This window comes from Trichogramma pretiosum, unplaced genomic scaffold, assembly GCF_000599845.2.
Source record: "Trichogramma pretiosum strain Unisexual culture from Peru unplaced genomic scaffold, Tpre_2.0 scaffold20, whole genome shotgun sequence".
In the NCBI taxonomy this organism is placed as follows: Eukaryota; Metazoa; Arthropoda; class Insecta; order Hymenoptera; family Trichogrammatidae; genus Trichogramma; species Trichogramma pretiosum.
In genome coordinates this window covers 2,193,333-2,314,084 of record NW_019641696.1, presented here as the reverse complement: position 1 = coordinate 2,314,084, position 120,752 = coordinate 2,193,333, and the positions used below count along the sequence as shown (strand labels likewise).

The window sequence follows — 120,752 nt, the reverse complement described above, 5'->3', positions numbered from 1 at the left end:
AAAAAGTCGATGAGAATTTTCCATCGAATTGTCAAGAGTAAACGAGCAACCAAATAAAGTTGTCTCACTCATTTTCCGTTGCATTCGCTTCGATCGGACGAAGATCAACTGACATTTGAAGAAACTGGCCGAACTGCGCTTGAACTTCACCTGTTAAAATATCGATCGCAAATTTATGCGACTGTTATTATCGTTATTTTTTCATCAATTATCGAGCGAACTAAACTACCCACTTTTAAAATTTACAATGCGTTCGCCGCAGCTCCAATACGAGCGCGAGGCCGTCTTCATGGCATTCCTGAGGCGTACCGATTTTGAGAAAATATCTATTCTGAAATTTTCCTTATGCCTTTCAAAAGATGGCTTATTTTTTGAATTCTTCGCTTTCTCGATTGCGGCAAACAGCATCAAAATGTTGCCTTTAATTTCGGTAGCGCAGATTGCCAAGAAAATATTGTAAATGACAAATTGTTGAGGTCGGCCGCTTGAGCACACCAACGTCGACGTCTGTATATTATTATAGTATAATTATTTATGGTAGGGCTCTTTATTTTGGTGAAGAATTCATTTTTGTAGAATAGTTATCGATGTGTGTCACAGACTTACCAACGAGCTGTCGGCCAGCTCTGGAAAAATATTCATCTGGTGTATCTGCTGTAGTAGACTGTCAACTCCGTATCTAATTGGAGGTTCAACGTTCAACCCATTATCCCCGAGGATCTTTTCAATGAGATATTCTTTGTCGGGTGACGTGTGAGAGGCGGATAAATCACGTATAAGATGATTTTGCAATTTTTCGAATAAACAATCAATCTTTCCTTTTAAGGCTAATAACTTTTCTAATTGATCCTTAATGAAATTCTTGGACAGTTTATATCGGATGTCCTCAACATCTGCGGATATAGTGTTCAAAGAATCGCTGATCGTCGCGAAAGTAGCATAATCGTCCAGGTTTCTAGAGTCGGAATCAGAGACATTTTGAGCGAATCTCTCTATAAAGTTGAATAGATCCTCAGTACTCTCTATCAACTGTGCAACGTCGAAGCCGTTCTTGACGATATCGACAGCGGTGATGACTGCGCTCACTTCGGCTGCGGCGACTATGAGAGCAAAATAGAGAAAAATTTTGAGCTTCATGGTAAAAATGTTACTATACTACTGAAATATTTTAAGAATGTAATTTTTTTCAAAAAAATAAAAAAAACAACTTAAACATCTTCAAAATGAGCGTGAGCGTGATCGCATTGTAACATTTATTAACCGTTTGTGTTTAATCGTTATTCAAGCTTGTGCGTCATAATAATAAAATTTTTTTTTACACGCTAACATAGTGATTTTACGATTGAAAAATTATTTTTAGTTTATACCGAAAAGTTTGAAATTGTTCGTTACGAAAATACGAATGAAAAAAAAACTACTCGAAAGTCTTTAAATTTCGAAAGTAATATTTAACAAGGCAAATTAAGCTCCAGAGTTGATGTATATAATATGCCTTGGAAACACTTCATTTTCTACGGGTTGTTCGTTCGTTGGTGCAAATTTAAATATACAACGAAAATTGAATTAGGCTATTTTTGATGTTATTGAATGGAGCTTGCATAAATTTGCAAAAAAAGTAATTACCTTCCATGTATACTTCTTGAATAATTCAATACATTCAATTTGATAATCAACTGTTTTAGTACACTTCCGAGGAGCTGCCGAATGTAAACAATAATAATAAATTAATAAACTATTGTAAAAGAATGGATTCGGCATCACTTGCGGACTCTGAGATGTACATCGAGTATCAATCCAAGGGATCGTCTTCGATCGAAACATTTTCGATCGAGAACGAAATTGTCCCTAAAAAAGACCGCGTTTCAGAAGTCTACCCGAAAAACGAAAGCCGAGATATTTACCAAGAGTCGTTGATCGTAAGTAAGGTTACGTTCCGTTCACTCATTTGCTCGAGATCTCTAAATAGTCGATTTTAAATACCACCTCCGATAGGCACAGAACAATCAACTCGATTTCAGTCATTTTACAAACGATCTACCGGATAACGTCAAGGTTAGAATTAACGAAAATAATCGTGATGAAAAATTGACATCGGAAAACTTGACAACCTTCTCGTGCTTTCAGATACTTTTGGTTTACGCTCGAAGCGGCGATCATCAGTTCGACACGATAATCACCGTAGCCCAAAAACTCGGCTGGATCATATCTGTGGCGCGAAACATCAGAGAGGCGACGGAACTCGCCAACTCGCACGCCTACGACCTGGTGATCATCGACCGCCGGAGAAAACAAGATTTCAACGAGGCCGATCAGATATGCAGGTACTTTGTTGAGCGGATTTTAATTTTGAATAAAAAAAAGAAGTAACGCGAGTTTTCGTTTTGCAGCGTTTTATTAAAAATAAATACAACGAGGAAATGGAGCATCCTGGCACTGGTCAAAAAATTGTTAGCTTCAAAACAATAATTCTACGCGATCTTTTTCTCTGAATATCAACTTTCTATTCCGTTCCTTTTTTTCCAGTTACTTTTTAGACAACGACAGACACGACGAGAAATCTCTGCTTCGACTGCTGAAGATCGGTTACGGCAAAGTACATGCATAACAAACGCCGCGATCCACATTCGCGCGCGCACTAAGGTAAAAAGTTGCTTCCCATGCAAATGCCAACTTTACAATCGTCACGTGGCAGGCGCTGCTGGAATGTTCGCACGAGAGCATCCTGATGAACGAGCTGGTTGGCGTTTACCTGGCTCACCGGCAGCCTCGACCTCAATTGACGGCGGGTCAGCTGCTGTATCAAGCCTGCGACAGATCCCGCGACATGGTGCACATTATAGACGAGAAGGGCGTCCTTCAGGTGAATTTTAATAATGCCGAAGAAAGAAATCGGGCGGAAAATTAAATTACAGATACAGTTCGTTAGCTCGTCGAACCTCAAGTGGCTGGAGTGGACGATCGACGAGATGATCGGCAGAAATCTGCAGTACATGGTAGCGGATGATAACGTATGGATCAGCATGTGCGATCGTATGATTAAAAGCGAGGAATTCAGAGGTACGATAGTTTTGAGGAATAAATACAATGGATTAGTAAGAACGACATGCAAAATCGTGCCTTTGTTTACGAATTCAAGGTACTAAAAAATTTGAATTGTATTTGTATAGTTTATCATTTGTCATAACTGTTGTTGTTGATTAATTTTAGTGAAAAATACTACGTACTATATTACGACGTCGATGGAATGCTAAAAAGTACATATCTTTGTAAATTACTAATTATCAAGTGTTAAAAATTACCAATGAGGCATTTTATAGAGGATGATATTGCTACTCCTACAATCAAATCAAATAACAATAATTCCCGTCCTCAAGTCAGTCACGACAAAACTACGCACAACACAGAAGAGCCCGTAGAAACAACGTGTACGCAAAATTTCAATACTAAATAATTAATTCAGTATGCTCATTAATTGTTTGTTTTTCTTAAATTAAGCAGTGAAATCAAATTTGAGCAAACATAATACGTCGAGAAATTCTATCAGATCCACTTCATCCAGCATTGTTTTAAATGTAAATTTGTTATAAGATAAAACAGTTTGTATTTTTTAATAAAAAAATGCTTATCAACAGGCAGATTCAAGCAGAGCTCCAACACCCACTCGGATTCTCGTAAAACCGTATAATCCAAAGGTCAAAGGTCTTACTCTCTTGAAAAATCCACAAGATCCCGACGAACTCGAGCGACTTCTACAAAAACCCTTCGAGTGGGATTTCGATATTTTCAAGCTGGAAAAGATAACAAATAAACGGTATGATTATTCCCTTAATTATTTCACAACAAATCGCTTCTCTAATTTTGATTTTTTTTTCGTCGTAAGGAAGACCGCTCTATTACTTGGGCTCGCGACTGCTGCTGCGCTACGACTTGCCGACTCACCTGAACTGCGACGAGTCGACGATGCTGAACTGGCTGACCGCCATCGAGTCCAACTACAAGCGGGACATCTCGTATCACAACTCCACCCACGCGATCGACGTGCTCCAGGGTGTCGCCTGCTTCATGCAGTCCGAGAGCTTGAGGAGCATACTCGAGCCGCTCGACGAGATCGCTGCCCTGCTGGCCGCGGCCGCCCACGATATCGATCATCCCGGCAAGTCCAGGTATTATAAATGCGCGAGGAGAAACGTGTGATTGTGGCTTTTTTTGGTAATCAGTAAATTTTAATCCTTGATTTTTTTTTCGAGCAGCCAATTTCTGTGCAATGCCAGGGATGAATTGGCTATACTTTACAACGACATCACCGTTTTGGAAAATCACCATTGCGCGCTCATGTTTCAAATTACTTTGTCCGACGACAGCGTGAACATTTTTAAGGTTTGCATTGAAAAAAAAAGTTATAGTTGAAAAATAAAATCACGCGGGCGTAATTTTGTCAGAACTGCGATCGCGAGACTTATCACAAGGTGCGGAGTAATATCATCGACATGATTTTGGCTACCGAAATGACGAAACACTTTGAGCACTTGTCGAAATTTTCCAACATCTGCCGCAGAAATACCATAATACCGTTTGTGGAGTCAATGGTAAAATATCTATTTTTCAATGCGATCGAACATCCGAGCTTTATACGCTTTTTTATTCTCACCCGAAGGACAAGAAGGCATTTGTGCTGCCGGAAAACATGACTCTGACCAAGCGCATGATCATCAAGTGCGCCGACGTGTCCAATCCCACGCGGCCTTTCAGGCTCTACTTCGAGTGGTCTCGACGCATAGCCGAGGAGTACTTCAACCAGGTAGTAATTATCGCGCCCCTTCTCGCATTCTCGAGCACGACAATTTCAATTTTCCTTTCACTCTATGTAACAAGGATTCGTGCGTCCATATAGACACATCCTTGTCGAATAGCGTTTAGGTTCTGTGCAACTATCGATAATAGTTTGTTTCTCGTGTAGACGGACGTGGAGAAGCAAAAAAAGTTGCCACTGGTCATGCCGGCGTTTGACAGAACTACCTGCTCCATACCTAAATCTCAAATGGAGTTCATTGATTACATCATAAACGATATGATGGAAACTTGGGATGGTAAGATACATAGCTCATGACTTTTTTCTTTTATCTCTTGATATTTTCGTAACAATAAGTGTGATTTACTCGTGTCAGATTTCATCGATATGCCAGAAATAATTGGCAATTTGAGAGAAAACTACACAAAATGGAAAATACTTTGCGTGAGTTATTGAAATAGTTTATATTTTTAAATATTTTTACCATTAAATGGTTGATGGATTGATATTGATTGGTACATTCTATGTCGAAGAACGACGGAACAAAAACCCTTGAAGATCTCGAAAAATTGCAAGAGCGCCATGACTTGAATTTGGGGTAATTTTAGCAATGAAAGTCCGAATATTGGTGCAGCGGTGCAACTATAAGGTCTTCTGATAAGATAATCAATGTTAGGATATATTTAATTTATACGTCAAGTTCGATGTTCTCTGTTTTTAACGTAAATAAAAAATAATTGTCGATTTTCTGTGACTTTACAGTAATCAAATGATTTATGTACGATTGAAGAGACGGAGTGTGACGAAGAGATGATAGCCGACTATACTTTAAACGCTGCAATTTTCCGTCGTCGCTTAATTTATTATTCATGAATGGTTATCGGTTTACCTACTTCGTAAAATGCATATTATAAGTAACTTTATGATAAACTTAATTTTACTGAATTTTTCATTGTCTAATATTGATGATATATTAGACAATATAATATAATTGTTGTAATTAATTTTTTTCAGATGATTTTCCATGGCTAAAAAAACAAGTTTTTTTACATTTGTAAGAAATTTAAAGTGTATTTAAAATAGTGCAACAACAATTCTAAATAGTTTTTAAAATTTCATAAAGTTTTGCATGATAGTAAAGCCTGATAAGCCGGTTTTCATCATCTGCAAGACCAAACTCCATATAACATTTTTTTTTAATATTAACCCTTAGAAATTTTACTCACGTTACAATAGGTTTCCATGGAAAGTGGAAACATTTTGCCTCCCGTCAAAAATGAGTACTGCAAACTCCTAACCATTATGAATTGTACCAAAAATTTAGACTTCTCGGACAAATTGTACCAGCCGCAAGCGCAACTACGACGAAAATGTATAGGATAATTACTCGCAACGGGAGAAAAGTCGCTATAAGTACCAAACGTCGAAAACTTCTTCACTGGCGTTAATAATTTCTTGACCCGGCAGAAAGATATAATAGAAATGCATGAAGCCAGCTAGGAGTACCATCGTATAGCGAAACATGTCTTCCGGATTATTTTTCAGCAGCAACTCAAAATCGCAAAAATGTTATTGGCACAATATGTTTGAGGGTTTACATCGTAATATAAATTTTGATCACTCACTATTGCCATACCCCCGCCAAACATCATCATATTCAAAATGAGCGTTATAAACCAAGCTATATTGAAGCAGTCCTCCAATTCAGCGACATAACTGTTTTTAACATAGAGACTAGCTCATTCGTACTTTTGATTATCTTTTAAAAAATCACTTACGCCAAGGCTTGCCGGTGAACATTGACGGCCTCTAGAATGTATGGAATAGGCCAATTTGATTTCCAAGGGTTTCCATTTCGCTCCTCGATTTTTCGCATTAATGTGTTTACCTTTGATAGACGATATCTGTACAAAAATGAATAAAATCGATTTTATTCGAAATCGATCGTTCAAAACTCACTTGGCCAAAGCGAATAAGCCAATGACGTAGTGCGACAGCATCATGAAGCCCAGGTCGAACGTCACCAAGACGGTTATCGTTCCGACGCCGCCAAATACGGCTTGGGCGATCAAGGGATAATAATACTCCTCGATGTCGACGCCGTACTCGGCGTAGTAGGGCAGGGCCTTGGGCCGAGTCGCATTTTTCAACGGCACCACGTAATCGAGAAGCGGCGAAAATATCGGCATAGAGAGAAAAATCGTCGTGCCGATAATTATGAAGATCGAGTAGAGCTTAACGACGTCTCTGCCGTTTCTCATGTTATCGGTCATGATTTTGAGCTCCTCGGCGTCCTCGATCATACGCCAGTGATCAGCGACCTTGGCGTAAAATTTTTTGAACTGTAATCGAAAATTCATTAATTCAAGCTGTTAATGAAAAAAAAAAGAATGAAATTTTAAATCTTTTTACGGATTTTCTCTTGAGAACACTGATAACTAGTTTATTGAAAACTGCTAGCAAGTACATTTCGCCCACGATATTCTCAACGACGATCTCGATATGAACGCCGATTTCGTTGATCAGCCTAACACCCTAGAGAGGCAGAAATTGTTAGACTGAACGAATTTTGCGTATCTTTAAATTTACCATCGAGATCATAAATGACAAGGTGAATACAAAGACATAGATCCAAGAGATACAATTTCTTCGATCACTTTGAAAACAATAGAGGCCTATGACTTTTTGTAGTTTGACGGTAATTGTCCAGTATTCGGTATCGAATAACCCCAGCTCCTCTTGATTTTTTTCACTCATAATGACCAATTCAAAAATTGAAGGTATAGCAATTGGAAAAAAGTTCGACTACGCGTCGAAGCGTTGATTCATAAAATTAAAAAACTAGTCGAAACATTGTTAAGTATGGATACCCTCTTACGATTTATGGCGCATTTACTTCTACAGTATAATATACATTAACTTACACTCATGTCATCTATGAGTAAGATTTACACTATAAAGCGCAATCTAATTTCATTTAATATAAGAGTCAATAATAATTACGTAGAAATATATATAAATATTTTTTCTTATTGCCAGTTGTGGGTGCGCTTATAGTTAATTATACAAATGCTCGAGCCGGTATTATTTTTATGAAACGCAGTTTATATAATGAGGCGCAACGCGATTACGAGTCAGTAATGTTAAAGTGACGAAAGAATGTAAGAAATTTTGAGGAATAATTAGCCGATTAAAATAACTGCATTAAATTTTAGTTCGAAATAGTTCAAGTTCTAATCATCGATCGATGAGTCTGTGATAATTATCGAGTTCCGGTACACTCGACGGTCAACATGTGAAATTTTGTTGATAATCTATCAATAGCTCTGATTCTAAAATTATAATTTAGTCTGTACTAGATTGGGTTTTACCCAAAAATTCAATAATTTTTCTTCATGAGATTGAGCCTTTATGTATTACAGGTACAGTTTTTACTCTTTTTGACTACTAATTATCACTAATAATGTATAGTCTTGCAAACTAAATTGGTCATATTAGAGTATACACAAGTTATAAAAAAAAAACATGGCTAAATGAATCAAATTAAAATTCGATAAAATTCATGTGATATGTTTAAAATTCTAAAAGCAATATTTAAGAAGGTATAATATAAGAAGAAAGGTTACTCGTTAGCAAAACATGAAACTGTGGTTCACATGTATTTATTAATGATTACGTCGTACATTATGAGTAGGAATAATTAAAATAAGGCAATTAAATCTTTGACGCTTCGTAAGATTTTACAAATTTCTAGATGTACAAAATCTTGCTCTTAAAGTTCGACAATTCAATTATAATTTTATCTACGAAAAAATTCATATTTACAAGAAGAACTAAATATGAGTTCTAGTTGAAAGATCGTAATCGAACTATTACATTACACTCGATGCATATTTTTTTTGTATTTATACACATTACAATGTATATTATAGATAAGCATATATTAAAGGACTGAACTAAAAAAAATTGTATCGTTTTTTTTTCAACGCGACTAAGTTTGCTTAGTCATTGAGTTTATAGTTTCTCACTCCATGAACAATCCATTTTTTAAGAGATATTGCGAGGATTAACAATTTTGAATCATATTGAAAAATTATTTCGAGTTACATTGTTTATTTCAAAATACTTGTTTCATTTCTTCCAAACCAAAATCAAATAGAATAAAAAATTGTAAAGAATACTTAATTCAACGAAATAACTTATGATTATGATTTCTTTTGAATACAATTGACATAGACTTCATTTTTTAATTAAATTAAGGCTTTGCACGATACTTTTTTGCTTCTTATTCGACAACTAAATAAATGAATGTAAGTATACAAAAAAGGTGAATGTTTAGATATTCCAAAGTTTATTACTCTAACAGCTTGAATGTAAATTGATGTTTCCAGTTAGAATATTAAGTAGCTTATATTTTTTTTTCAATGTAAAGATGAGAATCAATAGCAAATTTTCCATACACGAATTTACGAACAATTTACTTTTCATTGAACTTTCCTCGATGACTGGTGGAATCCGTTACCATTAGTTAGATATTAAATTTATTATTAAATTTATTAAAATCCATTATTCACAAAAGCATTTTCAGTTATTAGACAATATAACTGTATTTTAAAATATTTGCTTTAGCTAAAAATCGTATTGTTTAGTTACACTTGGAATTATTATACTTTATAACGTTATTCGATATTTTCTTAAGTAGCATCAAGTTTGACAATTTAACCAAATATTTTACATAGTTCTTGTACTGTGTGAATTATTATACCCGAACTTATTAGCCTATTGTAATTCTCAATGGACTTTTTACAACTTTTTTTATAACCAGGAGGAGAAACGTTGCTATGAAAAGTTAATTAAAAAATTTTTTATTCCTAATATATAATTATAACTATAATGACATGTGAAAAAAATATTCACAATTACTTGATTGCAAAAATATTTTATATTAAAATAAGCATAGATCAAGTCGATTCAAAGATTTTTTTAAAATGTCCACTTAAGAATATGAATTTGTTAGGAAAATTAGTGATTATTGAAATAGTTTAACTATATCAATTTGGAATCAGTAAATGTCTTTTATTTAAACATCATTTCGAGTGAGAATCCCTAAAAAAATCTAGAGCTCTAAATGTACATAATTTATCGACAGCACAATCAGAAATTTGTAATAAGTTTCATACTTTTCAATTATTGCATATCACAGCAACGTTTTCCCTGCTAATGAACGACTTTAATCATTTAAAATAGAAAATATTTAACTATAAAACAAAAGTATAGATCTATTTATAATCTTATTACGATATACCCTGCAGCATCGCTATATCTCCACTTTCTTCTTCTTCGTCTTCTTCCTAAAAAGTTCATATAGGATGATTATCAAGTGGTATTGAATAAAATTGGAATATTTCAAAAAACAATTTATGTACCTCATCGAAACCAAAGCAAGTTTCCATATCTTTTTGCAATTTAGATGAATTAGATTGCGATTTAGAAATTGGTACTTCCATTTTAAGTGTAACGGGTTCACCGTCATCATCGATAAATTGGGTTGTTTCAGTTGCTGTAAGTGAATCGTGTCCAAGTGGATCTTGCATAACTATTTCACCATCTTCTCCAGCTACAACCGATACTTGCTACAATTTAAAATTAATAATTAAGTCAGTGGATAAGCTTGCAAGGAACAAATAAAAAACTGCATGTGACAATACCTCTGATTGATTGTCTGGAAGTTGAATCACTTCCAAAACGACGTACTGTTGACCATCGCTTCCCTCTACTGTGTCCATCATGTCTTCATCTTCTTCGTCTTCTTCTTCATCTTCTAATTCGTCGTAACCTTTAAGTTTAGTATAATCACCTATACATTCAAGATTAATAACACATTAGTCAATGATCTATGATCATATCGTAAGCGCCCTTGAGATTTTTAATGCTAATTGATTGTGAATTTTTAAATTATATACATGTATATGATTTAAAAGTTTAATTAAAATTTTCAGTTTCAGTTGATTTTATGAAGTTACTTATGTTATAAATAGACAAATGTATATACATGAAAAAGTACTTACCAGTTAAAACTTCCACTCTTTGACCATCAATAATTTGAATTTTCTTTTGCCTTCCCATTTTCAGAGCTTGCTGCTTTTCTTGCACAGAGGATTCAGGATCATGAACAGCCATGTGACGGATGAGGTTACCTTTATGCCTGATGAATCATATAAAGATAATTTTAAAAATAAATATAATTTGAAGTAAAAGCAATTTTTTATAATGATTATAAAGTACTAACCTAAATGGTTTTTCACATTCAGGGCATTGATGATTTTTTTCTTGGGGTTGAGGTGGAACATAAGATGGATTATGGTAAAGGTTACAATGTCTCTTCAGCAGTTGTTTTTGTCTGAACGATTGATAACAATGATCACATTGATATGGCTTTTGGTCAGTATGAATTAACATGTGACTTTCTAAATGACGCGACGATATTGATGCATATGGACAAAGGTCACACTTATAACATTTTTCGCCTTCATGTGTTTTACTGTGCAGCTTGTAACTGTATCTGTAATATAAAAAGTATATTAATTTACTTACTACTTTTGAGCCATGTGCTAATGATGATACACATTAAAGATACTCTAACTTACCTATCTGGGAATGTTTTTCCGCAACGCTTACATTTCAGAGGTTTATCAGATGTATGCAGCTTTTGTACATGAATGCGAAGATCAGTTTTTCTACCACATGTTGTAGGACAAAGTTGGCATTGGAATACAGGTTTATCGCCTACTGTTATACACAAACATTCAAAAATCAAAAATTGAAAAATTCTTTCTGTCTATCATCATAATTTTTTAAAAGAAATAAACACTTACCATTATGAACCAATTTGTGAGCTTTCAAACTGTTGGACTGAGTGAACCTAGCATTGCAAACATCACATTCATATGGTTTTTCCCCAGTGTGTATACGCAAATGTCTTTTGAGCTTGAAAGTATCCGGACTTGCATAGGTGCAATGAGGACACTGAAAATATTGAAAAATAAAAAATTTGGAATTAAAAATTGCGTTTCATTGCAAAGTAAAAATTTAATAATTACCTGGTATGGCCTTTCACCAGTATGACACCGAATATGCCTCTTCAATTTAGATAATTCGACTGACGCATAATCACATTCATGACATTTGTGAGGCTTTTCATGAGTGTGCTTATAACGCACATGTCGTACAAGTTCACCAGAAGTGGTGAATGCACTATCGCAAAATTTACAATGATGAGGTTTGGTCCCAGTGTGTGTGTTCACATGATTTTGTAGTGATGCCAATGTTTTGAAGCCTCGTTCACAAACACTACATTTATGCGGCCTTTCTTCAGAATGACTTTTCATATGCCGCGATAAAAGATAGCGTTTCGGGCTTGTGTAATTACAATAGTTACACATGTGAGCTTGAGTAACAGTTTGTGATTTTTTGGGCATTGAGAATTTCATAACTTTAGCTTTATCATCTTCATGATCTGATTCAATATGTTGTTCATTGTCTTCATTGTCTTCAAAATCGTAAACTGTAAGATCTTGATCACCTTCTTCACCATCTCCATTGGTAACTTCCATTTTTGTATTTTCTTTAGGTTCCCCTTCAGCTTCAGGTTGTTGCACAATCAGAACATAACTTACTGCACCTGTATTTTCATTAGAAGGAACAATAGTCACAGTTTGATAAGAATCCCCTGAGTTAAGGACCATTTGATTTTCAGATGCCTAAAAAAGTGATAAAATTCATTTTATTCAATTTGTTTTAATGTTTTTTCAAATATTTATTCTTTTAATACTAGTGCATAATGAAGTTACACAAATGGTAGGTCAAATAAATGAACTAGTATAAGGTTGCTACACTGTGATTTGCAATTGTTTGTAAATGATAATATTGGTGTAGTATTATTTTGTTTTTGTTTGAATTTAGACTTACTTGATTAGAATTGCCTTGTTCAAGTTCTTCTATTTCTTGATATTGGCTTTCATGGTTACCGTCTGTAATGTGTCCATCTTCTTCATTTACCTCTTCAATTTGCACATTGGCTAAAACTGGCTGATCATTGCCATGGGCTTGATAGTAGTATTGACCTGTTTGGTCAACAAAATAGGTTCCCCCATCATCTGTGAGACCTTCAACTTGTTGAACTATAGAAATAAATTTTTTTTTAATATAACGTTATTTTATTAATTTTTTTGTAAGTATTTTAGTCAAACTCACGTTGTACATGAGTAAGCTGCTCTCCTTGGCCTCCTTCAATTTCCTTGTTAAAGGACTCAAGGTACGTCTGTATCTCTGTTACAGACTCTTGATTTGATTCAAGTTTTATAGTGACGTTGTTAGACATCGTCAGTACATCAATTGGCAGTTTTATCAAATAAAATTAGCCTGTAATGAAAAGCATAACAATCCATTACGTATTTTTTTATTAAGAGTTACAAATGAATTTATGATTGTTTAAAGACAAAAGTTGTCATTAAATAATATAAATATCTAAATTTATGTTTCTGATCAGAACATATATCCAATCATGTTAACTTTTCTTGTAACGATAAGTAAATAACTTATGTTTCTCTCAGCAATATAGCAGCTAAACTTGGAAATACGATAGATAAATCAATGCATGTTTTATTAGTATCTATGATATTTCATCTACTTCATCGAGCATTAAATAAATTTTAGAAACATCATTTGATCATTTTTTAATAGAAAACACATTGAGCATAGTCATGATAGGAGCTATAATTAGAATCGAGTGTGTAGTAATGAGGTGTGAACGCACACACGAGGGTATCTCCGAGCAAAATTCAACATTTCGTACATCGATAATTTTGGTGTCTCGAGGCTAGAAATGACTCGGCTGATCATCGTCGTCGCGTTCGAGAAACCTGTACTTTTTAAAATAAAACACAAACAAAAATCCCGAGGCAAGAGAGAGATAAGAGAGGCCCGGCGAGTCAGCGCCAGCGTATATACATAATAATTACCGTTCGGTGTTATAAAGAACGTTCGAGCACACACGCAGTGAAAAGTCGCGGTCGTTTTTCGACCGTGTGCGATATATGTTTATACACCTATGTAATGCTATGTCGCGCGAGTTACAGATAAAGAGGAATTCGAGTCTCGTGGATGGAAAAACGAGGCATTAGATCGGAGATAACGTGAAAGTCGAAGTCAAGCATGTGTTATAATAAGGCTATATAACGCGGAAGAGCCGAGCAAGCACGTGGTCGAGCGAGTCGCCTCGTGGATGAGGCGCACCAGGTCTCTTTCTCTCGTTCTTTCTTAATCCCGGTGTTTCATCGCGTGGGCATGTGTGTGGACAACAGACGAGCCGCCATCGATGGTGTGTGCAGGCCTCGGAGAAGCCGACACACGATCGAGGCGAGCGAGCAGTGACATCGTCCACGCGTCGAGAGGACAATTGCAAGCGGCGCGCGTGGATGCACTTGCCGTTACGACGTTTCGTGCTTCGCTGCTGCTGCTGCCTAGCGCGAAACAAACAACGACCGCAGCAGGGGCGGATTTCGGAAAATTATCACCGTCGGCGCTGCTGTCATGAAAGGAGAGATCCACCGCGAGAGAGTGTCGAAAAGTTCGCCGCGGCGGTTGTATGGAGGAGCTGCATATATAAGAAAAACGCAATGCCGCTACTATACCGCCGCCACAGCGATGTCGTGCTGATCGCGCTCGTACACAGTCGCCGCGGGGTCGCACCTCGAGAATTCGCCGTACAGACGGCGGCGCTAGCTTGAAGTCTGGATGTGCTGAATTTCGCTCGGTCGTCGTCCGCGCCACCACGCGCCGAGCTTGTTGGACTTACCTTTCGGGGCGCCCCTCTGCGAGGAGTGAGAGTTATGTAGTTGGCGCTGCACCGACGACGGGGCACTAGTAGTAGCACCACAGGCTAGTCTCTCGGACTCGACGACGATGGCTCCGCTGCCGCAACGAGCGGGTGTTACAATAATCAACAGGACGGCGCTGCTGGATGGGCTGCTGTTGCTGCGATGCTGCTGCTACCAGTTCTGGCTCGTAGCTAGTACAGTAGTTGTACTGAACGACGCCGATGGGTTCTGTTCAAAGCGAGGCGCTTCCGTGGAACGCGCGGCAGCCTCGCACCGGGACACACAGCTCTAATAAAATGCCTACGTATGTGAGTCGGCCAACGACGACCGACGAGTACATTACAATATGGCCGAAAGTCTAGAACGAGAGAGAACGCGGGCATGAGCTCGTGTGTAGCATACGTGTAAGCCACACGCACAGACACGTATTAAGCGCACGTATATACGTGTGGAGAGAAAAGGACGTTCGTTCGCTTTCGTGCCGAGTTCGGAATGGTCGCGCGGTGCGGTGCGCGCGCGCGAGCATACGCGAACAGACCCGTCCCGCCTCAGCCGCCGCTCTCACCGATAGATATTATGATGATTGTTGCGAGAGACGAGGCACAGCTAGCTGAGCTCGAGCTATGCGAGCGAGAACGCGCGGCCCATCGGCTGTATACGTGCGGTAGAGAGAAGAGTTTTTTCCTTATAAGCGAGAGAGAGAGAGAGAGACGGGATGATATCGCACAGTGGAAAGATGGGCGTTCGGAGGAGAGGGGAGGGTGTTCGTTTCGAGCGTCTCTTACGTATTAAAGCGGCACATACACGATGTAGGGTATATGAACGCGCGGGGCCAATTGCTATGGTAAGGGGAAACGATCGCGTGTCACGTGACTGCTGCCGCGCCGAAACACAGCACGCCGGTGTCGTTACGTTATATATTCTGCTGCTCTCGTGCGCTCCGACGTATGCTTCTTCGTGATACACCGAGCACGTTACCCCGTGTGTTGTGTGTAATGATGCACTTTCGGGCCGGTGCACGACTATTTCGGCGCAATTCGTTTGGTCGATCGTATGCACGCGCTTGAGACTGAGTGTATGTGTGACACGGATACATGCATTTCATTTGACCATGTCTACGAGAGAGAGGTGCATTGATTATTTTCAATGTGTAGTAGTAGCCCTTGTTCATCGCCAACGTGGCCGGGAAGAGACTACAAAAGTTCAATGAGACGATGGAATCGTTTCCGGTATTATATGCAATTGTACGAGCGGAGGGTACCACAAAAATAGCGATACACTGGTAAAAACTGAGCCTCGTGCCAACATATAATGACAGACGGGACTCCGAGAAATTGGCGCGAAAACGCCAATCTTATGGCGTTTTACGTTGAAAAGAACGACAACATACAGTTGATGTATGAATAAAATCGGTCGGTATGTTTTCTTTTATCGGTCGTTGCACGAGTGTTATCGCACGAAATAAGTCGTGTTTCACGGTGTCCTTTTGTGGTTCGTGTTCGTCCTATAGTTTTAACAACATCGTTCGCATGATATGAACGAGGACGTAGGTTTTTATGTGGTTCAAACTTTGAAAAGCTATCAGCCAATATGCTAAAGATTAGAGTCACGTCATTCTTGTATATTTTGCTAAAAAAAAATTTAGTAACACACCCATATTCAGTTGTTAAACAATTACTCGAATTCTGAAAAAAATTCATTGACACCTATTCGCTTTGTCTAATCCACTTAATCTGCGCGTATTAAGATATATGGTTTAAGCTCTTTACGCTACAACTTGTGTACTTACAATTCATAACGGCAAATTACAACTCTTGCATTCAAAAAATCATCGAGTCTCGTCTCCCTCTCCTCATTATAACACAGAATTAGCAGATCAACCACGCGGCTGTTCTCTCGCGACACGATAGTTGCCGTTTGCATCTCAGCGCATCAGCAGTCGTTCTTTCAGTATAACTTGGAGTTTTTTTTAGTAAGAATCAATTTTTTTTAACGACATTACCGATTAATAATAAACGAAACATTTTTGACATCTTGCTTGATCATACGTTCTTTTCTTACAGCTCAATCGCATTATTTAGAGCTTATTTGATCTTTCAACGTTTAACTTTTTGAAATTTTTTGAAAAAAATTCGAATTTAAGTTAACGAAGATTTTTCGACAATGTCAATTCTAGCAAATCATTGCAAACGAACGATAAACAAACGATAGGTTTTTTTTCTCGAAATCACTCGAAATATATTTCCAAGAAAACGAGTGTCACTTCGATCCACTTGCGCGAATTTTTACCCGAAATAGTCAAATTGTTTTTCATTTTTATTTTTGTTATTGTATGCATCACAACATTTCGTTCTCTACGTGCCAATATTTTTTATCGTAAATCTCCGCGGCCTACGCGCGCGTCATTCCAACGAACCCCGAGAGAAAAAAAGGAAAAGCAGTGTATCTATAACTGGTGTTCTTGTATAACAATATCTTATCAGCATTTGGATAGAGCAAAAAAAAAGACGAAGGCAAAAATTTTTAAGACTTTCATCTCATTTTATACAAGTCGCAGAGTCTTACATTTAAAACTCTTCTATATACACGTATATTGCAGTTCGTGACTTCCGCGAGGCTTAAACGATTTGATTCCGCAATTATGAATATCAGCTTCGAAGGAAAACGTATCCTCGTCACCGGAGCCGGTCAAGGTATGTTTATATTTTTTTTCTTCGTCCATAAATGAATGCGCTCCGTTGTTGTCAATTATTGGCTGTACGTAATGCGGCGGGGATAAATAGTCTGTTTGTTCGGAAATTAAGACGCATCGAGCTGAAGCAGCTATTATCATTATTGCTACGCACAGGTATCGGCCGCGAAACGGCTCTACGCCTGTCGAAATTCAAGGGCACCGTCATCGCCCTGTCCAAGACCCAGAAGAATCTCGACTCACTGGTCAAGGAGGATCCGCGAATTCAGACGGTCTGCGCGGATCTCGGCGACTGGGCGGCGACTCGCCGAGCCGTCAAGTCAGTCCTGCCGATCGATCTGCTGGTGAACAACGCCGGCATCGCCCGGCTCGATCCCTTCCTCACGGCCAAACCGGAGGACTTCGACGACACCTTCAACGTCAATCTCAAGTCGATCATGAACGTGTCGCAGGTCGTCGCGGCGGACATGGTGGCGCGCAAAGTCCCGGGCAGCATCGTGAATCTGAGCAGTCAAGCGAGTCTCGTGGCCATTACCGATCACGCGACCTATTGCGCGTCAAAGGCGGCTCTGGATATGCTGACCAAGTTAGACGATTATAATAACGGCATTTCTTATATATATATATGCAGCGGATAATAAAATCATCGCTTTTTCGCTCGCAGAGTGATGGCTCTCGAACTTGGACCCCACAATATTCGAGTGAACACCGTCAATCCCACCCTGGTGCTGACGGCCATGGGTAGAGCCCACTGGAGCGATCCTGCCAAGGCCAACTCTCTGCGAGTCAAGATTCCTCTGGGTCGTTTCGCAGGTACACGAGTCGTTGCGAGTATAATATTATGTCACTTGAAATCGATCTTCGTTACTCATTCGTTCTGTTTTGATTTATTAGAACCCGAAGAGGTCGTGGACTCGATCGTATTTCTTCTCAGCGACAAGAGTTCCATGACCACTGGAACTGGCGTTACCATCGACGGAGGTTACACCATTCAATAGATTGATATATTTTTAATGTTCGAATCGATGTCAAAGTGTGAAGTGATACACTATAATAACAAATAAAATTATTTTTAATACTTTCATTAATATCAAAATGTAAAGAAATGTAATATGATAAAAAACAAAGTTAATTAATTGATGGAGCTTTAATAAAATTATTAATTTAATTTTTATATGTATTATTTGTTATATGCTGACGAGTAAATACTCTGTTCGGTAAAGGTAAACTTCAGGCGGGAACGTCAGTCGATATGCGCGTGGCAGAAGCGTCTGCAACTCTACACTGCGACCGAGTTCTCGGCTAAAACGACAGAGCGCAGCAGAGGCGGCGCACATCTGCTCACTAGCAGCGCGAGCTGCTAAAGCCCGAGAGAGCGTTTTACACGCATACGTTTTACGCCAGCCAAGCAGGCCAGTGCAGTTCCCGTTGTGCGGGCCTCGAGTAATGGTCAACATGAGCAGCTTGGGCTGAGAGAACTCGATATAGTTTACGACAATATTGACGTTTACGACCCCGCGAAATATTTGCATCGGTGTCATCTCCACGCGCGCTGTTAATGTTGATAAAATCCCGCGATAACTGACAGACGCGGATGGCGAAACTGCACCGTAATATCTGCAGAGCTATGCGGACTATAACCTAATAGCTATATACCATTGCTCAGATGTGGCTGTAAACACAACAACAAATTCATTTTTTTGATTTATTTTGTATATTTTTTTGTACAAAGACAGAGTTTATATTTAAAAAATGGCAGACTCCGACGACGATAACGATCAGGATTACAATGATCTCATGTCCAGTGGAAGTTTAGCGGGCTTTATGTTTGGCAATATAGATGTCAATGGTGAACTTGAGGATGATAATGTGCTTGACTCAGAGGCCAAAGAGCATTTGGAATCCCTGTGCCATTTGGGTTTGGGATCCTTGATTCAGGAAATGATGCCAGATGAATCAAACAAGAGGGAAAACGGTGATAAGAGAGATGACAAGGGTGGCTCGTCGCAGCAGAATGGAGATTTGTCTTCAGAGGAAGATTACGATGAAGATTATGATGGCGATAAAGACCCTTCAGCCAAAGACTTTTCAGACATCAATGAGCTTGCTGATGAAGCAATTGAAGAAAGTCAGACAAAAGCTGAAGGTAAGTGTTTTTTAAATTTCTATAATTGTTATAAAAATTTAAAACACAAATTAAACTTATACTCTATTTGATAGATTCTGCTGCAAAAAATGAAATGAGTGAGAATACTCAAAAAGATATAAAAACAGAAAACACTGATGGCTCTGAGATCTCCCAAAGAATCAATGATGCTGAAAAAATAGAGCCATCGATAAAAAAAGAATGCGCTGATACTGTAAAACAAGAAATTAATCAAAATAAAGACAATTCGGGGGGTGATGAAAAAATGGAAGTAGACAATGACAATAAAGAAAACGAATATGATGCTGATGATGAGGATCATAAAGGTGATTCAAAATTAATGCCACCTCCACCAGTACCAGAAGAAAAAGAAATTCTTACAGCTGAAGAAGAAGAAGCTATTCAAAAAAGGAAACTGGAAACTCCACTAGCTTCTATGTTGCCATCAAAATATGCTAATGTAGATGTAACAGAACTTTTTCCAGATTTCAGACCTGGTAAAGTTTTAAGGTTTTCAAAATTATTTGGCCCTGGCAAGCCTTCAAGTTTACCACACTATTGGCGTACTGTTAGAAAGAGGAGAAGAAAACAAAAAATTTTAGAAGGTTCAAAAGATTCTGATTCTGGGTCAGGTTCTGACAGTAGATCGAGATTTAGGGTAAAATTTGCAATTAAAATCTATAACAGTAATAATATTTTTAATTCAAATGTAATAAAAAAAATTATTTAATTACAGGGGTGGGTTATGAATTATGGTCCAGATCCTACTCCTGACCAGTTAGCTTCTGATGATGAAGACAAATTATTAAAACCTGTTGATACTCCAGTGGAAGTTCAACATGGAACAAATGGCGACACTGATAATATGGGACCAAAAGTTGCTGATTGGCGGTTTGGACCTGCACAAATTTGGTATGATATTTTAGATGTACCTGAAACAGGTGAAGGTTTCAACTATGGATTTAAATTGGCTGAAAAGGTAATGAACATTATAGAAATATTTCAAATATTAATAATTTAATTGTAATCATTAACTTATTCTATCTCTTTTATTATTAGGTTGAGGAACAACCACCTGTTAAAGAAGATTTACCAGATGATGCATTTTTGATGGTGTCTCAATTACACTGGGAGGACGAAGTCATATGGGATGGTGATGACATAAAACATAAAACAAGACAAAAACTAAATTCTAAAGATACTCCTGCTGGATGGGTGCCGTCAAGTGATAATAGAACTGCTCAATCAGCTTTCAGTCAACCTGGCAAAGGAACTCCTATTGCCCAGAATGTAAGATTATCAACGTCACAAATATCTACTCCATTATCGATGCAAGGACAGAAAAATAAATTAAATTCCAAAGAACAAGATCATCAAGATGATACGTGGTACTCTATATTTCCTGTTGAAAATGAAGAGCTTGTTTATGGTAGCTGGGAAGATGAAATCATTTGGGATGCTGAAAATATGAAAAAGATTCCCAAACCTAAAATACTAACTCTTGATCCAAATGATGAGAACATTATTCTTGGTATTCCTGATGATATTGATCCAGCATTGTTGCATAAAAATAATGGACCTCAACCAAAAGTTAAGATTCCTCATCCACACGTTAAAAAGAGTAAATTACTTCTTGGCAAAGCAGGAGTTATAAATGTTTTGGAGGAAGATGCACCACCTCCCCCACCAAAGTCTCCTAGTCGAGATCCATTCAATATTTCAAACGATGAGTACTACATGCCAAAATCATCAGAAACCACTCTGAAATTCAAAGTTGGTGGAGGAAATCTTATTCAACATAGTACACCTGTTGTCGAATTAGCTCATCCCTTCGTAAGAACTTTTGTGGGACCAGTAAGATTAAGATCTCTGCACAGACCACCAATGAGACGATACAATACTGGCAAATTAAGCAGAAACGAGATGCATGGTGTTTTGCCTCTGATTAAATACATCAAGAAAAAAGCAAAACAGCGCGAGGCAGAGAGAATTGCATCTGGAGGTGGAGATGTATTTTTCATGCGTACAGCTGACGATCTTTCTGGTCGCGATGGTGAAATCGTTCTGGTTGAGTTCAGCGAAGAGTACCCACCTCTCATGAATCTCGTAGGTATGTGTTCCAAAATGAAAAATTATTACAAGCGCAAAGCTGGCAAAGACACCGGACCACCGACATATAAGTACGGAGAAACAGCTTACGCTTACACGAGTCCTTTCCTTGGAATTCTCGCCCCTGGTCAGAGCATTCAAGCTATGGAAAATAATTTGTACAGAGCACCGATTTACGAGCACAATATACCTCAAACGGACTTTCTGGTTATTAGAACTCGAAATGACTACTTTATTCGAGAAATAGATGCTCTTTTTGTTGCGGGCCAAGAGTGCCCTCTCTATGAGGTGCCCGGTCCAAACTCAAAAAGAGCAAATAACTTCGTTCGGGACTTCCTTCAGGTTTTCATATACAGGCTTTTCTGGAAATCCAAAGATACCCCTCGCAGAATAAAAATGGAAGTTATCAAGAAAGCCTTCCCAATGCACAGCGAGTCCAGCATTCGGAAACGACTGAAGATATGTGCCGACTTCAAACGTACGGGCATGGATTCGAATTGGTGGGTCATCAAACCGGATTTCCGTTTACCCACGGAGGAAGAAATCAGGGCCGTGATATCGCCCGAGCAGTGCTGCGCCTACTACAGCATGATCGCCGCTCAGCAGCGGCTCAAAGACGCCGGATACGGCGAGAAGTCCATCTTCGCCACCCAGGACGACGAGGACGAGGAGCAGCAGCTGAAATTGGACGACGAGATCAAAGCGGCGCCCTGGTACACGACTCGAGCCTACATTCAAGCCATGAAGGGCAAGTGCCTGCTACAACTGTCCGGTCCCGCCGATCCGACCGGTTGCGGCGAGGGCTTCTCGTACATCCGAATGCCCAACAAGCCGACCGTCAGCAAGGAAGAGCAGGAGGCGCAGCCGAAACGGATCGTCACTGGCACCGACGCCGATCTGCGCCGACTGAATCTCAAGGACGCGAAGAATCTGCTGCGAAAGTTCGATTTGCCGGAGGAGGACATCAAGAAATTGTCGCGTTGGGAGGTCATCGACGTCGTGCGCACCTTGTCGACGGAAAAGGCCAAGGCCGGAGAAGAGGGTATGACCAAGTTCTCTCGCGGCAATCGTTTTTCCATCGCCGAGCATCAGGAGCGCTACAAGGAGGACTGCCAGCGGATCTTCGACCTGCAGAACAAGGTGCTGGCCTCGAGCGAGGTGCTCAGCACGGACGAGGGCGAGAGCTCCGACGCCGACAGCTCCGACGACATCGAGGAGATGGGCAAGAACATCGAGAATCTGCTGAACAACAAGAAGACCAGCACGCAGCTGAGCTTGGAGCGAGAGGAACAGCAGCGCCAGGAGCTGAGAAAGATGATGTTGATGGGCGACGGGCCCGGCCTGCAAGAGGACAGCAAACTCAAAGGCAAGAAAAAGGACGACGAGAACAATTCGACGTCCAATTATAACTCTCAGCGCGGCCGCATCCTGAAAATCGTTCGCACGTATCGACACTCCGACGGCCAGGAGTACACTCGAACCGAGACGGTTCGAACGGCGGCCGTCATCGACGCGTACCTCAAGATCAAAAACTCCAAGGACGAGACGTTCGTCAAGCAGTTCGTGATGCCGGACGAATCCCAAAAAGAGGAGATCAAGCGAGAGAAGCGACGCTTGCAGGAGCAGCTGCGCCGTCTGCGACGCAACCAGGAGCGCGAGCGCATGCTCAACAGCGCGAACCAGACGCAGAACAGTCTGCAGAGCGGCCTGCTGCTCGGCAACGGCAACAACAGTTCGCAGGGCAGCACCGGGGCCTTCCCGTCGCAGACGCTGCTGGACCGCTCGAACGCCTCGTCACCGGTGTCGGCGAACGCGAGCACGATGAACGCGTCGACTCAGGGTGGCTTCCCCCAGACACCGACGACGCCGGTCTCGCTGTCGAACCATCCCAGCAAGATCGTCAAGTCGGAGCACCACAGCTCGCCATCGAGGCGCAAGAAGGCCAAGCTGAAGCCCGATCTCAAGCTGAAGTGCGGCGCTTGCGGCCAGGTGGGCCACATGCGCACCAACAAGGCCTGTCCGCAGTACCAGTACAGCATGGCCAACGACAAATCGATGATGGGCATGTCGCAGATGGAGATGGACGAGCAGGAGATCGACATCAAGCCGATAATCAACACCGAGGAGCAGGACTTGGTCAACATCGAGGGACTGAAGGTGAAACTGGCGCCCAAACTCATCAGGGTAAGTTATCTAAAAAGTTTGCAATACACACTCGTAATTATAATTTCCACTCGCCTCGTTTGTTAATTTTCTTACGATGCATTACAGCAAGCCGAGGAGGAATCGAGAAAGCGCAACCTGTCGAACCTCAGAATACCTCGAGACGTCGTCGGCCAGGGCTCGGGACGTAAGCGTAAGCGCGGCAACGGCAGCGACACCAACGATATCTATCTCAAGCGCTATCAAAAGCCGGGAAGCGCCAATCGTCGTCGCACCGATCCCGTCGTGGTGCTGTCCACGATCCTCGAGGAGATCGTCAACGTCATGCGCGAGCAGAAGGAGTACTTACCCTTCGCTTTCCCTGTTAACTCCAAGCTGGTGCCCGACTATCATCGTATCGTCGGCCGTCCCATGGATCTGCAGACGATTCGCGAGAATCTGCGCCAGAAGAAGTACCAGTCGCGCGAGGCCTTCCTCGCCGACGTGCTGCTGATCAAGGACAACTGCACCCTGTACAACGGACCCAAGCATCCGCTCACCCATACCGCCCAAAAGATGCTCGACTTTTGCGTGAGCGAGATCAAGCAGAAGGAGGACAGACTGATGAGGCTGGAGAAAGCCATCAATCCGTTGCTCGACGACAACGATCAAGTCGCCCTGTCGTTCATACTCAACACCGTGATTAACGATAGGCTGAAACTGATGTCCGAGGCCACGCAGTTCTTGAAGCCCGTCAATAAGAAGGTAGTCAAGGACTACTACGACAAGATACAAAATCCAATTGATCTTGAGACTATCCAAAAGAACGTTGAGGGTAAGTTATCTGCGTCTTGATTAAACCATCACGTATTTCGTAACGTTTGCTTTAATTTTTAATATAATTGTATAGCGCACAAGTACCAGAGCCGTAAAGAGTTCCTGAACGACATACAGCAAATCCTCATCAATTGCAGAATATACAATGGGGAATCATCGTCTTTAACTAAGAATGCCGAGGCTGTGGTTAAAGCCGCGCAGGATTACTTGGACCAGGTAATTTATCGATCGAAAGTTTCTTTTCTCGGCTTTGTGTTGTATTCAAACATGAGTTGACCGTGTTTTTTCTTTTCTTATTGCAGTACGGTACGGAGCACGTAATAGAGATGGAAAGAAGAATATCTCAAGCTCAGCAACGTGCCTTTGAGCAAGCCGGCATCGATTCGTCTTGGATCGGCGAAGGCGGTGAAGATGAAAATTACACTATTGCTGAGTCAGACTCTAGAGGAGTGAGTAAAAAATTCATTTTAAAACCCTCTAAATTTATAATGGATTTTCATTTCAATTTTATAATTTCTATTTGCAGCAAACAAGCCATTTGAGCTCACCCGAGCACAGCTTTGGCAAGCCCATGGATACTTATGATTTCGTCGATGTCGTGAATGAAGTGGAGCTCAGTGGACCGAAAGCTACGAAGAAGGACGTTCTCGAAGAGGACCTACAATTCTCTAGCGAAGATGAGTTCGATGAGGTGCCGTTCGGAACGACCGATGATTTCGACGCAACTGAATTGAAGCCCCTGCAACCTGTTCAAGTGCCCGTCGAAGACCTGCCCGGCGATCACGACAGTCACCAAGTCGCAGAGGCAATGATCCAGTTGGGCAACGCTGGTTCCTACCATGCTGAGACATCGATCATTCCACCTGCGGGTTAGTATTGATATAATAAATTATCTTTTCGATTTGTGCAAATATATTAATAATAAAATTACGTTTAAAGTTGCCGAAGAGAGCATAGATTCAAATTACGATCCATCGGACTCTTTCTTCACTACGTTATCGGTACGAAAGGAGGAGGACATAGTATCAAAAATTCAAGATGATCTCGCCATGTCCGACAGCGACGAGGAGGATCAAAAAGACATCAAAGAGCTGCAACCAGCGCAAATGTCTACCGAGGAGGAAGTCGGTAGTTTATGGTTTTAGGGGATCCGTGCAAATAAAACAAAAAAGTGTTCGAAAAGATGCCGTTTTTCGATCGGTTTACAAAAATTATATCGTGTGGTTAACGCCACTCGTGGCTTCTCATTAATGTTAAAAATTACGATAAGTATTATAGAGCGTGAGAGCGTTATCGTTGTGTAAATAATATTTTGTTATGTTAAGTAAATAGCATCACTTTGTATAATAATATTATAAAAGACCATTTAAGTGCGAAGATTATTGTAAAAAGCTTTAAATAGCTGACTGTTGTCATTTTTACAACTTGAAAAAATACTTGAATATTTTGTATTATATACTCTAATGAAAGAAAAAAAGTGAAAAATTAACTATTTAATTTTTGTGAATTAAAGTACCAGAGAATCATGCTAATCGATCGCTTACTCATTTACAACCACTTGGTTATCCAAGATTCACGCGTCGTCGTCGTCGTCGACGACGTTCTCCTGCGGCTCGAACCTGTTGACGTCGTCGTCGCCGCCGTCGTCTTTGTGGTCGTTGACGAGCCTGAATCTGTGCCACAGGCCGAAACGCACCTCCCAATCGAGCAGAAACAGATCGGGCTTGTCCCAGAGCACGTGATGCGCGGCGAACTCGTAGCGCTCGAGCATCGGCGGATTGAAGTGCGGCGCCCACTTGGCCCGCTTCTTGAAGATCGTGTTCAGGTAGGCGTGAAACAGCTCGGCCTTGTGCAGCCAGCAGATAAAAGTCAGCACCGAGATGACCAGGGCGTGAACGTAGTACTTGTGCGATCTCGAGCCGATCTCGCCGCCGGTGCGGGCGAACTTCTGGGCGTTCATCATGAGGCAGGTGAAGGTGGCAGCTGTAAAGCCGCAGGGTATCTCCAGGGCCAACAGGCAGACGGTGCTGTAGGTCGCCTCGAGATTGGCCCGATCGTCGCAGTGATTCACGATGCTCTCGTAGAGATTGCGATGCACCAGCTCGCGATGCTGCTTGAGAAAGGCCCGGTCCTCGCCGCTGATCGACTGCCTGATCGCCGAGCCTCCTCGATTCAGCTTGAGCTCCATGTTCTCGAAGAATATCTGGGGCCTGCGAAAGACCTTGAGATTCTTGCCGCGATCGATCAGCAGCTGGAGCAGTCGATTGCCCAGCAGCGAGACGTAGCGCACCTCCGAGCCGATCATGCGCATCAGCGAGCAGAAGATGGCCTCGGTGAAGGTGGCGTGCAGGGCCCCGGCCTGGTGTACGTGGGCCGCGTACTCCAGGGTACTGGCGTAGTCCAGCACTTGGGTCTCGTTGGTCACCGCGTCGTCGTCGGCGAGACACCAGGAGATCATGAGCTCGATCGCGAGCAGCTGCTGATCCGGCGTCATGGCCCGAGCCAAGAGACACCTCAGCGTCATCTCGAGGCCGGTCTGGGCAGCCTCGCGATACCTCGAGTGCTCCGGACGTCGCGAGGTGGCCTTGCGATAGCAGCCGAGCAGTCGTCTCAGAAAATCGGCGTCGATCGGCCACGACTCCTCGTTGCTGCTGTTGTTGTTGCTTTTATCGCGACGTCCTCGCTCGCGCACGAGCTTGAGCAGCAAACCGACGTAGGCCTTGCGATCGTCCGAGTTGTCGAATCGGTCGATGCCGCGGCAGAGCTCGCGACACAGATCGACCTCGGCCAAGCCGCACTCCGGGCTGCAGAGGTGGCGGGCGAGATCGTGGCACAGAGCCTCGCCGCAGCGTCGCCACAGCCGCTCCGAGCGAACGACGAGATCGACGATCAGCTTGAGGAACGATTCCGAGTCGACGTTTCGATGCTTGGCGCAGAGTCGCAGAATCGAGAAGGCGGCCCTCTTGACCGATTGACGCTTCGACTTGCTGCTGCGCTCGTTGGAGAAGCACACGGCCAGAACCTTGATGGAACACTTGAGCAGTAGTCGGACGTTGGACGAGCTCATTCGATGGGCCGGGGCTTTGATCGCGAAATCGACGATCGTCGAGAATTCGAGGTACAATTGCTTGAGGAGCGACGGGTCCGGTGAATCGGTGCTGCTCGCGTTGCACAGACTCTCCAGCTCTTCCAACTTGTCCCGGAAGCGTTCGTGGCTCGGACGACGATCGTTGTCGTTGGTCATTGTCGCTCGAGAACTCGAAAACGGGTATGACATCGAGTACGAATTTTCATTCACTTTGCGGCGCGATTTCGACTGTCGAAGGAAAAACGGACGAGAGCAGACTGAAAAATTATCGATGTTCTCGTAAACATAATGCGACGATAGACGCTCAATTATTTTAATTGCAGCTATAATATTTTTGGAGTCATTTCAGAGCGGGAGAGGAGCCAAGTGATGTGACGGCTAACTGACATTTAGTGTCAGATAATGAACAAGACAGCCGACGCTGGGAATTTATATTCTTGAATATCTTCAGTATTAAAATGGTTTAATAGATATTATATAGTAAATTAAACTAAAAATGAATGATGACAGAATATTTTTATTTATTTCTTGGGCTAAATTAGAATGTTATGATTCAATAACACAATATATGTAAATCAAATACTTTATGAAATATTTGAAATGTAAGATTTATAAATAACATAAGATCTACATTACATTAAGAATTTTGAAGTTTAACTCATAATAAAATTACATGTTTATGCTTTACAATCAAAATATTTATCACAGTAAAAAATGCACTGATAGTCTCACAAAGACATCAAAATTATGCACCATTCTTGCTATTGATTCAAAACATATTGTTTACAACTTGATGTATTTACACTAAATGATTATTGGGTTGAAGGTGTGAAACAAGGCAGAGCTACGCTCGTCCAATTTTCATGCCACCGACAATCTTGAAATTTATGCAATTCATTTTTGAACTGAGAACATAACTTTTGCTGCTGAGGATCATTAGGAAAGTTTCTGAACCATGTTTTGAAATGTTCTGTCAATTCCTCAGAATTAGTGAACACTAAACTATTTTCATTATCTCTTACAAGTTCTGACAAACATGGAAAATTAATTGCACAGACTGGTAGGCCACAACCAAACATATCTACAATTTTCATAGGTAAATCCAATCCACTGGACGATGTATGCAAGCTAATACCTAAATCTGCAGATGCTAATAATTTAGGATAATCGCTGTCTTGTAACCAAGGCATAAGAACTTTAACATGCTTCAAATTCTCGTTCTTTATGACTTGTCTGTAAAATTGTTTTAATTCTCCTTTTCCAGTTATGACACATATCAAATTTGGATATGGAGAATTTGTTTCTTTACACAGTTTATCATAATTACATAAAGCCTTTATCAGAGTACTGAAATCTTCATCTGGTGTCCAACTGGTACTTGATACAATCATAGCTGGTCTTTCATTTTGCAAAATGATATCACCATCCACTTCCTTTGTTAATGCGGTACTATTTTCGTCATTACTTTTGAAAGCATCACAATCTTCTTGTGTCTTCATAAGTCTCATTAGTAGTTCGTGTTTTTCCGATAATGAAATAGAACGAAATTTCTCTGCTGGTCTATCATAAAGTACCTTTGCTTTAATATTGTAATTTTTAGAAAGGTCTTCTTGCATAGCTTTTGTCACACAGAAGTGATTAGTTGCTTTAGTTCCATAATACATTTCTAGATACTTAGCTAATCTTACAAGAGGATGAGTATTGGACAAAGATATAGCCATAATTGTATGAGCATAATTATGCCAGTCAATGGTAAATTCAATTTTTTTGATCAAACAATAAAACCAACAGATTGGAATGGTTGGAACTGCCGGTGGATTTTGTAGCAGTAAGAAGCTGGAATCACATTTGAAAAAGAGTGCGTAGAGCAAGTCCAGCGACTGCCACACGATCTTTATCCCAAACCACAGAGCTTTCGTTACATATTCATCTAGCTTCGGAGGGGAGGACAAACGATGCACTTTGAGCTTTGCGTTGCCCTGCAATTCGTCGATGAGCTTCGTGTCGTGATATCCAACGATTTCAACTTCATAACCTTCTTTTAAGAAAGACGCCGCGTGATACTGCATGCGAGGACTTCTGCCGATATCGCCGAGGATCACGATGCAGATTTTCTTGGTCTTCTGGCGAATCTTGTACCAGAACGAGAGCATTATGCCGAACACAAAGGACAGACCGAAGAAATGCACGAAGAGCTCCATTTCGATGCGGTGCGCGAGCTGTCAAAAGTCGATGATGAAACTCCGGAGCCGAGTGTGTAACGTGATCTACGGTTCAAAAAATGTCATTCAAACTATAGTTCAATTCAAAATCACGCGTTGCACTTACAGCTGCAGCGGTCTATAAATGGGCTACTGCGGTTCTACGTGTAACGCACTTGTGTATGCCGGGCAGGTGTTGGCTTATCGGTCTGCTATATACTCGTGACTCCAAGTCATATGGGAGTCGGGAGGAAGCAGGCGATGGCGCACAAGCAACAGGCATCTCTGGGTAAGAGATCGATAAGCGCTGAATCAAGAGCTACAACAATTTCTCTTGATTACTTCTTTTTTCATTCAAGTGTTGCGACAACAATCGCGACGATTCGATCGCGCACGTGTGTGTCGCGTTTATTCAAACAAAGTTTGCACTTTGCTGTATATGGCAATCAATTTCGGGCTTATCTATACGAAATCTCCGTCAAACAAACAAACTCGTCGCCTGTCATGAAACATTATATCGCATAGATACATTGGCATATAATACTCGGCACGAGTTTCGCATACAAATGCTCCCATATCCTGTGTGTACCTACCTATACAATGTGTATAAAACTTTCATAATAATATACACAGAGCACCGACGCATGATTCATGTTACGACGAGTCGCGAACTCGTCAAGACTCGCGCGCGTATACATTTAGAGATTGCTCCGTCGATATAGGTTGGCAAACTGACTGCAGTGCGCTGCCTCTGTGCCTGCACCGCACAGCAACGTATAACAGCTCCGCGATGTTTGTATTATATTTTTTTGCACAGTTTGCATACACAGTAGTTTACTGCTTCTGACAACACATACACTACTACGAGCGACAGGAGCTGTGCTGCTGCACATTTTATTACATACACTGTTGTATCTCGCGCACCTTATAAGCAAACTTCAGTTTCGCGATGGCCTCGCTCGGTCTTGCATCGAAAATGTGATCGAACGAAAGTCTCGTCAATTTTCACAATTGAATCGCTATTGTGATAATTCATTTTCTATAATATCGATATCATGGTGAGTTTGTGTGAAAGTTCGCGTGTGCACGCAGTGGTTTCGTATGCTTTTCACCGGTTATATTTCGCACGCTTTCTAAAAGAATGATAGTAATTTTCGTTTGACACATTGTGTGTAGTTATAGATGAGCTAGTAAAAACACCTGCGCAAGGTGAACTTTGTTGTTGTTCCGAGTACTACCATACCCTGCATCATAAACCTTACAAGTTTACATATATTTGATAAAACTCGTCAAAGGATAATAAGTCGTTTTCTTATTATTAGTAAGGCAAAAGTCCTTTCTCGCGTACGAATGTGTACTAGCGCCGAGTTTGTTTTTGCACAATCACTCTCAAAAAGTGTTTCTGTCGAGTCAATAAGAGCAAGTGTAAATTAGTTTAATTTTGACAATATCAATCGCTGTACAAAGTAAGAAAACTTCTTTTTGATGTACCGAGACTTTCAGTTGCAGTTCTACGATAACTCAAAGAGCTGTAAAAATTTTTATAGCTGTGCTGAATTTTTTTATTTGCCGAAATACACGTTGCAAGTACAAATAATCGCAATAAAAAAATTTAACGCGTTATAAAGAAAAAGATTACAACTCTTCGCGATTTTGTACGCATTGAATTTGAGTTCTGGCAAACGCGAATTGGTACACTCTCGCGGTTAATTATTATGTAAGACAGCTGGAAAAATACCTTTTACAAATTTTTTTTTTCTATTGCAGCTCGCAGGTAACAATCGACGATTATCGTCGGTGTTGTCTATCGTCAATGTCTGCACTTGTGTTCAGTATTATCTAGGATGTCAGTAGCACCAATGGTACAACAAGATTATTGTTATCATCAGCACTATGTAGAATTTTGTAGAATGAAAAGTATACCAATCGACGACCAATCATCACAAAATGAATCTCAGTCATACGCGAAAACGTTGTCTCTTAGTAATAGGTCTCATACTGGTGCCATGTATTGTAGTCAACTACATATCTGCACCGGACACTCGAGAAGAGCAAATACTCCAGACTGGAATAGCTGAATTGCAGGTGAAACTGGAGAATCTCCATTCCAAATATATCAGCAGTCAGGAAGAAATACAAATGTTGACTTATCAGCTGATCCAACTCACTGAGGGTGCTCATCAATTGATGCCCGACGTGCAGATGTTTGTCAACAGTAGTGGCTCTAATGTAACTAATGTTAAGCTGCCATCGGTCTATAATTTTTTACCTCACCTTCTTAACGATATCAATAGTTTAAAGCCCAGTTATGTCAAGAGTAAAGGCAGAACAGGGGTGAGCATGGTGCTGGGAATACCTACTGTTAAACGAGAAGTTCAAAGTTATTTATTAGCTACACTAAAAAATTTATTAGAGCGCATGAGCCAAAAAGAAACTGACGATACACTCATAGTTGTTCTTATTGCTGAAGTACGCATTCAAATAATGAAGGTATAAAAAGAGTTTTATTAAATTTGTATAATTATTTTCAGACTGATCCAGAATATGCATCGCTCATTTCAAAGCAAATAGAAGTACAGTGAGTACCTTAATTTTTATTGATATTAATTATTTCATTGAAAAACTATATTTGAATAATAAAATTATTAATTCCAGATTTTCAGATGAAGTAGAAGCTGGTGTAATTGATATCATTGCACCTAATCCATCTTATTATCCAGATTTTTCAAAATTAAGAAACACTCTTGGAGATAGTCACCAACGTGTAGTTTGGAGATCAAAACAAAATTTGGATTTTGCACTCCTTATGTCATATTCTCAAACAAAAGGAATGTTTTATGTACAATTAGAAGATGACATACTTGCTAAAAAGAATTTTGTATCTATAATGAAATCATTTGCTTTACAAACAATTAGTTTGAAAGAAAATTGGTTGGTGCTAGACTTTTGTCAATTAGGATTCATTGGTACATTTCAATACTTCAATAATACCAAGACAATAAAAATGATGTTTTATAAATATTAATTTTTTCAGGAAAATTATTTAAATCAGTTGATCTGCCATGGCTAGTCCAATTTTTTATAATGTTTTATAATGATAAACCAGTTGATTGGCTTTTGGATAATTTAATTTCCACAAAAGTGTGCAGTATGGACATGGATCCGGTGAGAAATAATTTTTTTTTGTAATGTGTCAAAAAATTTCTCAAAAAATTTCAAGTAAAATAAACATTAAATTTTTAGAAACGTTGTAAAATTGCTAAAGCAGAATTGTGGATACATTACAAGCCTTCTTTATTCCAACATGTTGGTACTCATTCTTCTTTGAAAGGAAAAGTACAAAAATTAAAAGTAAGTATTTACAAAAAACTTTATAAATTCAACTCTATCAAATATTAATGTCTATTTTTTCACCAGGATAAACAATTTGGTAAGATAAGCTTGTTTTATAGTCATTACAATCCTGAAGCTGTTATTGAATCTCAAATTAAAGCATATAAGCAATTTACACTTAAAAGGGCTTATAAAGGTGACTCATTTTTTTGGGGTTTATTGCCTCAACCTGGTGATCATCTTAGATTTAAATTTATGAAACCCATCTACATTAAAAGGTATGCGATAATGACTAAAAATTTATTGAATTTTTCAAAAGTTTATTTATTACGGTAATTTCAAATTATGAATTTTCAGATATTTATTTAGAAGTGGAAATGCTGAGCATCCTTCTGACAAGTTTTATAATACCACTGTTGAAGTTCTACCATATTTATCTAATTCTGTTGATAGAAATCATAATAATGTTACAGAAGATGGTTATTTTATAGTCGGTAAATTTGATTCTCTTGGAATTGCTAGAGGCACAGTTGACAGAAAACTTGGAAAAATTTCAATTCTTCGATTAACGGTGCATAGTGAAAGTGACAATTGGGCCATTTTATCAGAGGTGAGTTTTTGAATCTTACACTTGAAGGAATTGTTTAAAAGTCTATTTCATATTTATAAAAACTTTCTAGATTCATATTGAAGAAGACTTACACAGCTGACGAAAATTAGTAGGTGTAAGAAATAAAGTTATTCACAGTTATCATTTTGCCTAAGGATTTGCTGTCGAATTGAACTTGAATCTTTTATGTGTCTTTCATCTGTAAATAATATCCAAATCATATATAGTTGATGGTGCCTTCTCTTGTAAAAGCCTACCCATGTACCATAGGCCTTTTTAAACAAACTCAGAGTGAGTTTATTTACAAGTCTTATGGGATGTTCTGCTTGATCAATCATCAAATTCTAATGTCTATATCAACTCACTGTACATATACTGTTCTTCGTGTCCAGCTTATTTTTACTATGACATTTTGACAAACTTCTAATTGAAAGAAAAGACCCTCTGACTTTGACAAGTCATTTATACATACATTATGTACTACCTAATTAGCATACTACTATTGTGTCAAATTGATACTTAAATTCTTGTGATAAAAAATTAAGAAAGGAGTAAGTGAAGTTATATCAATGCATATTTATAAGGACTTAAAATAAGCAGGGAAATTCTCTAATACTCTTGAAGTATTTTCCCCGAAACATTATCTTATTGAATGTTTTATAAATCATATTGTTGTATACTGCTATATACAAATTTACTGTATAATCCATATGAATGTATAATCCACAATAAAGTTCATATCAATGTATTATTCATATGAACTTTATTTGTGTACCTGATGAATAAAACGCTATCAAACAAATTCCAAATAGTTTTTTTTTTTCAGTGAAATTGACCTTATTTGAAACAATCTAAGATTTTCAGATTATTTGATGCCCGATTCAATGCATTAGCCGTAAACACAAGTGTGTCAAATTGTTCAGCCACTCCGCATTAGCAGCAGTGCGGTGACAGCAGCCGACGCACACGCGCGTCGCACATAGTGTTGTGTGTTGCGGTGGTCCATGCATAAATGAAGTCTCGGAAACGACAATCGTACCGGCATTAGTGGCAGAAAACATCAAATAAAACATCGCCCGAAGCCGCGGTGAACATGCCGAAACTCAAATTCGGTTTGTTCCCAGTGATCGGGTTCGTGCTCTTGGGCATCCTCACGACTCATTATCTGTGCATACGCAGATGCGGCGACTCGGCTGTCACCGCGAAATCCGATCAGCAGAGTTACCGCCTCGTCGTGCTGGTGCTAAGCGCGCCCGAGAACTTGGAGCAACGGGACACCATAAGAAAAACTTGGCTAGCCGGCAGGTCGCCCGATGTCAAAGCTTACTTCGCCATCGGCCTGATGAACCTCAGGCCGGAGCAAAAGTTGACCCTCGAATCGGAGCATAAAAAGCACGGTGATTTATTGATGCTGCCGAGACTGTATGACTCTTACAATACCATTACGAAGAAGGTGCTGCAGAGCTTGACTTATATACATCAGAATCATGAATTTGAATTCTTGTTGAAAGCTGACGATGACAGCTTTGCTCTGATAGATCAAATTTTGAGAGAACTGAATAGGTGGCAACTGAAGGGTACCAAAAGGGAATTGTACTGGGGATACTTTGATGGTCGAGCTAGAGTAAAGAGAAGCGGGCCTTGGAAAGAGACTGATTGGTTTTTGTGTGATTTATACTTACCGTATGCACTTGGTGGAGGATACATTCTATCCTACAACCTTGTTACATTTATTGCAGATAATGCTGACTATTTGAAGTAAGGATACATAATTAATACATAAAATATCTTTCTAATTAGCAAATTACTCATTTTATCTTGATTAATTTCAGACTGTATAATTCAGAGGATGTGTCGATGGGACTTTGGCTAGCTCCTGTCAGTAATATAGAACGTCGTCATGATACTAGATTTGACACAGAATACAGATCTAGAGGCTGTTCAAATCAATATCTAGTCACTCACAAGCAAAGTATGGATGATATGCGTAAACTGCATGAATCCTATACTCGTTATGGTTACATGTGTTCTCATGAAGTGAGCAATTATCTTGGATATCAGTATAATTGGACTGTCCCACCAAGTCAGTGCTGTGAAAGAAGACCAGGCATCGCTTAAATTTAATATTTAGCTATTTCAAACCAAATTAAAATTACCTATCCAATGTTTTTTTCCAGTCAATTAACAAAAAAAAAACATTTTTACCATGTGATAATTCATCATTATTATGATCCTGATAAAAGTTGGATGTATCTTCATTGAGTGCCATAATGGCAGACTTTTATACTTTAAAACAGCTAAAAATGAGCTTCATTTTTTCTGCTAAAACTTCGAAAAAAAATAGGTACTTTGATTTTATCGTCATTCCAATTATACGCTTATTGTAGAATTAAAATCAATCTATTTCGTGATTGTTATTGTATACTCTTTCAACTAGTGATTTTTATCTAATATTATATTGTAATCAACTTTAAACTCAATATTCTCTAGTCTAAAAAGTATACAATTTATTGAAGATCTTTTCTAGTGTAATCATGAATTTCTGGTGCCTCTTCTAATTTTTATAGATAGAAAAGGGTATGCTTTGAGCGAAACTTTAAACAAGGGCATTTGTACGCTCTTGCAGTCTTGAACCTTAATATTTAATATGTATATCAGAAAATAAGTTGAAAAAAATCCATTCGAGTTTTGATTTCAGAAAGTTTTTGAATGTGGAAATTTCAATACCCTCACAAAGATTTTATCAAAATTTCCGTACCACATTTTTTTTTAAACGTTTCATTATGAATATTATGTAAATATAATGTACATACAAAATAAAGTTACTCCATAGGGTTTAGTTGAAAACTGCCTTATTATAAATCAAATAAATACATTTGTGTAATATTTAATATTTTTATTGTAATAAAGAGTATTAAAATAATAAAGTAAACAATTGTAATGCACTTAGATAATTTACATACGTGTATTAACAGTATAAATCATTCATATCTAGTCTTTTAAATTTCATGTAAAAAAATGTATCTAATGCCTTTAATTGAAACCATTTTCTATAAGAAATGTACAAAATTTGTCTCTCTGTCCACATAAACATTTTATAACTATAATATACAAATCAACTTCATGGGACAGAAATATAAACACAATTTACAAATTAAAATGATAATTTATCATTATAGACACCCTAATTTGAAAACGTTTGTTTTATTTAAAATATCTTGAAACTAATATTTTAATAGGCTTTGTAATTATCACAAATGTAAAAAAGGAATTATCAGTTTCAAGATATTCTAGACAGTTTCTAAGAACTCATTAATAAGAATTTCTTCTGATTTTCACATTCTTATCAGTTATAATTTGAATTAAACAAACGAGTTGATAACAGTCCTATCACATCGTGTGAACAGCTGTTAATTTATAGGACGGTCTGAATCTTTACCATAAGGATTCAGTGTATTGCTTAAACTTTACTTTTTCTTTCTATCTTGACTGCATTTTGGACAGTACCATTTTCCTTTTGGTTTAACTGTAAGGCCCACGCAACCAAAATGAAACCATTCAATCCCACACTAAAAATAAAATTATATAATTTAGTAAGTAAAATAGATTTTTGATTTGTAATATCAGTAGAAAAGAGAAAAAATACTCACATCAGGATTATCACAACCAATCATTTCTCCAAATGAAACTTGATTGCAAATGCAGTAAGTAGGCTCATTGGGATCAACTGGCATATCCAAAACATCAGCTGGATTATTGATTGCACCCAATTCTACTTTCGAAGCACTATTGACAGTACTAGCAATAGCTGTTGATGCAACAGCTCCTCCTGTTTTCTTCTTCTTTCTTCCACTTTTTGATTCATCTTCACTGCTTGCTGTACCTACATAAAAAATTACATAATTAGTACTTACTTTGCAAAGAATTAGCGATAAGAATTTATAAAATTTTAAAAGTGCACCTTTCTTTCTTTTCTCTTTTTCTTTTAACTTCTTTCTACCCTTTTTACTTGCTCCACTTTCTTCTTGCGCTCTATTACTATTGATAGCTTTATCTTGTATTTCTGCTTCAAATCTCATTAAATCAGAATCTAACCTTCTGATGTGTTTATCAACTAACTCATAAGTTTGTATGGCCAGTTGTACTTTATCATCGCCATATTCTTTGACTTTGCTATATAAATTTTCTATCCGTTCCAAGTGAGCCATACGTTTTTCTTCGTCTTCATTTTTTACATATCTTAGATATTCATCGGCATATTTATCGATATCTTTCATGATCGATTGAGCCCTAGTATCTAGATCTCTCATCAAATTAAAATTTCTTCTGAGTTCGGTTGGAAGATGCTCCAAACCTGTAAAAAAACATTAAATGTCTATTATTAATATGTATTCCATCGGTTAGCTACAAAGTCTATTAGTAAATTAATTTGAAAACAATGAATAGATTTAGGAATAGAAAGTAAACACGTAAAGAAGCAAATAAGATGATCGTATACTGTGTCAACTAAAACTTTATCTTTACCTGTCCCATCAAAACACTCATTCATTTTTGCACCGAGTGTGATGACTAATTGATAAAATAAATAATTTCTAACGACTATTTAAATCTTAACTCTATTTCTCTACAAACGTAAATATTGCATGAATTTTGTATGACTTTGTTTGAGCCTACTACAAATCATAATAAGTCGTAGCGTCAATATAAAATAGAAAACAAGCTGAATGCCCCCTTTGAAGATTCGACTACGAGCCTACATAGCAGACTTGCTAATTATTTTCTAATCTCATTGTAGCATAATAAAAACTACAACTCTGTCTAATGCCAAAGAACGAAATCATAACCCCAATCAAAATAAAAAAAAAGAAGCTGATGTGTGTGTGTAGTTCGCGTATCACACTCCCACGCGCATATCGAGACTTTAACTCTGTTCAGTGTTCTCTACGCACGCTTCCAAAATAAATACTCCTACACACACAGACACACGTCGTGCCTATATAGGTATATGCTGGCGATTTGTGCGCTACAGTACTGATATACACACACGTTGACGTGTATAGCTGCTATATACAGACAGGGACGCGTGCCACAACGCGCATGACATTTAGGTGTGTACACAAAGTGTGACTGCACCGGCGCGCGGCAGCGGGCGCCTGACAGTGTGGCGATTTTCATGCAGATGTACTTAACGCACGTAGCTAAGCCTACATGAGTGTTTATGTTACGTGTGCGTGGCTCATGCATTTAGAAGCCGCATTATGTTATGAGATGACCGTGTCGTTATTATTCATATGCTCCGAATATGCACGTTGTATAGGGCATTTTGACGCGAGGAGGATAAGTCATAACATAAGACGCACTCACACACACACTCGTACAAATGCTATGTTGTCGGGCAACGTCGCGTAACGAACATGCAACTATATAAGGAGTACTGTAGCAAGAGTCTTGAAGAGCGAGAGAGAAAGAGAATGAGCTGAGAGTATAGATTGTTTATAAATCCCAAGAAGTACACAAAAATATATACACGTAAAAGCGCGGGAACAGCGCGATATAAATAAAAATGCCAAGAGAGAAACTTACTGTCAAGATAATGCTCCAGATAGAAGGCCGTCGTCATGATGGCAGATCGTCGACCCGACTCACGAGTCACGTGAAAATCTCAATTGTTCTCTTCACTCTCTCTCTATATATAGATGTTATCCCGGCGACTTTTTTAGCACCAACACGCGCGCGTACATATATACACACACACACACACACACACACACACAGTCGTGTGCGCAGAAATGAGCCACACACGCAGAAAGCGAAATCACAAAAAATAACAAAATATCAATAGAAACAACGAAGTTTGGCAGCGAAGTAAACAACTATCGACGACGATGCAGGTTGCTGAACCGACGATGGCATCTCACTTTGATCGGGCAGTAAGTAGCAATAGCGGCAGCAGCCCACGATGCGCGTGCAGTGTGTGATAATAACTCCGAAGCCGGTGCCGCTTATAAATACACACAACGGCGTCTATTATAATCACTCGCGCGTTTATTGTTGCGACACCGACGCACGAGGAAAAAACGACACTCGGGAAACTTTTATCGGACTGCACCGAAGCTGCTCCCGATGGGCATGATAATTCCGATGAAGAAATTTGCAAGGATCAGGCGGCGCAACTCCATAACGCATGATCACGACTCGACTCGACTCCGACTCGACGCTCGTCCGTCTGCGTGTTTCCTTTTGGAGCTCGCCGCGTTTTTGGGTGGAAATTGATAAGTAGGTCGCTTTTCCGGGAAGCTGCGATGCACTCTAACACCGACCGGAGCAGCGGATAATACGCATGACGCACGACACACGGTGGTGCAGTAGCAGCAGCAGGACCACCGCGCAGGGAAAAAAGGCGCGCGATCGATTACTCTTCTGCCGATGGCGTGTGTCTGCATTATGCAGGTGTGTGTGCCATGTGTATGTGTGTGCGCGCGTGTATGTGCTGACGACTGACGAGGGTAAAAGGATCGCATTCGCGCGCGCGCCATTGGCCGCCGCGGTGTGCAGCTGTTCTGTGCAGAAACTGCCTTACGAGCTTCGAGCTTCATGGTTCGCGATGAATATATAATATAGCCGGCTGAGCATGTAAACGCCGTTATGCATACTATATATAGTAGCAGAAAAAGGGTCGATTACGTACGACGATGCACTTTCTCGAGCGCGCCAACTTTTCGAAATCACGCGAGCGCGCGAGGATTAACATTAATAAGAACTTGCAACAATTTATGATGTCAATTTACACGGCAATACCTCCGGTTTCTAAATCCACGACGTAGTCGGCGAACGGCAGCACCCCACGACGACGCGGGCTAGACATTTTCAAATCCAATCCTCGTTGAAAGAAGAGCAATTCTTCCCATCGCTGATATTTCGCGTCGTCCAACAAATCGACTTTCAGATACTCCGAAATGTCGAGTACGTCGTTGTTGTTGTTACGATCGATCGTGCTCATGTCTGAAAAATTTCGATTCTCCGGCGGCTGACTCCGTTCGCAGTGCGGCTTACTCGAGTTATTACTTTTCGGTTCGCGGGCGTGTGTCACGACGACGAATATCGAAGTGCGCGCTACGAGACACGAATAACAAAGGCAAAAAATAAATGAATAATTTCTGCAGTCACGATAATAATTTCAATCGACTTTGCACATTGTACATAGAGACTTCGATTCCTCGTTTAGTTTTAGGTATATATTTATATAATGACTTCATCCATTTGTGAATTGTAACAAAAATATATATTCAATTTATTCTTAAAGCTTTCTGGATAACTTTTTGAAAATTTCCAGTTGCATTTACAATGTATTTGCGTATTTTCTCAACGACGTCATAAAGTCCTTAATACACACGTGTATACTCAGATCGACGAGTTTCTGAGGTAGCCAGCCCTTCAAATTCGTATCCAACACCCAGACGAATTCGGATTTATCATCGTCGAGATGTTTGGCCGCGTAAAACGTCACTCCACTCTCGGCTCTATCGAAGAAAAATAAAAGAAGCACGTCAGATTCATACCCAAAAATCTTCACGAAAAAATTGAGATTTTAATAACGACCTGACGAAATCCTTTTGTATCGGCATACCGCTGAACTCCACCGAAGTTCCGGTCGCTATGTAGTAAGGGTCGTATCGTCCTCGATGCCTCAGCAGAAGGTAATCTCTGGCTGCGACGGCTCCTTTGGCGAGGAGAGACGTTGTTTGATGAACGACGTCCGTGTTTCGATCGATGAACTGTATATAATATTTAGTTGAGGTAAACTATTAACGAGTAAAATCCATGCGAGTACTTACCAAAACTTTTTTCACATCTTTCAAAGTCTTATTCCAAGTAGGACACGATTCTAAATCGTCGAATAAACAATCGATCAATTTATCCCTTGGGGTGTCGATTTTTCCCTGACACGATTTACAAAAAGTCATATTAATCTTAGTAAAATAAAGCAATTAAAAATTACGAGGTTACAAAGGTGACGTACCGTTATTTTGTAAATCTTCCTTCCATTGTGTTTCAGTGTCATGCACGAGATCACGTCACCCTCGGGAGTGACCTTTTGGATCTTCCAATCGTCCGAATTTATGATATTGTAAGAGGTTTCCAACAGCGTAGAAACGCGAACTTTGTACTCTTCGATTTGCGTCTCGTGAGACTGCGCACACGTTTTGCATATTAATAATGATTTACAATTGAGAAATGAAAGATTCGAGAAAATGTACCTCGTTTGTAGCTTCCGCCAATTTTTTTTCCGTATACACTTTGCTCTCCGCTGACATTGCTTCCGGCTCGTAGCATTGAATGTTCTTGATGTCGACGTTTCTCTCCAAATGACTGAGATAAAAGCTGCGCAAGAAATTCATTTTTTTTTCGCGAGTACAATTAATACTTTAATAATTTTTTAATTCCTGTGGATCCAAAAATAAAATCTCTATCCTTATTTGATCGATCGTGTGAGCTCATGCCGTTCTGACATTGGTTCTAGCTGCGCATCAAACGTTAATAAAAATGCATAAGGAATTATTTGCTTTAAACATCTTGATTAATTTTTTGATAATTGATATTGCTTCATTATATTTGTTTTTATCTGGGTGCAAAAATGAGCGATTGTATTGCAATCTGTTAGACCAAGTTCAAGTGAGTCAGATTTATCAACGGATATTTATGTTTATGAAATCGACGAGAAAAAACAATTTTCATCGAGCAGAAAAAAAACTTTTCTGCGTACAATTTTACAAGAGACCTTCACTCCATATCTCTTTTAAATTATTAAATTATTTAATAGTACTAATGTAAGCATTATTTAAAACTCCAAGAATTCTACAAAAAATGTTATTTTAATACTTTTGCATTAAATTATTTTTTTATAAATTAATTAAAAGTTATTAATACATTTATTCTACTCCTAACCATTGGTAAAAAAAATTAATCTACAGTATAAAAAAATTAGAGACTCAAAAATCATCAAAATTAATTTAACAATATTTAAACAATTTATAAAAAAAAAAATTAACCACATTGAGAAAAAAAGTTTTTTTAAATCGGTCACGATCGGTCACAGTCGCTATATTCAAACAGGTGATTACCGTCGGGTAAGTAGCGCGCATGACGCGACCTTGAGACTCATCACTATATACGACTGCGCCACTCACGTGTGAATCGTGGCGCTCATTTAACGCCGTAAGTCTTTGGAGCTCCCGTTATGATACTGCCACGCGTGTAAAACTGCCGCGATCCACATAAAACACAAGTCGCCACAACTGTATTGATTTTTACGACTATGAGTCCGCTAGCTCGTTTGGCTTGTTTATACTTAGCCATTGCAATTACATTCTCAGATAAATGGACGGTTTTGCCTGGACCTCAGATCAAAATTCAGCCTTCTAAAATCATAATACACGCAAAAGACGAGGGCGATTTTGGAGTAAGTTTTTTTCTGTTCTCTAACCACGTTCACGTTATCAGTGTGTAGCGATATTTTTTTTTGCCTTAAACCTTATATCACACCTAAGTTTTTCATAATGTCGAATAAAATAATTTTCATGTATGAATATGAAATTAAATATTATCAGTTATTTATATTAAAATCATTGAAAGTCAATACTTTTCATAATTTTTAAAAATTCTGACTCTAAAGCTGTAAATATTTTTGTTTCACGCGTGAAAGTTATTGATTTGACGTCACTGCAAGTCGAGAAAAGTGGGGATAATGGGTCTTTTTTGTTTAGTAACAAAAAAACAATTCATTTTTTTGCAAATCGTTTAACGAGTAATTGTTTTCTTTAGTAAAATAATGAGTGTTTTTTTATCAACTTAAATTATAAATTTAATAAATTATTTATCTGCATAACAAATTATAAAATTACTTTAAATTCGTTTTTCTAACTTGATGATGTGGTACAAATAGACATCACGTGACTGTCAAAGTGCTTTTGAGATTTTAAACCATCATGCTAAATTTTATTTTCAAAGCTATTCAACTTAATTTAAACATTTTAGAAGCAAAAAGTTTTTAAAATAAGTCAAATAAGTTTTTTAAATGTTGTACCAAACAATCTTTAAAAATTATAGTGAGCTTAATCCAGAAATTTTCGTGAAAATTCGCTTTTGATTTTGATCAATTTTTCTTTGATAAAATTTTTTCATAAAGCGCGTTGTAATGCAGTAAAAAATGCCGAAGCCTATAATAACACTTTGGTGTTGAAAAAATTGTTTCAATTTTTAGGATTTTGAATAGAGGAGTGGGAGTAGTTGATTTTCCGAGTTTTACTCGACTCAAGTTTTAGTCGAGGCGGGAAAATTGGAATACTCGAGAAAAAAGTTCGACTCAACCGAGCTGAGCTTTTTCGAGTACTCACGCACCCCTAATCTTGAATGTGACAGAATTAATATTTACCGGGCATTTTAATTTTTTTTAGCTATTTTCTTACGAAAATAAATTAAAATATCTACCAAAGCGTTGGAGTAGCTTGATTTACCCGAATTCCTCGATATCAAGGGGTACAGGAGGTTTACCAAAGCGTTGGAGTAGCTTGATTTACCCGAATTCCTCGATATCAAGGGGTACAGGAGTTTATGGAGTTTATCGAATGGAATTGAATACATTTAGCCCGTAGTTATGGGTATGTTTTTATTATAAATATTTATTATATACTCTATCATTTTTACGATACTTATTTTATTTTACTTTATTTTTATTTAGTTGGAGCATCATGTCCCGTCCTGGAACTAAATATATCATTGGTCGATCGGACGCGACGGCTTATTTTCGAAATTTGTGGCTCACGACTACTCTCGTAGAGTTCGTTGATCCGAGGCAGCGTGTGCCGGAGGGGGCCGAGGTGTTCCTGGTCGTCACGGATCCTCCCAGCTTCTTGTGTCCGCAAGGACGACAATGCCAAGTCACGCAGATCCACCAAGCCTTCCTTCCGGAGACACCGAGACGCAAAGTTTTCTATACCGTCGAGCCGATGAAGCGCCAGCGGGAGGCCACGCCGCCACCGGGCTTCGGCACGGCCTCGTCGCCCGGCTGGGGGTCCGGATCGTCGGTTTCGTGGCCTTCGGGTGACGAATCGATGGAGCCTCCCAAGAAGCCTCGTGCATTGGAAGGCGTAGCGGAAGCGTCGGAGGAGGATCCGGACGAGGACGTGGCCGTGTCGGAGAACTCGCGAATCACCCCGAAGGATCGAGGATGTTTGCCGATCGCCGCGAATGGTATGCCGCAGTCGGCCGAGTCCAGCGACGACGAGTTGACCGAGTGCCCGGACCTGACCTCGGGCCTCGGCTTGACCTCGTGCCTGGAGTCCGTGTCGGGAATCCAGCTGATCATGTCCTACTCGACGCTCAAGCACAAACGGTCCAAGAGCCCGGCCCAGTTCGAGAGCGAGCGAGCTCTGGTGCAGGCCTGGGAGAAACAGCTGGAGGCGATCGAGAGCCAACGGCCGAATGCGACCGATCCCAAAGAGCTGGCGCAAAAGCGTCGCGAGCCCACTTACACGGCTGGGCCGAGAGATGAGTGGTGGCCACGCAACTGCAGGAGGAGGCTCTTCTCTCCTCCCCCGAAAGAACGCGAATGAATCAAGAAGTCAAATGTACTTGCCGGAAGCAAGTTTTGTCGTTGTTGTTGTTGTTTTTTTTTTTTTTTTTTTTTTTNGTTTTTTTTTTTTTTTTTTTTTTTTCGAGAAGAAAAAGAGAAAATTTTGGTGAGCAAACAATTGGTATACTACCGACGTACTGTACGCTGGGCCAAAAAGTATTCGCCCAACGAGTCATGCTGTATATAATATTGCTTGCTGCGCAATCGTTCGCGGGCCACCCCGAGTCGAGTTGATAAATCGACGGGGTTTCGAGCTCTTCCTTAGCGATGCGCGTGAAAAATCTTTGATTTCAATTCGTAGATATTTGCCCACGACCGTGGATAATCGAAGTAATATAAGACATTTAGATATTGTGTTAAATATTGCATATATTGTACAAAATATAATGATCTGGATGTAAGAGTTGGGAAGTATTTAAGTTTAATGTACAAAATTAGTTTGAATAAATTGTAACTCTAGCACAAGATAAAAAAATAGTCTCGTTGATTTATTCGTAACAAATAATTCACTATACGTACGAATCATAATTGAAATTTAAGTTTACAATCTTGTTTGAAGGGTGGATGCATCCACGAACAATCAATTGGATATTTCCCTGGTAGAAATTCTCAACGTTTACTAAATTACCAAAAAAGTACCACATTTATTCTGGCTGGTCCTTGATCCATTTTCTCGAAAGTGACAATTTAACTATTTCGAAAAATTGAGACCAGTTTTCAATCCCTTTGAATACGATAAGTTGTGTCACCACCACTAGATGGCGAGTAGACCTTTGTCTATAAATCTACAAGTGGCAAAGTCGACATAATTGTATAAGTCAACGCAGGGTTTTAGAAAAAGTTCGTTGTTTAAAAAGAGTTTACGTATTGGTAATAAATGTGAGGAAATAAAATTCGTTTCTACGTACACACTTGTAAGTCGATAGAGCCTATGAGTTATGAGAGCGTCATTGAATTTGAATTAACAAGCTCTACCCAACTGACGTTGAACATTTTAAAAGTAGAAAATAAAAAATGTCGAGCCATTTCTACCAGAGTTACAGTTTACTAAAGCGTAACTAAACGTAATAAGTAAGCTATAATTATTTCGATTACTCTAGAGTTCTAAATTGTATTACTTTACTCATTTTCGTTTATTCATTCACGATGAATTTCGAACGAAACGATCATTCCTTCGAATCACTATCACGGGTCGCATCGCGCTCACGATTTCTTCAAGCTAGCCCTGCGCTGGGCCTGGGCCAGCTGCACCCTCGTCCTCTCGGCGAACTTGGCCGCCTTCTCGCGCACCATCTCCTTGGACCTGTGCAGCTTCTCCTTGCACAGCGACTGCTGCTGACTGGCCAGCGTACCGATCCATCGTAAATCGGTCCAGGCCCTCTTGGCCAGGCAGCCGGCGAAGTACTTGGGCGTGATCATGGCCGTGGGCGGCACGCGATAGAACGTGCCGTGGCCGTCGGCCTCGTTGAAGAACTTGCGCAGTCTGCGCTCGAGCTCGCCCAGCGCCGACATGCCTTTGGTGCGCGTTGGCCGCTTGCCCGACAGCTTGATCGCGTCCATTTTCACTGCGAGCACGACACACATTATATATTATCGATTAGAAGATCGGCTATTGCATTTTTGACTCGCTTTCAAGTTCGTTAATCGTCGACGCTGACGATTGATGATCGACGAGTTCATTAGTTTTGCTAATTGCATCGTAATGTATCAATCAATGTACTCACGCACAACTGCGTCATCCATACCGATGATACAACGAAAGCTGCGAAACTGTGGAACCACTGGAATACTGCAAATAAATCACGCGTATTTGACACGATTAGTTTTTTTTTTAAATTTACGTAAAAAAAAAGAGAGCAATTACTTCACGTGTATACAATTCTCAGTACCTCGTTTGACAAGTGTAGAATTCGATCCTACCGATAAATCACGATCTCGTGACGATTTTCACTGTCATTTGAGCATCTTGCAGCCCGTAATCTTACTGAATACTTCTGCACCTCGTATATTCTTCTAAAAGTAAACCAAATCGTTATTTAACGCAAAATAATTACGAGCGTATACCGACTCGAAGTGTGGGATCGCGTTACGATCGGTAAGCGCGTCGGAAATGCAACTGCGAGTGAATTTGATTCGACTCGCCGTCGAGCCCGGTCCGGAAGCTGCAGCGATAATATAGACCTGCGCCTCGCAGTGCATTGTAATACGGATCAACGATTGCCCCCCAAAGTATCGCATACAATGCTTAGACGCTGTATACAGAGAGGTCGTATTGAATAATTTCGAATTCGATTCTCGGGCGACGAATTTATTTATACGCTGTATATGCGCGTTCTGTCGCAAAGCAGATTTTATTAATTATATTTGTTTTTATTGCGAGACATATTGGCAAAGAGCTTCCTCTGAGAAATGTCATCAATCCCATGTTAGTTTCTAAAGTACTTATTATGAATAAAAAAGTGTTCTTGAAAAATTATGTTTTTAAATTTTATAAATTTTACTCTTTATTACCTAAGTATTTTAAATTGATCATAATATCAATTTCTCTTGAACTATTTACATCCATTTACAGTTCTATAGAATTTTATAAATCAAGTGTAAGAAACATGACATATCAATTCGAAAATATATTATATTATTTATCAATAAAATTTCCTTTTCATCATATTCGTGTTGAATGATTGCGTATAGTACTGTATCGATCGATAAAGCAGCTGCCTTCTGCTATCTCGACACTCGAGAAGAAAGGAAAGCCGCGTTGAGACTAATGAGATTGCGAGGGAGAGAGAAAAGGACAGGTATAAGTAAAAGAGAGACAGAGCATGTGGCTCGCCAGTCATCACGTCTTTCTGAAGTAAAGCAGCAGTAGGCGCACTCTTGACGCACTAATGAAAACAATCGTCTAATTTTTTTGAGGTGTTTACAAATTCTTTGTGTCTTTTGGCAAATTTTACGCTCAAAATGAATCGTTTGTTCGGACGAGCAAAACCAAAAGAACCCGGTCCAAGTTTGACGGACTGCATTGCGGGGGTGAGTTTTTTGTGTTAAACTACTACGATGTTTAACATGGTTATATTTTATCAGATGAGTCACATCACTGTTCTTGTTTGAGAGATTCCAATTTTTTCATATTGCCTCTAACTTTTTTTTAAACTTCTTACTGAAATATAGGGTGATAAGATTATTGGGATCATAGGGTTGAAATTATTTAATTTTTTAAATGCTTTGCTATCTTATTTTTGTATCCTTAATAATGAATTATCTACTTCATTTTTAACTTAGGTTGACAGTAGAGCAGACTCTGCAGAAAAGAAAATAGCTAGACTAGATGCAGAACTGAAAAAATATAAAGATCAAATGGCTAAGATGCGAGAAGGGCCAGCCAAAAATGCTGTAAAAGCTAAGGCTCTTCGAGTGCTAAAGCAAAGAAAAATGTATGAAAATCAAGTTGATAATCTAAGACAACAAGCTTTTAATATGGAACAGACAAATTATGCTACGCAAACTTTGAAAGATACACAAGCTACAGTTGTCGCTATGAAGGATGGTGTGAAGCAAATGCAAAAAGAATTCAAAAATATTAATATCGATCAAATTGAGGACATTCAAGATGATCTTGCTGATATGTTAGAACAAGCAGATGAGGTGCAAGAAACATTGGGTAGAAGCTATGGTATGCCAGAAATTGATGATGACGAGCTTGCAGCTGAATTGGATGCTTTGGGCGATGAATTAGATTTAGACACAGATACATCATTCTTAGATGATGCTATAAAAGCACCCAGTGCACCAGATAAGGAACCAGGAGCTGCCTCAGTTACTAATAAGGTATTTTGCAAACACCTATTGAGATTTTTTACTTCATTAATTTTTTGACCCATTTTTTTTCTTTTACAGGACGGAGTATTGGTTGATGAATTTGGACTACCTCAAATACCAGCTAGTTAAAAGTGTTTTATCAAAATGTCCAATCACATTGTTGCTTGTATAAATTGAGGACAGACCATCAAAAAGTTTTATCATCCAAAGATGCTCAGGTTCTTATAGTATTAATTCAGTGACTTATTTGTTACAAATCATCTAGCTGAAATGCAGAAACATAATTTTATAAGGCTATAAGCTTGCAAACATCTTTAAATCTCCAAAAAAAAAAAAGGATAAAATAAAATATTTTGTGTTGTTAATTTTTTTTATTAAAAATATTTATTTACATGTAAGTAAACATTCGTCTTTGCACATGAAAAATTATGTAACACATACCAAAATAAATGTACAATATATTCAGGCAGTTTTGGCTTATAAACATTAAATAATTATTATTTTAATGACTTTGTAATTAGTTATTCAACCAATATCTGTAGAATACATAAAATATTATTTAAAAACTAGTAAAGCTAATCCAAATGGCCTTCGAGTTATACTCAAATTCTATATTTATTAGAATTAGTAGTTGTATCATGAGTTTTACAAAATTTCTATCGATAAGTACTGGTTTGAAAATGAAATGACTGAATGAAATTTGGTTGACAAATTTTAAAAATTTCATCTCACTCTCAGTCTAGAGATTATACTTGGGCTTTGTTGTTCTATTTTTTTATATTGCTCATAAACGTCGAGTATTTTATCCCTACTATCTTTAAAATCTTCTTTTTCGAAATTATCCACTTGTAAGTAGTGATGCACATGGGCCTAAAATAAAAACATAAAAAATTGTATTCATTAGTACAGATTTTAAACAAATTTCGTTATTTTAAAAACCTTTTTCTTGTATAATCTATCAAATTGATGAATGATATCTCTGAATAAACCAGACATTGCAGTAGAATTCATCATACACATCAGTGATGATGGATGACCTGCTGGTGGCACTGAACACAGTCCAATTTTCATAGTTTCTTTACTCCAAGAAGTGAATTTTGCTTTATTTTGAAACCTGAATTAAGCAATTTAATTATTTATTTTACTATACACCCGTTTTTAAAATATTTTTAAATCATTTTAATTCTTTATTACATAATTCAATTAAAAAACTTTGATACTTTGTACCTTTCAATATTTCTTTTGATATCAGTAAGAGAAGTTTCACCACGATAAATATGTGCTGCTCCAATAATTAGAGATCCTGTTTGCAGTGGATCAATTTTAATGAGTTGATTACTTTTTGACCAGGAATTTGTGAACAACTCATCTTGATGTCTATGTTAATGAAAAGAATTGATAAATTGAATCAGTACTTTTACAGTTTAAAAATTAATTTTTCTTACTTAGTTGAGCCATTCAATGTTGACATTTGAGGCGCTGTAAGAGCTACAGGACTTACACTACTGAAAATGTATTGTAGTTGTGGGAATGCTACAAGATTTGTAGCTAATTCGTTCATATCCACATTTAAACTTCCAGGAAATCTTGATCCACTGCAAAGTTAAAAAATTAAATCAAAATATAGTTATTATAAAATTTACCTAAAAGTTTGAATAATTACCTTGTCAAGTGCAATAATGAATTAACTATAATGCTGTTCATATCTTGAAAAGGAACACAAGAAGCATTGTATTTTGCTTGATCAGCATTTTCTCGCTTATTCATGTTTGCATTGCACATTTCTTGTAAGGCTCGATTCTCAGCAGGAAATATGCAAGTACCATACTCTATCAATTCTCTAGTTGCTAACAATACATTGTAGGGAGCTGTTATAACATCTTGAGTACTTGCAGGATATACACACGAGACAAATCTAAAAAAAGAATTTTTTTTTATTATGATACAAAAAAATTTACATAAAAATAACTTGAGATCATATTACCTGTCTACATGACTATACATATCATTCAAAATTTTCAACGTAGCTGTTCCTAAGCCTGAACCAGTACCTCCACCAACAGAATGTGTAACAAGAAATCCATGCAAACAATCACACCGTTCGACAGCCAGTCTGATAGAATTTTCTATTTTATCGTGGTATTCTAATCCATGAGTATAATATCCTACAGCCCTGAAAATTGATAAAATCATCATCATCAACTCGACATAATAACAATAAGTACTATAAGAAAGAGTTCACTCACCAATTGTTTCCAGAACCAGGGTAATTAGTCACTGTGCAAGTTTGATCGAACAAATTCCTCAAGGAGCCTTGATGAAATCTTCCAACCACGCTATCTTCCATGTCAATTAGAACTGCCTGTTAAAAAAAAGTGCAAAGTTTGAGTACAAAATGTTTTTTTATTCTTGATAACTTGATCATTTATGATATATTCACCCTAGCTTTAACTCTGTGATATTCCAGATCACTGATGCTTTTGAAATCAGTTCCACTTCTACTGTCGGGCACATGGAAAAAGCTACCGAATGCACTGCTGAGCTCTTTGCTGTTCTTGTGGTAAAATTTTTGAGTTTTCAGAAACTTGACGGTCTTGTCCTCCTGTTCCACGCCGTATTCGTGCAACACCAGCGGCCAAAAAGCTGCGCCTATTTGATTGCCACATTGTCCCACTGAGAAAACAAAATTGATTGCTTAAAAATAAGAGCGATTTTGAAATTCAAATCGTAAAGTTCAGCAGCGTGCATTTGGAGCACTTGGCAAATAGGGTTGCTTTAACCCTCCCCCATTGTTATCGTTATCAATCGTATAGCGGCAGTGCTCGAAATGCCGCTCGCTAAACGAAAATGTCAAAACTAAATCGAGTCAGTGAAGAAGAACAAAAGAAAGTAAGGCTCGTCGATGGCAAGATTCATTTACCTTGGACAGTGACGAACTGACTGCTCATGTTGTTGATAGTACACGAACTTGTCAAAAAAAAATATTTAATAATGTTTAAGATGAAATCTTGAATTGTATCGGACGTCCATGAGGCACTTCACTGGCATTCTCGAGCTGCACCTAGCTCGTCCCGATCGAGCACTGCGGTATAAACTATAAACGCCAATCAACGACTTGGGTAAAAACACACAAAAACGTATGATTCATCCCGTGCATTGGCCAAGTGCAGCAGACAACGAGCCGCCGCTGGTAGACCTCGCCGCCACCGCTCACAAAATTATATTATATGCACATATAAACAAACACAATTAACGCGCGTGTAACTGACTCGACAGCAGCCGACGCGTTGCGTGTAAGCGGCGCACTGTGCAGCACATACATTTCATGCGTCAAGTGGCGGGGGGTTACTGCAAAATAATTTTAAACCGTCCACCTATAATAAGTATATGTACGGAGCGGAGCTCGAGACACCGATCGCAAATCGGCCGTGATACATTATTATGGAGCTCTGCGCGCGATGACGAAGATTATTTCAAGATCGTTTAGTGCTACGATATTTTATGCAGTTGTGTGTGTGTGTGTGTACGCAACCATGTCGATTTCAAAATGGCAATTACGACATCGTTGAGAGCATATTATAGCCGATACATACCTTTATTGTGTGCATAATGGAACATGATGCTTTGAAATTCAATTTTGACGCAATAACATTTTTTTTGCATTTCTATAAATATTATTCTTTCAAAAACAATTTACAGTTCGTCACAAAATTGCCAAAGGTATTTTTTGCAAAACTATTTTTACAAGTGTTCATAAACAAAGCTAGATTTTTTAAAAGTGTACTAAATGATATTAGTATAATGATCAGAGAAGTACATTTATACGATCCAGTAAAATGTTGTAGATTTAAAAATTGCCCGTTATCATTGTCACCAAAAGTTCAGAACGAAAAGTACACGCTCAAGCTCAAACGGAATGGCACTCGTCCGATACTTTGCGTTCTACACCGTACATCAATTCGTAGGCATGAATTAAGAACTTCATGAAATCGCGCGTTTTGTGGAAAGCCGTCCACGGCGAGGTCTCCTTCAGACGTTCGAAGTAGCTATCGATGACGATTTTAACAGCGATAATTTGGTTCCTGGTCAAGTACCAATCGATGCTCTGGCCCTCGAGCATCCCCACCTTGGCGTAAGCTTCGACTTCGGGGCGCACGAGATTGTCAATATTCTTGCAAAAAAAAGAAAAAAGGGACGAGTCGTTTTATCGCAAGAAAAATTCGTGGATCGAAGTCGACCGATCGAAACTCACCACACTGTCCGAGGCTTCCTCCCAGTCCTCGATACAACCCACGCAGTGGCAGATGAAATTTTCCACCTCGGCCAAGTGCACCCTCCTCGTATAGTTCGATCGCAGACCCCACCTCGTGTCCATCCTGTGTCCGTAATTAATCGTAATCTGTGTGTGTACATCGAGGAAAAATGACACATCGATATTGAAGGATCGAGAGCAAATATTGTACGTACCTGCTCGCTTTGTTTTATCGGATGGATCGCGTAGACTAGCTATCAATTTTCCACCCTTTCCGATGGACAGCGCAGAATTTTGGAAGCAAGAGTGATTGATCAAGGAGGTATAATAAGAGAGAGCGAAGCATTTGATCTCCCAGTCGGATTTCGTCGGGCTCTTTTCATCGGGCACAGAACCGAACTACAAATGGAACATTGAATCGAATTGTAAAACCGTTTTTTTTTTCGCGCATTTTCATACGTTACGCACACACGTACCCAATGACAATTGACTTCGTAAATCATCTTTAACTTTTTGAAAATCTTCCTGACCGCCCACATCGTGTCGTCGTCGATGACCTCGTCGCGATTGCCCCGCAAACTTTTCAACACGGCCCCGAGCAAGTCGTCGTACTCGTCTTCCGGAAATTCGTCGGTCTGCCTGGGAGGGATATCCATCGCGGTCATCATGTATCGGAACTGTTCCTCGTTCTCGGGGGAGATGTGTTGATCCAGCAAACCATAAATCTTACCGAATTCGGTATAGCAGAACGAACTGTCCGTCGGTTGTAAGTATTCGGATAACGTCGGCAGCTTCATGTTGAACGATTCTGTGACGGGTGTAGGTATTGAAAAAGACAACGAGTAAATTTAATTGATTTTATGCAAGGGTAAAGTCCCAAAAATGTTTGAGAACTCGCGCTGAAGCTGCTCGTCTTTTCCTGAAATTTCGGCAAGTTTTAGCCGAAAGCTGAGATATCCAGAATTTACACTTCGATTCGAGCGTTTGATTTCTCTCGGTATCATTTCCGAAAGTGATTTCGACTCGAAAGATCAAAGAAAGTCACGAAGGTTACATTGTGCAAACCACCCCGAATTTTTTCAGATTTTTTTGGACCGCCGCAGCCCTCTGAATAAAACTTATTTAATGATTTTATTTCCGGTCAAGCGATTCAACAATTATGACTAAAATAATTTACCCTTTTATACTTTTAGCATCGAAAAAAATAGCATAGAAAGAAAGTTTTAGAACGGTTTGGTTTAAAACTTCACTTCAAACGACTTATTTTCGCAAAAAAATATGTATTTTTTGGACTCTAGAATCTTTCAAATCGTCGGAAACAGTGTGAGAACGTGTCCTTCGATTCAAAAAATGAGGGAAAACTTTCCCCAACTTTTTTAGATGGCTGCGACTGAAAAACGTACGAATTTTTTTCAGATCCTTTTCGAGTCAAAATAAGGCTCAGACTCGATACCGAGAGAAATCGATTCCAGAAGCTACGTTATCGATTTGCCAAAAATCCAGGAAAATACGAGAAAAAAACCGACCTGGATCCCGATCGATGACTCGGGCGATCTCGATGACTCGGTCCAGTCCCTCGGCCTTGGCGTACTTGACGAGCAGCCTCAGCGCCGCCAGAACGCTCTCCCGATCCTCCCGGCGACGACTCGCCTCGGCGAAGATCCGACACTCGACGTCGTGATAGTCGCTGCGGGCCTCGTCGCGGCACTCCTCCGAGCAGTACAGGACGTTGGCGCACTCGGGACAGGCTTGGCCGCCGCCGCCTCCGCGCCAGGCAGGCGCCGAGCAGTGGGCGCAGCTCGTGTGCAGCTTGTCCTCGAGGAGCGAGCAACAGGCCATGTCCTCGACGAGGATCATCTCGCCTACCTTGATGTCGCGCCTGGCCACCAGGTGACGGCCCAGGAAGGGATCGTAGGCCGGCGCCACGCTCACGGACAGACACGGATGCTCCGGGTGCGACTGCTCGAGTCGCGGAACGAGCTGATCGGGGCTGTCAGCCAGATCCACGGGCTGCCAGCCGTTCATGTCCGAGTTGGGCTCCGTTTTGAGTCCCGCTTTGGCCTCGACTCGGCTCATCAGCTCGCTCAGTCTCTCGGCCGTGCCCAGCGGATCGGCGAGCTCGTGAAGCCTCAACTGGTCCTGGGCCTGGATAACGTCCCGAGCGCAGTCCGACCAGTTGCCGCAGTGATAGTGGAGGTTGGCGCGCGCCCGAAGGCCCAGCGCGTACTCGTGCGAGCCGGGCTGGGCGTAGGCGAGGCAGTGGCCGGCCCACTCGAGGCACAGCGCGTGGAACTGGGCCGTGTGCGCCTGGCCCCGGTACAGGGGATCGTTCGGATCGACGAAGCCCCGACAGACGGTCGAGACCTCGTTGCTCTTCCGCGCGATGCCGGCCATGAGCTCGCGCGCCGAGTCCATCTCCCGGCGGACCGCCTCGTTGATCGGCTGCGGCGGTTCGCCCGCGAATCCGAGCTCCTCCAGGGTCTCCCTCAGTTTCTCCACCAACTGCTTCATAATGCGCGGAAAAAATCGATCGATCGCGCGTACAAAATACCCTGCTTATCGACGATTTTAGGTAGACTTGGTTTATACACTCGTATTGTATCGTGTAATAGCCCGCGGCACAACGACTGAGTTGAAAAATCGAAATCGATCTTCGATCGTCTGCTGGATTTCGTAAACAAATTGCTTCGTCGCGCGAGAATCGATTGGAACGAACGATGGACGATTTTCGGTTTTACGTTTAGTATATATCATCCCCCTTCTTGGTAGAATGATAATTTAAAATTTTTATTATTACACATGTCACCTACGCTGTCCGAAAAACGTACGATGTATTATAAAAATATCTATTTGATCATAGATTGTTTTTGTTTTTCATTATTCATATCATATGACGTTTGTTTTGCCTATTTTATTATTTTTTCTATTCTTTCATATTTTTGCTTTGTTTCATTGTTTTAATTTTTAAATTTTTTGGTTATTGATAACAGATATAACCGAATTGATTTTCTTGTTTTTTTTTTCTGAATAATATGCGGGGTTTTTCACGGCAGTTTGAAAAACAATTGAGCATACAGAGATGTCTTTACCGTGGAGGTATATATAAATGCGTGCGCAGCATGACTTTCAAATTTGTACATATTTTTGAAGTATTTCGGATGCCCATGTTACCACTAACCGTATTCAATAACCAATTGTTTTAGCCAAATAGCGGCTTTTAATGTCAATAACAAAAATATCATACGAAGAGTAAATTTTATGGAAAAATTACAAATTAAGAACCATACAGAATGTTTGGCTGGCTTTCGGACGGACGGACGGCGCACGCCTTACATTATACGCGTTCGTATGCGCGCGTCGAAATTTTGAAGATCCGACCATGTGTTTTTTCTTCTACTGTCTACTTGTCTATTTCATGTATAGTAGAGATCAGTAGTACGCGTGCTACGACGCCACATCATACAAAACTCAGCTGCGAAGATCGCAGCAGCAATCGTGACAAAAGTGGAAAATTATTATTTTCATTTATATGTCAAAAGTGATAGTGCGTCCGAGCCATGAGTGCAGCAAACCATCATCGTGATCCGCGTTTTGACGTAACCGACGAAGAGTTCGACATAATCAACATGGCAAAGTTGAGGAGCTTAAGAGAGAGGGTCAATTGGGAAATCGAAGAGGAGCGCAGCCAACTGCTCGATCAACTTTATCCGTTGATGGACGATTGGAGACGAAGACATCGACTTCCGAATCTGCGAGAAATTTTCCGAGCCCGCGAGATCAATTGGCTTCTCGCGGAGGATCTACGGAAGAATAAAGAATCGGCCAGATTCGTCCAAGTTCTGTGGTTGGAAGGCTACAGAGACGATCCGGACTTGGACGAGGCTACGGGCAGGCCACTGCTGCAGGACGTCACACCGGTACACGTGGGGGGCAGACTCGGTCTGGCGGAGGAGCTCATGATGGTCTTACGCATGTACCCAGCCCGTAGCAATTACGTCGACGAGCACGGCTACAGTCACTTTCACGTGGCCTGCACGTGGGACTCGGTCAGCCGCCTCCGGGAATTCCTCGAGCTCGGCCAGGATCCGAACGAGCCGGTGCCGGCGACGGGAGACACGCCGCTGCATCTGACCATCCAGGCCGGCGACTACCTCAGCGAGCGGAAGGTCCGAGTGCTGCTGAAAGCCGGCGCCGATCCGAATCTGGCCAACGAAGAAGGACTGACGCCTCTGCACTGCCTGTGCAGATCGAGGAAATTTCACAAGGACGACTGGGCGCGGCGATTTTTCGAGCTCTGCGACGACGAGGCGACGAGGCCGGTACAGGTCGACGCGTTGGACAATCAAGGCTGGACACCGCTGCGATACGCCGTGGCGACTCTTCTGCCGGACAACGTGGATGCTCTCCTGAAACGCGGCGCCACAGTGTCCGGCAGCTTCGTTTTCCCGACCGAGTTTTACTCCGGCGTGAATCATCCCCTGGATCTAGAATTTACTAGGCCCGAATGTAGAGCCTTGTACCGAGCCGGCGGCGTTCTGGCCATCGTCGAGCGCCTGGAGAAGGCCGGATACGAACTGAGCCGAGCCGACGCCATGACCATCATGAGATTTTTCGATGATTACGGATTGTTCGACGTCGCGTCGGAGGATAACGAGAGATCTTGGTACAGCGACGACGTGTGGGCCGAGAAGGCGAAGAAGATCGCGGTGAAAGACGATGACGATCCGAGCCAGCTGTCGCTGTACGACCTGACCCGCTTCAGTCCCAAGGAGGCGGCTAAACTGCTCTCGTACAAGGACTACTTCGATTTGGCTGTCTCGGATCCAATACTGATTCACAGTAATTTTATACACGGGGATCATAGCGTCGACACTGAGCATTGCCGGACTCTCAGGACTTGCGCCGTGCACCTGGCCGAGAAGTTGTCGAGAGGATTTTTCGAGTCTTGGGCATTGGAACCTTTTACGCAGTTGATTCGTGACAGGCTGCCGATTCTCTGCTGCGAAATGGTCCTCGGGAATCTGAGGAACGTAGATCTGTACAATATCTGCTTGACGGCAAATTTTTGATCGAGGAGCAGTAAAAATAATGCATATAGTAAAAAATGTAAGAAAAATATTGCGTATGCGTAGAAAAGTGTTGTTTTATTCTTATTGGGAAATTAATAAAAGTATCATTGATTAACCAAGTTTTAACGGTGTTGCTCTTTTGCTTCTAAACCCAAATAATTTAAGTAAAGAACCTCTGAAGATGTTTTTTTTTTTTTAAATTTAATTTTTTTTGTATTATTGCATGAATTTAATAACGATGTAATATTACGTCAGACAATCGAAATAGCTTTGGAGTAACTTAACGGAAAGATTTCGAAAAATATCGACGCGTACGTGTTATTATTACGTATACAATATTATATCGGCCACTCACGGGATTTGACTTTCAATTTCTCCTCGCTATGGAATGAAAATAGATCCAAGTTCAATGTCAGGGCGCGTTAGAAGCTCATGAGTTCGCGTTTCGGATTTTTCATAGATGCTGACCACAGCACACGGGGTCAATGTCCAGTTTTTAATGCAGGATTATTGCCAATTCGCTGATATTCAATTTGTTTTATTATTATATACATATCACGAGTCGCGCGCTTGCATATTATCGAGTTGCACGAATCGCTACCGCTATCTTTTTGTGTCAAAAAAAAGACCAACAGGCTTTTGTCTAAAACTACTACTGCCTATTTACGAGAAAACCATTTACGAATGTATTTATTAGACGAAAATGATAAAAGCTGATAGCACTGTATATTTAATCGACCAAATCGAACGCTGCTCTTATTATTTTTTGAAGTTCATTGACTCTTTCGAGCAAATACATCATCGACATATTCCTTTTTTTTACTTTTTAAAGGTAAATCGAACTTTGAGTGGTGGACGATCGATTTAATTCGACAAAGAAAATTATCGTCACATCATACATAGATTTTCGTATTACGCTCATCTTATGTAATAACAACGCGAGGCGAGCACTGGATATAAAGGGGGCCTCGTCAGTGTGTGTTTACAAATTTTCAATGTACAATACAACGAGATCTGCTTAGCTACGGCACGAATAAATTTAGCCACGGCAGACGCGCCAGTCAAAAAATCGCTATTTTGTAAAATTGTTTGATATCTTCGTCATTTTGTGCCTAAAACTAATAAAAAAATTTTTTCTTATAGTTCATTGCATGTATAATTCGTCCTCAAAGTCTCAAATTGAAGTATTCATCGTGGCCCCCCACAAAAATTTCGTAAATTTTAGCAATTTTCCAAAATCCTAGAGTAGTGATACCCCTTAACGATCCATCAGTCTCACAAAAATGTACGTAAATAAACGAGATTTTTTTTAAGATTGACAAGAATCGAACGAGCTGACGATGATCTGAAAAGTTCGATACTTTGTTATAAAAACTATGGAATAGGTAATAATCATATACTTAAAAATATCGCGTAAATTATCGAGTTCTCAAAATAAAGTTTCGATTCGAATTTGGAACAAGTTACTGTGCAATGCGCCGTTTGCATTGCAGCTTGCACGCAGCCAATGCAGTGCTTGCCACGCAGTAATTTTTCAATTTTTGCCCAATTTTCAGCGTTAAATTTAAGAACGTCTGTACTGTTTTAAGTTATATCAGTTTTCCGGCTGGTTATCAATTTATAGCGCCTATCTATTAAGCCGGATCTCATTTTTTCAAGCCAAAAGTAATCGTTCAACTTCAATTGGGGGCTTAAAAGTAGCCCACGTGTGTACCTGCTCAACAGATCCGCTATTCGCTCCGAAACATTCGCACAAATATTACATTAGAAATGTTTTTGTCATATTCGCGACAAAAATCGAGCGTACATAATATATCTATTCGATAACGCAAGACCTCACAGATAACTGACGTAATGATATTGATGCACGTAAATAACATCGTAATTACCACTCTTGTATATTTGTGCGGTTGATGCTAGAAAAACATGCATTACATATTTAGATACTCTCGTAATAATATCATGCCTCGTCGCGAGCATACGTCACGATATATGTGCTGACAAGATGCATAATAATATATGAGTTATATTTATATGTTTATGTTATGTCCTGACTCCTGATACTCTTTATAGAAAGAAAGAAAGAGACAGTAAACGCGAATTGACATCTCATCTTTCCACTCGCGCGAATAAGTATAGCTACGTTGCACACGTGTGTAAGTGTATTTATTATACATGAGTGTGTATGTGTGTGTGTGTGTTCGTGCACGCGAGGTCGTGGCACGGATTTTAACGTAACTTAGATCGCAGCAGCAGTCGCAACCGCCGTCGCGTACAAGAGTACGATTCGTGGGAGGTAAATATTCCGATCATCGCGCGTTATTTGCCGGCAACCGCTGCTTTTTCAGTACGCTTCTGCTAACGTTTCTCGTTGGATCTTATCGTCTCCCTCTGTTTTTCTGCCAGTGCTGAAATCGGTTTCGTGTTCAGTTTCATCGACACTGTACACGCACACACACACACAACCACCATGTCAGCTGCTGGAAAATTAGGTGAGAAAATTTGTCGTTTTTTGCCAATTTCCCTGTGTCGTATCGCTTCTTTTTTTTCTTTTTGGTTACTCGATAATCGGCTCACGTGTCGCTTTCGCCCGCAGTCGGCTTTTTCGAGCGTGAATAGATTTCGTCATCTGCGATCGTTGGTCCATAATTCGGGTGTTTCTTTGTGACATTGAAGATCATTCCGTTTTGTTTCATGAACGTGTATTTACGATTTTGTTATTGCTATTGTTATATTTTTTTTTTTCATTTCATTTGGATGATTCTACATATTATATTTTTTTATTGAAAAATTAATTATTAATGCCAAAAATTTTCGAATGAAAACATAATTTTTCATTTCAACATTAATTATTTTAAATTTAAAACGAAAATTGCAGCATGATTTTAATAATGTAACGGACTATTTATTTTAAAAATGAATATTGATCTCGAAAGTTGTGCAACATCATAGAAGAACCAGTTCTTTCAAGGCAGTTCTGCTAAGCTAGTATTTTTCTTCTACAAATCACATGGATAAAGTTTCAACTCTATAATTTAAAATGAATCTGTTTTTTCTTAACTTTGATTACACCTGAAAACCTTTCCTTTATCGTACAAATATTTAAATGTTTAAATAATTAAATGCTGAAGTAGTAGAAGGATATGAAAATTTTTAATAATAATTAAATTAAATTTTAAATTTTCAGCTTTGTTGAGTGTCTCTGACAAGACCAATCTTTTGCCTTTTGCCAAGAAACTTAATGAAGTTGGATTGACTTTGGTAGCTTCTGGAGGCACCGCCAAATCTTTGAGGGATGCTGGACTTCCTGTCAAAGATGTCTCAGACATCACCGGAGCACCAGAAATGCTTGGTGGTCGTGTTAAAACTTTACACCCCGCTGTACATGGAGGTTTGTATTTTTAATCATCATTGTATTTATCAATAAAACATTATGATGTCTTTAAAAAAATAACGCTTGTTTGATTTATGTAATCATTAGGTATTTTGGCAAGGCTGACAGAATCAGATAAGGCTGATCTTGACAAACAACACTTTGAGTACATTCGTGTTGTTGTTTGCAATCTATATCCATTTGTCAAAACCACCTCCAAACCAGACGTAACTATTGAAGATGCTGTTGAAAATATAGATATTGGTGGAGTTACATTGCTCAGAGCAGCAGCTAAAAATCATTCAAGAGTAACAGTTATCTGTGACCCCGACGATTATGAGAAGGTTATCTCTGAATTGCAAAATTCTGCAGAGAAAGATACTTCTTTGCAAACAAGGTACATCAAACACCTTACCAACCAGATATGATAAATATGTTTTATACTTTCACAGATAAAAATTATTTTAAGAATCTGCCTAATATCTTTTTGATATTTATTGATTTGTTTCATGCTTATTATATTGACTCGCTTGATAAATCAATAACGTTTGGAATGTTTCTATTTACAGGCAAACATTGGCTGTCAAAGCTTTCACCCACACCGCTCAGTACGACGATGCTATTTCGGACTATTTCCGTCGCCAGTACAGCTCCAATGTTTCTCAACTCACTCTGCGCTATGGCATGAATCCTCATCAAAAACCAGCTCAGATCTACACGACTTTGGATAAATTGCCTCTCCAAGTCGTCAACGGATCTCCGGGATTCATCAATCTGTGCGATGCCCTGAACGGCTACCAGCTCGTCAAAGAGCTCAAGACGGCTCTGGGACTTCCAGCCGCTACCTCCTTCAAGCACGTCAGTCCGGCTGGTGCCGCCGTTGGCATTCCGCTCGACGAAGTGCAAGCCAAAGTCTGCCAGGTCGATGACCTCTTGGATCAACTGACACCTCTGGCCACTGCTTACGCCAGAGCACGCGGAGCCGACAGAATGTCTAGCTTCGGTGATTTCGTTGCCTTGTCCGATCCTTGCGACGTAGCCACTGCCAAAATTATTTCCAGGTAAAATATGTTTGAAACTTTACGTCAATCGATGGCCCTATGACAATTGTCGAATGAATCAAACTGAACGGTTACTTTTTTTTTACGCAGAGAGGTGTCCGACGGCATCATTGCACCAGGCTACAGCGAAGAAGCTCTGGCTATTCTCCGAAAGAAGAAGAACGGCGGCTACTGCGTGCTGCAAATCGACCCCGCTTACGAGCCGTCGGCGTCCGAGCGCAAGATGATCTTCGGCTTGACGCTGGAGCAGAGGCGTAACGACGCCGTCATCGACAAGTCGACGTTCGCCAATCGGGTCACCAAGGACACGAACCTGTCCGAGGAGGCCCTCAGAGATCTGATCGTCGCGACGATCGCCGTCAAGTACACCCAGAGCAACTCGGTCTGCTACGCCAAGGACGGTCAGGTGATTGGCATCGGTGCCGGTCAGCAGTCGCGCATCCACTGCACCAGACTGGCCGGCGACAAGGCCGACAACTGGTGGCTGCGTCAGCATCCCTATGTCACGGGCATGAAGTTCAAGAAGGGCGTGAAACGCGCCGAGATCTCCAACGCCATCGACAACTACGTCAACGGCACGGTGGGCCGCGACATGGACCACGCGTCGTGGGCCGCTTTCTACGAGGAGGTACCGCCCCAGCTCATCCAGAAACACAAGGATGAGTGGGCCAAGACGCTCGACAACGTCGCCATCAGCAGCGACGCCTTCTTCCCGTTCCGCGACAACGTCGATCGCGCTAAGAAGGTAATTTTTTTTAATTTTAATACATAATAAATCCTAATATAGTGAGAGAAAGTCAATGTGAAATATTTTTTTCTCTTTCCAGAGTGGCGTACGTTATATCGGTGCCCCCGCCGGCTCGACCAACGATCAGGCCGTGATCGACGCTTGCAACGAGCACGAAATCGTTTTGGCACACACCGGTGTCAGGCTGTTCCATCATTAAATGTTACCATATAATTGATATTTTTGTACTACCTCCAAACTTTTTTTTTGTAATGTACTATTACACGTCATGTAATGATGATCATGTTTCGTTGAGATTTTTTGATATAAACTTTATATACGATTCAAATAATTTTTATTTCATTTCTCAATTAGTCGCTAAAACAGTAACACAAACAGGAAGACTCGTATTTACAAATTGTGCAATATTCCGTAACGTGAATCATACATTTGAAGTAAAAAACAGATAAAAAAAAATTATCTATAAATTTTGATTTACAGATAATTTTTAAGTTGAGTACAAATTTTCCATTAAAGAATTATTAAGCCTAAAATAAAAATAAAACTCTTTCTACGACTAAGTATTCCGAAACAATCAATACAAGCTTACAGCGTATAAAAGCTTCAAAAATTCAACTAGTACAAATAAAATCAATCAAACGCTTTTGTCTAGCATTATATCATCGAAAAGAATGCACAAGTTGGCAAATTCCTCGTTGATCATAGTGATTCGGTCGACAGCAATTTCCATATTATTCACTATGGCATCGAACGATGACATCTGCCAGCAAAAAAAAACAATTATAAGTATTATGATAATTTGGATTGTAAAAAATTTTTATCGCTTACAATTTGACCGATGTCTTTGATCGATAAATCAATTTCCAAAACGTCGTCGGTATCGTTGGAAATATAAGTGAAAAAGTCTAACAACTTGTACAGATTACGGTGCGTGTTCTTCCACGCTTTCTGGAATTCTCTGCGAAAAATATGTACAAAGTGATTGATACTCGATGTTTTCGTTGAATATTCGCGAATTTTCTCAATCGACAACTTACCGAATTTGTGTCGAGCTACAATTTGGCTTGTACTTTCGCAATCGATTTTTGCGAATCAAGGCGAGAAGCGGCAACGAGCAGCGTTTATCGTGATCCGCCAAGACCGTTTGGAACTTTTTCAGATTCTTTTTCGTTAAATCTATAACGCAAAACAAAACGATCGTCGTCGAGAAAGTGAACAAAAATTTTCAACGTAAATGTGAAAAAATGAATTATGATATATTCATATAGTTACAATGCATGTCGTGAATCCCCCTCTGTATCTTTAAGCATCGTCGAAAATCGTCGTTGCTCTCGGCTAAATTTTTTTCCGCGTCTAGACGCTCCAGACGCCGGTACACCAGATCGGCTACGGTCAGCATCACGATTTTTTATTTTTTATATTAACAACGGAACTGTCTATGAATATTTACAGTAAACAAAACAAAATGATCAGTTATTTTTTTCCTCACTTAAAAACCACCAATAGGTAAAGTTTATTCTTAGTCGATGCTCAAATGTTGGTTACAGAGATGTGTGTTTACTTGCCAAACTGATCCTTCGCCGCGCTGGTACCGCTGAAAACAAGCGTCGAATCGACGCGATCACTAATTCTCTTTATGATGCTATATGGTATTGTTGTATCGTTCGAAACTCGGTCCATCGTTTATACATATTATTATCATTATTATAAATTTCATAAACTTGGCGCTCTATATTTTTATAGATATTTTATTTATAATCTAAGTATGTTGATATGACTTCATATAAACATTTTGTATTTTTTACCATCGTTATTCTGAGAATATAAATTTTCAATTGTCGTGTGTTAGATTTGGTAATTGTCAAAAAATAATATATTTATAAGAAAAAAGAAAGAAAATAAAGAAATAATTGGGATTCTTCTAATTCAATGACTGCAATGAGAGTAATTTGTTAAAATTATGAATGAAGATAAAATTGTATTTTTTTAGTATTTGATAATCAATTAGTTTTTAATTAAAAACTTGAAAATATAATTACTAACCTTTATAATAATTACATATATAAAAAACTATTTACAGAAACTTATTATTATGATAAAATGTAATATTTTTTACCATTTATAAAATCATTCAAAAAATCCATTATTCGATTTTTTACATAAATATGTCCTAAAATTAAGCGTATTATTATTTTATTTTCTATTTTTGAGCATAAAATATATAAAAAAAATTCAACAATTCATAACAAGTTCTAAGTTTATAATAAGTTTTACATTGTGTCTATCATTTTACTACTAATACTTCTCAGCTGACCATATTCGGATGGAAAGTTTATAAAATTAAATTACATATTGATCTTCTAGTTCATTAAATATTTTGAAAAGATCCTAAAATATGAATTTTTGAATCTGCTAAAATGAACTTGTTTTTTTGGTGTTTTCAATGGTAATCTTTGTTTGTCCCATTTTTCTAGCTTGTTGACCAATAACTCTAGGTAAATGATTGCCCTTCAACAAAGATTTCACATCATTATTATCAAATGACTCAATGAATAAATCTTATAAACTTAATAAAGCTAAAGCATCCGCAATATCAAAACTATACAAAAATGCTTTCACAAAATCAGTTACTTTTTGAAGATTGGAAATATCTTGTGTATCTTCACATAATTTCCACTCTACATTTCTTGTTTTCAGATTACATCGAACTGTCACCTTATGATTTTGAATTATCATTGTGAAAGTACATAAAATTTTCTTGTAAAGGAGTACATCTATGAGCAGGGATTGAAATCTATAAAAAAAAAAAAATTATCATGTAAGATAAACATAAATTGTTTTTCCAATTACGCAAATAAACAATTTATACAGATATCAATCAAAAGAAATATTTATTATACTATACTTACTTTCCTCCTATTTCTACTACTTTCCTCCTTAATTTTAACTTCTGCATCGTTAAATCTCAGTCTTTTGGCTGACTGTGTCACTGACTTTTGTTCTTCTTCAACTTCATTGGCGACTTCTTCCTAATAAAAACAATGACATTAAATTTAAAAAACATAGATATAAATTAGAAAAACTAGAATTACTGTACCTCCATTTCAATTTCAGGATGTGGACGTTTAACTGAAACCATGGTTTATGGTTTTTAATGACATAAATAAATCTGTAACTTTTGTCATGCACGTGGTTGTGTATTCACTTGACGTATTTACTCGTGCAACCGCGTGTTTACCGGCGTGTATATATGCTGATATGCACTCTTCAGTTAACCTTTTAGGTAATTCTATAACACGTGCACTCTGAACTTGAAAGTTAATGCGTCCTGACCAACTACTGTCATAAAATCATCGTGTGTCCTCAGATGAGACTGTTTATCTGTACAATAGCACAATCAAATGTAAAAAATTATCAAAAGTAGAGGCTTTAGCAAACGACTTTAAAAAATATTATTCTGTCAAAAGATATGATGGCATTGGTTCTTAAAAAATTATTCAAGCCAAAATAACCATGAATCATCCATTTGTAGAATTGTTTATTTATTCTTGCGTAGATCATAAATAAATGAGTCTTGAAATTTAACAAGAATATCTTATTTAAAATTTACTTAAAATATAATATTTATAGAAGGGTCAAATAAAATTTCACGTATAAGAAAATAATTTCAAAACATTCAAACTGACCGCTGGCGAGTGACGACTTATGACGACATTTATCTGACTTGAGTTGAATGTCTACTGTGCGCTTGCGCTGCATACCCAAAGATTCTGTTCTGGTGGAGGCTTGGTAGCGACCGTTGGCTTACATGAGATTACAGTTAAAAATGTGAATCGCTAGCTTACAGTTTGTTGAGCAGTAGGAGGACCTCTTCTGGTCCTTCTCACATCATATTTTCAATTAAAACTCCCCTAAATCTGGCTTATTATACTGTTTTTTTTTAATAATGAGTCCATACGATTGTCACGATTGTGTTGTAGTAGTTTGTGTCCATGTGCGATGAACACGCTAGAACCTGATAGGTTAGCCGAGGTAAGTGAAAAAATTCTGCAGTTGTAATTGTTGCATGATTTAAAATACTCATTTGCTTATTTTATCTGCTAAGTAATTCATTTTAATTTTGAACTATTCTATTTAATAAAAACTGCTTTTTATTAAATTAAGTTAATTTCTGTTGGGTGATTCATAAAAATAGTATACGCAACTATGAATCGAAAAAGAAAGTCTTAGATAATTACACGTGCTCTGAGGCTTCCCAGTTTTTCGCTCCCTAAGCACGTAATATACTATTGTTATCTTATTCTAAATGATTTCTTGTCGAGTTGTTGAACTTCATAAAATTAGTGTCTAATTATTCATTCTATTCTTGACATAATAAAAAATAGAAATTTGTTTTTTTTCCGCTGAAGAGATGAAAGTTCCTTCCTTAAAATTATTATCTTCGTGAATTAATCACTTAATGAAAACACAAAACGTTATGAATTGTATGAGAATTTTAATACCAGTCTTGATATTTCTAGAAAACACGAGATGAAACCATTTCACTTTCTGACAATTACATGTAAGAAAACCAAGTGTATCGGGTTCATTGGAATTTACTCAATGAGGATGATTCAGAGGAAGCATTCAGTTTTGTTGTCAACAATTATAACGCATGAGCAATAATATTGCAGGTAAGATTGCTTAGAACTAATTTTATTATATCCTTAAGAAAATCGAATTGAGTGATTTATAAATTGTGCTGTTTGTATAATTATTTTTATTAAAAATATAATTAACGATTCGGAATTATAAGCTTCGAAAACGTCGTAGATAGCGCCTACGTGGCAAATTCTGAACTTCGGCCCCGCAATAGATGAGCTCTAGTCTCTAATTGAGATTGATGTATTGAGTAATGAAACGAGTTCGGAGCGATGTTCTTAAACGATATAAGGCGTTATTAAGAGTTGTATGTCAGAAACAAAGTGAATAAAATATAATTTGAATAATGACATAGTTGATTTTCTAACAACTAAAGCGTACGAAATAAATGAAAACTTTTCAACAAAAATATCAAAATCAAATCGAATGTTTGAAAGAATGATTCAAAACTTATACACAAAATCAAATGATAATTATTGTTCAAGTTGAGCTTTATATAACCATAATTAATACAATGTTCATAGAATACATTTTTAATGGTTTCAGGTATAAACGTGAACGTCCACAATGATTTCGTTACTACCAAACGATTTTCATTGAGAATCCTGATCAACATCCTGAAGCTGTAACTGCTAGTACAAATGCACGTCGCTAAAAATGGGACTCCTGAAGCCAAACATTAGTTCCAGATATAACCAAAGAGCTTTTAGGGCACAAAAAGTCCAAACTAAAAAATTCCTGATTCTCAAATTTCGCTAATTTGAATTTTCATACAAAAAAGTACGAGAGACTCGATGGATCCCAAACCAAAAGATATCAGTGTCTAAGGTTAGCCCAATTTCAAAAAATCGTTACATGTAATCAGTTTATACGTAACTTCGCCATTCTTCAATTCTCATACAAAAAAAAGGTACGAGTGTCTCAGGTTAGCCCGATTTCAAAAAATCGTTACTTCTTATTTAATTCTTAAATAACTTCGTTATTCTTTAATACTCATACAAAGAAGGTACGAGTGTCTCAGGTTAGCCCGATTTCGAAAAATCGTTACTTCTATTTAATCTTCATATAACTTCGCCATTTTTTAATTCTCGTATAAAAATGGTATTGGTGTCTCAGGTTAGCCCGATTTCAAAAAATCGTTACTTCTTATTTAATCTTTATATAACTTCGTTATTCTTTAATTCTCATACAAGAAACAGGTACGAGTGTCTCAGGTTAGCCCGATTTCAAAAAATCGTTACTTCTATAAAATCTTTATATAACTTCGCCATTCCTTAATACTCATACAAAAAAAAGGTACGAGTGTCTCAGGTTAGACCGATTTCAAAAAATCGTTACTTCTTATTTAATCTTTATATAACTTCGTTATTCTTTAATTCTCATACAAAAAAAAGGTACGAGTGTCTCAGGTTAGCCCGATTTCAAAAAATCGTTACTCCTATTTATTCTTCATATAACATCCCTATTCTTCAATTCTCGTATAAAAATGGTATTGGTGTCTCAGGTTAGCCCGATTTCGAAAAATCGCTACATCCATTTATTTTATACATAACTTCGCCATTCTTTAATTCTCATACAAAAAAAAGGTACGAGTGTCTCAGGTTAGCCCGATTTCAAAAAATCGTTACTTCTTATTTAATTCTTATATAACTTCGTTATTCTTTAATACTCATACCAAAAAAGGTATGAGTGTCTCAGGTTAGCCCGATTTCGAAAAATCGCTACATCCATTTATTTTATACATAACTTCGCCATTCTTTAATTCTCATACAAAAAAAAGGTACGAGTGTCTCAGGTTAGCCCGATTTCAAAAAATCGTTACTTCTTATTTAATTCTTATATAACTTCGTTATTCTTTAATACTCATACAAAAAAAGGTACGAGTGTCTCAGGTTAGCCCGATTTCGAAAAATCGTTACTTCTATAAAATCTCTATATAACTTCGCCATTCCTTAATACTCATACAAAAAAAAGGTACGAGTGTCTCAGGTTAGCCCGATTTCGAAAAATCGCTACATCCATTTATTTTATACATAACTTCGCCATTCTTTAATTCTCATACAAAAAAAGGTACGAGTGTCTCAGGTTAGCCCGATTTCAAAAAATCGTTACTTCTTATTTAATCTTTATATAACTTCGTTATTTCATTAATTCTCATACAAAAAAAAGGTACGAGTATCTCAGGTTAGCCCGATTTCAAAAAATCGTTACTTCCTATTTAATTCTTATATAACTTCGTTATTCTTTAATACTCATACAAAAAAAGGTACGAGTGTCTCAGGTTAGCCCGATTTCGAAAAATCGCTACATCCATTTATCTTATACATAACTTCGCCATTCTTTAATTCTCATACAAAAAAAGGTACGAGTGTCTCAGGTTAGCCCGATTTCGAAAAATCGTTACTTCTATTTAATCTTCATATAACTTCGCCATTTTTTAATTCTCGTATAAAAATGGTATTGGTGTCTCAGGTTAGCCCGATTTCGAAAAATCGTTACTTCTATTTAATCTTTATATAACTTCGCCATTTTTTAATTCTCATACAAAAAAAAGTACGAGTGTCTCAGGTTAGCCCGATTTCGAAAAATCGTTACTTCTATTTAATCTTTATATAACTTCGCCATTTTTTAATTCTCATATAAAAATGGTATGAGTGCTCAGGTCAGCCCGACTTCGAAAAATCGTTGTATTTTTTTTTGGTCTTCATAGCAACTTTGAAAAACTCTCCTCGTAATCGTAATCTGAACATTTGTTCGTGGCACATGTACCCTATATTTGAAATCATAAGGCTGTATTTTTCCAATTTGTAAGCAATCACATTGTCTTGAATTTTATTTGTACACATTTTTTTTACAAATCTATTTATTTGTATTAAAACTATAAGTTTCAAAATAAATTTTATAAATCCATAATGGTTGTTTTACAATTATTACCTATTCATGCAACAATTTTTTTTTATAATAACAATAAACAGAATATGAGAAGCGTGTCTCTGTCATTGATACTAAATCAACGTGCCAGTGCCGAAAGATGATGCTTCTCTTCACAGAGCAGAAAAATGCTGTGATGCCATTTCGCGTGCAAGCTGAAAGATGGTTTTTTCTGCGTTTGAAGTGATACCATGTTAATGTTTCATGTTTTAGAAGTAAAATTGGATGATCCTCCAGAATATAGCGTTGTAATAAGGATAAGAGTTAAAGTCAAGAAGCTTAAAACGCAGAAATACCAAGCTCCAAAGAGGTATCTTTCAGCTCGAAGCGCAAAATGGCATAATTCTGCTGTGTTCTGTGAAACGGCATCTTTCAGCACTGGCATGTCGAAATGATAACCTAATTTTATTATTGATATTAATGGAATAATGAAATACATGATAAAATTCATTATGTTCGATTTATATGGTTCGCATTCATTCATTCAATAACTGCAAATCACATGTAATTATCAATCAATTTTAAATATTTTCAACAAATTTGAATTTTTGTAAATTGAAGTTATAAGAACGAGTTAATAATATTTTATGGTTTATCCAGAAGTTCTAAAATTAGTTCACAAACAACTCAAGACCAAAATCTTGGATCAGCCACGCAAGTAACATCTAATTTGAAGCCCCTCGTCGTTTTCGTACGCTGTTCATTCGAGTCCCAGGCGTGATAGCGGTAACGTCGGTCCGGCGAGGCGTTGTAACAAACCGACGACAAGCAATACTGGCCGAGCTCGTTCTCGTACATTTTCGTTTTAGCATAATCATTCTTGGCTCTGCTGCAGGCGGATTTGCGAAATTTCGACTCGGCGATCATCTCGGCGTCCTCGTTGATCAGCATCGTTTGATAAACGTTTGCGTCACCGTCGCAGAGAGAGCTCTTGCACTGTGCAATGGTCAAAATCAAACCCGCGGCTCTCGGCAAATTGTAGATGGCGATTTCTCGAGGTTCGTAGTCGATCTCGATTACTTTCGTTAACAAAGATTTGCCGGTCATGTCAAAACGATCGCAGATTATGATCCTTTTCTGTGTCACGACGCATACGCTCAGAGTATCGTAAGAGATGGACGAGGCTAATTGCTGATAAGTATTTTTACGGACGTCCAAGTTGCTGTAGTTTTTGAGCGTAACGATCGAATCTTAAAAAATACCAATAATTAAAGATAAAACGTAATCAAAATGGAATACGATGGAAAATTTTACCTACCACCATCTTTCAACAGACTCAATCTCAAATTTTTTCCACCGTTATCATTAAGCTGCTCTATCATCAGGTAGGACGAATCCGGAATCACCGGCACGAGATCGATCACCTCGCTGACAGCTGGATCGATCACACCCTCCAGCCACGGCTCCAATTTAATTTCGCCCTCGTCATTATTTTTCAACCTCAATCGACAGTAAAATTTCTGGCAATACTTTTCCTCGCGCACGATCAAATCGCTGTGATTCTCGTGGTGCACCGCGAACTTGACCCTCGGCTCCATCGTCATCGTGAAATTTCTCACCGAGCACGAGTCGTCGTTGTCGTCGTCACCTGCCAGATCGACGTAAACGAGCTTCCACGTGGCAGCCTCCTGCCAAAAGACGAGAGCTTTTCTGCCGTCCAGCAGCGGTAGGAGCTTGACTCGGTCGTCGCGAATCACCTCGGTGGAATTGGTGACGGTGCGCAGGTAAAAGCTGCAGGATCTCTCGCCGATCGTCGGGTCCTCGAAGTGAATCGTGCACGATTGATTACCATTGATGCTGGCATTTTTATCGATCGTCTTCGGCTCGACGTAACGATCGCAGACGGCGTACATCAGGCTCGAATTGACGAGCGAGTGATGCTCGTCGAAGACGACGAGGTACCTGTCGACGCCGTAGTAGCGGGGCGCCGTCAGTTTGTATCCGATGTTCTCCTCGTTGACGCTCAGGGCGCCGTCGCTCACGTAGGACGCCGAGGCGGCAAGAACGCCGATCGCGAGAGAAATTATCGCGTAGGAAAACAACATAATGTAGCCTCGCTCGAGTCGATGCTAGACACACTGCGCCGTGTAATGCACGAGAGAGTAGAGAGAGGATCGGCGTTGCTGCATCGCCGCGATGATCGTGACGCATTTTCATTAGCACTGGACGCGCAGCTGCGTATACCGATCGTTATTATATACATTATGTAAGATTGGCTGCAACGCGAGGTTCGTTTTGCATATAAATTCGCTGTTTTCATTGTTTTCTCGTTTTCAATCGATCGGCTAAAAATAGTATGAGTATAAAGAATTGTACACACACAGCGTATGATTAAATTCACAATAGTTTGTTTATTGAGCTTATAAAAAAATATATACATCGTACAATCATAACATGTTAAATTTTTAAAAAATCGTCGTCGTCGAAGCAAACCGTGGTCAAATTGAAGTGTCCTATATCGTCGCCCAGCACGAGGTAGTCCCTCTTGTAGCAGACGAACGAGGCGCAGTACTCGCCCTCTTTCGTCTCCCACAGCCTCACGTCCGCCAGATTCTCCACGAACTCGCAGTCCAATTTATCGAAGCTCAGCTCGGCGATTTTCAGGCCCGAGTTACCGATCATCCAGACCGAGTGTCGCTGCATCCTCGTGACGCAGGCCGTCAGGTAGCAATCGGTAATGAGCAGCAGGAAGCCTGCACCCTCGCGTCCGTCTGGTAAATTGTGCATGGCCGTGGCGAAGGTGACCATCTCCAGGCTGACGTTGACCTCGAGCTCGGTACGGCCCGAGTGATCGAACTGCGAGCAGGTGCAGGTCGTGTTGACTTGGGTGCAGATGCCGATCTTGCCGTGGGCCGTGGAGTAGACGGGATCGTAGAAGCTCGGGAAGCCGTGGGTGAAGTTTTTCAGATGAATCTTCGTACCTTCGATAACAACAAAAAAGCATGAAACGTCTTAAAATTTGAGAATCGATGATAATTACCGTCAGCCCTGACGATCGATGCCGGCCACCTCTCCCTGATCTGAATCGTTTGCGGCTCGCTCCTGCCCGTACCCTCGATCAGCAGATAACCCAGACGCGACGTTTCCGGTGCTATCGACACGATCATCGGCTTGGTCTCCGTGCCGTACAACCTGGCCCAGGGCCTCGGCCGCTCGATCAGTCTGCCGCTCGCGTCGACGCTCATCTTGCAGAAACGATCTCGGCAGTCTCCGCCGTTCTTGAATATCAGATCGTAGTGGCTCGAGTGATCGACGATCTTCACGATGTCGCTCGCGTACTCGGAGCCGAGGTCGAATTTCGCCTTGATCAGTCGACAGGACGACGAATCGTTGCTCTCGTTTCTGTGGAAGCTGGCGATGTCGATGCGCATCCGGTACTCGAAGAAGCTCACCTCCTCCCACCAGACGAGCATGGCTCGACGGCCGCGGAGCAGAGCGACCTCCAGCCGCGGCCCGAATATGCCGTCCTTGATCGTCTGGCCGGTTTTCAGCACCAGGTCGCAGCTGTGCGTAATCGAGTCCTCCTCCAGTACCAGACGACAGGCCTGATCCTCGCCATCGGGATATTTCTCGCAGACGGCGTAGGCGAGACTGGCGTTGTCGAACGAGTCCGAGTCGTAGATCACCGAGTCGTTCGGGAAGTAGTGCGGCCCGAGGTGGGTCGTTAATCTCGCCTGCGTCGTCGTTATTAGCGTAAAGTACAACGAGGCGACGATCAACGTCGATGCTCTCTTCACGAACATAATAATTGGGTATTTCTGTGGAAATGGTACGAGATGAAAAATAATGAAAAATTACGCGCGATCGATGTACATTATTCAAGTTACTCAATTTTGCCGGAGAGAAATAAAATGTGTACTGCCCCGATGTAGTAACTCGACTGCAAGAGAGAAAGATGCTGTCCGGCGAGTTTCGTATGCTAATCATCTAAGTGTATGCGCGTGCAGGTATTTATGTATATTATAAGGCCCACGATAGGTGCATTGCCCCCTTGAGAGCAGCCCCTTCCGTCGCGGACCGCTATGATATTATATATGCACCTTTCCAAACGCATGTAATATAAATGCCAAAATAATGCCAACATGGAACAAAGAAAATCGTCGGATCTCGATTATGTATGATTCTATGCGTGACATAAGTAATGATTTGAAATGTATTTGGCACGATGCAGTACTTGTATCAATCGTGTGTTAATATAAAGATATAAGTCGAGCGCATGTGAGCAGAAGTCGGAACTCTGACAAGGCATAACAACTAACATTGCGTTGAAAACATTTTGATGTTGCGGCTGTTCATTATTTTAAATTAAATTAACTCTCGCTTTTAAGATGTTAAAGTCAGTAAGATTGTTCAGGGTGAAATTTCCAAGCCAAAGCAATGAGCGAGGACACAGGGTTTTACGTTCGGCGTCAACCTCTTTAAAGGTTAGTGTTGTGTTTACATTTGAATTCAGGCAATTTTATAACTTTGTGCAATTATTCATGTACAGGAGTGGCATGTACAAAAGCTCTACCATTCTCAAACTGCTCCAAACAGTGTTGAATTGAAAGAGCATCCCGTTTCTACTAAGCCGGTGAATAAATTTATTGACAGAACGCATACTTGTGGTGAACTAACGAGTGAAAATCAGAATCAAAAGGTAAAGCTATGCGGTTGGCTGGAATTTCAGAGAATGGGAAAGTTTGTCATTCTGCGAGATTCCTATGGATCTACTCAATGCATTGTAGATGACAAGGTAAATATTACATTAAAATTAGATTTTACTATATAGAAAATTTTACCAGAAACAGTTTCATTGATAACATGAATTTTAGGACTTGGATATGGCAGAAAAATTGAAAAAACTACCATTTGAAACAGTTCTGAGCATTGAAGGTACAGTAATATTAAGACCTGAAGGCCAAAGCAATCCAAAAATGAAAACAGGAGACATTGAAGTGCTCGTGGAGTCCATAGAAATTTTTAATTCAACAAAGCCACAGTTACCTTTTTATGTTAGAAATCACAATGTTGCAAAAGAAGCACTTCAAATGCAGTATAGATATTTATCATTAAGATTTCCAGAAATACAAAAAAATTTGAGACTGAGGTCATGGGTCACAATGAAAATGAGAGAATATCTTATTAATAAATGTGGATTTGTTGATGTCGCTACTCCAACACTTTTTAGAAAAACACCTGGAGTATGATCAAAATATCATTAAACAATTAGATTAGATAATACATTTATAACTGTTATAACTTTTCTAGGGAGCACAAGAGTTTATCGTTCCTACTCAACATATTGGAAAATGTTATTCCCTTGTACAAAGTCCACAGCAATTCAAGCAATTGTTAATGGTTGGTGGTATTGATAAATACTTTCAAATAGCTCAATGTTACAGAGATGAAGGAGCAAGAAATGATAGGCAGCCAGAATTCACTCAGGTATTTTATTTACATTCAGAATTGAAAAAAAAAATATCAGTTTTCTCATAAGCATTTGTAATATTTTCAGTTAGATATAGAAATGTCTTTTGTTAGCAGAGAAGGAGTAATGAATATGGTTGAAGAGCTAATTTTAAATAGTTGGCCAGACTCTTTAGGAGCAATAAAAACACCATTCCATCGTATAACATACGAAGAAGCAATGGAAAACTATGGTTGTGATTGTCCAGATTTAAGAATACCTGGCAAGGTAACTTATCAAGTACTAGTCCTATTCAGTAGATTTAATTCAGTCTTGAAATTAAATTTCCTTTTCTTATTTTATTGCAGATTAGTAATGTATCAAAAATCATTAAAGAAACAGAGAATAAGTTTGATGAATCATGTGAATTTTATGCTACAGTATTTGAAAATAAACAAGTAAGTTTCTCAATTATATACAAACATTTTCATTGCTAATAATTTTATATGGAATGAAATTTATGCTTTTTTATTATTACAGCAATTTTTAACAAAATCTGTTAAAGAAATGTTATCCAAGTTTTCTAAACAAATGTCTGATGATGTAAAGTTGATTCAAATGAAAGTTTCTGGAAAAGACTTACCAGAATTACAAAAACTATTTACAGAGTCTACTAGAACTTCATTATCAAACAGTTTAAATGTGAAGGAAAATGATGTATTGTTTATCATTTATGGTCCAAAATCAGATGCTGTAAGTTGTGTTTTAATCATGTTACAAATATTATAAGTTGCAAAAAAATATATGAGTACTCATTTTGTGTAGAGACGGACACTATCAAAATTAAGATTAGAATTCACAAATTTCTTGGAATCTCAAGGAGAAAAAATACGATCACCTGGCTATAAGTTTGCATGGATCGTTGATTTTCCTTTATTTGAAATAAACAAAGATACCAATATTTTGGAGACAACTCATCATCCGTTTACTCATCCACATCCTGATGATATGAAACATTTATTTACAAATCCGTTGCAGGTATGTATTATTATGTAACAAAAACGAGTATTGACATGATATAAATTAAACTTTATGTGTAAATAAATTGTTTTTATGTTACAGGTGAGAGGACTTCAATATGATCTTGTATTGAATGGATCTGAGGTTGGCGGTGGATCAATACGTATTCATCAAAAGTCACTTCAGGAAAAAGTTTTAAACATGTTGAAGATAGATCCCACAGAAATGTATTATTTATTAGAAGCTTTGGGAAGTGGTGCTCCCCCACATGGAGGGATCGCTTTAGGTGAGACTATTGATAGACTTTCATTTTTTTCTACCAAATTAATGTAGGTATTCAAGCTAATTTTTCTTTACTTAAATTTTAGGTCTTGATAGGTATATTTCTCTACTTTGTGGAGCAACCAGTATCAGAGATGTTATAGCATTTCCCAAAACTATGGAAGGAAAGGATTTGATGTCTGGCGCACCCACCTTGATTTCCAAAGAAGACAAAGAACTGTATCATATATCGATATCAAACGATTCTGAAAAAAAGGAAAATGAAAATAAATGATACGAATAATGGACGTCGATAAAAAGTTGTATAAAAAGTAAATTTGTATAAAAATGATAATTGTACATAGTAAAAAGTTGACTAATTTAATAATTAAAATTTTAAACTAATCCAAATGTATTTTCTCTCCAATAGAAATAAAAATTGTTCCACTGCAGAGATCTCAGTGTCAGTTTACTGAACTTACGATAGAGGCAGAGATTACGAACTATGTATTCGCGGAACTATCATAAGTGAGACTGAAATTGAAACTCGCGCTGAGAGAAATGAATTCTGCATGAAAGATATAATGTCGCGAAGTCTTCAAGCACGCGTGAAGATTATTAATTGGCGTTTAAGATTGTTCCAAGAAAGCGTGTCGTGCATATTTTATGAGTGACAGACTCTGGAATATTTTTTAAGTACTTTTATTTTTTTATCCTCCTTTTTTTTACAAAAGTCGTAGGTACGTTGCATAGAAGATAAGACGCGAAACAGAGTGATAAAGATAATAGCCATCAGTAGCGTCTCGTCGTTGAGATCGATCGCATCGACGATGCACATCAAGGCAAGACATTATTTTACAACCGGTCGAATCGCGCTCATCTTCCTACTCATTTATTCGTTACTGCCCAGTCGTTTTTCACCCGCTCACGACTTCGTTCGTCGCGAGGACATGATCTCTCATCTGCAGTTCTCCAAGAGCAACAACGACTCGTGCGAGATCGGCGTCGTCGACAATCGCTCGATGACGTTTCGTTATCCGGATCTCGGGTCGATCGACTCGGCCGAGGACTCGACGGCGCTGCGCTTGGGTATCAGCCCCGGTGGACGCTGGCGACCGACTCGGTGCCGAGCCCGCGTCGACGTGGCCATCGTCGTGCCTTATCGAGGCCGAGCTCGACAATTGGTCACCTTTCTGGCCTACATGCATCCGTTTCTGCAGTCCCAGCAGCTCGACTATCAGATAATCGTGGTCGAGCAGAGCCCAGGCGGCGGCGACTTCAATCGCGGCAAGCTCTTCAACGTCGGCTTTGTCGAGCTGGCCAGCAGCAGCAGCAGCAGCAATTTCAGCTGCTTCGTGTTTCACGACGTCGACCTGCTGCCCCAGAGCCGGGACAACGTGTACGCTTGCGGCCGCCGCTCTCCCAGACACATGAGCTCGGCCGTGAACACGTTTCGCTACACGCTGCCCTGGCCCGAGAGCTTCGGCGGCGTCGTGGCCCTCTCGGAGGGACAATTTCGCGACGTGAACGGCTTCGCCAACGTCTACGAGGGCTGGGGTGGAGAGGACAGCGACATGAGGGATCGAGTCGTCAGCAAGGGATACGAGGTGAACGCATATAAGTCATTTTAAAACTTACGTCCAAATATTCAAATGGTTTAGTCGAGTTAATTAATATTCAATGAGTGTCAATTTTATTTTGCAATGGAAAAATATCGTTTCATAAAGTTGCTGGATATTATATAGAAAAAATTTAAATTATCATGTTTAGAAGTATATTTATTGAGGGTAATTGTTAAGTATTACTAATGTCCAAAATTTTACAAAAATATGATTTGAACTCTTTTATTTTTCAATATTATCATTTTACATTGTCCATCGAATTTATTCGCAGATACTGAGATTCGAGCGGGACATCGCCATGTACTACATGCTTGCCCACGAAAAGGAGCCACCGAGCCCGAGTCGATACGAGCGACTGGCCGGGGCTTCGAGGCGATTCTCCAGCGACGGTCTCAGCAATCTCGAGTACCGAGTATTAGCTCGCGAGTCGAGGCCGCTCTACCTCTGGCTACTCGTGGATGTCTGACGACGATTCTCTTAAATGTAATCGAGCTTGTAATCGATGCAGGCCACGGAGACGGTGAATTTTTGTCCGGCAACACCAGCGCGACACAGCGTCTGCACGCAGTAGTCGCCGTTCTCGTTCTCGAACAGGCCGCTCTCCACGACATTGAACTCGTCGCAGTTGGGCCTGGGCAGTCTAGCCGTGTACACCTGGGGTTTCATCACGGGCCGCCACAGCAGCAGCGTGTAGTCGTCTTGGTGGCCCAAGGCCAGCAGCGGACCGTATTCCGTATTGTACACCGCCAAGTCCCTGATCGCCTGCACCTCGTCCTCGGGGCCTGGGTAATCGAGCGTCGTCTTCCACAACAGCGGCGAGAGCAGAGCGTTGAGAAATGGGCTGAGGGTAAAGTCGAGGCTGCAATTGACGGTGTATCTGGTACTGTTGCACAGCGTGCTGTAGGATTGGTCGCTGTTGAAGGTGATCCCGTGGTCGGCCGGGTGCTCCATCGTCGCGTACGGGGCTTTAACTTCGTCTATATCAAACAGATACGATATAGAGAATCAACGTGTTACTTTTCAACGATCATGTAGGGTATATTCAATATTTTTTTCACACTTACTTCCTGGATTCACAGTGGAGAAAATTCTGTCGGTCACCAAGGAAGAGTTACGTTGGTCGGGAACTCGCTCGAGCAGCGTAAAACCAAACGGAATCGGATAGAAGAACAGCGTCTTGATCACGGGCTCGAATCGCACCTCCAGTCGCGGAGAGTCCCTGCCGAATTTCTCCAAGGACATCCATCTGCGCGATCCGTTAACAGCCAATTCGTCTTTGTCGAATTCGACGCCGAAACTGAAGTACACCCTTGGCCGTTGAGGATTCACCCCCACGCCGTACCAATAAACGTTTTGTCCGTCCATCGACAAGAGGCCGTAAGTTATCGCCTCCAAGTGCTCCACCTTCTTGGTGTCGATGGGCTTCGACCGGCAGTCGTTCAGCTGGAGCTTGGTCAGTCGCAGCAGCGAGGTCCCCTTACCCTTGTTGACTTTCTGCTCGTACCACGTGACGACGACGAAATCGTCGCGGACTACGGTGACGTCGAATTTGTCGGAAATCGTCGACCTCTTGGACTGTTCCGGTGTCAAGACGAGCTCGCAGGACTTGGAGATCGTCCGGTTGCCGTGTCGATAGTCCTCGACGATAACTCGACATTTTCGTTCGCGCTTCGAATCGTCGCAGATCATGTACGCCAGCTGACCCTTCCTCGTCGTCGAGCTGCCGTCGAGCTTGACGCTCAGGACCCGTCCGGCGATGTCCGCCTCGTCGTGCTCGATGACGCGATTCACGGTGGGCTTGTCGCCGAAACGGAAATTGACGCCGATACGTCGACTCGAGGCGGCCCCGACCAATAATAGCAGGACGAGCCACGCGACGGAGCTCGTCATTCTAATTCAACTTCGGCACACACGACGATGAATCGTACGAAAAATGTTGAGAAAATTACGTCTACGGGATCGGATACTATCTACGAGTCTCTATCTCTGAAAAGGATCTTTTGTACACTGAGCGCCCGATATTGGCGAGCGGCAGTTTTATACTGCAACTGCAGCTGCTCGGACGGAAAATCCAAGCCGCTGGGTTACGAGAGAAACTTTTTTTTGAGCTGGACCGCATAATATACCGGCAAAAAAACGCAGAATTACCTCTTATTCATAGGCCGGGGGTTTTTATTAGTAAACTTGGGGAAATTTCAAAACAAATATAATGCGCAGTTCGGATCTTGTGTTTATTTTCATTTCTTCGAATAGGCGCGTTCAAAAAGTATATACTTCGCGTTCGTTAGTCTTTAAAAAAAAAGTTTGAAAATGATATAGAAATAATTCATCTTTCGCAGAAATAATCCATCATTCCAAGAAACAATTCATTCTTCGCACTATATCTGGTCAATCCATTCTTCTTTTAAAAATCGATTCACCATTAGAATAAATTTGACTTTTAAAACAATTTTTCTCTCGTTTAGAAAGATTTTTCGTACAAAATATCTATGAGCTTCAAACGTTTTGAATGATTATTATTAATAAAAAAAATTTTCAATCTTCTCTCGATCAGCGCGAGATTTTTGTGCAAAAGTACAGCCGAACCGAGTCATTATTTTTCTCTGAATGATGAGCGAGTAAAAAACGTCAGTCCGCTAACACGCCCGCATATTATAAATAGAATTTTTTGAACGAGATGTGCCTTCTAAACTGACAAAACAGAGACGCGCACGGAGGAGTGAAGTGAATAATAAGCAACATTGAAAATTGATGCGTAGTTTCGTTTTGGAAAAAGTGCGATGAGTCTCTCTCTGTTTTGAAGCCGTGCCCTATTTTTATCAGACTTGGCGCAAAACGCGGCGTTCACCAAAACAGTCCAGTTACGCGTCGCGTGCCGAGAGACGAAGTACACCGAGTCTTGTTTTTCTGTCAATGATAATTGTATTTTTTAGTTTATAATAATCCGCTGTGAAATTTTGCAAGTGAAATTATTGCGCGATAATGAGATTCCAACTGACGACGGCGTTTTTGGCGTTGCTCGTCCTCGCGATCATCGATTTCGCGCAATCCGACCGGGCCCGAAACGTCACCGTCAGTCGATGGATCCCCTACAAATATCCGTGGTCGGTCGCCACCGTCAACCGCAATTCCATCGCCGACGGCCGCTTCGCCTACCTCACCTGTCGGCCGAATCTGCAGCCGAGCGGCGGCGCCTCGACGTGGGCCAGACGCGAGCGAGTCTGCCAGGTCTACCTGGAGGACTTTCGCAATCGCGAGACGCCCACCCACACCTCGTGTCAGATCAGCCTGGACTCGAGCCTGTACTCGGCCAGCTTCGACATCGGCGCCTTCGACGTGGTGCCCAGCCACGAGGATCACGTCGTCGTCTCCTGGTACGTCGAGGACAAGGAGTCGACGATCGTCGCCGGTCGCGCGCGACTCTGGCGAATGACGCAGGTGCGCATGAGCGACTGCCGTCAGGCCCAGCACATCCGCGACGAGAAGATCACGCGACTGCGGCCGAGGGCCTACGCCACGACCGCCGACGATCGATTCCTCGTCCTGGCCGAGATGCAGAGTGACGAGGGTGGCAGCAGCGTCGTGTACGAGATGCAGGTGAACGTCGACGGGAAGCTGGCCAAGGCCCCGGAGCCCTGGTTCCAGGCCGAGGACGAGATTGGATTCGAGCGACTGGATCTGGCACCCATCGCGCCACCCCATAACGGCGAGGTCGTCTTGCTGCTTGAACAGATCCTCGATCGCAAGACTTCCAGGCGAGCGGCGAGATTTTCCAAGCTCGTGAGACAACGTGAGTCCCGTACAGTTTTTAGTTTTCATCCCTACGAAAGTGAATTACCAACAAATTAGACCATTTAAAATAAATTTTTAAGGTTTTTAAAAGTTTATAAACAATTTTTAAAGTTGAATAACTTTTATAAATTTTTGGATGAAAATTTTAGAAAGTTTTGAGTTTAAATTTAAAACTGCTTTTGAGTTAAAAAAAAACACTAAAATTTTCTAATCTTTTAAAAACTTTTGCAAACTTTTATAAATTTGTATTGTGCCGAAAATCCTATTTTTTTAAGTCTATAAAAATTTATACAATTTTTTTTAAAGTTTATAATAATTATTCACTAAATTGATTTCCATCGAGGTAGCATAAAAAATCAATATAAATTTCTTTCTTGTAGCAGAGGCTCGTGTCAAACTGGCCGAATTCAACTTGACGTCGGCCCACGAGGACGACCGAGTCATCTACTCGACCTCCCACGGCTTACTGACCTTCTGCCTCGCGACCGATCTCGAGGCCAACTGCTACCAGTACGACTCGCAGGGCGAGCGCCAGCTCGTCCCGGACATCGTCCTCCAGACCGAGCACGAGATCCAGGACATGGCGGTGCACAATTTGCCCACGGGCGGCTTCCTTCTGGCTCTCGGACGATGTCCCGCGGACTCGAGCTGCGACACGGACCGGAACACCTACGAGATACACGAGTTCGACGCGGCGGGCCGAAAACTGGCCAAGACGGTCGCGCCCAGGCCCAAGACGTCCCGCAGTCCCGTCGAGCCCGCGAGCCTCTTCTTTGAGAACACGGAGCGCGATTACTGCGTGATGACGCTCTGCGCCGATCCGTCCCCGTTGGACGACGTCGTGTTCACGTTCGCGGTCACTTGCATCGACGGGGGCACGCGCTGAGTCCGAGCTCAATATTTTCTTTGTACGGATTGCGTTTAAAAATAAGAATTGATTATTTGTACCTAAGTTTTTCATTTTTGATTATTAATTGATGGTAAAAAATACATGAACATAATCATTTTGTAACGAGAGCATCGTGAGATGTCAATACATGTAGAAGCTGCACTATATTCATAAGGCTATAATAAGAAACTTAAATACCGACTATATTAATCAACTAACCACTAAAGTATTCAAATTTCAGTATATAATTTAAAAATTAAATTATGTAGATTTTTTAACTGTTGCATTTTTAAAATTGTTTTTTTATACATAACATCGTAATTTTAATCACAGAAATTTATAGTACAAATGCACTAAGAAAGCCATGTCTGTAAAGTAAACAAAAAAAAAAAAAAAAAAAAAGAAAAAATTAAATCGAATCAAACACAGATTTCGTGCGTTATCAATTATAATTTTTTTACTGTAAGTCTGCTGTCATCATAGTACAACGATTTGAATAAATGTCACGATATAAATGTAGGTGTGAAGTTTGAATTTTTGATAATTTTTTCAAATAACATATAACATTATGTACCAGTGATTGTGCTTAAGTTTGTTATAATTATAATCAATATTTTTAGGAAAAATTGGACGATCTAATTACTATTTTATTATTATCTGTGATTGAATAAAATTTTAAAATATTCTTTGTATGAAATTTTTATAATTTTTAATAAAAGATCAATAAAAGTTTATAAAAGAGAAATAATGAAATTTTTGATAAGAAAACTTTCAAGAATAAAATAAAAATTTAACGTGGAATTGATTCAAATTCAAGCAAAAAATCGCTGAAAATTAAAGTTTAGATCAGTAATAATAATAATTATTCAACTACGCATTATCCTCTACTCGTGTGTGGGAATTAAGTTTATTTTTGGACAGATCTCTTCATAACGCGCAAATACACTTGAAATACGTGATAACTCACCCGAAATATTTTGAGTAGTTATTCTTAAATTAGTACACCCGTAAATACGACCCGTGATACGATTCAGAAATTGATTAGTTTCATTTGAACCAAAATTTTGAGAAATATTTAGCATTTAAATGTTTTATATTGCAAAAAAATAAGCTAAAAAGCAGTAATGATCCCTCTTTCCAGTTATAAATACTTAGCATGTGTTTTAATGATAAAACAAGAAAAAATTTAATAAAAGTTCTAGACGAAAATTTGGCAAGATGCTCATGGATAAACCCAAAGAAATTATTAGCTAATTTTTATCAATGAGCGTCTTTATGAGGCAGACAATTTTGTAACTAAAAACGGTGAGATAAATTGGGGTATATTTAAGCGGTTGCAAGTCGACTTGTTCACCAGTTGGATTTTGTTGTACATCGAAACAAGTTCTCAACAAGAGTACGTAGGAGTGGATCAATCTTTTTCTATAAGTAATTTTTTTTTGTGCTTAATATTGCATAAAATTTCTGTTTTTCTACTGACAGTCCGTAATAATGTCGAGGCTCCGACTAACATCGGTGTTTCTAGCGCTGCTCGTTGTCGCGACCAATGGACAATGGGCTCCCGATTTTAAACCCAGAAATATCACATCGATCGAAACGATCCACTTCGACCCTAAAATCAACTGGAAGATCTTCAATCCGAAGTCCGCCAGGTCTGGCCTGTTCTCCTTTCTCGAGTGCGAGAGCAAAAACGTAGACGGAAAGATCAACTGTCAGGTCGTCTTGCTGATCTTACTTTGGGACGGCAGGCCAAAAGGGAAAAAATGTCCTTTGACGTTGAACCTAGGCCATCAAGGACTAACGATCGAGTAATTAAACGAATTTTTTCACACAATCAAACTATATTAAAATTTTATCAAAAATGTAAAATTATTCGATAAAATAATTCAACTGCAGCACGAGCTGCATTTACTCACCTTTGACTTCTTTGATACGTAATATTTAAATATGGAAATAGTAACCATTTTATTCTTCTTTCGTTTGTCAATTACTTAATAAATTATTTTTACTCATTCTAAGACACTCTTTGGTCGTACCCTCTATCAAATTAAAAGTCATAGTCTCCTGGTACGAGCCGAAAAATGTACGCGGAGAACTGTTCGTCGTGAAAATGGACGAGTGTCGCGTGACCAAGGTCGACGACCCGAGGATCAAGGAGTACAGGCCGAAGGATTTCATCGAGTACGACGGCCGTATGTCGGTTTTGGCCGATTTATCCACCAACGGGATCGAGGATCTCGCCCATTTCGTCATTGATCTCGATGGAAAAGTCATCGAGGGACCCACGAATTGGTCGGGCTTCGCTCGTAGCCAGGTGGGATCTCATCCTTTCGATGTGGTGTCCGTTTTGCCTTCGAGCGGTTCCGACGGTTTGATGACGTTCGAGTGGATTCCTGGAGTGAGTCGGGTAGATGCAAAAATGGGAAGATACTGTCCGCAGAGTATGTTTACTTATGGTTCAATGATTTTTTGATTATTTAACTGAATAAATATAAAATTAAATTTCGACTCATCAAATATTGAAAAACAAAGAGTAACTGCACGAATTAACTGTAAAATATATTTTTTCAATACGTTTCATATCTTTAACGTGGTAGGATAGCCGGTAAAATGTTCGATCCAGTTTAGGCCCCCTGTAATAAACTTTAATAATTTAAATTTAAACGGTTCCTCGTACATTTCGAAAAATGTTTGCTAATTTTTAATGCTCCCAGTGCTCGAGAAATTAAAATATCCATTAGATAAATAAGGTATATGCCCCTACTTTCGATCATGTCCCTATATTCGATCAACAATTAATATTCACTACTTTATAGTACGTAAGAAATTTTTTTTTTAATAATTAGCAATTAGAATGAATCGAACATCTTCAACAGAAATACATTATTCAAAATCAGATATCAAGTTTCAATCCAATGTAAAAAATTGATTTAAATTCGATCGAAAATAGGGGCGTATACCTTATCGTTAGTTTTTTTTATCAATTATTATTTTGATATTCGAAGGTATGTTCAGAAAATTTTTTTCCATCTCGAGCAAAGAGCCCTTGACAGTAGGTCACTTTACTCGATTATAATTTCGTTTTTCCTTTAAAACTCCGCAGAGAAGGAATACACGCATCTGAGGCTGTTTCACGTCGAACCCCTTCGTAACAAGGTCGTCTACGCGAACTTCTACGGCTACCTGAGCTACTGCCTCGGCTTCGAGAATCGGATCAGCTGCGTCCAGTACGACAGAGAGACGCTTCGTCAGCGATTCCCAGCGGCCGTCTTGAACGTGCCCCAGGTCCACCAGAAACACCTGGCGCTGCACAATCTGCCCGGTGGCGGTTTTCTGCTGTCCGTCGGCAACTGCCCCTCCGAGGATCCGCTGAGCTGCGAGACTCTGCGCAACACCTACGACGTGCACGAGTTCAACGCCTGCGGCCACTACCTGGGCAAGACCGCCGACGTGCCGAGGCCCAAGTGCGGCATGCAGGGGCCCTTCCCCACCGCCAGCCTCTTCTTCGAGAACTACGCCGGCGACTACTGCATCATGGAGATTTGCAACAGTCCGACCGCCAAGTCGAATCAAGTAATCTCGTCGACTCGCACGTGTCTCTCTAGTGGAATAACTCCTTCACGGATCAAAGCCTCAAGCTAGGATCGTCCGAATCGCTCCTCGTAATAGATTGAGTGTACATATTGTAGTCCTTGAAAATCGAATTGTTGTATTTATCTGGAAATCATTAAAGTTTGTTGAAAGTGATCGAATTCTCAACGGCCTTTTTTCTTATTGAATAGTCCAGTATTCTATCAGGGTCGACCAAGGTGGTGATTTGGAAAAAGATAGAAAAAGATTTGACAGAATTGCAGCTATAATTTTTTTCTGAGAATATAATACTTATTATAGGGTACTTATACCAGTGATTGACCGCTTTCGACCAGTAAATGACCACTTTTGGATGTGCAATAATTATTGTTTTTCACCTTTCAACCTCTGTAACTTTTCTCGTATTAGTGCGATCGAGCTCATCGACGTCTCATTTTAAAGGTAATAACCTACAGAATGATGTAACATAATTTTTATGTAGGTCAAATTGTTTATAATGCAATCTGTAGACGTGTATAAACGTAATTTTATGGCTCTGACGTACTTTCCATTTGTTTATACACGTTTTTCGCTGAGATAAATTATTAAAAGAACGTGGTAACTTAGTTCAAATGAAAGTACATTAGAAGACGAAAATTTTAAGCTGTCTTGGAAGTTAATCGGTCAAGTAGACGTCAAGTTATAGCCTTCTGAGCTTGGTTCATGAGTTCATGTTGCCTCAGTGTGGACGCCCTAAGCGCTCGCTCGTTTCTACGCTCAAACTTACAAGGAGATCTCACTCATGACCCAAAACATTGCAATATTGTTCAATTATGACATTATAAAGCGTTAAATTTCAATACATATGGCTTTAAACGCTTCAAATAATTATTATTTTAATACAAGCAATGGAGATCCAACAACTTCTTAACAATGAAATGTAATGTTTTCAAGTACCAAGTGTCTAAAATAAGTGACTATAATAGTTTGTGGATAGGAAATGGATATTAATTGCACTTTATACGCTTATTTTTATTATTTGGCCCTTTATTTTTTATCTAAGGCTTCTGGGGCATATTCACATAAGCGAACATAACAGGGCATGTTTCTAACTGTCCTGAATCACCAGAAAAAGTTTGGGCTAAATCCATGATCCGAAGGTGAGAAGGTCTCCTTGTAACTTGGCATCTACTGGACCGATTTCCTTTCAAAACCCCTTAAAATTTTTGTTTTTTGATGTACTTTCGTTTGAACTGAGTTGCCACGTTGCTTTACTAATTTATCTCAGCAAAAAACGCGTATAAACAAATGGAAAGTACGTCAGAGCCATAAAATCACGTTTATACACGTCTACAGATTGCATTATAAACAATTTGACCTACATAAAAATTATGTTATATTATTTTGTAGGTTATTACCTTTAAAATGAGATGATCTCGATCGCATTAATACGAGCAAAGTTACAGAGGTTGAAAGGTGAAAAAAGACGTATTTTACACTAACCAGACGTTTAAGACGCGCTCCGCGCGTATCAATTTTTTTATTTGTGTTTTGAGGTTAGCAACTTTCAAGCGCGCTTCGCGCGCGTACATCTTTCAGTCAGTTTCGAAAAAGTTGCTATTATGACCGTAGATGTCACTTTATTACGTTTCGACTCGAGTCAAAAGTCGGTCGACCAATCAGAGGCCGAATAGATTGGTTTCACTTTTAGGTCCATCTCTTTTTTATAAGTTAGATTATTATTGCATAACTTTTTTTCTAGTGGACGGATTTTCAATTAATTTAATTGAATTTCTTTGGTTTTCAAAGACGAATAAAATAAAAACAAATTGTTTTCATCTATCTTCAATATTTTACAAGATATAACTGTTTAAACAATTAATTTGTTTATAAAAAAAAATTGACCAGGAATTCGGCCTGGCGACATTCAAATTCAGTTTCAGCGACCCAAAAAACATGGAAATCCGTCAACTCGCCGAGGGGATCTCGCAAGTTCACTCAAATGTCACCAGCGCCCGGACTAATATTCCAAAATGGTCATTCACTGGTACCCGGTCATTGATTGGTGTGACTACCCTAATAATAGATCACGGTGGTCGGTGCCTATAGAGGATGGTCGGGCATTGGTAAATTTATCCTATAACAAGGTTGCATCAAATGGCAATGAATGATTAAAGCATATATTTATATTGATATTAAAAATTGAAAAACACGAAGAACTTAGGATCTGCTTTGGTTTATTTATTTTCAACTCAACGCTACATTCAAATTTAACCTATTTCCCTCCAATAGATGGTCCACGTGGATGCGACGATTTCCGGTTTTCTCAAATACTTATAGCTCTTCCGTTCAACTCGAGCTGCACTTTTATTCACGATTCCATGTGAATTTTGTATAAATTTAATATAATATTATTACTGTGCTGAACTGCTCGACGTTAAGTAATATCATCATCAATGTAATATTATCAGCAGTACACGCCAATAATACGACGACGAATATTTTCGTTCAATTTGTAAACATCACCACGAACGTAAAATAAAAGTTCAATGCTCCTGCGGCAACGCGAAGCTCACTTATCCAATTCAATATCCATTAAATTTTTTAGATAATAAACCTGTTATACCATATAATCCTGGAATTAATGCAATCAGAATTCTCATACCTACCTATTTAAAAATCATCGAACGTTTAAAATACAAACGACCGTTTAATGAATTTGAGAAAACACCACGTGCTTTTCAAAGTTATCTTATTTTGTTTCGACGAGCCTACATCGATATAGTAATTTACGGAACTTTAAATGTTCTAACGTAAGATTATCCACTACTCGTTAAACCTTTTATCGTAAATGACTATATTCCATTGTCAACCTACTTGCAGCATTAGCTCGTTAAAAAAATATGATCTCTTTTGGATGGCCTTTCTAATATGATGTGCACTTTTGTACCTCGCATCTAATTGGGCGTCACGCTTTAACGTCCAAAATCAGCTATCTAGCTTTTGATCGATCGTTTCTGTATAAAATTACCTTAATGTAATACACATGCATTGAGCTATCGTATCTGTGTCTACATGTGCACGTATCATGCATCATGTATGTGTGTGTGAGGCTATTACGTCTAACTAACGATGATGCGGTTGCGCATCGTACGCTGCGCAGTCGCCTCGAACGCTAGGCAGTGAGCCAGTCGCCTCGTACGCTACGCAGTCACCTCATGCGGCCATTATTCGTAGCTCAGCTCGTCCAGGCATCCCAACGCAACGTACGGATCAGTCTCAGTGTGTCGAGAGCAGTCGCATACTCCGGTTCACGAGTCTATTACAGTGCCCACGTATTATAAATACATAAAAAAGTTTTTTGTGTGCCTGTATTTAAATATATATAAAAAAAAACAAACAACGACGAGTACTCGTGTGTTTGGTGGGAACAGATCACGTCGAGTCGACAACCTATCAAATTGCCAAGTAAGTAGCTCGCCCGTTACTCGACTAACCGACGCACAATTGCATTCGTCTTTTATTACGTCGTAGTTCGTCGATCAATAACAAACAACAACGATAAAAAGTAATAATACGCATGCATGAAACGAGTGTAGTGTAAATTAACGATCGGTGCGCGCGTTTCGTTATTATTCAATTATTCATTTAATTCAATAAACAGCATGCCCATGTGTGCGCGTGTTCGCGTGTGCGCCCGCTCCGAGTCTAACGCATTTTGAGGTTACGTTACCGTTTTTTTTCATTAACTCACACAGAGGCACAGCCTAGCTCCATTCGTTCTCATCCGTTTGTCATTAATAAATAAAAACCATTACATTGTTGTTTCGTGCATGCGTAACCAGAAAAGCTCTTCGTACTTTGGCGGTGTAGAGTCCGTGGTTTTTTCGTCATCTTTTTTTTTTAGAGACAATTCGGGAAGGCTCGAGAAGGCCACCGCACAGCGAATCGTGCCTCGTGAAGCGCGACCGACGACATGTTTGGTAATTTTCCCGTAGAGGTCCACGTTGTAAGAATTAAAAATCCGTTTTCTCGTACTCGAATCGAAATTACTTTCTCGGAAATCTAGAAATTTTCCCTCGTAAATCGAAAAATGTAAAAACGGCGTATTTTAGGGGTGCGAGAGTCGTCGCCGTGAGCGCGAGAGGGGAGAGAGAGAGACGACGCCGACATTATTATTATTATCATAAACGCCGCGAAGCCACGATAGCCCGCCAAGCCTCGAGTTTTGCCGGCATTTTGCTTTTCCCTCTACAGTAGCATCAATAACAATCATAATAATAACGAAAAAGACCGGCTTTTACGTAAGTGTGCGTTGGCGCGCTTACTAAAACTTCATACACACTGACATTTTGCATTGCAGGAGATGCGCTTGGCAATTCTCTCTCTCTCTCTCTCTCTCTCTTATGTAAGCCGTGTCGCGTCGTGCAGCATATGTACGGACGCATCTTGTTTCGCGTCGTGCTAATAACCAAGTCTCTGGACAATTGGTAAACAATTGCATTTGTTTCGCGAGGCTCCCCGATACGTGTATAACTCGAACTTTTCATCAGTATTATACGTCGAATCGATGTTAATCGAGCGGTTATTTAACGATCGAGATTGTACTATCGTGACTCCAAGTTTTTTTTATTTTTCAAAAAAGTCAACAACTGCGGCTCGCTTATACGTACATTATAATGACTCAATGACGGAGAAAATCGAGGACGCCCGCCTCGTATAACTTGCACAAACGCGTGTGTTCTATATCGTCGTTGTGCAATTGCTGGAAAATTATTCATTCTATGTAAAAGCGCGTTTGGCTTATCGCGTAGCTCCGAATAGTGGTGGTGGTGGAAAGCACATATACGAACGTGCGATAACACGGCAAAAAGTCTTTCCGTAATCATCGTCGCGCTTCCAATTTGCCCGCCCCCTTGCTGTTATGCATTATAATATATTGAATTATATATAGCCTCGTGGCCTTATCCTCCTTAGTTACATTGCTGTTTAATCGATTAGAATAAACCGCTCGAGGCGCACAAGATCGGACATCACTTCGCACCCCGATCGCTTTGATATTGCGCCGTGTTCCGTTCGCAGATCACATAATCCGATGAAAATATTTATCGCGATTTATACAGAAAAATTCTTCGATCGCGACGATATCAATTGCGTTACAACGACAATTGTCGTGCCTCTCGTCGTGTAACAAGGAGAGCATGCGCCGAGTGAGGCACACAGCTCCGTTATATATCTATGTGTATGTTGCGAAAGCAGTGATGTAGGCCGGTAGTATACGCGCTTCGTGCAAACACTTCTCTACTCTTCTCTGTATTATATAGCTTGGCTCGTCGTCGCGGTGGTATATATACTTCTCGCGCACACACACGTCGGTCGCCATTTTCGTTTTTGCGCGTTAATTTTGCACGAGTTGCAGGCGACCAGTCTCGAGGTTCGTACCATTTTGTGTGGCATCGAGTCTATACTCGAAACGCCGTGTATAATTTTCACGCTTGTTGATATTTTTTAGTGCTCGTTTTGGTTGATATCACTAGTTAACTACTAGAATTGCGCGAGAGAAGTGCGAAGAGCTTATTATTTTTTTTGTATATACTTTAAGGGCAAAATTATTATAATTTTACTCTTACTCTAATGAGCATGTGACAGCTATATACTTATTCGATGCAACTGCTTAAAATCAATAAATTTTTTTCATTCGATTGCTAATAGATAAATTACTCCAGAAATAACCATTAAATCAATTTAAATGTTGTAGCTGTCACAAACTCATGAGTTTCATTGCACCATCATTGTAAAATTATGTTGTATATATTGCACTTTCAAATCAAATAAAGCCTTGTTTTCATTTGCAGACACTTAAATTCATAATTCATTTAGTCATTGTTTTGTTTTGCTTACTTGACATTAAATTTTTCAAAATTTTATTTTTGATTGTTTATTTGATTGTTTATTGAATGTTTTGTTCGTTTTTTTCAAAGTAACTTTTCTAATAATTGAAAGTGTCTGTATATAAAAAGTAAATGAAAAGCAGGCAGGTTCGATTGGTGACCTGTTATGTATGGTATTTTTATATTTTCCTTTAAGAATGGGCACCCGAGTATTTGTTGGTGGATTAACTTACCGGGTGCGGGAGCGCGACCTTGAGAAGTTCTTCCGGAAATTTGGTAGAATCAAAGGGGTCGCTATGAAGAACGGATTTGCCTTTGTGGTAAGTCTACAATAATTTTTATTGTCTTTTTTACAGTATGGTAGGTACAAGGGTCTATGTTGGTGGGCTTCCATACGGTACCAGGGAAAGAGACCTGGAGAGATTTTTCAGAGGCTACGGTCGATTCCGTGATGTTCTTATCAAGAATGGCTACGGCTTTGTTGTAAGTATTTTGAAGCGAGGACAACTGGAGGCATAACCATGCAACAAAGTTATTCCAGAACTTTACAAGAAGACTTTAATTCTTACTATTTACACTGCCTGAGTATCTTAAAATTTAAATTAGTTTAAAAATAATTTTCTCATCTTTGCAGTACTAGAATCTCATAGATAAGCTTGGAAAATATTGCTTTCATACTCCACATATATGTATTGAAACTTTTAATAGATATTGATCAATAATTAATAACATTTTTTTAATTGTGTATTCTAAATTGAGTTTTATATTTAACAAAAAAATATCGAAATTAAGAATCTTAATTACTTAAAATAATTTACTAGTTGATATTTCTACAATTTTTCAGACTGCAAGTGAAAAATTATTTACTGTTTTTTTATATATAATTTTATTTAAGTATTAAAATTGATTTTTCTTGAAATCTATCATTAGATCATATTTAACAAATATGTTTTTCTCTATCTTAGGAATTTGATGACTACAGAGATGCAGATGATGCTGTTTATGAATTGAATGGAAAGGAGCTGTTAGGAGAGCGGTAAGAACTTGAGCTATTAAATTCTTTTTTGTTTGTAATTTTTTTGGTAAATGGGATAGTGTACTAGCATGTCAAACTAGATTCATATACCCTAAACATTTCAATAGTTAGGTTTCAGTATAATAACATTCGAATCTTTTGTTTTTTATTTTTTAAGAAAAACTTTCTTCAGAAGTATATCAACTTAATCTAATAATATAGTTTCATTTTTAATTTATCAATCAAATATTTATTAATTCAAGAGATTAATTTCAGAGAAATTATGAAATGCTAATTGTTCTGCTTTGTCGATTATTTTATTACAATACATCTATACATCTTTGAGAATTGAATCATCCTCACACTTGAATCAAACAAAGCTCTATTAAAATAGGCTAACTGTACATTTTTAAAATAATGCATGGTTATTATACCATGATAGTTGCCGCAATAATAAGTACCAAACCTTAATAACTTTTTATTTGGTGTTGTCATAATAATATTATTTACAATTATGTTTAAATTAGTTCTTTCTCTATATTAAAAACTGTCTTATTTAATTATTTTCATTTACTTGATTCAGTTTAATACCATTGCATGCTTAACTCTTGGTTGAAGCAAAATATTTTCATGATATTTTGTTATATTTAGTAAAAAATAATGCTACTTTCACTATAACATATTATGATAATTATAATAATTTTTTATATTTTAATTGTTAATATAATACACCCTGAAAAACCTCTGATATCTGAATGTCTACTGTTTGTAATATTAATTTATTACATCAACAATTCTTGAGAATAATATCGAGTTTGTGTTTTATCACGTACACCGCCATTTTGAATTACAACCGACAATTACTTAACTTTTTGAATAGAAAAAGTAATAATCCTAGTTAATAAAATACTATCGACAATTGGAAAAATTCCATTTATAATTTTTCAAAAAATAGTTTGTCTATGAAAAAAAAACTCTCAAGTCACATGAGTTATAATTTGTCTTTTTTTATTATTTTTTTGTATCCTGTAAAAATAGAATTTTTCACTATGAGATAACATCTAGTTGTGGCATTTCTTCTATGTTTAACATAAAGATATGTTGATTTTTTCATGATAAGCATGTGCACAAACAATAATAATCTTATTAATTATTATTGAAAACATGTATTTTTAATGCAATTCTTTTAAGTTTCAAAACATCGATAAGACAAAGACAAATTTTCCAAAAACGGTCCATCCAATCAAACAATCAAACAAAAAAGTGTTATTTAGTGAGAGAGAGGAAGCAAAAATGCAATAAACAAAAGCAAGTTTCGCAGTAAAACTTCAAGCCGCGGCACTGTTTTTGTTGGGTGTGTTTCAGAGTGGCGGTGGAGATAGCCAGGGGTGTTTCAGGGAGGCGAGGCGACCGTGGTCACGGACGCTCACGCTCCTGGAAAGACAAGTAAGAACAAATTTTTACATGTATTTTTTTCCCGTATGTGTTACAGAATAACGGTTGAGAGGGCCAGAGGAACGCCTAGAGGTAGCGATCAGTGGCGCTACGGAGATTCGCGCGGTGGCTATGGCGACTCGAGACGATCTGCGTAAGACTATTAGAACCATTTTTTTTTTTACAAAAAAAAACTTTTTTAAACGACCAACTGCGACTCGTTGAAAAGCTGAATTTCAGAGGAGAAATTCTTCGACGACTTATTTTCGATTTTCTAAGACTTCTTTCTTCTATCTATAATATTATATATTTAAATTTCTTCTATCTTGCTCCTTATCAACTCATTGTTTATTCATTTATTTTGCCGGTGTCGGGACGATCGTTGTCAATTTCATCTCGTTTATTTCTTTTTTTCAATAAACCCTCTTGCCCTAGCAAACCGATAGTGATGCCATGCTGTGTTGCTATTGCGAGAGTATGAAATTGAATTAGAAGAAAAAAATACAATCTTTTTGATTTCAGAATGAATGATGTGGTTCATAATTTTAAATTTATTTTCAATACCTCAAAAAATACTCTTTGAATAATGTGTGATTTTGAATGGATACATTTTTTTAAATTCCTTGAAACTTTTAAAATTTCAATTTTATTGATTTAATTTTTAAAATCCAATGTCAACAGTTCTTTCTTTTGTATTTTACCATAGTAGCTGTACTTATTACAATGAGTTAACTAACCAGTTTTTTTATTTCCTTTTCTCTTTGTTGCAGCCGTGACGACGTGCGACATGACAGGTACGTCATCACGGATGAAGTTCTATCTTCTTCAATGTTTCAGTTAAAAAATGTGATTATTAACAAAACAATATTCTTACAGAGACAGCGTCAACAGAAACTCAAGGAACTCCTCGAGCTACAAGCAGACTCTCCCAAGATATGGTCCACCTACTCGCACAGAATACCGCTTAACTGTTGAGAATCTGTCCAGCCGTGTCAGTTGGCAGGTAAGCCATCTTATAAAACATGATTTTATCATTATTATTATTAAAATTATAGTAAATTTGAAAATATGACCAAAGAATATAAAAGAACTGATTAGGTAAAAAAAATGTACATTTTGATCAAGTAAGTCTAAGGTCATGAAATCCTATCAAGTTATGGTAGTGATATGAAAATATTAAATAGTAAATAGGCAAAATAGAAAAACAGTTCAGATTAGGACAGACTCATTCCGCATTCCCTTGCAAGCCAATTGGATGATCTGTGGTGTCCGCCTTGAAGAACTGAAGAAATCAATCTCTACAAGGAAACTTGGATGAAAATACCTGGATCTTCTAGCCCTCCCAGCAATATTATCTTCGAAGAATTTACTTCTTTTTGCCCTTGAAATTAATGTGAATAATTTAGTTGATTCATTACCGTAAATTTGAATACTAAGTCTTACTTGATCAATTTACATTGTCTCTGTTGTTAATTTCAATTCAATAATTCTAACATTACTTATTGAGCTTTTTTAAAATGAATTTAAATCTTTGATAAATTAGAATCGATTGCTTTTAAATCTCTTAAAGAAAATGTGGTGTTGTTAAAGTAATTTATTTTATAATAACAAACTTTTCATCAATACTTATTGCTTTAAAAATTGAAAATAGTCAAAACAAACAGAAACAATAAAAAAATCCATTGATGTTCTTTTCGAAGAGCCATGTCCTCTTCACCGAGGAGGTCCGGTGACCATGTAGGGCCAAGCTATTCCGAGAACTAATCACACTTGACCAATGAGTGAAAATGAAAAACTGAGATAATCATTGAGAAAACCAATGGCTGGCTGCCCAGTTCTCAGACAGTCTAAGTTCAAGGCTCACGAAAGTTCATTTATCAACCCTACCAAAAGTTGATGAGGAAGAGAAAAAAGATGTTACTGCGACCTCCACACATTAGTCAGCTTCTCATGGTTTCATCAAATACCACACTACTTAGTCAATAAATCTCTGCCGCTCGAGCCAGTGAGAGGAATTATCCCTGTGTGCCAAGTCCACAGCTTTCACAGCCTTTGGACTTTCTTCCTTGACCAACCATTGAACAAAGGGGGCACGTTTTACATCTGATGATGCGTTAGCGCTACTGCAAGAACTACTTCTTGGGCTAGAGAGAGGTCAATTACCATTGATGCAGTTATTGGACCATGAACCATCTACTTTTTGGTCCATTGCTCGACTACAACACTCCTGTTCGACTAGATATCTTATCATAATTTTTTTTAAACATCAACGTTTTTTTTTCTCATGGTTATTCTGACTAAAGCCGTCAATTTAACCACAATTAAATTGTTTTTTTTTTTTCATAAGTTACTTGATCATCAGTTTCATTTGAAATTTAAATAATTCAATGAATTAAAATTTTTCATGAACCGATTTTCGAAGTTGATTTTTATTTCATTAGATTTTTTTATTCTAAATGGCAATTGCATAAATTTTTGAATTATAAACATTATTATTTATTTGCCAAATTTTTTAACAATTTTATTTTATCTGGCTTAATCGCGTTAAAGCTTTTTATCTTTCAAATTAAATGTAATTTTTAATCTTTGATTGCACAAAGATAATTGCAAGAATTTAAAACTGATAAGTGAAAGCAAATTTTTTTTACCATTTAAGTCATTTTGACTTTGAAATTTTCATTTAATATCTTGATACAGATGTGAAATTCATTATACTACATGCACAACGGAAAATCAAACATCATACACATTCATGCGCATACACATAAGCATAAAAACACACAAGCTACATGCACACATGCAGATGAGCAACTAACTCAAATCATTTTCACAGTACACAAATCAAATTAAACTCAAACACGATGAACAGTTTTCATAAAAAAGACTCAAAAAGTTAAAATTTTTGACTATGACGTGTACCAGAACGATAATTGACTGACATAAACTTCACCACTACATTGGGGTGCATCAACATGCAATGGTCGAATGAGTGTCTCTCTCTGGTGTCAAGTTCCCCCGGCAAGGCTGCGCCGCCACGATGGTGACGATGACGATGACGGGGGTGCGATGGTGTGCATTGCAGTGCCCAAACGCCATTTCAAAAAAAATCACGGCCAATATGCGAGACCAGCGGACGAGACTCTCAAATCAGTCGCTCTACCCAAAGCTCACTCTCACAATCGCTCGTCAGCCCTGCTGGGGTTGAGGGTATGCTGTTGCGAGGCTCTCTATCCGCACGCGCGCTCGAGGCGGCGGCGCTGCTCCGTCTTCCCTTCTATCAACAACATCCGCGAAGTGTGTGTCAGTCGCCGCGCGTATCATGGTGTGATGTTTTCGATTGTACTGCCACGAAAAAGCTCGGTGGCCTCAAAGCCGAGCTTCAAGCGCCAAAACCGCCGATGATGACCAATGTGACGTTCTCCGGATGTGACGAGAGAAAGGGCGGCGGTGGCGTGCTCTCGCCTTGAGCTAAACCTCAATGTCTGTCTATCAATGTGTGTGTCTCTCGCTGAAGGGGGTTGGCCGCATCTCTTCGCACCCACCACCACCTCCTTCATACAACCTTCTACCATACCGGTGTGTAACGGCTCTCTCTGCGCTACTATCTCTCTCTCGCTGCGCTTGCGAATAATGTGTCGGACAGACCGAGATGAGGGGTGATGAGAAAGCGTTACTCTACTACTCATGTGTCCGTAAGCAAACGAGATGTGGTGAATGTGCCTGGGGCCCAAGGTAAATGCGTCACCTTACAACGAGTGTACTCTTTAGATATATTATTCATGTATACGTATTATATTTATTATTATTATTTATTTATCATTCATGAATGTACATATATCTGTACCTGATTTGAAACATAAATATTCTTCTAGAATCATAATAATAATGAAAATCTTGAATATTTTTTAAATTTTTTCTTCGGGAAATCAAAAGATTGAATATCGTGAGTTTTTTGTTGAAAATTTTTTTTAATTCTAAAAACAAAGTCAATCAATTTTACTGTGCAATAAACTTTGATAACGCTAACGCATAAATTGTATATAATCAATTGTGTTTGTGCTCGAAATTAGGAATCTATTCATTTCATAAAAGAAAAAATTTCAATTAGTCAAACTTTACTTTATGCTTGACAATTCAGAACGAGATGTCATCTAGAAAAGTAGGTCTTATGGCGACTTTTATTAAGATAATTTCCAAAATCGTCAAATACAAAGCAATTGTTACTAGTGGGACGTCTGAGAGTACACTCATCCAAAGTTTATCATTATCATCCAAGCATTTGCCCCGACAACCTGACAATTTATGCGACGCCCATAATGCTCTCGATTCAACCATCAAAAGGTCCTAGCAGCACAAGAGAAGCCATGAAGAGTGTTGATTCAAGAAACCAATTATGCGGAAGATTGAAGACTATCAGAATTATCAAGACCAATCGCGAAGAATGAGAAGTTGTGAATTATTTATAAGATTTACAATGATACGCAAAAGACGATAAATCTCTAGTTATTTTAGATCAATGAGAAGTGAATAGTTTTAATTTTTTTTTAAATATATTGCTAGGTATTTTAGGGATTGGAACAGCATAATGGTAAAGATTTTATCAATTGATACTAAATTCGAGCACTCTCATTTATGGCTAACCTTATACATGAACAATTTATCGAAAGGAATGAACAATCACTATTACTTCCGACTGTAAATCTAAGATTATTTATTAACTTGAAATTAGGAATTTTAAACATTATGTTTATAAGAAGTAATTTTGTCAGTGCACAGGATTAATGAATTAATAATACTCTATTCTTGGTGTTGAATCTGTTATTTATTATTATTAGGTACACTCCGTTAATTTTTAACTACTCCATAAAGTCAATAATTCAAAATGTCCTTTCTCATTATTATGAAAAGAAAATACTAATAATTCTTTTGCGTTATATTCAGGATCTGAAAGACTACATGCGTCAAGCTGGAGAAGTTACGTATGCCGATGCACACAAGCAACGACGAAATGAAGGGTGAGTATCTCTTAAAGAACAAAAAACAAACAATCAATAAATAAATTCATGAAATATTAAAATTTCTTTACTTTTACAGTGTTGTCGAGTTTGCTACTTACTCCGATATGAAGAATGCCATTGAAAAGCTTGACGATACCGATCTGAATGGACGCAGAATTCGATTGGTTGAGGACAAACGTCGCGGAAGGCGATCCAGGTCTTCAAGCTCAAGATCCAGATCTAGGTCTAGATCACGGTCCCGCAGGCGTAGCAGGTCTCGCTCAAGGTATTTACTTGATTCTAGTTTACTAATTTGCCCGATCTAATTTCGGTTTAACATGTTAATTTATTTCTAGATGTAATAGTCATTTTTTATAATTTTTAAAACTGTTCGCACGAACAATGTAATCGCTTGGTAAATGATTTGATTTTACATGAAACGTTTGTGGGCTCATTAACTGTTCTAATTTATCTTTCTTTGTAATTGAATATAGTTTTTTTTTGTTTCTTAATGAATGGTGCCTTGCTGTAGTTCAAATGTTAATAACTCATTGATTCTTTTGGAATTCATGAATTTACTTTTAGTTTTGTGGCTAATTTTTAATTGATACTTTTCCTTGCCCACCTCCTGTCTTAGGCACTAAAGTATCGGTCATCGATAGATCATGTATGACAACTTTTCTTTGATTGAATTTCATTTCATTTATCGAGCGGTTATAGTTGATTCGGAAAACTATTTTTCAATTAACAGTAGAATTTCTATTAAGTAGAAGACTAAATTCTGCTAAATTTCGTTCTTGGTGAATAACTTCTCCAACGGAATTCAATTAATAATTGTTTAGTGATAATCATGTCATTGATAACAAATTTGATCATAATGAGCGGAAACACAATGAAAAACTTTTTTTCTGTGTGCTTAGGAGCCGCAGCCGCTCACGTAGCCGTAGTCGTCGTAGCAGTCGCTCCAAGTCGAGGCACTCGAAATCCAAATCTAAGTCCAAGTCCAAAAGTCCTGAGCGTAGCCGCTCACGTTCCGTGTCCAAGTGAGTACCTGGTGCAGTCCCACCTGGGGTTTTTTTAAGTTTTGTTTATATTCTTAATAAAATTTATGCTTGTTGAACATTGTTATTTATTCAGTTTACTTGCATGTTTCAGTTTTTAGTTATCAAAATTAATTTTCATAAGTCTTCTTGACATTGCATTACGTTTATTGAAATAAAATAATAATAACACACTTATCTACTTTTAGATCAAAGGACCGTTCTAAGTCCAGAGATAAGTCTAGGTCCAAGAGCAAATCTCGCTCTCGCTCAAGATCAAAGAATGATAGATCCAAGTCTAGATCTCAATCAAAATCTAAAGTCAAGTCTCCATCAAAGTACGTATAAATGAAAATTTTTTAAAATAAAACTTATTCAATGCCAGCATTTGACTAAAATTTATTGTTCTTTCCAGGGAAAGATCTCGTGAAAGTCGAGAGCGCTCTCGTGGCGACCGCTCCAGATCAGGATCTGAGCGAAGCAAACATAGCAAAAGCCGCAGCCGTTCTGCATCACCAATGAATGGTCTTAAATCTCCCAAAAAAGAAGAAGATTAGATTGATAGTTATGTAAGGGAATGAAGAGTGAGCGGGAGAAAATGAAAAATACCAATTACTTTAATTACTCAAATTTTTTAGTTTTCAATGTAGAAGACTATGATTTCCAATAAGCCAATAGTTACTAAATAATTTTTTCCTTACCCTTTTGCTACGCACATTGGTATTTTTTTTTGTAAAATTTTTCCATCATTGTAAAACATAAGGGTACTAATGTCATGATAACCTTGATGATGTAAAGGTTTAACTATGATTGAGTTGACAAATTGAAACGTTAATTCGATTTTTTTTATTCATGACCAATTATAATTAGGGTGTCAATTATATATTATACTATTTTAAGTTTTAAAAATCAACGTTAAAACTTATTGTAATCCGTATAAACTAATATTGGCACGCCAAACACATTTTTTAAACTTCGTCTCTTACAAATAATGTCATTTAACAATGCTTTTTGTTAAAACAAATTTAACTCTAGGTGTACACGATTCATAAAACTACCTTGAATCAAATTTTAAATATTAGTGCAGAACATGCTAAGAATGATTAAAAATTGATGAAAGACAAAAGACAAAAAAAGAATTCTCATTATTTAAGGCACCCCATAACCCTCTTGCCTATTCTTCAGGTAATGTGGAAAAATTCCTTTTGGCTTTTTGTAAATATTTTCCTACTTTTTTTTCAATAATTAAAAAATTATGAATGAGTGACTTTGTATAGTTAAAAATGTGAGATTTAGTCTCAAATATTTTTCTGCAATTTCACTGGAGAAATAATTGATATTCATTTTTAAATTCACGAAAAAATGTCAGTGTTAATGACTAAACAAGTATATCAACTCGATGGATGGATAGCCTTCCAATATACGGACGATTGAAACTATTTTCATCCATTTACTAGAAAACTAGCGAGTACCGTTGGATTGGTTACCATTCAAACTTTTAAATAATCTAATTGTAATTACTTTCATCAGTCGATTAAATTCTGCACTCTTTTCACTTAATTATGGCTATTTACAATTGTATTTAAAGTAAAAGTATAGACAATAGTTTCATTTATATTTTTGAAACGTGAAATGTTCTAAATATCTATTATACATAGAGTTTTCAAAATAAATATGATTTGCCGAACTAAAATTGTTAATTCTCTCATCGATCCACAAAAAGTGTCACTTGGATGAATCACCAATGAGTCATATCCGATCGATTTAGATTCGAAAATTTTCCTCGAAATCGAGATTCCCAAAAATCACTGAGATACCGATAAAGACGACAACGCAGTTACCTCGCGGCACCGGTCTGCGCGCAAAAAATTGTAGGGGGCGTCGACTCCGACTTTACACTCTGCAGCCTGTCAAAAAACGAACGTCGGCAGGCAGGACGCGCGGCGGCCGGCGGGTAAGGGTAATCTGCTCCGCTCCGACTCCTCCAGCTCGAGGCTCGAGCGGTGGCGGCGGCGGCGGCGGCGCGCTTCGCCGAACGCGTACAGTTCGCTCGCCTCGCCGTGTGCAGTTTGCAATTCAGTCGCAGCCCGAGCCTCAAGCCGTCCGAGACCAGTTCCGATTTTATAGAAAATACAGTACGCATCATCATTGTATATACATATATATTTATATAGATAGTTGCATTCTCATCCTCTTCTCCTATATACCCGTTATACTCCGCTTTTTCATTCGAGCCGGTAAGTCATCTCTCTCTGTCATGGATCTTTGTGCAAAAAAGTGATTCGCCGAAATTGCGAAAAGTGCGTATATGTAACATGCCAAGTGTCGATATATACATTCGGTTATACGGTGCGGTGCGGTATATGTATGCGTGTGGGCGACAGGACGCGCCCTTGTGCCCCGACTCACACGCACGTATCTGCGGTAGCTTCCTTGCACACAAGCACATCTCTCTGTTCGCCGCTACAGAAATTATTACATTTATTAACTTGCTTTTTGAGCAAAATATTTTGCAAGGCTGTGAATGTTGTAGATACGAATGAGAAATAAAGAGCGAACTTTATGGTGCAGAGATGCTGCTGCTGCTGCTGCTGCTGCAGGGGGCAATAAGGATTCGTGTGCGTGTGCGTGTGCTGCTGCTGCTCCGCAATATACAGCAGCATAGGATTGGCTTCTGCCATTTTGCTCCTGCTGATATACAGTGACTAACATCGTGCCTATTCACAGAGTGAGAGAGAGCCGGCTTTGCTCCGACTTAGTCATTTTACGCTCGTTTGGGCTATCGTTATCATTTTTCTTTCTTTTCTCGCTGCTTTTCTACCTTTCAACCGAAGTAGTACCATTTAACTCTCGACGGTCGGAAGGATAATTCGGATGCACCGCACGGAGGTGTAAAAGGACTCGTGCTCCGATTGACAATAATAATAACAATAACGAGTGTCGTCTGGAACTCTTTGTTTTCTTCTTCTCTGCGATCGATAAATCGCACTTATAACTCGTAAAAATAATAATTGTTTTGTCCCCTTGTGTGCGTTACGTGTAAGTACGCGCTCGCGGGCCGCGACGATTATTCATCGCGTTTCTTTGCGCGGCTTGGCTATATACTCGAAGACTCCGTTCGGCATATATACATATACGCATTATTATGACTTATGTGTTGTACCGTATCGTCGGTATGATGAGTACATCGTGACACACACACATAACACACTGTCTATGTACATTCGATCCGTTACACTTTTGCGCGATCGACGACTACACTTATACAATAATATACATACGTACTCAATCATGTTAGAGATAAAAAAGAATATCTCTCTCTCTCGTTCTGCCGAAGACTTTGTGTGTGATGTGCTGTGTCAGTATACATGTGTGTATAAACATCGAAAATTTCGCTGGCAAAACTGGATTCTTGTGGCTCTGCGTCATCTCTCTCTTTTTCTCTCTCTCTCTCTCTCTCTCTCTCTCTCTCTCTATGTTTCTCGACGACTATACGGGGCGCGCTTGTATTGCTCGAGGCTCTCTTCGATACAGCTGCGATATGTCGAAATTCGCACGCAATTGCATTATATTGGCCACACTCTTCTTTTGTGTGTGTGCGACTGCCGCTGCTGCTCGCATTCATCGTGACGATATTTCAATTTCGTCTTCGAAGCGGGGCCGATACGCGAATTTATTAATGTAAATAATAAAGTAATCGAGAAACGAGCGACATCGCGTGCGTCGCGGAACATTCTTGCGGTCAGAGAGAAAAGAAGGAAGAAGAAGAGTTGAAAATTTAAGCCGGGGCAGATGTTGGACGCGCAGGTGTTTATATAGTATAGGTACGCGCTGTCGATCGGGGTGTACAAAAAATATTTTAGCATCGTTAAATAGCATTCCTTTTTTTTTTTTTTTTGTATAAATTGAAAGTCAATGACGTAGCGGAAGTCAGTCGATACCATGTAGATATAACGTTTGAATCTTCGTCGCAGGACAACGACGACGACGACGACTACGACATGCGAATGAGCAATGAGCTTAAAGACTCTTCAGATCATTGTTATCGATCAAGGATGACTCTTTTTTCTTGGTCTTCATTCCTTCGGTAGAATTCTCAATCGTTAGCACTCTTCTTCCAAAGGGATGTATGTGTCTGTGCATGTGTATTATTTCAAGGTTTACGTCATCGATGAGTGTGTAGAGCGCAGCGGAATAATAATCCAAAATATGATTCACTCGACCGCCGATTCGATCGTTTTTCTGTGTTATTTCTCGCAACATCGCGCTTTCTTGCAATTTGTCACGCAGAGTACAAAATTCGCGCATACTGTCTGTGTACACAACGCATAGCGATGCGCCCGCTTACAAATATTTGCTCCACATAGCCGTTGTTACATATTAATATTGGCTTACGACAGCAGCAGCAGCAGCAGAAAAAAAAATACGCGTCAATTTTTCAATCTATTTGTTACTTTTTGCAACCTAAAACTTTGCATCCCGTGGACACTTGAATTTATGCGTATGCATTACTGCGTAGGCGTGGCTACGTCTCGGCGTTTGACAGGTCAGCTATAACCGCGCGAACGATTGATAGTCAACAGAGTATGTAGAAACAATATATATATAAGTGTACAAGTGCGTCACGCGCTCTGGCACATGTGCGCTAAGGATATGTGTCTCTTTTATCAATCGAGCCAGAAATAATAATATCTAAACGGAACATTTTGGCGACGCACCCAAAGGCTTACGAATATGATTACAAAAATAGAAGCTGTTTCGACGAGTCTCGAGGTACTCGTGCGCGATATACGTGGCCATAAGGGAATTTCCAAAATTGCCGTCGAGCTTTCGCAGACGCGCGGAATGCGAGAATTCCTCTCTATCTACTATCTATCTATCGCGCTGCAGAGACCCGCCAGGCTCGTGCGTCGATCTAAAAGAGCGTGTTGAACTTGCGATTGATTTCGACTCTCGGGATTGTTGTTTGCCTATAGCCAACATTTACCGGCTTTTATACGCGTACTTATAGCAAAAAAAAAGAAAAAAAATCGTGTACATCGTCTCGACTTTCCGCGTACCCCGCAGGTACTACTCAGATCGATTACAGCCAATTGAGAATGTGCACTTGTTTATCCTTTCGAAACGTCGCATTCTTCTTCGTCACCTTTCAACGACATGCATGCGCGAATCGCGACGATTGCTCATGGCGCGCATAGTGCTCATTACATACGCGCGGAGGGCCAACGACCTCCTAACTGTGCATTTTTCTCGCGGTCTTATTAATCGTAGGTGTCAGCAGCAGCACGCGCGATTGCGAAAGGAGTCAACGCGCGAAATTTCTTCCTCTTTTTTTTTTCTGTCGAATCGATCGTGTGCGGCACTTTTTCATGGTTGCGTGCTTATACTTTGTTTATAAGTACGTACGCGCGCCGCGCAACTTGTCTATACAGCAGGAAAATCAATCCTCTCTCGCGTGTGCGCTGCCGTATAATATCATTTACAAAAGCCCATCGGTATTCGATGTTGATTTTTTTTTCTCTCTCTCTCTCTTCTCCTCTTTATGCTCTTGACTGTTAGTGCTGCACGAGTCGCGTGCGCGCCGCTGCTACTGCAGGGTGAAAGTATAATTTCGTGCTCGTGTATACCAACGAAAATTCGACTCCTCGTGTGTTATCCCGTGTCTCGAACTGCGCGCGGGTTGACGCGCTTTAAATTCCGGATAGAAAGTCTCTCTCGTTCGTTTTGCTCATTTCCTTCGATACTCGCCAAAGTCTTAAACCCATTCGGTGTAAATCATTCGCAGGAGGAGGGCATTTTTCATCCCATTTAAAAACAAATCAATTTTAAGAGTCCACATGCGCCGCAACGCGCGCGCGAAGAACTCGCCTCTGGCCGTTGGAGTTTGATTTTTCCTTTTTATTATTGCCGCCGCGTTGTTTACTGTACAATACAACGGCGCACAACTTTCACTCGCGCAACTGCAGTAGTCGTCGCTCGCTGTATTCATATATATATCCCTTTGGAGTCGTACACACACTCACATCGATGTGCCGTAATTTATATTTTACCGGCGTACGACACATCATCTCTCCAAACAAGTTTGACTTTTACTTTTATTTATTATTTCTCGTATCGATTATTATTAGCGACAACTTGTATACGATACGAAATTCTAATGTGAACTTTTTCTCGCGCGCCGCGCGGCTTCGTGACGCTTTTCACCGCGCGCGTCAATTCCCGCGAGGATCGTTGCAAGATACTTTTATGGTTTTTCGGTGTTTCACGTTATATTATTATTATTATTATTATAGGCAGCGGCCCCCATCGCAGTAGTAGCCGCGCGATGCATCGGGGGAATGCAAGGAATCCTTGACTCGCACAGATAGATATGCAAACATTATACACTCGACTAATCGAAGCACACAACACTGTGTGTATGTATGTATTTATGTATGTATGTGCGGGCGATGAGTCACCACCATCGCGCACAGTTACTGCGTTTCGCGCATTATTATACGTACGTCGCATATAAATTTCCTCCGTTATATTAAGAAAAAAAGGAAAAAAAAAACAACGTCACTCGTATCTCATCAATTAGTTTGTATCATATAGCCGTACGGAGAGAAAGTTTCCCTTATTTTCGAGAGACTCGACGTGGAGAGATGCCATATCTTCCTTTCTGGCAGTGGCTAAGCGAACCAGCCAGAGCCTATTTATATATATAGTAGAGAGAGAGAGATACAAAAGACACGAATTTAGCAGTAGGAACAAAGGAAACTCGAGAGAGTCCATTGTCAGGACTCGCCGCGGAGAGGGACTTTCTAATCGCGAAAACCTTTTCGATTTATATAGAAGCTTGAAATCACGCATCGACGCTCCTCGCGCGAGACTTTCTTGTCGCTGCCTTTTTTTTTTCGCGTCCGCGTCTCGAACATATAAAAGACAAAGATCGGCATGCACGAGTGCCAAATCGTTTAATTACAATTAAATCGAGAGAGAAGTAAAAAAAAAAAGTACGTTGCAATTTCATCATCTTCGCTCGTCGCATTATACACAATTGCACAAGGCTGAAATTTGAATCGGCCGCACAACATCCGCAATCCAGCCGAAGCCCTCGAATAATCCCGACGCACATCGTCGTCCCTCGCGTATATAATACGATGTGATCCATCGGAGCGTTTGTTAATTTAATTAGGCTTTCCACGAAGTGGCTACTACTGCACGTACACCATCGTCGTGGGTATGTGTTATGTAGTATAGTAGCCCTCTCTCTTTGTTTCCGGGCTCGCAGTGCACTACATAAACGCGAGTAATCTGAAATTGATATTATATCGCGTTTTTAGTGCTTTGAAAGGGGGATCGAAATTACGCACTTTGCCATTTTTTTAGCGAATTCCGCGTTGAAACTTCGAGCATGGATTATTTATCGCTGCAAAAATTGTGTGCAGACTGCTCCAAAGAGAAAGTACCGACGAAAATCAAATCTGAACCCCCGGATTTTCGTGTCCCATTTTTTTTTATAATCTAAAACGCGCGCCGAAAAATCTGCCGATCCGATTGACTTACTTTTTGGGTAATGCACGATTTCCTCGACTTTGCTTCTTAACGGTATTCATAAACTGTACAACTCTTGTAATACAATTGGGAGATTCGCGGCCAATGATACAGCTCGGATGGGGTGCATATTATACACAAAGAAATCGTTCGTCAATCCAAAACTCGTATATACTTTTTTGTCCCTCTCTCAACAGAAATTAAAATCAGCAAACATCTCGTACCGGATTTCTATATATTATAATACACATTAGTATATTATTGCTCACTCGTGAGATCATCTACGAAAACGGCCTTTTACGCAATAACGATCGCACAATGTGACTCCGCGTCGATCGAGAGACAGATCGTCGTAGATTCGTATGTAATTCCCTGTGCGCCTCGCGCGCGTTAATTTATTCGGTGCATTTAATAGCGAGCAATTTAAATTCCGCGAAACAACAACGAGCAGTAGCAGCAGCATCTCGTGAGTCGTCCGTTAGCTTCGTTAGAAAAAAGAAAAAAAAATAACATCGCCTCGAGGAGAGCTCATTGACAATTCGGTATTATTTCACGTCATTATAAATACGTGCGTGTGTGTGCATTATTTTAAAAATATATACTGGCATTGCTGCTTGCCCAGAGGAACGGCTACTTGTCTTCTATACGTCTCGCTGATTCCGTTCGATTCTGGCAAACACACGCGTATCGTATACATGCATGGTGGCACATGTGCGTGTCATATGTTAATGTATATATGCCAGTCAAGTCCGTTGTTTCACTCCGCTTGATAAAGTACGAGTACATAGAGAGACAAAAAAACTACGGGGAGAAAAAATTGCGAAATCGCGCAGGGTTCGTTTATATACGCGCGTACTTTTATAATATAAACCCTGTGCCGTCTACTTTGTACAAGGCGTCCGAGTTTTTCGTAATAGAAAAAAAATAGACATCGTTGGCGGCTCTGCGAGACCGCAGCAGAGAGAGAGAGGCCAATTATAAAAATAAAACCGCGAGGAAAAGGAGCAAGACCGAGAAAGATCGCGCGTGCGAAACCTTGAGCGTGTCAAAACTTTTAGAAGAGCGAGATAGAAAAAATACTCGCGCGTCGTATACGCAGTACATATATCTTGTGCGCAGAAAAAAAGAGAAGAAAAATCGATCCAAGATTCATTGGTCGAGTAGCAGTACCAGTAGCTAGTAGTAGATTCAACGAATTATGTATACGCGACTATACGCGACTATTTTCACATCGTCGGCGGCGCCGGCTTGATTCTCGCGGTGCGACTGCAGCGAACTTAGTCAACCGTCGTCCTCCTCGCGCTCTATAGGTGCGCACGCAGTTAAAAGGTGTGCAGCAGCGCAATGCCGTCCCAGTTTTCCTATTAAAGACTAATTTCGCTTTATATGTTTATATTCGGTCGCTGTTTTTTTTTTCTTCGTCTCTATCTATCTATCTATCTATCTATCTGTTGCTCATTGCTCGCACACGGCCTCTCTGCAGCAGCAAAAGCTATATTCGATTAGACTTATAATACCCAGCTCCTCGTTGTCGGGTTCTAAGGCCCCCCCCTTTGTCTCTCGTACTCGCGAGCCGTTACTCGGGGGATTTTCTTTTCTCTTCTACGAAAGCCCGCTGTATTAAACATATATAGCTGTGCGCAGTTCGCGTTATGTAGTCACGAAAGCACCCGAGGTAGTTTATATTATAATGCATAATATATAAGAAACGTTTAAAAAAGAACATAGCTGCTATCGGAAATCCGACGATTTATATACACGAGTTTTACCCCGTGTAACGAGTCTTCTGGTGCGTAGGTGTGTGCACTCGGACGCGCATCATCATCGTCGTCTCTCGGTGCGCATACATACGTATATTTTGCAATGAAAGACGATAATTCGAGGCGGCAATTAATCAAAGTCGAGCAAGTCGACCCACGCGCTGCACTTCGATGATGACTGTAGCCCCGGTAATGCACACCGCTGTGCACATTCGCCATAGGCGATTATGCATCTTTTGAAACTACGAGAGTCGTAACGATTGTCTAAAAAAAAAAAAAACTCGGCGTGTATAGACGGTATACAGTATGGAATCGGCACGTTCCCTCATTTTTTTTATATCATTGGCGTGCTACACTGCACGCGCATACACATTTATCGCGTGCGGGTTTCGTCTTGCTAACTGTAAATTCAAAAAACGCCGCCGCCGCCGCTACCGAACGGACTTGTTTTAATTTGCGCTGGTTCGCGATCGCCTCTTGCCGCTGCGCTGCGTGTATAATTGCTCAGCTGGCCGTGTATTAATTAGCAGCTGAACACAGTAGCAGCAGCTTTGCTGCTCCGAATTATGTTGCGTGTCCAGTGCACAAGCCTGTGCAGCAGCAGCAGCAGCAGCAGCACATTTTTATACACACATCACGAAACTGGCGAAACATCATCAGCTCGTAGTATAGTAGTAGTAGTTGTGGACCTTAACGCGCGACTGGACTGCGGTGGTGTTGCGAGTTGGGTCAGACGCTTGACCCTAATTTCGTTTCTCTCTCTCTCTCTCTTTTACACACATCGACCAGAGAGAGAGAGAGATAATTTTGCAATCGGTCGGGTTTTCTCTAAAACTTTAATCGACGAACAAAATTGTGTAACGCAATCGATCTTCTCTCGACGATGAGTTTATTTTTTTATTTTTTTGCCACGCTATCGAGAGCTCGTCGAATTACGAATCCACAAAACACTCGTGATGTACTTGTACGTTATACACGTAACGCAGTTAAAGGCTTATCTGATTGTATGTATACACGGGTAAATGAGCTGTACATCTCTCGAGGGAAGCTCTCGTCGAGATGACTCATTTATGTACGCGAGTCTATACGTATCGATCGGTTGTATGGCAATTTACCGATCGGTCTAAACTTTCTGTCGGCTCGTGGCACATATATTAGGTGTGGCTGCACAATATATATAACGAATTGTTCGCGAGGCACAAAATTGCATGAGGTCGCGCGTGGGCGATACACACTATGCGTCGGAGCTTTGAAAGTTCGACCGTTTGGCTATTCGGGTCAACTTTTTTTTTCGTTCAATAATGAAATTATCTCTCTAATGGGCTGTAAAAGTCGTTTACGCAACTTGACAAATCACCGCCCGGCCTTTATTCAGAGATTCGATCGAGAAAGAGCCTTGGCTTCTCTGTTATCTCTGTTTTATATAGCTACCCTTCTTTCTCTTTCTCTTCCTACACTTGAAATATTATGTCGAGTACGCGTGTCAAGTTGAACGCACTCCAGAGCGAGAGAGAGAGAGCGACAAAAAGGAGAATAATTCCAACGAAATAAATGAAATAATTTTTTGATACATGTCGTGCGTCGTTGTCGTTGCACAAGCGTACTCGACGCACAAAATGCAAATTAATAAAAACGTCGAGTTCTTTTGCCATCATCTCGTCGATGGTCCATTATTTTGTGTATATAGTACTCGAGTGTCAACTCCTCGACTTTGTGGAGAGCACAGCTGTATAACAATCGCATAACGTTACATTGCGAATATCTCGCTTGTACGCACGAGTCGCAACTTCCGGTCGCGCGTCGCGCGCGCGCGTAAATATGTACACGCGAGAGATAAAAGTCATTACACTCGGTCGCTCGCGAGGAGGAGTGTGTTAAAAATCACGGAGTACATGTTATGCTTTACACGCGCGAAAAAGTGTATACATAATATATAACCTTTGTACGGAAAAGGAGGCAGGATAATGCGAGTTAATCGATGGCCGAGTTTCGTGAGAGAGTAATAATATAATCTTTTAAAGCTTAGAGAGAGATCGCTGGCACACACACAAGAGAGCTGTTTTACATACAAACGCGGAGTTCCGTTACTGAACCCTTCTTTCCTCCTCCTCCTCTTTCCTTTCTTTCTTTCTCTCCTCATTCTGCAGTCGTCGCGCGCGGGACAGCACAAAAGACATTATACTCATTCGTATTTTTTTTTCCTTTTTTTACGCAGATTTTTCATTAGAAAACAGTCAACATGTCCGATCCAACCAGTCCATCGCTGAAGAATCTTCCCAAAGTCGCCGTCGACCTCAAGAGCGAGCTCGAGGGCTTCGACCACAGCAACATGAAGAGGGCCGAGGTCAAAGTGAAGAACGTCCTGCCCTCCGCCGAAGGTAAATTTTAATATCTTTTTCGATTATATAAAAACGAGTTATTTGCAGTTTTAATTTCTATTGACACGTCTCTCCTTTTTTTTTATCTGCACAGACCTCGCCGCAGCCAAGACTCAGCAAACGCTCATCGCCGGTATCGAAAAATTCGATACGTCGCGATTGAAGCACACGGAGACGAACGAAAAGAACCCACTGCCCGATAAAGAGAGTGAGTTTTGCGACAAATCGAACTTTTTTCAATTTCAAATCTAATCTCCAGCTAGGCCTCCCGTAACGAGAAACAATATTCAATTTTCCAGTTATCGAGCAGGAGAAGGGAAAGCAGCAGCTGATGTCCGGAATTGAAAACTTCAACCCGTCCCAGCTGAAGCACGCGGAAACCCTCGAGAAAAATCCTTTGCCAACCAAAGAAGGTACGTGTCGCCCGACTGATTATGATACTATAGTTGTATTAAATGAACGTTACGCTTGTATTTACTTTTCATTTTATTTTTACAGCAATAGCCGCCGAGAAGCAAGCATGAAGCGCGTTTCCACGAGCAGTATAACTACAGAAAATAAATACAGTGATGACGATGCGTATTCTTTCATATACTTTATTATTATGATATAAATATTTTATAATAAATATCGATATCTTAACCAGATCGATTGTGTCAATTCAAGAAAAGAATAAAAAGCAAAAAAAGAAATTAACACCAATTTCGTATTAACATAAAAATAATATGAACTATCGCTCTTTCGTACTCGCGTTTATCGTAATTAATTGCTCGCTCTCTTTAACATGATTGTGTTAATTATCGACGTGTACTCGCGTCAAATTTCCTATATCGTTGAATGACAAAGTACTGTTTGATTCGTGTACATGCGAGGAAAATGAGAAAGTTCCAAAGGATATCAATCGAATTATTTAGACACAGTGCTTCTGATTTTTCGACAGTTGCTTGGATTGGTTTGTTGTAATTTTCAATCGGTTTGCGAATGAGAGAGTAATTATTCAAGATACCATCCAAAAGATACCAAACAATCGATTCTATAATGCTACGCAAGTATATAATTAAACATGTTCTCTGAATTATATAGAATGTATATTCAGAATATGAGCCAAATTAAAAAAAAAAAATTATCATTTAAGGGTCACATTTTTATATAAAACTCTTTACTTTGAGTCAAACTAATTAATGATCCAAGCTCGATCTCGAAAAAAAAATAAAACTAAAATAAAAAGTAAACTAGCATGCAACTAAAATGCGATACAATAAACTATGCAAAAAAACGGTGCAACGTCGAAATGATAATTGCAAAAATGAATATTTTCTATATTGTACTTTTTACATTCATACAACATTTGTATTATCATAAAACAATATGATGGAATAAAAATTAATTTATACAAATATTTCAAGTCGTTATCAATTGTCCGAACTCGGCTTAGAATTTCTAAGGCTGATCCTCGTCGTAAGTGTGTTTACACACACGCACAAACTTATCAACGCAGCGTCGTAGTTTCGATACCCAAACAAGATTAAATTTTAGGCAGTTTTGATAGTTGGATCGATCCGTCGAACGTGATCGAATACGTGTGTGTGCGCAGGATAAAAATGAATCGAAATAGTCCAAATTTGTAGTGAATAATTTGTGAACCATGCGTCGTTCCTCCTCTCCAAAAAGGTGTTGCGACACCTCGTTCAACCGCGACGCTGCTCCGAATAGAAGGTACCAGTTCGATTTTCATCAAAATTATGCCTTCTTCACGACATTTTTCATCTCAGCTCGAGTCGCTCAAGACTGAATACCACGGAGCAGTTGCAGCACCGAGACAGCGAGTCTCGATTCGCGAATGGATTAGAATCGGTGCGCAGTTACGCGTCGTGCGTGCCCTACGCTATTTTTCACTGCTGCACTCTCGGCTACTTCAGAAGAACGAGGCCTGCAGCAGCCAAGTCGCGTTTCTCGTCGGCCTACACGACCAGTCTGCTGAAGAAACGCCTGAACGAGGGCTCGTTGTGGCAAAAGTATCTGCGAGGATGGTCGGCCGAGCTGGTGAAAAATCTCTACCTGATGATCATCAACGTCCTGCTGCTGGACGTGTGGCTGCTGAGCAGAGCCGATAAGTGGCGGCGCGGGCTGTTGCAGCGGGAAAAATACAAACTCCTGAGTGCCTTGATCGTCGTGCCGATAGGTGAGGGGGTGTTTTTTCGTCGTGTATTATTGTCGACTTATGTACGAGAATTTTGTAATGATTTTATAGCTTATCTGAGTTTGTCGTTCATCGCGTCGGCACCGATCGTAGGAGTTGAACCCGAGCCTTCAGGTTTCAGTCAACAGATTTCGGAGACGGCACAGATGTTGGCGGTCCTTCAAGATTTGCAGCTGCGTTTAGACAACATCGGAGAAAAACAGTCTCGAACAAAAGTTCATTTTTTTCCAATTTATTTTTATTCCAATCTGGTTGAGCTGCAGTTTTTACCCATGGAATTTGTTTTCACAGGTATATCTGGCTGCTTTGAAACAAAAGTTGGAGGAGTTACCGAGGGACAAAGTTCTGAACGATAACTTTGATAACGAAAATTTAACATCGATCAGAGCTGAATTTCAGACTCTGAAGCTCATCTTCGAGCAGCTCAAGAATCACTGTACCGCTCCCACCAACGACGAAATCATGAGACGACTGATCGATCGTCAGATGTCGACCTACTTCGGGGAATCCGTGACGCGCGACGAAGTGATCCGACTCTTGAAGCGAATACTCGACTCGATCGATCGTCGAAACGACTCCAGCCTCGTCGTCGGCGTCCAGGACGTCGAGCGAATCTCCCTGGAAGAATTGAGCCGATACCGCGCCGACAAGACGGCCCGGGTCGACTACGCGGTGGAGTCGTCGGGCGGCGAGGTGGTCTCGGTGCTGCCGAGCCGCTGCAACGACGCCCACGGCCGTCACGGCTTCCCCAAGGCCGTCTTCACGATTCTCGGCATTCCCGTGCACGTGCACGACGTCAACAATCCCCGACTGGTGATACAGGCCGGGCCCCTGTACGTGGGCAAGTGCTGGGCCTTCCGGGACTTCCAGTGCCGGCTGCTGTTGAAACTGTGGCGGCCCGTCAGGGTGACGGGTTTCAGCCTCGAGCACGCGCCCAGGTTGAATCTGCCCAACGGCGACATGTCCAGCGCTCCGAGGGAGTTCAGCGTCGAGGTGAGTTTGATCGATCGACGGGCATGAATAGCTGCTGTACACGGATGACACTTGCGATGTTATTTTATTTTCGACTAGGGCTTGGTGTCGCCGGACGATGAAAATCCTGAAAATCTCGGAGACTATCAGTTCCTCGAACTGGATGACAATCTCCAGTACTTTTCAGTAAAAGTAAGTTTGAGCGGATAAAATTGATCGTCGCTCATCGAATGTATAAAACTGTTTTACAATTATTTTTCCTCTTTCAGAATAATACCACATCGTCGGTTATGCATCAGTACGTGCGACTGCAAATACACAGCAATCACGGCAATTCGGATTACACCTGCCTTTACAGATTTCGAGTGCATGGCGATGTGCCAAACACTTGATCATTGAATTGGGACTCGTACAGTTGATTGTGCACATAATGATTTGAAAAAAGATTTCTAATGTGTATCAAATCTTTGTGAAAAGTTAAATTTGTTGAGTGTTTTCCCGGAAATAATTTCCGACTAGAAGAAAGCTTTGTTATTGATGTGGTCTCTTTTGGACCCAAAAAACCGTTCAAAAAATTTTGATTTTGTTTAGTATCGTCAGTTTTCACGATTTTTTTGCTAAGTTTAATCAGTTGTGCTTCTGTTATAATAAATTATTTAATTGTCATTATCTGTTCTCATTTATCGAAGTCATTATTGATCATTTTTACATTTTAATATTGCTTTAGTGTATTACTGTAATTACATTAAAATTTTAAACTGAGGTATGTTTTGCATCCCAGGACAACTAAAGACTGGGCACAAAAGAATCCTTTTGAAAATTGGTATCATCATATTTAAATCAAGTAGGAATCCTATGAATGAAAAAAATCCATTTATGCAATAGTATGACGAAAAATGTCTTTTTTCGCACATTTTTTAGTGCGCAAAAAGCGTTTTTGGACACTTGTGTGCGGTAAATGCCTCATTTTGGACACGGGTGTGCGGTAAAACGCCTCATTTAAATGAAAGTATTTTTCGTCTCCTATTGCATAAAATTTTGTATGCAACACGTGCCCAGCTTTTTGCGCACAGTGTGCGGAAAAAACACCCACTCGTGCCGGCATAGCCGGCACTCGTGTCTTTTTCCGCACACTCGTGCCCAGAAACGCCTATTGGGCACTTGTTACATAAATAACTATTTCAGCGCGTAATTTTGAATTTATAGTTCGAAAATAAACTTTCATTGTTCTACTTGTACTCTCTCGTACTCTATCATCTCAATGTTCTCCATAAAATTAAAAAATATTCTTGTGCAAGTTTTATAAAATTTGAGTCCAGCTTCCAACTTTCTTTGGTTTAAATTGAATTATTAAATGGTTTCCTCGTTGAGTTTTTCGGTAAAAACTTATTTTTATTACCGCAATCACGTCACTATTATCATAACCAATCAGTTTTTCGGTCAATGCATGAAAATTTTCCACTAGTGCATGTTTGATCAATTCCTCATTTATCACGGAAGGTTTATAAAAAATCCAGTAGCCAACTAAAATGTTGTCCTTTTCACAGCTCCAAACAAGACGTAAAAAAAACTTCGAATTGATCTAATCATTGCAGGAATTGCTGATCGCAAAAATTAAGTAGCCAAAAAATGTACAAAAAGTAGTACAGGCAATCCCCGCTATTCGCGGTACTCAGTATTCGCGGTTCTTTAATTGAGCCATTGTTTCGCTATTCGCGGGAGTCGGATTCGCTTATTCGCGGTTTACTTCACGGTTGTTTAGTAATAATTTTAATAAAGCTGTGATGGATTTGGGTCAAAAGCTCAAGATTTTGGAGCTAATAAGAGAAGGAGAAAAAATTGCCATTATTGCAGGTAGATTCGAGGTTAATGAGTCAACTATTAGGTCTATCCGCAATAACGGGGATTCTGTTTCGGTATTCGCGGTTTCGGTATTCACGGTGTTTTTCGGGAACGAATTAACCGCGAATAGCGGGGATTACCTGTAATTAAAAGTTCGCACAATTTTTTTTAGTTTGACAATAAAGCACCAGCGCGCCAGTGAACGAAAATGTAATGATAGTTGAACGCCCAAGGTACAAGTAAAGCCCAATCCTTTCAACACAATTTTTATTTAAATTTTAGAAAACATGAGTTTAATTATCTATAGATATTCACAATTGTCAGTCATCATCTCTTCTCGTATTTGTCAAAACCAAAATCTTTGCGACCTTTATGGACTGTTTTTTGATGTTTTTTTTTAATTTCTTTGACCCCGAATTTTTTTCTCGCACTTATCGTAGTCTTTGCGACCTTTGTGTGCTGCTTTTATGTGCAATTACATTTATATCCGAATTTTCGTTCGCATTTGTCACATGCAAAATCTTTGCGACCTTCATGCACCGTATGTTTGTGTTTTATTAAATTACTTGAATTTCTTCTCGCACTTGCCGCATGCATAATCTTTGCGACCTTCGTGTATTGTTTTTTGGTGTAAAAGAAAAATCGATTTATGTCCAAATTTCTTCTCGCATTTGTCGCATACGTAATCTTTGCGATCTTCGTGGACTGTTTTTTGATGTGTAGTCAAATTACTTTTTTGTCCAAATTTCTTCTCGCACTTGTCGCATGCATAATCTTTGCGACCTTCGTGTATTGTTTTTTGGTGTAAAAGAAAAATCGATTTATGTCCAAATTTCTTCTCGCATTTGTCGCATACGTAATCTTTGCGATCTTCGTGGACTGTTTTTTGATGTGTGGTCAAATTACTTTTTTGTCCAAATTTCTTCTCGCACTTGTGGCATGCGTAATCTTTACGACCTTCATGGACGGTTGTTATGTGCAAGAGCAAACTCACTTTTTGTCCAAATTTCTTGCCGCAATTGTCGCATGCATAATCCTTGCGATCTTTGTGGACTACTTTTTGATGTTTGATCAAAGTGCTTCGTTCTCCAAATTTTTTCTCGCACGTATCACATGCGAAATCTTTCCGACCTTCATGCACTGTCTTTTGGTGTATGAGTAAATTCGATTTTTTTCCCAATTTTCTCTCGCATTCATCGCATGCTTAATCTTTACGACCTTCACGGGCTTTTGTCATGTGCATGGGAAAAGGCGATCTTTTTCCAATTTTCTTTTTGCACTTCTGGCACATAATATATTTGTAACCCTCATGGACTGTTTTTATGTGCAAGAGCAAACTATGCTTATTTACGAATCTCTTGGCGCACTTTTCACATAAGTAATCTTTGAAAACTTCGTGAAATATTTTTTTATGTTTGAATAAAGTTGATTCATTTTCAAATTTCTTCTGGCACTTGTTGCACGTTAAATCTTCGCGATCTTTATGTACTAATTTTTGATGCGTGACCAAACTCGATTTTTTCACAAATTTTTTCTCTCAGCGGTCACATTTAAAATCTTTGTGGCCTTTGTGTACTGATATTTGGTGTCTACTCAAATGACTTCGGAACTCAAATTTCTTCTCACATTTATCGCATGTGTAATTTTTCTGATCATTGTGAATTGTGTTTCGATGTGTTATCATACTTGATTCTGATGTAAATGCCTCCTGGCAAATATCACAAATATGTTGTTTGTCGTCTGAAACAACAATGTCTTGTTTACTTGAGTTATCTTTCCAGACAACTTCTTTG

General features: G+C 39.4%; 23 protein-coding genes and 1 long non-coding RNA gene across 38 annotated transcripts; 13 read left to right on the top strand and 11 right to left on the bottom strand.

Annotated features, from left to right (window-relative positions):
• Positions 1 to 1,745: 1,745 nt before the first annotated feature.
• Positions 1,746 to 5,376, top strand: LOC106659410 (high affinity cAMP-specific and IBMX-insensitive 3',5'-cyclic phosphodiesterase 8-like; the record flags this gene model as incomplete). Its single annotated transcript, XM_014381967.1, has 16 exons — positions 1,746 to 1,916; positions 1,993 to 2,052; positions 2,125 to 2,321; positions 2,524 to 2,593; positions 2,693 to 2,860; positions 2,919 to 3,136; positions 3,208 to 3,254; positions 3,318 to 3,412; positions 3,633 to 3,811; positions 3,885 to 4,163; positions 4,251 to 4,377; positions 4,440 to 4,586; positions 4,655 to 4,798; positions 4,958 to 5,087; positions 5,166 to 5,233; positions 5,323 to 5,376. Coding segments are annotated over exons 1-16 (2,154 nt in total), but the record flags the coding sequence as incomplete, so codon positions are not given.
• Positions 5,377 to 5,991: 615 nt separating this feature from the next.
• Positions 5,992 to 7,612, bottom strand: LOC106659411. The gene is made up of 7 exons (XM_023462122.1): positions 7,379 to 7,612; positions 7,202 to 7,324; positions 6,749 to 7,131; positions 6,568 to 6,693; positions 6,415 to 6,505; positions 6,207 to 6,340; positions 5,992 to 6,148 (listed from the first exon to the last, which is right to left on the bottom strand). Exons 1-7 carry the CDS (start codon positions 7,544 to 7,546, stop codon positions 5,992 to 5,994), a joined length of 1,182 nt encoding a protein of 393 aa, XP_023317890.1. The 5' UTR covers positions 7,547 to 7,612.
• A 2,093-nt stretch (positions 7,613 to 9,705) lies between these two features.
• Positions 9,706 to 15,063, bottom strand: LOC106659426 (transcriptional repressor CTCFL). 3 transcript variants are annotated; one of them, XM_014381987.2, is made up of 11 exons: positions 14,646 to 15,063; positions 13,043 to 13,210; positions 12,758 to 12,969; positions 11,890 to 12,549; positions 11,665 to 11,815; positions 11,437 to 11,578; positions 11,079 to 11,351; positions 10,858 to 10,994; positions 10,498 to 10,646; positions 10,216 to 10,422; positions 9,706 to 10,140 (listed from the first exon to the last, which is right to left on the bottom strand). In XM_014381987.2, the coding sequence occupies exons 2-11, from the start codon at positions 13,167 to 13,169 to the stop codon at positions 10,084 to 10,086; spliced, it is 2,115 nt and encodes a 704-aa protein (XP_014237473.1). In that variant the 5' UTR covers positions 13,170 to 13,210; positions 14,646 to 15,063; the 3' UTR covers positions 9,706 to 10,083. The 3 variants fall into 3 exon arrangements, with proteins under 3 accessions (XP_014237473.1, XP_014237476.1, XP_014237474.1); XM_014381990.2 differs by having other exon boundaries at positions 10,498 to 10,625; XM_014381988.2 differs by lacking the exon at positions 14,646 to 15,063 and adding an exon at positions 13,810 to 13,895.
• A 1,465-nt stretch (positions 15,064 to 16,528) lies between these two features.
• Positions 16,529 to 18,486, top strand: LOC106659432 (L-xylulose reductase). Of its 2 annotated transcripts, XM_014381997.1 has the most exons (6): positions 16,529 to 16,639; positions 16,731 to 17,180; positions 17,267 to 17,360; positions 17,516 to 17,945; positions 18,024 to 18,172; positions 18,254 to 18,486. In XM_014381997.1, exons 3-6 carry the CDS (start codon positions 17,309 to 17,311, stop codon positions 18,355 to 18,357), a joined length of 735 nt encoding a protein of 244 aa, XP_014237483.1. In that variant the 5' UTR covers positions 16,529 to 16,639; positions 16,731 to 17,180; positions 17,267 to 17,308; the 3' UTR covers positions 18,358 to 18,486. The 2 variants fall into 2 exon arrangements, with proteins under 2 accessions (XP_014237483.1, XP_014237482.1); XM_014381996.1 differs by lacking the exon at positions 16,731 to 17,180 and having other exon boundaries at positions 16,532 to 16,639.
• Positions 18,487 to 18,758: 272 nt separating this feature from the next.
• LOC106659446 (transcription initiation factor TFIID subunit 1) lies at positions 18,759 to 26,125 on the top strand. The gene is made up of 9 exons (XM_014382019.1): positions 18,759 to 19,505; positions 19,580 to 20,163; positions 20,242 to 20,484; positions 20,565 to 23,798; positions 23,886 to 24,591; positions 24,667 to 24,809; positions 24,896 to 25,042; positions 25,120 to 25,462; positions 25,533 to 26,125. Exons 1-9 carry the CDS (start codon positions 19,112 to 19,114, stop codon positions 25,736 to 25,738), a joined length of 6,000 nt encoding a protein of 1,999 aa, XP_014237505.1. The 5' UTR covers positions 18,759 to 19,111; the 3' UTR covers positions 25,739 to 26,125.
• A 30-nt stretch (positions 26,126 to 26,155) lies between these two features.
• Positions 26,156 to 27,837, bottom strand: LOC106659412. Its single transcript, XM_014381969.2, has one exon. The coding sequence runs from the start codon at positions 27,835 to 27,837 to the stop codon at positions 26,167 to 26,169; it is 1,671 nt and encodes a 556-aa protein (XP_014237455.1). The 3' UTR covers positions 26,156 to 26,166.
• A 358-nt stretch (positions 27,838 to 28,195) lies between these two features.
• On the bottom strand, positions 28,196 to 30,291 carry LOC106659425 (chitobiosyldiphosphodolichol beta-mannosyltransferase). The gene is made up of 2 exons (XM_014381986.2): positions 30,010 to 30,291; positions 28,196 to 29,948 (listed from the first exon to the last, which is right to left on the bottom strand). Exon 2 carries the CDS (start codon positions 29,880 to 29,882, stop codon positions 28,494 to 28,496), a length of 1,389 nt encoding a protein of 462 aa, XP_014237472.1. The 5' UTR covers positions 29,883 to 29,948; positions 30,010 to 30,291; the 3' UTR covers positions 28,196 to 28,493.
• A 306-nt stretch (positions 30,292 to 30,597) lies between these two features.
• On the top strand, positions 30,598 to 34,357 carry LOC106659423 (alpha-1,3-mannosyl-glycoprotein 4-beta-N-acetylglucosaminyltransferase B). Of its 3 annotated transcripts, XM_014381984.2 has the most exons (10): positions 30,996 to 31,348; positions 31,430 to 31,574; positions 31,650 to 32,351; positions 32,414 to 32,460; positions 32,538 to 32,848; positions 32,917 to 33,047; positions 33,126 to 33,233; positions 33,300 to 33,493; positions 33,573 to 33,825; positions 33,896 to 34,357. In XM_014381984.2, the coding sequence occupies exons 3-10, from the start codon at positions 31,830 to 31,832 to the stop codon at positions 33,923 to 33,925; spliced, it is 1,596 nt and encodes a 531-aa protein (XP_014237470.1). In that variant the 5' UTR covers positions 30,996 to 31,348; positions 31,430 to 31,574; positions 31,650 to 31,829; the 3' UTR covers positions 33,926 to 34,357. The 3 variants fall into 3 exon arrangements, with proteins under 3 accessions (XP_014237468.1, XP_014237470.1, XP_014237469.1); XM_014381982.2 differs by lacking the exons at positions 30,996 to 31,348; positions 31,430 to 31,574 and adding an exon at positions 30,598 to 30,940; XM_014381983.2 differs by lacking the exon at positions 31,430 to 31,574.
• Positions 34,358 to 34,708: 351 nt separating this feature from the next.
• LOC106659421 (beta-1,3-galactosyltransferase 6) lies at positions 34,709 to 36,985 on the top strand. The gene is made up of 2 exons (XM_014381978.2): positions 34,709 to 35,583; positions 35,658 to 36,985. The coding sequence occupies exons 1-2, from the start codon at positions 34,919 to 34,921 to the stop codon at positions 35,941 to 35,943; spliced, it is 951 nt and encodes a 316-aa protein (XP_014237464.1). The 5' UTR covers positions 34,709 to 34,918; the 3' UTR covers positions 35,944 to 36,985.
• LOC106659422 (inhibitor of growth protein 5) lies at positions 36,707 to 40,183 on the bottom strand. 2 transcript variants are annotated; one of them, XM_014381979.2, is made up of 4 exons: positions 39,409 to 40,183; positions 37,787 to 38,179; positions 37,476 to 37,708; positions 36,707 to 37,394 (listed from the first exon to the last, which is right to left on the bottom strand). In XM_014381979.2, exons 1-4 carry the CDS (start codon positions 39,443 to 39,445, stop codon positions 37,293 to 37,295), a joined length of 765 nt encoding a protein of 254 aa, XP_014237465.1. In that variant the 5' UTR covers positions 39,446 to 40,183; the 3' UTR covers positions 36,707 to 37,292. The 2 variants fall into 2 exon arrangements, with proteins under 2 accessions (XP_014237465.1, XP_014237466.1); XM_014381980.2 differs by lacking the exon at positions 39,409 to 40,183 and adding an exon at positions 38,350 to 38,872.
• A 5,762-nt stretch (positions 40,184 to 45,945) lies between these two features.
• Positions 45,946 to 47,535, bottom strand: LOC111694330. 2 transcript variants are annotated; one of them, XM_023462078.1, is made up of 3 exons: positions 47,347 to 47,535; positions 47,182 to 47,246; positions 45,946 to 47,022 (listed from the first exon to the last, which is right to left on the bottom strand). In XM_023462078.1, the coding sequence occupies exons 2-3, from the start codon at positions 47,198 to 47,200 to the stop codon at positions 46,661 to 46,663; spliced, it is 381 nt and encodes a 126-aa protein (XP_023317846.1). In that variant the 5' UTR covers positions 47,201 to 47,246; positions 47,347 to 47,535; the 3' UTR covers positions 45,946 to 46,660. The 2 variants fall into 2 exon arrangements, with proteins under 2 accessions (XP_023317846.1, XP_023317847.1); XM_023462079.1 differs by having other exon boundaries at positions 47,378 to 47,535.
• Positions 47,536 to 48,312: 777 nt separating this feature from the next.
• On the top strand, positions 48,313 to 49,612 carry LOC106659430 (charged multivesicular body protein 5). Its single transcript, XM_014381994.2, has 3 exons — positions 48,313 to 48,487; positions 48,740 to 49,285; positions 49,355 to 49,612. The coding sequence occupies exons 1-3, from the start codon at positions 48,419 to 48,421 to the stop codon at positions 49,403 to 49,405; spliced, it is 666 nt and encodes a 221-aa protein (XP_014237480.1). The 5' UTR covers positions 48,313 to 48,418; the 3' UTR covers positions 49,406 to 49,612.
• Positions 49,613 to 49,632: 20 nt separating this feature from the next.
• On the bottom strand, positions 49,633 to 52,549 carry LOC106659428 (tubulin epsilon chain). The gene is made up of 9 exons (XM_014381993.2): positions 52,197 to 52,549; positions 51,717 to 51,949; positions 51,523 to 51,638; positions 51,261 to 51,449; positions 50,940 to 51,191; positions 50,722 to 50,871; positions 50,504 to 50,653; positions 50,216 to 50,390; positions 49,633 to 50,146 (listed from the first exon to the last, which is right to left on the bottom strand). The coding sequence occupies exons 1-9, from the start codon at positions 52,222 to 52,224 to the stop codon at positions 50,000 to 50,002; spliced, it is 1,440 nt and encodes a 479-aa protein (XP_014237479.1). The 5' UTR covers positions 52,225 to 52,549; the 3' UTR covers positions 49,633 to 49,999.
• Positions 52,550 to 53,355: 806 nt separating this feature from the next.
• Positions 53,356 to 56,217, bottom strand: LOC106659435. 2 transcript variants are annotated; one of them, XM_014381998.2, is made up of 5 exons: positions 55,055 to 56,217; positions 54,005 to 54,336; positions 53,744 to 53,927; positions 53,529 to 53,652; positions 53,356 to 53,447 (listed from the first exon to the last, which is right to left on the bottom strand). In XM_014381998.2, coding segments are annotated over exons 1-5 (1,626 nt in total). In that variant the 5' UTR covers positions 56,040 to 56,217; the 3' UTR covers positions 53,356 to 53,446. The 2 variants fall into 2 exon arrangements, with proteins under 2 accessions (XP_014237484.1, XP_014237485.1); XM_014381999.2 differs by lacking the exon at positions 53,356 to 53,447 and having other exon boundaries at positions 53,559 to 53,675.
• A 4,608-nt stretch (positions 56,218 to 60,825) lies between these two features.
• LOC106659419 (bifunctional purine biosynthesis protein PURH) lies at positions 60,826 to 64,107 on the top strand. The gene is made up of 6 exons (XM_014381975.2): positions 60,826 to 61,089; positions 61,785 to 61,988; positions 62,079 to 62,367; positions 62,540 to 63,031; positions 63,122 to 63,776; positions 63,859 to 64,107. The coding sequence occupies exons 1-6, from the start codon at positions 61,068 to 61,070 to the stop codon at positions 63,976 to 63,978; spliced, it is 1,782 nt and encodes a 593-aa protein (XP_014237461.1). The 5' UTR covers positions 60,826 to 61,067; the 3' UTR covers positions 63,979 to 64,107.
• Positions 64,097 to 65,636, bottom strand: LOC106659420. The gene is made up of 4 exons (XM_014381977.2): positions 65,052 to 65,636; positions 64,817 to 64,955; positions 64,608 to 64,737; positions 64,097 to 64,539 (listed from the first exon to the last, which is right to left on the bottom strand). The coding sequence occupies exons 1-4, from the start codon at positions 65,176 to 65,178 to the stop codon at positions 64,414 to 64,416; spliced, it is 522 nt and encodes a 173-aa protein (XP_014237463.1). The 5' UTR covers positions 65,179 to 65,636; the 3' UTR covers positions 64,097 to 64,413.
• Positions 65,637 to 67,595: 1,959 nt separating this feature from the next.
• Positions 67,596 to 70,964, top strand: LOC106659434. Its single transcript, XR_002763600.1, has 3 exons — positions 67,596 to 67,811; positions 68,300 to 68,452; positions 68,967 to 70,964. It is a non-coding gene; the product is annotated as an uncharacterized LOC106659434 (long non-coding RNA).
• Positions 70,965 to 71,396: 432 nt separating this feature from the next.
• Positions 71,397 to 73,418, bottom strand: LOC106659437. Its single transcript, XM_014382002.2, has 2 exons — positions 72,610 to 73,418; positions 71,397 to 72,541 (listed from the first exon to the last, which is right to left on the bottom strand). The coding sequence occupies exons 1-2, from the start codon at positions 73,394 to 73,396 to the stop codon at positions 71,979 to 71,981; spliced, it is 1,350 nt and encodes a 449-aa protein (XP_014237488.1). The 5' UTR covers positions 73,397 to 73,418; the 3' UTR covers positions 71,397 to 71,978.
• A 2,102-nt stretch (positions 73,419 to 75,520) lies between these two features.
• On the top strand, positions 75,521 to 78,473 carry LOC106659436 (aspartate--tRNA ligase, mitochondrial). The gene is made up of 10 exons (XM_014382001.2): positions 75,521 to 75,775; positions 75,841 to 76,086; positions 76,166 to 76,534; positions 76,602 to 76,778; positions 76,849 to 77,028; positions 77,109 to 77,198; positions 77,281 to 77,493; positions 77,566 to 77,778; positions 77,863 to 78,046; positions 78,129 to 78,473. Exons 1-10 carry the CDS (start codon positions 75,680 to 75,682, stop codon positions 78,314 to 78,316), a joined length of 1,956 nt encoding a protein of 651 aa, XP_014237487.1. The 5' UTR covers positions 75,521 to 75,679; the 3' UTR covers positions 78,317 to 78,473.
• Positions 78,474 to 78,851: 378 nt separating this feature from the next.
• On the top strand, positions 78,852 to 80,121 carry LOC106659413 (beta-1,4-galactosyltransferase 3-like). The gene is made up of 2 exons (XM_014381970.2): positions 78,852 to 79,628; positions 79,915 to 80,121. Exons 1-2 carry the CDS (start codon positions 78,852 to 78,854, stop codon positions 80,107 to 80,109), a joined length of 972 nt encoding a protein of 323 aa, XP_014237456.1. The 3' UTR covers positions 80,110 to 80,121.
• Positions 80,121 to 81,533, bottom strand: LOC106659414. The gene is made up of 2 exons (XM_014381971.1): positions 80,708 to 81,533; positions 80,121 to 80,620 (listed from the first exon to the last, which is right to left on the bottom strand). Exons 1-2 carry the CDS (start codon positions 81,531 to 81,533, stop codon positions 80,121 to 80,123), a joined length of 1,326 nt encoding a protein of 441 aa, XP_014237457.1.
• A 9,600-nt stretch (positions 81,534 to 91,133) lies between these two features.
• On the top strand, positions 91,134 to 103,399 carry LOC106659440 (serine-arginine protein 55). Of its 7 annotated transcripts, none has more exons than XM_014382011.2 (11): positions 91,135 to 91,362; positions 93,982 to 94,105; positions 94,751 to 94,821; positions 96,166 to 96,246; positions 97,005 to 97,028; positions 97,111 to 97,237; positions 101,176 to 101,249; positions 101,329 to 101,517; positions 102,152 to 102,274; positions 102,481 to 102,609; positions 102,687 to 103,399. In XM_014382011.2, exons 2-11 carry the CDS (start codon positions 93,983 to 93,985, stop codon positions 102,826 to 102,828), a joined length of 1,083 nt encoding a protein of 360 aa, XP_014237497.1. In that variant the 5' UTR covers positions 91,135 to 91,362; position 93,982; the 3' UTR covers positions 102,829 to 103,399. The 7 variants fall into 7 exon arrangements, with proteins under 7 accessions (XP_014237498.1, XP_014237497.1, XP_014237496.1 ...); XM_014382010.2 differs by lacking the exon at positions 93,982 to 94,105 and adding an exon at positions 94,142 to 94,268 and having other exon boundaries at positions 91,137 to 91,362; XM_014382009.2 differs by lacking the exon at positions 96,166 to 96,246 and adding an exon at positions 96,293 to 96,388 and having other exon boundaries at positions 91,138 to 91,362.
• A 901-nt stretch (positions 103,400 to 104,300) lies between these two features.
• Positions 104,301 to 115,068, top strand: LOC106659441 (thymosin beta). Its single transcript, XM_014382013.2, has 5 exons — positions 104,301 to 104,406; positions 113,783 to 113,945; positions 114,040 to 114,153; positions 114,245 to 114,358; positions 114,444 to 115,068. Exons 2-5 carry the CDS (start codon positions 113,807 to 113,809, stop codon positions 114,467 to 114,469), a joined length of 393 nt encoding a protein of 130 aa, XP_014237499.1. The 5' UTR covers positions 104,301 to 104,406; positions 113,783 to 113,806; the 3' UTR covers positions 114,470 to 115,068.
• A 381-nt stretch (positions 115,069 to 115,449) lies between these two features.
• LOC106659439 (SUN domain-containing protein 1-like) lies at positions 115,450 to 117,987 on the top strand. Its single transcript, XM_014382004.2, has 6 exons — positions 115,450 to 115,661; positions 115,718 to 116,127; positions 116,197 to 116,360; positions 116,437 to 117,138; positions 117,217 to 117,309; positions 117,387 to 117,987. The coding sequence occupies exons 1-6, from the start codon at positions 115,591 to 115,593 to the stop codon at positions 117,507 to 117,509; spliced, it is 1,563 nt and encodes a 520-aa protein (XP_014237490.1). The 5' UTR covers positions 115,450 to 115,590; the 3' UTR covers positions 117,510 to 117,987.
• Positions 117,988 to 120,752: the final 2,765 nt, after the last annotated feature.

Coding starts and splice junctions, on each gene's coding strand:
- LOC106659411 (XM_023462122.1), bottom strand. CDS start 7,546: ATGAGTGAAAAAAATCAAGAGGAGCTGGGGTTATTCGATACCGAATAC. Junction 7,325..7,378: donor TGTCATTTATGATCTCGATG/GTAAATTTAAAG, acceptor CTGCCTCTCTAG/GGTGTTAGGCTGATCAACGA. Junction 6,341..6,414: donor TTGGCGGGGGTATGGCAATA/GTGAGTGATCAA, acceptor TGCGATTTTGAG/TTGCTGCTGAAAAATAATCC.
- LOC106659426 (XM_014381987.2), bottom strand. CDS start 13,169: ATGTCTAACAACGTCACTATAAAACTTGAATCAAATCAAGAGTCTGTA. Junction 10,995..11,078: donor GAATGTGAAAAACCATTTAG/GTTAGTACTTTA, acceptor ATGATTCATCAG/GCATAAAGGTAACCTCATCC. Junction 10,647..10,857: donor AAGAGTGGAAGTTTTAACTG/GTAAGTACTTTT, acceptor TTGAATGTATAG/GTGATTATACTAAACTTAAA.
- LOC106659432 (XM_014381997.1), top strand. CDS start 17,309: ATGAATATCAGCTTCGAAGGAAAACGTATCCTCGTCACCGGAGCCGGT. Junction 17,361..17,515: donor CGTCACCGGAGCCGGTCAAG/GTATGTTTATAT, acceptor TGCTACGCACAG/GTATCGGCCGCGAAACGGCT. Junction 17,946..18,023: donor GCTCTGGATATGCTGACCAA/GTTAGACGATTA, acceptor TTTCGCTCGCAG/AGTGATGGCTCTCGAACTTG.
- LOC106659446 (XM_014382019.1), top strand. CDS start 19,112: ATGGCAGACTCCGACGACGATAACGATCAGGATTACAATGATCTCATG. Junction 19,506..19,579: donor AAGTCAGACAAAAGCTGAAG/GTAAGTGTTTTT, acceptor TCTATTTGATAG/ATTCTGCTGCAAAAAATGAA. Junction 20,164..20,241: donor ACAGTAGATCGAGATTTAGG/GTAAAATTTGCA, acceptor ATTTAATTACAG/GGGTGGGTTATGAATTATGG.
- LOC106659412 (XM_014381969.2), bottom strand. CDS start 27,837: ATGACCAACGACAACGATCGTCGTCCGAGCCACGAACGCTTCCGGGAC.
- LOC106659425 (XM_014381986.2), bottom strand. CDS start 29,882: ATGGAGCTCTTCGTGCATTTCTTCGGTCTGTCCTTTGTGTTCGGCATA.
- LOC106659423 (XM_014381982.2), top strand. CDS start 31,830: ATGAATCTCAGTCATACGCGAAAACGTTGTCTCTTAGTAATAGGTCTC. Junction 32,352..32,413: donor TAGTTGTTCTTATTGCTGAA/GTACGCATTCAA, acceptor AATTATTTTCAG/ACTGATCCAGAATATGCATC. Junction 33,234..33,299: donor GAAAAGTACAAAAATTAAAA/GTAAGTATTTAC, acceptor TTTTTTCACCAG/GATAAACAATTTGGTAAGAT.
- LOC106659421 (XM_014381978.2), top strand. CDS start 34,919: ATGCCGAAACTCAAATTCGGTTTGTTCCCAGTGATCGGGTTCGTGCTC. Junction 35,584..35,657: donor GATAATGCTGACTATTTGAA/GTAAGGATACAT, acceptor GATTAATTTCAG/ACTGTATAATTCAGAGGATG.
- LOC106659422 (XM_014381979.2), bottom strand. CDS start 39,445: ATGACGACGGCCTTCTATCTGGAGCATTATCTTGACA. Junction 38,180..39,408: donor TCTGGAGCATTATCTTGACA/GTAAGTTTCTCT, acceptor GTTTTTTTACAG/GTTTGGAGCATCTTCCAACC. Junction 37,709..37,786: donor AAAAGAGAAAAGAAAGAAAG/GTGCACTTTTAA, acceptor TTTTTTATGTAG/GTACAGCAAGCAGTGAAGAT.
- LOC106659430 (XM_014381994.2), top strand. CDS start 48,419: ATGAATCGTTTGTTCGGACGAGCAAAACCAAAAGAACCCGGTCCAAGT. Junction 48,488..48,739: donor TGACGGACTGCATTGCGGGG/GTGAGTTTTTTG, acceptor TTTTTAACTTAG/GTTGACAGTAGAGCAGACTC. Junction 49,286..49,354: donor CTGCCTCAGTTACTAATAAG/GTATTTTGCAAA, acceptor TTTCTTTTACAG/GACGGAGTATTGGTTGATGA.
- LOC106659428 (XM_014381993.2), bottom strand. CDS start 52,224: ATGAGCAGTCAGTTCGTCACTGTCCAAG. Junction 50,872..50,939: donor TCATTATTGCACTTGACAAG/GTAATTATTCAA, acceptor TTAACTTTGCAG/TGGATCAAGATTTCCTGGAA. Junction 50,391..50,503: donor ATCAAAAGAAATATTGAAAG/GTACAAAGTATC, acceptor TGCTTAATTCAG/GTTTCAAAATAAAGCAAAAT.
- LOC106659435 (XM_014381998.2), bottom strand. CDS start 56,039: ATGAAGCAGTTGGTGGAGAAACTGAGGGAGACCCTGGAGGAGCTCGGA. Junction 54,337..55,054: donor AGTCATCGATCGGGATCCAG/GTCGGTTTTTTT, acceptor CACCCGTCACAG/AATCGTTCAACATGAAGCTG. Junction 53,653..53,743: donor CGATAAAACAAAGCGAGCAG/GTACGTACAATA, acceptor TTACGGACACAG/GATGGACACGAGGTGGGGTC.
- LOC106659419 (XM_014381975.2), top strand. CDS start 61,068: ATGTCAGCTGCTGGAAAATTAG. Junction 61,090..61,784: donor GTCAGCTGCTGGAAAATTAG/GTGAGAAAATTT, acceptor TTAAATTTTCAG/CTTTGTTGAGTGTCTCTGAC. Junction 62,368..62,539: donor GATACTTCTTTGCAAACAAG/GTACATCAAACA, acceptor TTCTATTTACAG/GCAAACATTGGCTGTCAAAG.
- LOC106659420 (XM_014381977.2), bottom strand. CDS start 65,178: ATGCTGACCGTAGCCGATCTGGTGTACCGGCGTCTGGAGCGTCTAGAC. Junction 64,956..65,051: donor GGGGATTCACGACATGCATT/GTAACTATATGA, acceptor TTTGCGTTATAG/ATTTAACGAAAAAGAATCTG. Junction 64,540..64,607: donor TCAAAGACATCGGTCAAATT/GTAAGCGATAAA, acceptor TTTTGCTGGCAG/ATGTCATCGTTCGATGCCAT.
- LOC106659437 (XM_014382002.2), bottom strand. CDS start 73,396: ATGTTGTTTTCCTACGCGATAATTTCTCTCGCGATCGGCGTTCTTGCC. Junction 72,542..72,609: donor GAGTCTGTTGAAAGATGGTG/GTAGGTAAAATT, acceptor GTATTTTTTAAG/ATTCGATCGTTACGCTCAAA.
- LOC106659436 (XM_014382001.2), top strand. CDS start 75,680: ATGTTAAAGTCAGTAAGATTGTTCAGGGTGAAATTTCCAAGCCAAAGC. Junction 76,779..76,848: donor GGCAGCCAGAATTCACTCAG/GTATTTTATTTA, acceptor TAATATTTTCAG/TTAGATATAGAAATGTCTTT. Junction 78,047..78,128: donor ACATGGAGGGATCGCTTTAG/GTGAGACTATTG, acceptor CTTAAATTTTAG/GTCTTGATAGGTATATTTCT.
- LOC106659413 (XM_014381970.2), top strand. CDS start 78,852: ATGCACATCAAGGCAAGACATTATTTTACAACCGGTCGAATCGCGCTC. Junction 79,629..79,914: donor TCGTCAGCAAGGGATACGAG/GTGAACGCATAT, acceptor ATTTATTCGCAG/ATACTGAGATTCGAGCGGGA.
- LOC106659414 (XM_014381971.1), bottom strand. CDS start 81,533: ATGACGAGCTCCGTCGCGTGGCTCGTCCTGCTATTATTGGTCGGGGCC. Junction 80,621..80,707: donor CTCCACTGTGAATCCAGGAA/GTAAGTGTGAAA, acceptor TGTTTGATATAG/ACGAAGTTAAAGCCCCGTAC.
- LOC106659440 (XM_014382006.2), top strand. CDS start 94,143: ATGGTAGGTACAAGGGTCTATGTTGGTGGGCTTCCATACGGTACCAGG. Junction 94,822..96,292: donor AAGGAGCTGTTAGGAGAGCG/GTAAGAACTTGA, acceptor TATGTGTTACAG/AATAACGGTTGAGAGGGCCA. Junction 96,389..97,004: donor GGCGACTCGAGACGATCTGC/GTAAGACTATTA, acceptor TCTTTGTTGCAG/CCGTGACGACGTGCGACATG.
- LOC106659441 (XM_014382013.2), top strand. CDS start 113,807: ATGTCCGATCCAACCAGTCCATCGCTGAAGAATCTTCCCAAAGTCGCC. Junction 113,946..114,039: donor CGTCCTGCCCTCCGCCGAAG/GTAAATTTTAAT, acceptor TTATCTGCACAG/ACCTCGCCGCAGCCAAGACT. Junction 114,359..114,443: donor TCCTTTGCCAACCAAAGAAG/GTACGTGTCGCC, acceptor TTATTTTTACAG/CAATAGCCGCCGAGAAGCAA.
- LOC106659439 (XM_014382004.2), top strand. CDS start 115,591: ATGCGTCGTTCCTCCTCTCCAAAAAGGTGTTGCGACACCTCGTTCAAC. Junction 116,361..116,436: donor AAAAACAGTCTCGAACAAAA/GTTCATTTTTTT, acceptor TTGTTTTCACAG/GTATATCTGGCTGCTTTGAA. Junction 117,139..117,216: donor CGAGGGAGTTCAGCGTCGAG/GTGAGTTTGATC, acceptor ATTTTCGACTAG/GGCTTGGTGTCGCCGGACGA.